Source organism: Brachypodium distachyon, chromosome 4, assembly GCF_000005505.3.
Source record: "Brachypodium distachyon strain Bd21 chromosome 4, Brachypodium_distachyon_v3.0, whole genome shotgun sequence".
In the NCBI taxonomy this organism is placed as follows: Eukaryota; Viridiplantae; Streptophyta; class Magnoliopsida; order Poales; family Poaceae; genus Brachypodium; species Brachypodium distachyon.
In genome coordinates, this window is record NC_016134.3 from 47213715 (window position 1) to 47346358 (window position 132644).

The 132644-nt window shown below is 43.7% G+C and overlaps 21 protein-coding genes and 2 non-coding genes across 34 annotated transcripts; 12 read left to right on the top strand and 11 right to left on the bottom strand.

Moving 5' to 3' along the window:
* The first annotated feature begins 268 nt into the window (after positions 1-268).
* Positions 269-1772, top strand: LOC100824018 (neo-calmodulin). The gene is made up of 3 exons (XM_003577046.4): positions 269-725; positions 861-1239; positions 1516-1772. Exons 1-3 carry the CDS (start codon positions 653-655, stop codon positions 1607-1609), a joined length of 546 nt encoding a protein of 181 aa, XP_003577094.1. The 5' UTR covers positions 269-652; the 3' UTR covers positions 1610-1772.
* Positions 1773-2651: 879 nt separating this feature from the next.
* LOC100841284 (glutamine--fructose-6-phosphate aminotransferase [isomerizing] 2) lies at positions 2652-8814 on the bottom strand. 2 transcript variants are annotated; one of them, XM_024462915.1, is made up of 11 exons: positions 8712-8814; positions 6725-6897; positions 5973-6084; positions 5496-5635; positions 4746-4907; positions 4262-4583; positions 3895-4145; positions 3689-3803; positions 3343-3598; positions 3098-3266; positions 2652-3014 (listed from the first exon to the last, which is right to left on the bottom strand). In XM_024462915.1, the coding sequence occupies exons 1-11, from the start codon at positions 8797-8799 to the stop codon at positions 2931-2933; spliced, it is 1872 nt and encodes a 623-aa protein (XP_024318683.1). In that variant the 5' UTR covers positions 8800-8814; the 3' UTR covers positions 2652-2930. The 2 variants fall into 2 exon arrangements, with proteins under 2 accessions (XP_024318683.1, XP_003578978.1); XM_003578930.4 differs by lacking the exon at positions 8712-8814 and adding an exon at positions 7366-7968.
* Positions 8815-9365: 551 nt separating this feature from the next.
* On the top strand, positions 9366-13689 carry LOC100841588 (probable protein S-acyltransferase 1). Its single transcript, XM_003578931.4, has 5 exons — positions 9366-10895; positions 11098-11283; positions 11512-11826; positions 12318-12551; positions 12887-13689. Exons 1-5 carry the CDS (start codon positions 10809-10811, stop codon positions 13463-13465), a joined length of 1401 nt encoding a protein of 466 aa, XP_003578979.1. The 5' UTR covers positions 9366-10808; the 3' UTR covers positions 13466-13689.
* Positions 13690-13896: 207 nt separating this feature from the next.
* Positions 13897-15055, bottom strand: LOC100824328. Its single transcript, XM_003577047.4, has 2 exons — positions 14704-15055; positions 13897-14264 (listed from the first exon to the last, which is right to left on the bottom strand). The coding sequence occupies exons 1-2, from the start codon at positions 14902-14904 to the stop codon at positions 14151-14153; spliced, it is 315 nt and encodes a 104-aa protein (XP_003577095.1). The 5' UTR covers positions 14905-15055; the 3' UTR covers positions 13897-14150.
* Positions 15056-15692: 637 nt separating this feature from the next.
* On the bottom strand, positions 15693-19102 carry LOC100841895. The gene is made up of 2 exons (XM_003578932.4): positions 18749-19102; positions 15693-18499 (listed from the first exon to the last, which is right to left on the bottom strand). The coding sequence occupies exons 1-2, from the start codon at positions 18882-18884 to the stop codon at positions 16434-16436; spliced, it is 2202 nt and encodes a 733-aa protein (XP_003578980.1). The 5' UTR covers positions 18885-19102; the 3' UTR covers positions 15693-16433.
* A 3863-nt stretch (positions 19103-22965) lies between these two features.
* Positions 22966-28892, bottom strand: LOC100824633 (scarecrow-like protein 9). 3 transcript variants are annotated; one of them, XM_024463003.1, is made up of 5 exons: positions 28494-28890; positions 25781-28048; positions 25420-25576; positions 24373-24435; positions 22966-23638 (listed from the first exon to the last, which is right to left on the bottom strand). In XM_024463003.1, the coding sequence occupies exons 1-2, from the start codon at positions 28660-28662 to the stop codon at positions 25863-25865; spliced, it is 2355 nt and encodes a 784-aa protein (XP_024318771.1). In that variant the 5' UTR covers positions 28663-28890; the 3' UTR covers positions 22966-23638; positions 24373-24435; positions 25420-25576; positions 25781-25862. The 3 variants fall into 3 exon arrangements, with proteins under 3 accessions (XP_024318771.1, XP_010238778.1, XP_003577096.1); XM_010240476.3 differs by lacking the exon at positions 22966-23638 and having other exon boundaries at positions 23828-24435; positions 25863-28048; positions 28494-28892; XM_003577048.4 differs by lacking the exon at positions 22966-23638 and having other exon boundaries at positions 23828-24435.
* Positions 28893-37392: 8500 nt separating this feature from the next.
* LOC100842498 (putative receptor protein kinase ZmPK1) lies at positions 37393-41634 on the bottom strand. Of its 4 annotated transcripts, none has more exons than XM_024463002.1 (4): positions 41380-41634; positions 40280-40558; positions 40079-40159; positions 37393-39994 (listed from the first exon to the last, which is right to left on the bottom strand). In XM_024463002.1, exons 3-4 carry the CDS (start codon positions 40079-40081, stop codon positions 37649-37651), a joined length of 2349 nt encoding a protein of 782 aa, XP_024318770.1. In that variant the 5' UTR covers positions 40082-40159; positions 40280-40558; positions 41380-41634; the 3' UTR covers positions 37393-37648. The 4 variants fall into 4 exon arrangements, with proteins under 4 accessions (XP_024318770.1, XP_024318769.1, XP_024318767.1 ...); XM_024463001.1 differs by having other exon boundaries at positions 37393-40159; positions 40280-40340; positions 40404-40558; positions 41380-41633; XM_024462999.1 differs by having other exon boundaries at positions 37393-40159; positions 41380-41633.
* A 3264-nt stretch (positions 41635-44898) lies between these two features.
* LOC100842806 (aladin) lies at positions 44899-50148 on the top strand. The gene is made up of 15 exons (XM_003578935.4): positions 44899-45173; positions 45248-45303; positions 45403-45561; positions 46206-46320; positions 46464-46563; positions 46693-46875; positions 47136-47194; positions 47279-47366; positions 47447-47522; positions 48701-48800; positions 48902-48953; positions 49246-49383; positions 49474-49561; positions 49646-49710; positions 49806-50148. Exons 1-14 carry the CDS (start codon positions 45116-45118, stop codon positions 49697-49699), a joined length of 1326 nt encoding a protein of 441 aa, XP_003578983.1. The 5' UTR covers positions 44899-45115; the 3' UTR covers positions 49700-49710; positions 49806-50148.
* A 262-nt stretch (positions 50149-50410) lies between these two features.
* On the bottom strand, positions 50411-57799 carry LOC100843109 (alpha-L-arabinofuranosidase 1). 2 transcript variants are annotated; one of them, XM_003578936.4, is made up of 18 exons: positions 57473-57799; positions 56861-57072; positions 56641-56695; positions 56077-56273; positions 55876-55997; positions 55643-55790; positions 55423-55492; positions 55184-55329; positions 55064-55109; positions 54935-54987; positions 54288-54432; positions 52488-52606; positions 52226-52297; positions 51693-51796; positions 51431-51487; positions 51150-51342; positions 50891-51034; positions 50411-50756 (listed from the first exon to the last, which is right to left on the bottom strand). In XM_003578936.4, exons 2-18 carry the CDS (start codon positions 57035-57037, stop codon positions 50634-50636), a joined length of 1971 nt encoding a protein of 656 aa, XP_003578984.1. In that variant the 5' UTR covers positions 57038-57072; positions 57473-57799; the 3' UTR covers positions 50411-50633. The 2 variants fall into 2 exon arrangements, with proteins under 2 accessions (XP_003578984.1, XP_024319309.1); XM_024463541.1 differs by lacking the exon at positions 57473-57799 and having other exon boundaries at positions 56861-57084.
* Positions 51380-63385, top strand: LOC100825241 (histone-lysine N-methyltransferase, H3 lysine-9 specific SUVH1). Of its 2 annotated transcripts, none has more exons than XM_024463540.1 (4): positions 51380-51512; positions 59426-59687; positions 60818-62893; positions 63114-63385. In XM_024463540.1, exon 3 carries the CDS (start codon positions 60819-60821, stop codon positions 62847-62849), a length of 2031 nt encoding a protein of 676 aa, XP_024319308.1. In that variant the 5' UTR covers positions 51380-51512; positions 59426-59687; position 60818; the 3' UTR covers positions 62850-62893; positions 63114-63385. The 2 variants fall into 2 exon arrangements, with proteins under 2 accessions (XP_024319308.1, XP_003577097.1); XM_003577049.4 differs by lacking the exon at positions 51380-51512 and adding an exon at positions 58787-58808.
* A 134-nt stretch (positions 63386-63519) lies between these two features.
* Positions 63520-63593, bottom strand: TRNAV-CAC. The gene has a single exon. It is a non-coding gene; the product is annotated as a tRNA-Val (tRNA).
* Positions 63594-64921: 1328 nt separating this feature from the next.
* On the top strand, positions 64922-69090 carry LOC100843411 (UDP-rhamnose/UDP-galactose transporter 4). Its single transcript, XM_003578937.4, has 6 exons — positions 64922-65142; positions 65797-66019; positions 66686-66870; positions 66952-67152; positions 67692-67853; positions 68324-69090. The coding sequence occupies exons 2-6, from the start codon at positions 65890-65892 to the stop codon at positions 68642-68644; spliced, it is 999 nt and encodes a 332-aa protein (XP_003578985.1). The 5' UTR covers positions 64922-65142; positions 65797-65889; the 3' UTR covers positions 68645-69090.
* A 649-nt stretch (positions 69091-69739) lies between these two features.
* On the top strand, positions 69740-72825 carry LOC100843722 (metal tolerance protein 1). Of its 2 annotated transcripts, none has more exons than XM_003578938.3 (2): positions 69740-69879; positions 71366-72825. In XM_003578938.3, the coding sequence occupies exon 2, from the start codon at positions 71366-71368 to the stop codon at positions 72605-72607; it is 1242 nt and encodes a 413-aa protein (XP_003578986.1). In that variant the 5' UTR covers positions 69740-69879; the 3' UTR covers positions 72608-72825. The 2 variants fall into 2 exon arrangements, with proteins under 2 accessions (XP_003578986.1, XP_014757482.1); XM_014901996.2 differs by having other exon boundaries at positions 69761-69879; positions 71374-72825.
* Positions 72826-73735: 910 nt separating this feature from the next.
* On the bottom strand, positions 73736-80154 carry LOC112272471. Its single transcript, XM_024463336.1, has 7 exons — positions 80025-80154; positions 79847-79933; positions 75874-76053; positions 75040-75198; positions 74708-74758; positions 74470-74616; positions 73736-74115 (listed from the first exon to the last, which is right to left on the bottom strand). The coding sequence occupies exons 1-7, from the start codon at positions 80133-80135 to the stop codon at positions 73744-73746; spliced, it is 1107 nt and encodes a 368-aa protein (XP_024319104.1). The 5' UTR covers positions 80136-80154; the 3' UTR covers positions 73736-73743.
* Positions 80155-83945: 3791 nt separating this feature from the next.
* Positions 83946-84073, bottom strand: LOC112269073. The gene has a single exon (XR_002960660.1). It is a non-coding gene; the product is annotated as a small nucleolar RNA snoR130 (small nucleolar RNA).
* Positions 84074-84161: 88 nt separating this feature from the next.
* Positions 84162-85911, bottom strand: LOC100844027. The gene is made up of 4 exons (XM_003578939.4): positions 85712-85911; positions 85227-85349; positions 84800-84902; positions 84162-84693 (listed from the first exon to the last, which is right to left on the bottom strand). Exons 1-4 carry the CDS (start codon positions 85804-85806, stop codon positions 84442-84444), a joined length of 573 nt encoding a protein of 190 aa, XP_003578987.1. The 5' UTR covers positions 85807-85911; the 3' UTR covers positions 84162-84441.
* A 124-nt stretch (positions 85912-86035) lies between these two features.
* On the top strand, positions 86036-89605 carry LOC100826173 (protein sym-1). Of its 2 annotated transcripts, none has more exons than XM_010240478.3 (8): positions 86036-86385; positions 86497-86584; positions 87211-87305; positions 87422-87494; positions 87631-87723; positions 87827-87913; positions 88059-88147; positions 89279-89605. In XM_010240478.3, exons 1-7 carry the CDS (start codon positions 86147-86149, stop codon positions 88137-88139), a joined length of 756 nt encoding a protein of 251 aa, XP_010238780.1. In that variant the 5' UTR covers positions 86036-86146; the 3' UTR covers positions 88140-88147; positions 89279-89605. The 2 variants fall into 2 exon arrangements, with proteins under 2 accessions (XP_010238780.1, XP_003577100.2); XM_003577052.4 differs by having other exon boundaries at positions 86038-86385; positions 88059-88143.
* Positions 89606-90934: 1329 nt separating this feature from the next.
* LOC106866741 (gametogenetin) lies at positions 90935-91976 on the bottom strand. The gene has a single exon (XM_014902433.2). It carries the CDS (start codon positions 91692-91694, stop codon positions 91125-91127), a length of 570 nt encoding a protein of 189 aa, XP_014757919.1. The 5' UTR covers positions 91695-91976; the 3' UTR covers positions 90935-91124.
* Positions 91977-92137: 161 nt separating this feature from the next.
* Positions 92138-96492, top strand: LOC100826799. 2 transcript variants are annotated; one of them, XR_001407424.2, is made up of 6 exons: positions 92138-92631; positions 93110-93316; positions 93894-94074; positions 94714-94874; positions 95115-95341; positions 96112-96492. XR_001407424.2 is itself a non-coding variant. In XM_010240479.2 (6 exons), exons 1-6 carry the CDS (start codon positions 92302-92304, stop codon positions 96226-96228), a joined length of 1227 nt encoding a protein of 408 aa, XP_010238781.1. In that variant the 5' UTR covers positions 92138-92301; the 3' UTR covers positions 96229-96490. The 2 variants fall into 2 exon arrangements, 1 of the variants encoding a protein (XP_010238781.1); XM_010240479.2 differs by having other exon boundaries at positions 95111-95341; positions 96112-96490.
* A 625-nt stretch (positions 96493-97117) lies between these two features.
* Positions 97118-100729, top strand: LOC100827104. Its single transcript, XM_003577055.4, has 3 exons — positions 97118-97490; positions 98050-99685; positions 99782-100729. Exons 2-3 carry the CDS (start codon positions 98089-98091, stop codon positions 100441-100443), a joined length of 2259 nt encoding a protein of 752 aa, XP_003577103.1. The 5' UTR covers positions 97118-97490; positions 98050-98088; the 3' UTR covers positions 100444-100729.
* A 688-nt stretch (positions 100730-101417) lies between these two features.
* Positions 101418-102758, top strand: LOC100845135 (NDR1/HIN1-like protein 13). The gene has a single exon (XM_003578943.4). The coding sequence runs from the start codon at positions 101527-101529 to the stop codon at positions 102391-102393; it is 867 nt and encodes a 288-aa protein (XP_003578991.1). The 5' UTR covers positions 101418-101526; the 3' UTR covers positions 102394-102758.
* Positions 102759-104580: 1822 nt separating this feature from the next.
* LOC100845442 (non-structural maintenance of chromosomes element 1 homolog) lies at positions 104581-107370 on the top strand. Its single transcript, XM_003578944.4, has 6 exons — positions 104581-104837; positions 105434-105630; positions 105733-105813; positions 106240-106473; positions 106629-106706; positions 106791-107370. Exons 1-6 carry the CDS (start codon positions 104720-104722, stop codon positions 107103-107105), a joined length of 1023 nt encoding a protein of 340 aa, XP_003578992.1. The 5' UTR covers positions 104581-104719; the 3' UTR covers positions 107106-107370.
* A 474-nt stretch (positions 107371-107844) lies between these two features.
* Positions 107845-111150, top strand: LOC112272288. Its single transcript, XM_024462676.1, has 7 exons — positions 107845-107970; positions 108059-108145; positions 108854-109033; positions 109672-109836; positions 110127-110177; positions 110268-110414; positions 110739-111150. The coding sequence occupies exons 1-7, from the start codon at positions 107851-107853 to the stop codon at positions 111117-111119; spliced, it is 1131 nt and encodes a 376-aa protein (XP_024318444.1). The 5' UTR covers positions 107845-107850; the 3' UTR covers positions 111120-111150.
* The last annotated feature ends 21494 nt before the right edge of the window (positions 111151-132644 follow it).

Here is a 132644-nt window from a genome sequence, read left to right on the forward strand (position 1 = left end):
AATGATATTAATGTTTTCATTATTTAATTTATATTTGGTTAGCTAAATTGACGATTTAGAAATGCGTGCGTGCCTCATATTATGTGACGGAGAGAGTATTCAATTCGCACTAGTACTGCAAATAAACAGAGAAATTATGCTGTCAGTTTTTTTATACTCACTCGGTTTCAAAATAAGTGACATGGATTTGTACAGAAATTGTGTGCATCAGTTTCTTCTAGTATTTAATCTATTTAATCTACTGATATGCTGCCAATAAACTAGCCTACCGTAAGTTTAGCTGTCAGTTTCGAAAATTACAAACACTAAACTACTCGTTTCTTCTCTGCTGGTCTGGACGTACTTCCGTTAGATGCACACACCCGCGAGCGCGTATACGTATAAACAAATGGCTCTCTTCGCCCTCCCGCCATCGCCTCCCTATTTTAGCCGGCCGACGCACGCGGCGAAGAACAAAGATCAACGATCGAGGGTATCAAATTAGAGGAATAATCACAATAATGGATTTGGCGGAAACGGAATCAGAATAATCACGGGCTGCCGAATCGATCCTTCCCTCGTTCATCGTCGCCGTTGTTGCTCGCCGCGCCGGCCATCTTCTCCAGCTCCGGCGGAAGAGAAGATCGAGAGGTGATCCCATAATAAATAAAAGATGGACGATCTTTCCAAGGAGCAGATCGCCGAGTTCCGGGAGGCCTTCAGCCTCTTCGACAAGGACGGCGATGGTACTACTTAAATCAATTTCGATTCCTCATTCCCCTGTTCTTCCTCCCCTGTTCTTCATCCCCTGTTCTGTTCTTGAGATGAATTCTTGAAATTGAATCGAATTGGGAGCAATTGACGATTGAAATTGGGTGCAGGGACGATCACGACGGCGGAGCTGGGGACGGTGATGAAGTCTTTGGGGCAGCACCCGACGGAGGCGGAGCTGCGGGACATGGTGGAGGAGGTGGACGCGGACGGGAGCGGCGCCATAGATTTTGAGGAGTTTTTGAGCCTGGTGGCGCGGCAGATGCGCGGGGAAGGGGACGCGGACGCCGAGGAGGAGCTCCGGGAGGCGTTCCGGGTGTTCGACAAGGACAGCAGCGGCGCCATCTCCCTGGACGAGCTCCGCTCCGTCATGAAGAACCTCGGCGAGAAGCTCTCCGAGGACGAGCTCAACGAGATGCTCCACGAGGCCGACGTCGACGGCGACGGCCAGATCAACTACAAGGAGTTCGCCAAGGTCATGATGGCCAAGTCAGTACTCCTTTTCACTTCTATATATACTCCAATCTCACATCTTATATAGCATCTCATTCGCTAACTCCATTATATATGTTCTTCTCAAGATCATGCTAGGATTTGCAGGATATATTGCAGATGTTGATATGCTGTTGTTAGCAGTTTTTACTACTACCTCATTGTGAAACTTCGACAATTTTTTTGACTTCGGACAAAGAGTGAATATCGAAATGTATGACATTTTGAAACAGAGAGAGTATGTAGCTGAAAATTTGTTCCTTGGTTGTGCAGACGGCGGCAGAATATGGAAGAAGAGAGGGGCGGCGATCATCACGGGTCGGATCACTCTCATGGGGGCGGTTGCCCCTCATGTACAATCCTCTAAGAAAGAAATTCTTGGGTTTCGCCTTTTTTTTACATAAATATAGTCTTGTTTTATGGCCAAAACAAGTGTGTACCAAGCAATAAGCAATGAAATTCAAGATACTTCTTCGGCTCTCGATCGGTTTCTCTATAAACTTGGTTAAACTTGAAGAAGGTTACAAAGAGTACTAGATATTTTTCTGAGTGTCAAAACAATTTGTGTGGTTCTCAGGTGGATAGACCAAAGAGTCGATTTTTGATATTCTTGATAAAATATAATCACTGAATAATCTGTTTTCAAGACGGGGTAATTGTCAAAAACCATTGCTAGGCTATTTTTCAAGGCGAAAAATGCCAGGACAAGGTGAAAAGCCCATTTTAAGTGTAAAAATATCATGATTTTTTCTTCCAATATGCATATTGCAGACTGAAGTATGAAGATAAGGGTCTAAAACAACAGTAAGTGTGTACAATATGGGTTTTCAGACAACACTAGTGAATATATTTTGGCCCAAATTTTGTACTAGTTCCCACTTCATCCCAACAATGTTGATTCAGGAAGCAAATTTAGATTATTTTTCTGCCAATGTTTTTACAGAAAGAAGATAACAACGTGTGGCGCCCATTTCTTTGATGCTTAGCTGCTAACCCAAGCCTTTTGTGCTATTGATGACCCATGGAAGATATGGTTTCGTGATCTTTTACATTTTTATTTCCGGCTGCATCTTTGACGCTAGTGCATTTCTTTCTTATCTTCAGCTATTTGATGATCACCGAATCTTGCAAGAAAGGACTGGATTTATCCGTCATGCACCTTGTCGAGTTTCGATTATGTGCAGCATTACATTGTTGATATTTTTTCTGTTTGTACATTATATCCCTGGATGCAGACAACTATTAAAAGCAGCATTCAAGGATTCCATTCTATTCTTCTCGAGACCATGCTCGCATTTGAGGATTGCAATGTTGATAGGTTGTTGGTTTCAGTAACTCCCTGATCAAGCTAGAAGAATCTTTCGTGAGACGTCAACAGCATATATTGATAGGCTGTTAAGCAAAGAACATGATTGAAATTAACGCGCCATGCTTTATTTTCACAGATAACATTCATACATTTTTCACAATGAGTAAACCAACAGACTGCAACGCTAATTAACCACCTCAAACATCTAAAGTAATTACACTACCGCGAAATTCACGGCTATTTAGATAGCTAGCATCCATGCCCTCTAGAAGCCTGATACAAACATCTGAACATTCCTCTTCCTATTTTTTTCAACAGAATATCTGAACACTTTTATGAGCTCTGGGAGACATGTTTTCCCTCTAAGTTTGCCCTCTAATTACTGTGTAGTCACACTCTTTGCCAGATTCCTCGGTTGGTCGACGTTGAATCCACGAAGAACAGTCAGATGGTATGCAAGCAACTGAGGCAGCAGAAACATTTATTTTAGTGATGAAAATTGCAGTAACTGCGAAGGCACACAATGACGTTGAATCCTGAACTAACCTGTAATGGTATAATGTTAATCACAGGCTGGAGACAGTCGGCAACCTCTGGGACTTCGATCAGTCTGCAAGATCCGCTGGGACTAACGACAGATGCATCTCCCTTTGAGCACATCACAATCAGACGCCCCTTGCGAGAAAGGAGCTGCTGGATCACCGACTTTTGCTTGCTGCAAGAGATGGAAAGGATTCTTAGGATTTCCCGTGCAAAATAAGAATTGATCATACTTTGTTCAAAGCACTTACCTGAAGCATGCATCGCGTGTTGCGATGACGATAATGGGAAGGTTTTCATCCACTAGTGCTAGCGGGCCGTGCTTCATCTCGCCAGCAAGCATGCCTTCACTGTGCATGAGCGCAACCTCCTTAACTTTCAGAGCACCCTCCAAGGCAGTGGCATAGTTATAACCTCTTCCAAAGACGAGGAGGGACTCTGAGTCGATCAATGAAGAGGCAAGTTCCTTCATTTCCGAATCAAGTTTCAGAACTTCACTGGCATACCCTGCATGGTTATGATACATACATTGTTAACCGTCAATGAAAATAATAACTTATTGGGTGCATGGTACACTGTTGACCCAATAAAACATACTTGGGAGACTGGAAAGACCACTGATGATAGCTTCCCTTCTAGCCTGAGAAGATATTTGGTCAGATCCAATAGCCAAGGCCATCATTGCCATGACTACTATTTGACTTGTGTATGCCTGCAAGATTTTAAGAAGATGCTTACTGTTAGGGAACAAGATGCTTTGAAGTTTGAAAACTACTGCAAGATGAGATTGTACAAAAGCTTACCTTAGTGCTAGCAACGCCAATCTCACAACCAGCGTTGATATGAATTCCACAATGTGTTTTTCTTGACAATGAGCTTCCAACAGTATTTGTTATGCCAACACAAAGTGCTCCATTTTCTAGTGCATAATCAAGAGCAAGGAGAGTATCTGCTGTCTCCCCCGATTGGCTAACAAAAACTGCAGTGTCGTCTCTGTAGATGGGACCTTGCCTGTCCAGCAAGTCACTTGCGACCTCCATAGTTACAGGAATACCTATTGCCAAAACAATGCAAGGGGGGAGAAAGGGAAGTTAAAGGACAACTAGCTAAGTACTTATTGCTCCTATGCTTTTCAAGAATAATGCAGTTAGACAAATTGATTTCACTCACCGCTCAGTTCTTCCAGAAAAGTTCTTGCAGCTAATGCAGCATTGTAACTAGTACCACACCCAATAAAGACTACTCTTCTACTGCGTCTAATTGTTTTGAGGTGTTCCTTCAGTCCACCCAAAAGAACTCCACCATCCTTCAGTCTACCCCTCATGGTTGTTGTCAGCGAATGTGGTTGTTCATGGATTTCTTTTTGCATGAAGTGGTCATAGCTTCCTTTCTTTATTTGCTCAACTTCCATCTCAAGAACAGATAATGCTCGTTGCACAGATGCTGGCTTCTCTTTGTCTTGGTCAAACTTAAGGATAGACACACTGCCATCCTACAATGCTTAAAGTGTTAGAACATGGGTAAGGTACGAACATGGATAAAAGCAATTTCCTAAACGACACGTATTTAAAAAAGGGCATGCAACAAAAAAAAAAATACCAGTATTTTTTGGAAAAAGGGATGTGTACTAACAACGAAAGCACTTAAACTGTACCTTAATATGAACGATTTCATTATCTTCAATCGCTAAATAATTCTTGGTGTGCTCCACAATAGCACATAAATCACTAGAGAAGAATAACTCCTTGGGCTTTCCATTTGTCGTCAGGGCTTTGACATCATGGAACGATTTCCCACTATTTTGATCACTCAATTCCTGAAAACACGGAGACAACATGCACAATTTGTAGAACAAGTTTAGCTTGACAGAAGCGGCACAATATGGTTACAGTATCCAAAATTGGAAGGCACAGCACCAAAATGATTGCAGAAAAGGTAAACCATAACCAAACTATCCTCACCACAAAGCAAATAAACCTTTCTAAAACATCAAAACTAACCTTGCATGAACATGTGGCAGTTAGCCATATAGTTTACTGTATTGAGTCTTGAGTGTGAACCTCGAGATGAGTTCCACTCCATAATAAAGACATATGCCCGCTTACAAAAATGCCAAAAAGGCACATATATGTATTGACATCTTGCTGCAAAGCTTTATGTATTTATGTTTGTTGTTTATCCGCGTTATATTTTTTGGAATCAAGTGCCCACAAGCATGCAGAGACGACAAGGCATTAACTTCATACGTTAGGTTCAGTAATGATTAGTACACGTGTCAAAATTGAACAACAAATAAAAACTCAGAGCATACCACTAGTAACTCTTGACAAACAAATTTACAGGATTACTATCTCAAAGTGCATTAATGAATTGATAAAATAATAGTACAAGGACTTTTGCTTACATTGACGCCAAGTATCAGTGTGCTGCCTCGTTTGCATGCAATCAGCTCATTGGGATAGTGTGGACTTTTAAAGATAAGGGCGTAGGCCCCTTCAAGCTGCCTCATGACTTCATTAACAACTTGGCTAAATGTCACATCACCTGAGAAAACAATTTTTTTCTAAAAGTCAACTTTTTTTGCTCGAAATTTGCGTCATTTAAAATGTCACCTTAACTGAACAAACACATGTTCAGTCAAGAACTATTTAGTTTACAATATGACAATCAGTATTGCCTAGGAAGTTTCTAGGTGGCCAATAAGAAGTGCAGAGAAATGTAATAAATGTGTAAATAATTATTGCCTCATCTGGTTCCTACGTGGCAAATTGTTTCAACAATCCTGTAATGCACCAAAAAATCTTACAGGAACTATAGAATGCAGTATATCATGTGAGCTTTTGCCATGACTACAATGTCACTTCTTTAAAAGCATATGCACCTTCTCCATCATGAGCCTGATCAAAAACAAACTTCGCTAGCTTAGGGATGACTTCTGTGTCAGTATCAGACTCAAAGGTGAACCCATGCCGAATTAGTGTCTCCTTCAGGACCTGAATAGATACATGAGAAAGACCATGTTAGAACATAAATGTCTCATTGCATCATCATGTTATGCACGATTAATCCGAGATTGGTATCAGGACGTTGCACATCATACAAGTTTCAGATAATTGAGACTTAAGAGTAAAAAAATATGTCATAAATAAATGATTAAATTCAGACTTCGATATGGCTTAAGCAATTGCACTAAATAGGAGTAACATCTGCTGATATTCCATTAGTCTGCTTGCTAAATACTACTAGCTCCCTTCCAAGATAGAAGATGTACCAAAAGGCGTGCAGTAAAATTTCTCTCAAATAAATATAGTATCTCTATATTTTTTGTCATTCTGAGAATATCCATATCTAATACGCCATGTATTTTGGAACGGAGTGAGTAATCACCAATTGAAATCCTTTTTTTTCGCAGGGGGGGATCCTTCTGTTATTTAGCACTAGTATATGAGATAAGGAGACAACCCATGTGGAGGGGGGCTGGGAACATGAAACTTACTATAGTCCACTAACACAAGCTCATCCTAGATGCAATAATGCAGCATGCATGTGCATTCTACAACTGTAAAGATAACTAGGAACAAAATAGTACATACACAAAAAAATCTAATTATCAAAAGAACAAAGTAACCGGACCTCATAGTTTGTGATGATGCCATTGTGCACGACCAAGAACTCATCACCGGGACCAGAAGATTGCGGGTGGCTGTTCCTGGGGTGCGGCACACCGTGCGTAGCCCACCTGGTGTGGGCAATTCCAGCATGCACATTGAATGCAGAATCCAAGCTCACATCCTTCTCATCAATCTCTGAAGAGAAAAATAAAAATAAAAACAATGAGCAAGTCTTAGATTCTGTGCTTACATTTAGTAGCAGCACACACCAAGAGAAGTTACAGAATCTGCAAGGGGAGTGAAATTGCGCGGAAATTCTGAAAGCGAGAAGCATTAGGCGCTAAATTGCATCAATAGTTGACAGGTGGCATGAATCTCAAAAATGTTATACTGGATCCTAAGTCCTGACGGGATGATTGTATCTACTCTGCCAAGATCCGGAATTTTGAGACTTGTGAGATCCCCATCTCAAAATTCAAAATGCGAGGTGACAGAAGCAGAATTCACCCGAATCCCAAAATCAGTAGAGCAGAATTCCACTTTAGCACCGTGAAACAGCCAACCCTGCCTAAAATTCTTCCCCACCTTTGAAGCCCTACCGGAACCACTAGAGAATAAGAAGAAGCAAAGGAGGAGACGGGCGGAAAGCACGGGCGCACTCACCGGAGTAGACGGATCGCACGAGGTTCTCGATCTTGCCCTCCTGCCGGTACACGAGCGGGGCGGCCCCGGCGTACGGCGCCGGCGCGGAAGCCGCGGGGAGGTCCCCGTCGACGGCAATCCCGGAGGAGTCGTACCCGCGGTACTCGAGGCGGCGGAGGCCGTTGAGGAGCACCCCGAGGATGTAGCGGCGCTCCCGCGGGGCGTTGTAGTTGAGGTAGGCGAAGATCCCGCACATCCTCGACCGACTCGGTTCGGCTCGGCGGGGCGGGAGTTCTGGAAGATGGTTCGAAGACGAGCAGGGGGGAGCGAGCTACGAGGTGGCGAAGACAAGGCGAGCGAGCTGGAGAAGGAGGAAGGGGGAAGGAAAAGGCCGCGTATTTTCGGTCGCGGACGAGGCTTCCCCTTCCTTTGTTTGACCACGTTTTATAACGTCGAAGGGAGACGGTGACGCGGCGGAGGCCAGGTCAATGGCTAGCTGAAATCTGGACACCGGAGAAGTGCGCCGGCGGGGAGGACGCCGGCCGGCCGGCCGGCCGTGGTGATCGCCGTCGGAGGGGACGAAGCAAGTTTGTGGGGATTGGTGACGGGGGTCCGGTTTTGGGGGAAAGGAGTGCGATCGTGTATTTACAAGTCATCTGGAAAAGAGATTAAGTTTCTATTACGATCTAAACCAATCAACAGAGTTTAAATTACCTCTTAAATCTGCTGTAAAAAATACCTCTGAAATCTAATACACCCCCATTTTCAAGATAAGACTTTACAAATAATAAGTTTATTAATAAAGAATGTTCAAATCACCTCCTGGCCTTGCAATTGGACAAATGGTTGGTTCCTTGGGGTGGGGTGGAACCGGCCCATCCAGGTTTAAGCTTTAGATTTGATATGGGTGCTCGTATTAACTGGATTTATTACAGAATTTAACCGGCGTTGTTTTTCAGTGGGAATAACGTACCAGTCAATAATCTTCGCTCAAGTCATTTTTTATTATTCCTTTATCGTTATGTGCTGCTTTTAACAGTAGACTGACAGGCAACATTTATGATTTTCACCGGGAGGATTCCCTCCTTTTGTGAAATTGTTATTATGATTTTTACAATAATACATGCATCTCTTATAATGATAAAAGTACATAAATTAAGAAAGGAGAAGAAACGCAGGTTAAGGAGTATAAAAGAAGAGCAGAGAAAAAAAACATGAGCCGTTCTTAATTATTTTCTCTGATTCATAAAAAATGTCGCACATTTCGTACTAAGTTAGTAAAAAAATTGTACTAAGTGGACGACACTTATTATGGATCGGAGGGAGTACCAAGAATAACAAAAATAAGAGAAGAAGCCTCTTCTTACCAGCAGGGGATGATGTTGGAGTAGTTCTTGACGAGACCGTGATGAATTTCTCACAAGCCTGCTCCTGATCCGTGGTGTCGTAGGACATTTCTTCTTTGGGTACCTTAACTGAAGATGACACTTCTTTCCCCTGGCTTTGCTCGCAGCTGCTAGTATTTATAGCGTTGATAGTACAAGAGATGAAGCTAGTATGGCATGCAAAGCAAAATTGTGAAGCTAGATGGGTTGAAATGTTGTTAATTTATGTGTATCACGAGTACATTAAGCTACACGTACGTTATGAACTTATGAAGAGTCTTGTAAGTTGTACTGTAGTTGTTGCCTGTCAGTGTATAAATAAGCCTCGTGAATGGCGCGTCAGAAGCTTGTTGTCTTAAGAAATGGACACGAGAGATGTATTGTACCTGGTTTTAGGAAGATTATGATTATATCCACATGCTCCCTCAACTTGATTGATTGATCGTCGATCTGTTGTTTAGGGGCAACATCACATGGACATGTCCTTTATTTTCGTTATCTAGTTATTATCCTATTGACCTAGTATTATTATTATACTACTCCATAGAGCCATAGTCTCATAGAGCAGTACACTACAATTGGAACATCTAAGCAAAGTGTCTGACTTTCTGATTAGCTGCAACCATATCTACAAACGGTGTTTTCAACGTGCGAGACTGAAAGGCCATGCATGCTTAATTACGATCACACCTGCTAAGCAAAAAAAAGGGTGCCATAACGGTGAATTATCCTGACTAGGCAAAAACGACATGAAAACATGTGCAGACTGTCAGGCTAAAAACACCAGCGGTCATGATACTAGAAAATCGGCCTAAAGACAAGAAAACATACGGTCAGAACGTGGTGATTTTTCCTGAATGGCAAAACAATGGCACAAAATATGCTTATCAGGAAATCAGCCGAAACAAAACAGGAGATAACAGACGGAAAGGGCGAGAACCTGGATTTTTTTTTCCGCAATAAAACACTGTCTGAGAACGGTGCACCGGGAGCATGATATCAAAAAATCAAGCGGCAAATATTAGCTGTTTAGACGCTCTACAAAAATCTTACTACAAATTTTTGTTTTTTGAGGGAGTAAAATACATGATGCACTGGGCTGCTTAAAATAAATTAAAGGTTTAAGCTAGCGGATGTTTGTTCAATCCTCCGAAACATGGAGGATGCGATCTCCAAGAAGCCATTAGGATTTGTTTTTTCTTCCTATGGAACATTCGGCAGTCAATTTCCAAGAAAAAATTCGAATCCAACAGTTTTTTTTTCCTTTTTTTTTTGTTTGTGTCTAGATAACTCAACTCTATGTTTCAGTTCTTCGGTCTAAAATTGGCCTAAAATTCCTGGTTCCAACCGTAAAAATAATCCCAAGGATCGCCTCTTCCTTGCCCACTTTTATGCCTAAATTGATCGTTTCGTATGGCTCTAGGCCTAAATTGATCAAGGAAAGGGAAGATTCCTGTAGAAATTCTTCAATCCTCAGACTTTTATGGCTCCAAGCATAAAGTTTGGAATAACTAAAGATCCTCACTTCTCACTAGGCATGCGGGGCCCACCAGCCGGTAATTAACGCTGGGAGTAAGTTTATCTGAAAATGTAAAGATTTTATTATTACTGAACTACTACAATCAAGGCCAAATAGCATCCATCTCTTGCAGTTGTTCATTGGGCTTCTGATGATATTTTCAAAAAGGTCAGAGGGAAGAGAAAAGTGATCAGACAAGTGTACAGCAAAGATCAGTTGTGATCGCCGTCCTGTCCTTTGTCCCTCTTGCCTAATGACCAACTAACCAGCCGGACAGACAGACAAACAAACAAAAAACTTCACAAACTTACCCCTCCCTTCCTCGCTTTCATCTATGCTCCAATTTTCTTTGTCCTCCTCTCTGCAACAAGGCCTTAAACAAACGACCAAATTACTCCAGAGCAACAGCAGCGGTGCAGCAGCGGTCATCCCAACGCCATCAGCATCATCCATGTCGCCCTCAGTCGACGAACAGAGCTAGGCAGACACTGGAGATTTGCAAATTTGCCCATGCTTGAAGCAGCAGCAGCAGCAGCAGCGAGGAGGGGAGCGACCACAAGATGATGGTGCCATCGTCGGAGGCTGAGCTGCCGACATCGACGCAGCAGCAGCCCAAGCGGCTCTACCAGGCGTGGAAGGGGAACAACGTACGTAACACCGCTTGCTCCCGCCTTCCCCATGTCGTAGGCTAGAAAAGGCTTGGTGCCATGGCAGCTGCACCAACTGTGTATAGATAGACTTTGGATGACATGAGGGGTTCTTGAGAGCTCCAGGTAGCTGGTTATATGTATGTGTGTGTGGGAGAGAGAGGAGAGTGTACTCACCGTGAACAACCCTTGGTGTCTGCAGATATTCCTGTGCGGTGGACGGCTCATACTCGGGCGGGACGCGCCCTCCCTGCTGCTCACGACGTTCCTCATCGTCGGCCCCGCCATCGTCTTCTGCTATCATATGCAATCCAAGTACCTCCGCTCCAGCGTGCAACAGGAGATGCACCGGGCTGCGCTGCTGATTGCCATCATCGTGACACTCGTGGTTAGTATCTCTTGCTGTAAGTTTGGGTTCTGCATACCTTCAGTGGCACCTTCCTCCACAGTTCTACTGTCAATACCAAACAAACATAATGGGTGAACTCGGCAACGGTTCCAGCCTCCATACCTGAAACTGAAATCAACATAGATTCAGGATTTAAGGATCCAATTTGCCAATATATATACCAGGTGCAATGCCGAACAACCCTCGTGACTCGAATAAAAACTGCAGGACATGTTCTTCCTGTTCATGACATCAGCCAGAGACCCGGGGATAGTGCCAAGGAACACGAGAGCGCCGCCGCCTGAGGCTGACGAACGGCACCTCCCCACCACACCGTCAATGGAATGGAGCGTCGGGGGCACCCCGCGGATGAGATTCCGTAGGACAAAGGACGTCAATGTCAATGGCTTCACGGTGAAGCTCAAGTTCTGCGAGACCTGCCTAAGGTACCGCCCACCACGATCCTCGCACTGCTCCATCTGCAACAACTGCGTCCAGAAGTTTGACCACCACTGCCCATGGGTTGGCCAGTGCATTGGACTCGTAAGTAAACAAGTGATCCTGACATTCTATTCCAGTGACGAATCATGTGCCAGTTATTGCTTATTCCCTACAATAACTCAATAAGGCATATTATCATGGGCATCTAGCAAAGCAAAAGAACCGTGCACTGAACTTTGCTTTCAATAAGAGACAGCAATGTAAAAAGTCATGTTCTTTCGTCACAAAGGTTCAGACCTGGTCTAACTACATTCAATCAAGATAGTCCACTTACCAAGAAATATAGAATTCTGCTTACGAGTTACTGTACTTTAAGCTTAAAACTGTTTACAAACCAATTAAGTACAAGGCCATATAGCGAGTGGGCGCAGTTCTAAAAGTTTTCCTCACAATGAAGAGAACTCAAGATCAATGAAAAAGGCATGCATTTGAAAGAACTAATTAACCCAGCATTAACCATCATCTAGATCCTATATTTCAACAAACCAACAGTAGAATAGTTGCAGTCATGATGTTTTATTCTTGCCTTGCAGAGAAACTACCGCTACTTCTTTCTGTTTATAGCCACATCAACATTCCTGTGCATATTCATCTTAATCTTTTCATGGCTGGATGTCTATGGCGAAATGGAAGATAAAGGTAGCTCTTTCTGGAAGGCCTTGCGCAAGGAAGTGTACTCTTTTGTGCTAATCATCTATACTTCCATTGTCGTATGGTTCGTTGGTGGCCTCACAGTATTGCATCTGTATCTTATCAGTACTAATCAGGTAAAATTTACTTCCTTTTGAGTTTTTTTTCACAATTTTAGGATCTTATTGCAGTATCTAGTTCTTTAACTGGATCTCAAGTAATGCATTTGATTACACTAGGCAATGCTCATAGGTCTGGTCTCTTGAACTAGCAGTTCCATATACCATGATGGCAGGAAAAGAAAATGAGTGAGATTCCTGCTCTGGTCAACCAAGTAGGAATTAGAAACAACAGGAATTTGCAGTAACTTGGATTTGTTGCTGTAAATTAAGACATTTGCATAGCCTATTGTTGCTGTAATTTACATTTATACCGTTCCATAGCCTTACTGATATCAAATAAAATTCTGCAGACAACATATGAAAACTTCAGATACCATTATGACAAGAAGGATAACCCTTACCGAAAGAGCATTATAAAAAACTTTGTTGAAGTGTTCTTTACCAAGATCCCTCCTCCGCTGAATGATTTCCGTTCACGGGTAGGTGATGGTGCATTGGAAGATGGGTTCTACACTCCGTACATTGGGTTGGATGTGACTGGTGGTACAAGGGAAAAGATTGACATAGAGATGAGAGAGAAGGATGTAAACGTCGGGGGTATGCAGATTCCAGCAGTACTTCAGAACATAGACTATGGTTCCTTTGAAGAGGGTTCGTATGACAAGCACAGGAATGAAGACAAAAATTCAGTGCCTTTTGCTTCAGATTGGGCGCAACAAGGAACTGAAGGTGCTGGGACATCTGTAGCAGCTACTGCAGCATGTAAGGAAGAAACTAGCGAGGACGAAGCTAAGGAAATTAGTAGTTTAAGTACAAATTCCGCACGAACATCTACAGAAGGTAACACAACTGACGACGAAATAGGTCACGCTAAAGAAAATAATACTCCAGATACAAATTATGTCAAGTCCTTGAAGGACATGAGCTGATATGTATTACTATTACTCATATATTTTGGGGAATTTGTCCATAGATATGGCCCTGTGAGTTGGTACCATTCTTTACAATTTATATTAACATGTAGAAAAAGAAAGTAAAGGACTATTTAATTACCTCAGTAAATGCTTTAAAAGAGAGAGTTGGACTGAAGTATTGTCTACATATCCCATTATATTGTTTCTACATTACTTTATCAGATATTCAGATGTTGCTACTTTCTGGGGCATGTTGACCTTCCATGAGAGAAGTGGACATCGCCAGAGAAGTGTTTTGGACATTTCCATTGATTTATTGCATGACTGACTTCGTAATGCAGCAAGTCAGATAATATAGCTAAAGGTCATCGCAACAATAAAAAATGGTATAATTGAAGGGTTAGCAGCAAAGCACAGCCTATGATACAACAATCGAGACACTCTGCTAATTGCAACAGGGAAATGACAGGTTCTCATAAATTAACTTCAAAGAAATACATACACCACATGGAACAAGATAGTGTAAAGCATCAACAAAACCAATGGCACAGCTCATTATTGGGAAGAGTACAGCTGCTTACAGCTAGCAGACTAAACTTTCCAGAACAACTGGAATTTTCTAAAGCAAGCAAAGTTACTCCAAGTTTTCATGGCTAAAATACAGTACCATGGGTCACACAGACATGTGGAAAAGTGGCTCTCACGGCTGGTAGACATCTGGAAGCTGAAGGCCTACACTGGCAGCAGATTTGTTCAATGTCTTCCTCATTTCTTCAGATCTGTCCACAGCTATGTTGTACGAGAATAGCAGCTCCTGGACAATCAAGCATAATTTGCATAGTTAGTGGAGTGCGCCAGCAAAAGACAATGGTGATGATATGCAACCATCACAAGTGTAAGAAAGATTTGTTTGATCTAAAATAGGTTATCCAACGAGGTTCATGGAAATCAGCAATTTTCAACCAGCATACCCTCGTATAGTATTATCACTTAGGACACAATTCGTATATGTTGCATATCATCATTCAAACTAAACTCACAACACAGTGATTGAAAAAACCAATCAGCGCATCCAAACTTACGGAAACACAGGGAAATCAGTGCTTCCACAGTGCACATACATGTATACTCCAGGCCCAAATTGATCACAATAAGACGCTCTCGCGAACTAGTCTATCCTCGGGCATTTCATCGAACACAAGTAATGCACAACAAAACATTCCGGATCGTAAGCATGTAAAGAAAGGTCCGACCTTCTGGTGTTGGACGCTCGTGAGGAGGTAGGCGTAGTCCCCGGCGAGCCGCAGCCTGGCTCTGGCGTCGGCCTCCGTGCCGGTGGGGCAGCGGAACTCGGCGGCCACGAACTCGCGGAAGTGCTTCTTGTCGGCGCCCACGCCGACGTGCTTCTGCACCGCCTTCATCACCCGCCGGTACACGGGTGCGGCGGCCGCCATGGATTTTTTTCTCGCTGAAGCGGGCCGGATGCGAAGGCGGCGGGCGATGAACGAGAGAGCTGCGGCGGCGGCGGCCTGCTTCCTCTTCTCTTCCGGATCGGTTGTTCGGTGAAGCAGCCGTCTGATCAAGCTTGTGCGGCTCAGATCGAGTGAGGAAATGGCATGTGGCGTTTCACTGAAGTAACCCTTGTGTTTACTCTGTATTGTAAGTTGGACCAAGGTTATCTTTGCTATACATTGAAGTATCCCGCAATTTAAGAGCCCAATTTTTTTTATGACATTCTCTTTAGTCAATGTTTATACTCATTTTGTCCGAAAGTCTACATTGCAGTTCCGAAACCAGTTTTCCTCCATTTTATGCAGAGAATTGAACTGTTTTCTGTGAAATCAGTGTGTTCCAAATAAGCTCTTAATTCGACAGGATAATATCATTGAGAGTTATTCAACCAGATAATATCATCAGAATTTTTTAACAAAAGCCCATCAGATATGGATAAATGTCATCAATTGCCATGTACATTGGACAGGAACTGGGTTCTGTTAGATCCTCAACCAGGCAAACGTTTAAGAGATCATTTTTCTGATGATGATAATAACAAAACAAAACGAGGGAAAAGCTTATTCTCATCAGCATTTAAAGCACTACAACATTCATTTCTGCATAACTATTTGCAGCACCTCAGAGTGAAATAAGTTGCGACAAATTCACTAAACAATCTGGATATATAAGCTGCACTTCAGTCTCAGCATGTGCTGGAATGCAAGCAACAAGAACAGTAGCACTGTCATGGTGCAAAGAAATGATTCATACCACTATCACAAGAATATTTCTCCATGCATGGGATGGGCCAAGTGAGGATTATCACACAAATCAACACCCAGCAATTGCAGGACAGGAGTTTGGAACAACTGAACATGACCAACATTTACATGAACTGGATGCATCTGACAGTTGCACCTCCCCTCACCAAAAAATTAATTTAGTCAGAACAGACTGCTACTAACTATGCCGCACCAGTACACCGCCTCTAATCACAATTCACAAATCCATTCTGGAGCAATATCTAAAAGAAAAGCGAGCAAAAAAATTGATCCACTATACCACACACTTGTGATCTACCACTTTAAAGTTTAACATTTTAGACACTGATCAGGATCGAATCGTTGATATAATCAGCCAGAACGAGTAGAATGAACACAGAATCTCTGAGATAAGCCAAAGCATGGCTTGCCAACTTTGAACATTTCCAAAATAATCCTGTTGCCGATATCCTCAAGGATCTCCACTGCATTCTTGTGAGAGGGTAATACAGTCAAAAATCCAAGTTGAGAGCAGCAGCAGGTTGCCAGATTGTAGGTACCCATCAGATGAATTGGAGTAAGACCAAGGGTACTGTGAGCTATGGACCTTTCACAAGACCTACAATTCTACCAATAAATTACCAATTATCTACAACAACAATACACGGTATGGATTTAACTGCTCTTGATCTTCCAGGTTGCAATTGTGAAGAGCATTTTCTGCATCATTAACTTGATGTATCAACCTCTTTCCCATGATCTTCATTGATTGTTCTACGAAACCTTCGCAACCATATCTCATAGTCCATTGGGTATGGGGTCCCACAAAGGCTGTCAACATAATCTGCAAATGCTTTCAACACTGCTGCAACGTCACCCAATTTCTGCTGTATAACTCTCCTTGACCATGATGCTTCCCTCCATTGAAGTGCACCTTCAACTGAGTCAAGCTCTGGGCAGACTCCACCGCACGAGAAATATAAAAGATAAATTAAACTTTCTGCATCTGATGCTGCACATAGCTTGCCTTCCTGGAGAGCAAATGTAGATGAGAAGAATAGATTCATTAAGGGTCGATCCCTATCTTCTAGTATAGCATGACCCCATCCAATAAGTACAAAATATGGAGGCCTTGAACCATTGCTGACACGGATCACATTCTCTGGCCGTATGTCACCGTGACGGATTCCTGCAGATGATGCAGCAGCAAGAGCAGACAAACAGTCATGACAACATCTGAGAGCGTCCTCCACACCAAACAATCCGTTCCGTATCAGATTTGAAATTGTCTCACCGACTGGTGAGGTGACAAGGATTGGAGTACTGCACAATGGATGACCACAACTCCCGCTGGAGTTTGGCTTGTTACATGGGCCTGGATGGACTACACGTCCAGAAGCTTCCATCTGCGGTATGTATCTGCTAGAAATGCCTCTTTGCTTCATCAAGGTCAGTACTTTCGTCTGTCTTTGAACTTGGTACCAGGAATTCATATCCTCCCATGCTGGCTCCAGATGAGAAGGGCTGGAACCTACATACAACAAATAGGATCTGGTAGGCTCTTCCACAGGAATAGCACCATAAATAGGAGGCTCACTTTCTGTTCGAATATCATTGATCTGAAAACTCTTCTGGCAGCTAGAGTCCTCCATCAAGACAATGGACCCTATCTCAAGCTTCAAGATCTCCTCAGGTTTTATATCAACAGTACCTTCCTCCTGTACTTCCACAATTTCAGGGGAATGACTTCGTTGCTGGAATCGAAACAGACCATTTCCATTGTTAGACTGCCTATCAACCAAGTGTCTTTCTGATCTTCGACACTGTAGCCTGGAACTGTGCTCTGTGGCTAGTTCATCAAGAGAATACTTTGGTGCTCCACAGAATTGGATCATCGAGTGGAAAACTGCAAGGAGAACTTGAAGGGTCCCGACGTCTCCCCAGTTGGCATTACCAAGTTTGTTCCACACTCGATCTACGGAAGAAACTGTAATTTTGGCTTCCTTTTTTATCCATTCAGCAGCACACTCATAAACATTGTTCGAATCGAAATTCAACTTGTTCAGATCACCTTGGACATTTACCACTCCCCCAAACTGCGAATCAACAAGGAGCACATAAACAGAATCTGAATTGCGAAGGACAGTGGAGGACCTGCTTAGGCTCCGAGAGAGTAGCACACGAAGCGCAAAGAACAATGCCTCCCCCAGGACAGCAGGAGATGGTCGCTGGTCGTTCTGTGCAGAAACCATCCCAATATCAGGTCTCAACAAAGCCAGCACGACAATATGATCCCACCTTCCTTGCGAATGCTTCGAGTTCTTCAGCAGCACAGCCGTCGCGCAAACACCATCGAGTTTCCCACTGCTAATAGCCTTCTCAGCAGGATAAAACCTGGAGCTCGTGCTGTGTATACAAGCGACCGAGAAAGGCATCGCTTCCTCAGGACCCCAGAAGGCCTCCCACAGCCCCTTGATCCCCGCATGCAGAAAATCCTCCAGAGCAAGATGCGCGGTGGCTTCAAAGACATCCGATGTCGAGGCATGGAGAGCGTTGGGCATCCGCACGAGCTGCTGAAAGGTAACACCTTCAAGAGCATAGTCGAAACTCTGCAGCTCGGTGAGGTCGAAAGGGACCTCGAAAGACGGCTTCCTGAAACCGCAGTCCTGGCTGTTGCCGGAAAACCAGTCCTCCAGGCTAGCAGTCAGAAGCTCGTTGTCCACGAACTTCCGGAGGAAATCTTTGCAGGTGGACGACGAGGAGGAGGAGGAGCCGCGCCGGTCGGGCGATTGGCCTGCCAGACACCGAAAAATTCATTCTTCAGTTAGCGAAGAACTACAGAACACATCATAAATTTTGCACAGCAAAGATGGCCTGCTATTGAATTCGAGGGGATTGAAGAAAGTACAGGACACTGGTGACTAGTACTCCAACTGTACTAGTAGAAAAAATAGCAAGGACGGGGACACATAGGAGCCGGCCGGCCCTGAGGCGAAGCGGGGGTCATCTCATCACGGGGGGTAGGCGGTACGCCGGTACTGACCTGAGGGCGTGGCGGCGTGGGCTCCATGGCGAGGCCGCGGGCGGCGGGATCTCTCGGCGCCGAGGGCGAGTCCCGCGAGATCTCGCGTGGGCGGGGCCGCCGGGTCGAGATCTCGCGCCGGCGGGGTCGATGTCATCGCCGGCCCCAAGAACCACGCCGCCTCTTCCTTGCCGTCGTCGCAGTCGTCGTCTCCCCGGGTGGGTCGGCAGCCACCGCCTGCTTCGCCCGGCTACTCCGCCGGTCGCCTCGCGCAGGGGAGAGAGGCGGCGTGGGGGGGAAGGGAGGGAGGAGAGGGGGATTGTGGATCGAGTGGCTGCTCTGCTCGGGTCGATGAGAAATGAGTGAGAAGAGTCTGCTGTTGTTTGCTGCAGAACACCTGGGCCACAATGGTAAGTGAGTGAGGTACAGCTGTGCAGTTGGGCAGCAGTACAACTTTCTTCTTCTTGCTGGAAATTTAGATGTCCCCGTATCATTTTTTTCATCTGTTTGTTCAACCTCTTGGAGCTACCACCGCCAATTGACAAACAAAGTAACAAACACTATGTCCTATGAACGAAAATACTACACAATAGTGTATGCTTTTGGAAATATGAACTTGTAATATATGTAGGCGTTACCGGATGAGTTTTGAAAATTGGAGTAGGGATTGCGAACCCTAAAGAAAAATCAGAGAAAATATAGCGGATAGGATAGCGGTGATGTATATAAGACCGGTGAATATGTTTTGTCTCTCTCGGCTCGTGCCGAACACCCGAACCGTACGTTGTTGTCCGATTCCGGACCAGACTCGCAAAAAACAAACATGTTATGGCGTATTTCTTGTCTTGAACCGACGGTTTCGGTAACTGTTTTGATTTTATGTGGCGTGTTTGCGAAGTTGTCTCGTTGACATGACATGACAGCCTGTGTCGACATCTGTATCAATGTCTTCGCCGTCCTTCTTTCATATTGACACGTAAGCAAACAGTCGTATGTGCAGGGCAATATGTTGGAACCGACAGTTGCGAGGTGAATAAATGTCAGAATTTGAGAGCGACGAAGGTGTATGTATCTTTATTAATTCTGTCAAAGCAGAGCGAGTAAATGGATCTGTTGTATCCTACCACCACGTAAGTTTTGATTTCTAAGTATCAGCCAGCCAGATCTTGTCAAATTGGCAACAGACTAACTATTTGCCAATTGTTCCGTGTGCAACTGTGGTGTCTCTGGTTTAACGGAAGTGTTTTTTCCTTCAATTTTTTTTTTTTGCCAATTGTTCCATCAAAGTTCGTCAGATTTTGTACATTGTGCTGGAACCAAACAACAAGCCAGTGTATTAGGGTTTTCTTCCGAGAAGAAGAGACACACATTTACTAGCTCTATCTGTGGATATTAAACGGCACGCTGACCGTGGCCGATCGGTACGTACTCCTTCAGGTGCCTTAGCTTCTTTAAAATCAAGGAACACATTTACTCGCCCAACGGAAAAAATAAAAAAGAGAGAGAGGGAACATACAAGCATCCTCAAAGAGAAGTCAGTCAAATCACCAATAGTAATCATCAGCAATGTGCTTAATTAGCGGTAACAACATACACTAAAACATACTCCCTCTGTCCCATATTAAGTGACTCAAATGTGACTTAAATTTTCCCAAATATGAATGTATTTATGCCTAAAAAGCGTCTAGATATATGTAATAGAAAGTCACCTAATATGGTAGGGAGGGAGTATTATGCATCGACTATTAAAAGGGAAAAAAGAATACACAATCTTTAGTTTTTACTATACTTGTACACACACATATATACATTGATCCTAGTTAATGTATACTCGCAAGAGTAGTAGAAGAGTACTTAAACAGCCGTCTCATTGATCTTAATCATCGATCTTAACCCGTTGCTGGTGTCTGGTGTGCATGATGGAATCGTGCATGCAAGTCGATCGATCGGCCGGTCGCTCAACCAAAAGGTATCAAAAGACAGCTTGGACAATGGAGAGGCATGTGGTGGGCAGGCAGGACAGAATGATGGGGCATGGCAAAAGAGAAGCACACACGCCTCGCTCGCATGCAAATATTTGTTTGTTGGCAACTCAACTCAAAGCATCCATCATGCACGCACGCACGCACGCACGAACGCCATGCCTTTTCAGATTTCGAAGAGTGAGCACAATATATACATACAGGTGTATTGTATTGATCCAATTGAGTCTTTTACAGGGACAGAGACGATAGAGAGTGGTGAGAAACGAGACTTAATTGGGTTTTGAGGCGAACACTGTGTAAGATATTAAGATATCTTCCCAAAGTAAGATGGACGGCATATAACTAAGATCATTGTAAAAAGATACTTGCATTAAAATAGCGACAAGTATTTAGAAATGGAGGGAGTATATCTAAAAGTAAAAAAAAACTCAAAGTTCTGTGTTTTGAGAAAAATATACAGAAAAGCAATATCCCAATTGTCTACTGTATGTGCATGTAAATGTCCGTGCCATACAATAAAAGGAGAAAATCTTTCCTTTTGTGAAGAAAAAAGGACAATTTTTTTTTATTTCGCGAAGAAGAAAAGGAGAAATTCAGCGGTTAACTAAAATTAGGAGTATTCTTTTCAAGCACTAAACCTATGATTATTATCCAGAAGGCGCAGAAACGATGTGTACAGTCCTTCGATCATTCCATGAAAGATTAGAGAATTAATTAACCTGCTCCGGATCTCTCGGTTCTTAAATAAGTTACGTGAATTTGTATAGATTCTGAAATGAGTCGCTTATTTCGGAAGGGAATGATTATCATGGCCGGTTGCCGGCGGGACTCCCTTGGTTGGGGAATTTGGAGTTGGGAGCATATATATGCATGCGAGTGCATCGTGGACATGAGTTCAGTTGGGACCATTTATGCATGGAGACAACGAGGCATGCGTCTAATTATGCTGCTGTTCAAGCCGCCGGTTTAACGAAAGGAAAAAGAATTAATGGCTCTATCGACAAGGCATGGCGATCGCTTTGGCTTGAAGCATACGCTTGCTAGCTAAGTACTGTACACTGTTTTGTTCTCTTCATGCTTTGATTAGCTTTAGCAGATGATGGCATGCACATACTATATCACCGTCGACACGTCCAAATAATGCCTTGATTAATTCGAGGCGATTGCTATGTGTACTCTTTATGTCACAATCTTTATGTCAACCGGTGGCTATATATGTATGCATGGCCTGTCCACGATTATTATTTTTAGTTTTGGAACCATCTTAAATTACTCACTCTGTTTCGGTTTATAAGACTTATATTAAAGTTCGTGCCATATATATTTTGTGCTGTAATACTCTCATATTACCAATGTAACTTTTGGTCAAAATTTGACATAAAATTTCGCGTGGGTCTTGTAAGAGTAAGTTCCAGCAATACTTTGGAAAACATGACACGAAACACGACAACAACTCCTGTGATTGGCACTTTCAAATCGAGAAAAAAGAAGGATGGCCGATCGCGGCCGCTTGCTCCGGGAGGGAAGATGAAGAGGGAAATAGGCTCGAACACATGCTTGGGCCAATCGGGGTGACAAAGGCCGAAAAGGATTTCACGAAATCACGCAGAGGCCTAGTCTCATGCTTGGGCCATATCCCAGAGGACGAACGAAAAGACCAAGTGTTGGGCTTTTGAGCACTTGGGCCCATATCTGTGACGCCCAGTTACGCAAGGCCACACCTAGAGATGATTTGTCCTGTTGTTCGTTCAGATTTAGCATTCGCGTGTCACGCGCCAGCTCCAGCAAAACCAGTTTCATGATCTTCTTGTTCGCTTGCTAAAACCATCCATGATGATACCTTTGCATCCTGATTTGTTCTTCTGATCTCTTTCATTCTCAGTTTAGCTTTCCATTTCATGCTTTTTTCTGCTGCACATGCTTTGCTCTTTGATCATCTCTAAGTCCATCGTTCATCACACACATCCATCCACCCTCCCCGTGCTCCTCATGAACCGGCTCACGGGCTCTCCATCCCTCGTGGTGCTTTTTAGTTTTAACCTTCCTGGCGGCCCAAAGCTACATGAACTGAAGACGGAAAGGTCCTCTGGCCTCTTTGATTCGCAGAAAGTTCACATGACTTTCACGCCAAAACAGTCTAGTTCCCAGCAGAAATCCGGAGAATTCAGGGCCTAATTGATTCTCAGGATCAGAACAATACAGGAATGGAAGATAGATAAATAAATAAAAGGTTACAATGGAATGCCAATTTCATTCTTACAACCAAAGTATATTTGATTGAACCACAGGAAAAACTAGGTATTCTTTCCAAGATGTTGTAGTGGATGGATGAGAAATTTCTGTAGTGCGAATGAATCCTTAGATCAGATCATATCTGGCTAGGATTTCAGTCCTCCAAATTTTCTACTACCAAAATCCTTTGAATTAAAGAGGCCCTAGCGTGAACCAGACAGGCCCCTTGTCATGCTTTCATCATAAAAAATATAGGAACCAATTAGGCAGACTAATCTGATGCAGAGGCCCAAACATTTTTCTCCCATTATCTGGAAAGGTTAAGCGAGTTAATTAACACCCACAGGAGCATTACGGGAGCGGAAGAAAATTCATGGACCTCTCATTGCCTGCTTTCCCTTTACACCAAGGAATCACAGATTTGGGGACAGCAACACAAGACAACACCAATCCTGAAATCATCAATCAAACGGCCAGATTGTGTCCCCATGTTCATTATGGTGGCGAGAGCTTTCTTTTTCCCTTTGAGCGCACACAAGAAAGAGCAACCTCGGCGGTTGGTTCCATGTCGCCATCAGCTTTATTTATCCTTCTTTTTCCCCGGTTCACATGCATCGCCCATGCGGCCATGCCATGCCCGTGCTCATCACCATTTTGAAGAATGATACCAGTCAAGAAAGAAATATTTGTTTTCCTGAAGTTTGATCAATGGTGACAGCAAACGGAGTAGAAAAAATGACTTCAGGATCTAGTTTTCCTAAGCACACATTACTGTAAATTAGACAGTAATAATATAGTAGTAGTAGTCAGGGACAACGATTTGATTCTAGTAATTTGAGTTTGCAGAAAGGTTAGAACAACAATCCAGTTTTTGCAACTTCAAAAACAATGAAAAACAATATTAATACATATCAACCGTTCAATATACAGCAGAGCAACTGGCCAAGAAAGTCATACTGGAAGTTGCAACAAAGAGGAGGTCGGCCAAGGGAAATGCATTATTAAACCCAAGAGATGGCGACAGTGGTTGCATGCACGTATCAACCAGCATCCACCGATATCTTATCCATTTTATTAGCACCGTCAACTAGTTCTTAAAACAGAAAGGCAAGTACTCTATAAAGTTGTACTAGGCTGCCTTTCTTTTGCTCAATTGCTCAAACCAGTGCCCCACTGAAGCCTAAGGACCCCCCATCTATCGACAGCATGCAGCGCATACTCTGAAAGTAATCAAATGAAATATGGATGTTTGCTCATGGGAGAAATATTTGATTTGATGATGCTGATGCTGGACCCAACTCATGCTTACTGACACACAGATGGACCCAAGAAAGTCAAGAGTACAAACCTTAAGAAGGTAGTTGGCTAAGTTAATATTAACTAATAGAGAAGCTGGCTACACAGACACAAGTGATGGTGAAGTCTTACACAGGCTTCCACATTCATCCTGCGCAGTGCAACAACAATCTTGTTCGCTCTTGAAGCCAATTCCTGGAGAGAGAGAGAAACAACAGTTCATGACATTTTATTTTAAATTAACTGCTTGAAGGCTCTCAGGCATGCTGTTCAAAAATCACTGCTACAGAAACAGGCCACTGAACCCACATTGCGGAAAGAATTATCCATCACACCATCAATTGTAACTGCCAAACAACAAGTGATAACTAATAACCTGTTTCTTGGTTTTCTAGCAACAAGAATTTCCAAACTTTCTTACTGGATGAACTAACAGAACTATACAGAGGAATTAAGTATCAATGCTCTTGGCTCTTGAGTTGTGACAGCAGAGGATCTTGAACTTGATATCAGCACGAAGCCATGACCCGTGAATCATAAAGTGTGTTAACTAGTACTCCCTCCGATCCTAAATTGTTGTCAAAATATTACATGTAGACGTTTTTTAAGAATAGATACATCCATATTTGGGCAAATTTGAGTCAATAATTTAGGATCAGAGGGAGTACTATTGATCACGAGGGTTCACAACTCACCTCATATCTTGCTCAATTATTTGGGTGCTTCACTAAGTTGTCTGATTGGATTAAAACAATGAACATCAAAGTACAAGAACCAGACACAGCTCTATACTATCCTTTTGTTAGGCTCATGATGACAAGTTGACAACTACTCCCTCCGATCCTAAATTGTTGTCGAAATATTACATGTATCTAGACGCTTTTTAAGAATAGATACATCCATATTTGGGCAAATTTGAGTCAAGAATTTAGGATCAGAGGGAGTAAAAGAAACATATATCTGCATGAAAAACTATATCAACACTGAATCGATGATGCTGAACCCAACTCATACGTGCTAGCATATATACATTCAAGGAAGTCAAAAGTACAAACCTTAAGATAGGGGGCAGTTGGTTAACTGATTAACTAATATAAAAGGTGTGGTTTTGTTACTGCTAATCAGGATGATCGTGGAAGTAACCGGAATGAAGAAAAATAGAAATTAAAGTAACAGTACCATGGCCAAGGGAGAGCTCAATCACTGCTCCTTCCTCTAGCTTATCTTAGTATGGCTAGGGACTACATAGATGTAACTGACACAGAATTCTTACGAAGGCTTCCACATTGATCTGCTGCAGTGCAATAACATTCCTTTTCATTCTTCAAGCCATTTCCTGGACAAACAAACATTTCATGACATTGTCAAATTTCTGCTACAAGAATCTATTGCGTGTTTTCAACAAGAAAAAATTGCACCAATAATAGGTCCATGGACCTGCATTACCGCAAATACATATTGTTATGCCATCAATTGTTACATACTGATGCAGCTACACAAATGCATAATATTGCAGGTAAGGTTAGCCCACTGCATATACCTTGAAACACCAGTGCACTAGTCAAGCTCCAAACACCAGTGCACTAGTCAACAATGGCATAGGAGATAGGCAGGTAAAGAACCTAATTGTTATTGGGCTTCCATGTAGTTATGGCATAGATTATTCTTCCTTTCCACCCTTGCAGGAGCCATCCACTGTCTTCATCTATGACAAAGTCTTTGTGATATATATCTTTCACTTTGACTTTAGCTTTTGCAACAATTTCCTGGTTTAACGGAGACTGTACAAACCCTGCCCTCAGGTTCCTTACTTGCCATTGTTTGTATGTCTCTGGTCTCTCAACTCTGTCTGAGCCCTCACATGCAATGACATTGAGTGCCTCTCGGCCAAACAGATCTCTTTCAATGAGTCTACGTTGGTCATCATCTCGAGGCACAGTTGCCTCAAGCATGTCAAACAATGCAGAGAAATGGAACAATGCCTCACGGAAACGTGTGATGAAGAAGGGAACGCTGTACGACCCATTCACAATTCCATGGATGAAAATTGCTGGGTTCACTTGCCTTATGGTATTCAGCACCCTATTCCTAGGGCTGTCTACAGCAACTGTCTCGTCAATAAGATTTCTGAACCGATATAGGCAATTAACAATCACCACTTCATCCTTGCCAACCTTGAGGTCCTCAGCACGGATGGTTTCCCACTTTGATGCTATACCATGGTACTCAAAAGGGACACCAAGCCTGTCAGCATACTCTGCAAGCCTTTGTCCTGTCTCTTCGATGCGCTCAGTAGGGCGGAAACCTGGCTCAGGTACATCAATTCCCGTGATGCGCAGCTTTGGTGGACCACCTTCCCTCTTGGAGAGACGCCTGATGAGGCATGGCCATTGTAAGCCAAAATAAATGCCGAAGTCAATGATATGCACTGTCGATGCATTTTTCGTCATGCTCAGGATTGTTTGATTGGAGAGGAAATGCGAGAGCCTCTTGAATGGGCATGCTGCAAGGTAAAGATGGTAGGCCTTGAGCATGTCAGAGGCAGTCGTCCGCTTCGCTACAAGCCTGTGGTACTGCTGGCTGCCTGTGCCAGCCAAACGAGCCTCGAGACCCTGTGCAAAGCAAAACGCCAACCTCTGGCTGCCATCCCCATTTACCTTAGAATGTTGTTTAATTTGCTTTAGCAACTCATTAGCTGTTCGGCGGTCATCAGCAGCTACTGCCTGAGCACAGTGGATAAGGATGGTCCTAAGGTCCACCACATCATTTTTTGTTGGCTTCCTGCCCCGTGTCCGCACCCCAGTTGTTGCTTTTGTCTGAGTGACCTGAGAATTCTTGGAAGCTTCGGTACGCATCTTTTCTCGCAGAACTGTAGCCTTCTGTTCAGTCTGACGAAGCAAACCATCGAACATCTCTATCCAATCAGGTTCATCAGAACAGAATGCAGATTGCTTGATGCTTCGTCCTTCTATCAAGTCAAGATCTTCACTCTGTCTGTTTTTCTTAGCATTCAAGACCTCTGGCTTGCTGCCGTTCAAAGAAATATCTTTCCCTACTTGAGACGTTGAGACATCAGCAGCTTCTAAATCAATTACTAGCTTATCACTAGCAGGGAGAAACTTCTGCGCTTCCTCAACACCTCTCCTGAAATCCCAATTTGGGAGGCTCTCAAACAAGTTGTCAGGGATCCTGCCATTGGTGATCAAAGGATCTGCTAATGCCTCTGCTGCATCTGAAACACCACTTGATGGGCTAACCACTGGCTGAAAAGACTGACCATGCAAGCCTCGATAAGCTTCCAGCTGCTCGCAGTGTCCAATGTTACGGCTCTGGTTGCTATCCTCCACAGCACCGCTGCTGCAGCTAGTAATGACACTTGACAAAGACTGGGCATGACTGCTGCTGCTACTCTCACCAGGGCTGTCAAGGGACCAAGGGAGGTTGCGATCAGGAGACGGAGGGAACTTGTGGCCAAGTATGTCATAGAACGGCTTGGCGGTAGCACGGAGCATGGCGGACTCCTCCTGGTACATGCTGACCTTCTCGTCGATGTCCTCCTCCATGAGCATCCGGCTGATGTAGTTGAGCGACTCATCTGAGATGAACTCCCAGTCCTCAGGGTTGTCGGTCTCGTTGTTGGTGGCCCTCGAGAGGGCGGTGGCCACCGGAAGACTGGGATTGGGTTGCGCGGCCATCTGCGGCGGGATCACCGGCTGCGGATCGTTGAACATAAAGTACTTGGGCGCTCCACAGAACTGGATCATCGAGTGGATCAGCGACCCTGAAATGCTCTGGTGCTCAACCGGACCTGCGGAAAACATCACCAAATTTCTTCAGTCACGGAGTTTGCACATTCATACAGAAATTGCTCAGTGATTGAACTTGAGGGTTACACTATTATCGGGTCGAAATTAAAAATAACAGGAAGGGATCACACTAGCGCAGAGCAGCTCATAAGTCAGACCTTGGAAGCATCACACGATTCACAGATCACACACAGATGGCAAGCAAGCAAATGAATGAATGAACAACTGAAACAGCAGGTTCAGAGTTCATATCAAGTGGTAGAAAATAATCCAAAATGAAAAAAGAGCACCAGCAGTTAACAGATGAGCAGCACGAACACACACACTAGATAGAGCACTCGATGTTACAGAGCCATGGCTGCTAGCACGAGCACACACGCTTACAGCTCCAAAGCATGCGTGCCTACGACGTATCATATGATGCTCAGCTGGTGCGTGTGTGCTCACCCGACTGCATCTGCCCGCCGTGGCGAGGCGGCCTGTGGCGGAGCGATCTGGCTGCAGCGAGGCCGAGCGCCGCGAGATCCTGCGCCGCGGCGGCGGGCGGCGGCGCGACGGCGGCGGCCTCCAGGCGCGCCGCGAGATCCCCCCGCGGCGGCTGCGGGGTCGAGGCCATCCCGACCGATATATCGCCCAACAACCTCCTCCTCCTCCTCCCCGGATCAGAGGGAAGGGGATTGACTGATCGAGGATGGGGCTCGGGCGAAGGGGCTGAGGAGTTCCCCAGCGGCGAGGTCTCTCTGTGTGTGTTTCTCGGGAGTTGGACCTGGATCAGCACAGAAAGAAGGAGTAGTAAAAAGGGAAGAAAGAAATCTGAATGAAACCCGTGATGGTGGCTTGGCTGGTCCTGCTATTGGCTCTCGCGCTAAGTTAAAAAAGGATAAGCTAATCGAGGTATCAGAGGTTTCTAGACGGCCATGTGAAGATTTTCTGCTTTTTAGGAGGGCTGATGATACCACTAACCACACCCCCAACCTCCTCCCCATGTTAGAGGCATCACAACTCTTTCGTCCACGTGCAATCTTGGAAATATGGATGACCGGTTTTTTACTGAATCAACGATAACTAACATGGATCGGTGAGAGTATTAAAGTTTTCGCGTGGGTCGTCGAGTTCCTTTTAAACACGTTGAAGGGTGACATGCATCTACGGCTAGATCAATTTGGAAAAATCATGGTTTCCTCATTTTTGTTTCTTTGTTTCCATAGATCTTACGCATATGATCCTTATCCTGTGCGCATGGGACCGGGATTATCCTCCTTTTCGAAAAATTCAAAAATTCTGCTCCTCCAATTTCTACTAAATCAGTGACACTTATTACAGATTGGAGGATCTCGACGTTCTAAACCTCCCGGTTAAGAAGCCTAAAGAGCCTAAAGAAACTACTCCCTCCGTTTCATAATTCTTGTCTCAAATTTGTTCCAGATAAATGTAATATTTCGATAAGAATTATGAAAAGGATCCAGTAGATTATCTTGTGCCGACCTAAATGCGTTATTGCCCTCGTGGCCATGCGTAGACGACCCCTCTATGCAACAGCTAATTATATTCTTTTTAGCACGGGCCCTCGAATGTGCAAACAACGAATGGATTGATTAAAGAAAAGCATAATCCGGATCAAGGAGCTAATCGCCGCTCGTCACGTCAGAGCTTACAGCGTAGCACGCGACCAAGGACTGCCAATTATTAAGGAGCACCTGGCCGCCGTCCGTGCGTATAGAGAATTCATTCATTCATCCTTCGTGTCCACCAGCAACATGCATTTTTTTTATTCTTTTGAGGGGGTCAGAAACTAAAAGGTCAGCCAATGTGTTGCTGGGCCGGCCGACATAGCCCACCGGCCCAGACGGAGGGAACCTGAAACTCCCGATACGTCCTGTCGTACGTGATCCGGTCCGGCGAGATATATCCGGCCCGGCCCGGACCGGCCCGCGATTCTAGTTTGCAGCCCACAGACAAATGCAAGTAGTAGCAGTGAACCTCTGAAAATGCTGGAACACACACGTATAGTGTTCGGGACCAAACTCAGGTTATATCATCTCCAGGAGCTGGCAAAGTTCAGTGAAAACCACCTTACAGCAACAGTAGAACAGAGCAGCGGGGTAAGAAGCTGTAGACAACAAGGTGAAAACGAGACGACGACTGAGAGCCGTCCGATCTGCCGGTTCTCGCCATCGTCCTCCTCAGCCGTTGATCTGTCTTTAGTAAGTGAATTCGGTACCCCTTTGCTGGCCCCCGCCGACTAGCTAACTGAACAAGTCGCTGCACAGGTCCTAACTGAAGAAACTGAATCTTGACACAGACTTCGATCCGTGAATTGATCCCGGCTGGACGAATAAAAATGTATACTCTGTCACCACTCAATTACTAGGAGGTAAAATGTGGAATTTACTCTTGGCTGGACGAGAACGTCTTTCCATTTCAATTCAACAACACCCATAAATTGAACAAGGAGCAGGTGAAATTAATACAAGACGTATCTTATGCAAGTGCCATTGGAATAAAAGAGTGTAGATGTATTCCCCATAAATGATACCACATCCAGCCACACACATTAGCCAGACAATTAATTAAGTTGTGTGTATCCAATGTGGATTCCATACATCTCATTGATTGTCATCACACCAAATAGACATATCTAAATCTCTAGCTTCTTTCCTATATATACCCCATAGGATCAAAAGATGCAGAAGCCAACCACAGAAAGCCTGCTTTGATCAATCTGAGTTCAGATCTTCTTCACCAGTGTGCACTAGCTAGCTATAGTATCTAAACAAGACGTCTTCAGGCAAAGTGGCAGAATGGCTCCTCCTGGCATCTCTGATGATGCTCTCCTCCTACAAACTAGTGGCCGGTGAGGACGACTGTTATGAAGAGAAGGATGCCGTCCTCCACTGGTGCAGCAAGTACATCAAGAAGGTGCACCCGCCTCACACGCACCCTCGCCCGCACCCGAGGATGCAGTGTTGCGCCACCGTGAAGAAGTCGGACATGGAGTGTGTCTGCCGCGTCCTCACCGAGCAGGAGAAGCAAGGGATCGACGTGGCCCGGGTCGAGGTTCTCAAGACCGAGTGCCAAACTCCGCCGCCTTCTGTTGGTTCTTGAAGCTGCAGGATAAGACCGCGATATAATGTACTTTGAAATAAGATCATCACAATGTTTTGCAATGAAGAATAAAAGTTCACAGTGTTTTGTGTTCTGTGAGGTGTATCTTTTGTTGGTGGAATGTGTTTGATGAAAGCTTTATGTTGCAAAATCAGACCAACGAATACTATCGTTCTGGTACCGTGTTTCTTAGCATGGTGTATTCGGTTTACAACCTTGGGCATCTGATAAAAGGATTCAAAAATTATCATTTCAGTGATTGATATCACAAATTAATAAGTAGTAATTGTTAGGAAATATGCAACTTGTATTTCCAGGAGGCCAAAGGCCAGTATATATACAGGTACAGGTGTGGCAAATATGCAGAAAACCCCTTATACAATGGGATATAACATGACTATACAACTACAACTCGAACACCCCCCCTCAAACTCATGGTGGATCAGCAACACTGAGTTTGGAGAGATAAAAACCATGATGTGCTCTAGTCTGGGCTTTCGTGAAGAAATCTGCTAACTGGAGCTCAGAAGGCACAAACTGAAGATCAACAACCTGATCCTGTACACAAGAGCGCATGAAAGAAGCATCCACACCAATATACTTGGTAAGCTCATGCTTCATGGGATCACGCGCAATGCTGATAGCACCTGTACTGTCTGACAAAAGAGGAGTAGTTGTAGTAACAGAAACACCAAAATCCTCAAGTAAGCACCGAAGCCAAGTCACCTCAGCTATCAAAAGCGCCATAGCACGCAACTTTGCCTCCGCACTCGAACGAGAGACTGCAACCTGTTTCTTCGTCTTCCAAGCAATAAGAGAACCACCTAGAAAAACACAATAAGCAAACAAGGACCGGCGATCTGAAGGATCACTAGCCCAGGTAGCATCCGAGTATGCCCGAAGCTGGAGCGAGCTGGAGCGTGGGAAGAAAAGACGACGAGAGACAGTCCCACGAAGATAACGCAGAACTCGAAGGAGGTGGCTATAGTGAACATGAGTGGGAGCAGAAACAAACTGACTGAGAACATGAACCGGATAAGAAATATCTGGACGAGTGACAGCTAGATAGACCAAACTCCCAACAAGATGACGATAGCGAGTCGGATCAGAAAGAGGCTCACCATCAGAAGCACGAAGATGAACATTGAGCTCCATCGGAGTCTCAACAGTGCGCTCATCAGTAAGACCAGCACGAGCAAGAAGATCCTGAATGTACTTCTCCTGAGAAATAAAGAAGCCATCAGAGGTGGAAGAGACCTCAATCCCAAGAAAATATCGAAGGGGACCAAGATCAGACATAAGGAACTGCTCACTAAGATGTGCCTTAACAAAGGCAATATACTCAGGGTCATCCCCTGTGATGATCATATCATCAACATAGAGGAGAAGGAGAGTCCGACCTCGAGGAGAAAGGTGGACGAAGAGCGCAGGATCATGTGCACTGGCGGAAAAACCAGCAACAGTGATCACGGAGGCAAAGCACTCAAACCAGGCCCGAGGGGCCTGCTTAAGGCCATAGAGAGAGTGACGAAGACAACAAACCATGCCGTCAGGAACAGATACCCAGGAGGTGGCTGCATGTAGACCTCCTCACGCAACTCACCATTAAGAAAGGCATTCTTGACATCAAGCTGGGAAATAGACCAGTGGTGAACAGAGGCCACAGCAAGAAGAGTGCGAACAATGGTCATATGAGCCACAGGAGCAAAGGTCTCATCATAATCACGACCATGCTCCTGCTGAAAACCACGAGCCACAAGACGCGCCATATAGCGCTCAAGAGTACCATCAGAGCAAGTCTTAACCTTGTAGACCCACTTGCAAGTGATAGGACGAACACGGGGAGGAGGAGAAACAATATCCCACGTGCCAGTGCGCTCAAGGGCAGCAATCTCCTCGGCCATCGCATGCTGCCATTCAGGATGAACAACAGCATCACAATAAGAGGATGGCTCAAGAGGAGCAGCGCCAGCAAAACCATAACGGTCAACTGTAGGAAGCGGACGAGCGCGAAGGCCATATGAAGGAACGGGAGGCTGCACAGTGGTAGACGAGACCTCACCTGAAGGACCAGGCACATCTGAAGTCTGAACAGGGGAAGATAACTGAACAGGGGAGTCCGAAATATCAGGGGAAGATAACCGAACAGGAGAAACTGGAGTAGCCGAAAGTCGAGAACGACGGGTGTAGTAAAAAGGATAGGAAGGCACAGGTGGAACCAAGGTAGATGGAGCATCAGGAGAATGTTGTGGCTGATCGGGAGAATCTGGTGTGTGGGGAGGAGACGACGGGGGTGAAGTCTCAAAGGGAGGATGTGAAGACACAATGGAACGGTCAGATAATCGACTAGCTGGTATAGATGTATCAGAAAGAATCAGGAAGAAGAGAGACTCTACAGGAGTAACCTCGGGAGAAGATGGGCGAGGATAGAAAGGACGAGACTCATCAAAAGTCACATCCCGAGAAATCCGTATCCGACGAGCATTCGGATCCCAGCACCGATAGCCCTTGTGCTCATCATCATAGCCGAAGAAGACGCACTCAACAGACTGAGCTGTCAGCTTGGTACGCTCGCGGTCAGCTAGAAGAACGTAGCAAACGCAGTCAAATGACCGAAGCTCAGAGTAATTAGGAGAGCAATCCCAAAGACACTCAAGAGGAATGCCCCCTTTTAGAGCAGAGGATGGTTGGATGTTGATAAGATAGGCAGCGGTAGATATTGCTTCAGCCCAAAAGTGAGGAGGAAGAGAGGCAGCGATCATCAAGGCGCCAGTCGTCTCAAGTAGATGACGATGCTTGCGCTCAGCAACACCATTCTGAGCATGAGTACCAGGACAAGAGAACTAAGCAAGCGTGCCCTGCTCAGCAAGGAATCCGCGTAGAGAACGAGAGGTATACTCACCAACAGAATCTGCACAGAAAACACGAATAGGAGTGTGGAACCGGGTGTGAACCATGGCAGCAAACTTCTGATAGATAGATAAAACCTCAGTACGAGAAGACATAAAGTATATCCAAGTGAAACGTGAAAAATCATCGATAAAAAGAACACAGTAGCGATGACCCCCTTTCAAAATGAAGGGAGCCTGACCCCAAACATCTGAGTGAACAAGATCAAAAGGACGCTTAGACACGGACTCACTATGAGGATATGGTAACTGAATCTGTTTACCGAGTTTACAACCCTGACAATCTAATGACACATCTCCTGAGACAGACCCCAGAAGACCTCGACGAACTAAAGACGACAGACGAGAACCACATAGATGACCAAGACGATGGTGCCACTGCTGAAAAGAGCTAGTAGACATAACCACTGGAGTTGAAAGGCTGGCGACAGGGGCAGCGGAAGGAGAACGAAGCCAGTCAAGCTCCCAGAGGCCCTGAGAGTCACGGCACCGGGGGCCAGCTCCAACCAGAGCGCTCGTGCGACGATCCTGAACAGAACAAGAGTCAGGGTCGAGAATGAAGCGACAACCAGAGTCAGTAAGCCGACCAGCAGAAAGAAGCTGCATGGTGAGTTGAGGAACATGAGGAACAGGAGAAACATGGAAAGTGGAATTGCTAAGAATGCCTTGACTAGCAACCGGAAGGGAGGTACCATCAGCAGTAAGAACATGAACCGGAGAATCTAAAGGTCTAAGGGAGGACAAGATAGAAGAATCAGAGGTCATGTGAAAAGATGCTCCAAAATCGAGAATCCACGGGAATGTACCTGACTGCGGAGGCGGTCTCTCAGAGCTAGAAGACTCAGTAGCAGAACCTGCAGAACCTGCTGAGGGAGAACCAGTAGCAGCAAGCATACGACGAAGACGTGCAATCTCCTGCTCGATGGATGACAAGGCCGAGGATGTCGATGTAGAAGTCGAAGTAGACGATCCGGTGCCCGAAGACGAAGAACCACGAGAAAGATCCCGCTTCCGCCTGAAGCAGGAAGAATAACTGTGACCGTCCTTCTCGCAGTAGGTGCAATGAGGGCGACCACCACCAGAGGGAGGGCGTGATCCACCCGCTGGAGTAGGCAGCAGGGGAGCCGAGGCACTGGAACGAGGTGTAGCCAGTGTAGCAGGTGGTCGAGCAGCGAGGACGGTGGGAATCTCCAATAAACCAGCACCACGCAGACGAGTCTCCTCGGCACGAAGCTCGGTGAGTGCCTCCAGTAGAGTGACATGAGGGACCCGTGCAAAGAGCTGGGCATGCCGCGGCTCGAACTCCTTACGGGGCCGCGACAAAAACTCGTAGAGACGGTGGAACTCCTTATCAGCACGAGCAGTCTGACAACATGAACAAGTGCCACAACCAGTGGAGCGAAGAGAATCAAGCTGTCTCCAAATAGCTGAGCTCCGAGAATAGAATTCATCGATGGTAGCATCACCCTGTCGAAGTTCGTGCTCCTGACGAACCACGAAGAGGTACAGAGTGTCACCAGAGGGCTGATAACGCTGGCTTAGGTGAGTCCACATTTGAAACGCCGGGGAGAGGCCGACAATCTCGGAGGAGAACTGGGGCAGAACACTGGAAACAAGAACAGCCGAGGCACGAGCATCTGCATCCATCCAGTGTGTGTAGGCAACAAGCGCAACACGAAAATCATCAAGTGCAAGCTTGTAGTCGGAGAGCCGTTGCTCATAGGCAACAACAGCAGCATCGCCGGCCTTCTTGGCAGCAGCAACAATATCCTGGGAAGCCGTAGGATCAACAGTCGGAGGGACCAGCGGAGAAGGCTCGACCGGTTGAACGGGAGACGGTGGACACGGCACCTTGCCGCAAAGAGCGCCCCAAAGTCCAAGACCGCGCGTGTGGATGCGCATGTGGGCAACGAAGTCCGTGTAGTTGATCCCATCAAAAATCACCGGACAGCGAGGTATAGCAACGTAGCCGGAGGACGTCATTGTACCTGTTCTTCTTAACTGGATCGGAAACTGCTACGCTGCTGTTCGAAGAAACAGAGCAGCGAAACAGACCCGATCAAAGGGCCAGCGGCCGGGGAGAAGCCGTGAGGCGGCGGCGGCCGGCAGAGATCCCGCGAGGTAGCAGCGGCTGATGAAGACCCGTGTAGCAGAGGCGCCCGGCGGAGACGGGCAGCAACCAACAGCGGCCGGCGGAGATGCACAGGAGATTGCTGCAGCAGAATCGCGCGCGGGTAGGGAAGCGCGCGCGAGCAGGGGAATCGCGCGCGGGCAGGGGAGAATTCCGCGGGCAGGGAAGCGCGTGCGGGCAGAGAATCGCGCGCGGGCAGGGGAGATCGACGGAGAATCGATCTGAATCGACTGGGGAGATCGATCTGAGATCAGAAATCGATTCAATTTGCACGAGTTGCGCGTGCGGTGGAAAAACAAATCCTAGGCTCTGATACCATGTTAGGAAATATGCAACTTGTATTTCCAGGAGGCCAAAGGCCAGTATATATACATGTACAGGTGTGGCAAATATGTAGAAAACCCCTTATACAATGGGAATATAACATGACTATACACCTACAACTCTAACAGTAACAAGCAGACCTCTGAAACACTAGTTTAACCAGATGGGCAAGTGGCCCAGTGATGAGCGAGATTGTTCCTTTTCGCCGACCCAGGTTTGATCCATATGGTTGACACGATGTATTTGTAGGAGACACATTACACATACTTAAGTGGTGGTCTGAGAGTAAAGTAGTGTGTGGGCGTCTACGTTGTACTCTTAAAAAAACACAACTTTAATTTAAAAATGTAGACATTCAAGATTGAACATTCATGGAATTAGGAATTAATTAATTCTATTTCAAAATTCAAACATCTTGTAATGTAGTATAAAGTACATGTTGTACACTTTTCAGGAACAAAAATGACTTAGTTTGGTGTTAAAGGGGTGAAAAATAATTTTGCAGGAATTATAGAATTATACAAATTCTGAAGATTTCGTGACGTGAGGCACCACATGGTCTGACAAGCCGGGCCCCCTAGCACGAATAGGGAACAGATCATAAATCTGGTGAACTGTAGAATAGTATACAAATGCTAGGTAAAAATTGGGGAAAATATATATGTTAGGTATAATTCATGGACACAATACAACTAAGAGGTAAAATGTGGGATTTTACTCCAGGTGAAAACACCTTTTCATTTCAGGGAGTCGCTGAAGTTTAATACTCCCTATGTTCCATAATTCTTGTCGAAATATTACATGTATCTAGACACTTTTTAGGAATAGATACATTAATTTTTTGGCAAATTTGAGAGAAGAATTATGAACCAGAGGGAGTAAGAAATATCTCACACAAACGCCACTACAATAAATTAAGGAGCACAAATCTGTTCTCCACTTTACATGAATCCAAAACTAGGGTCAGGCTTCAGTATTTACATGATATCAGTAAACTTGAAATTAGCACGATGAACATGGAAATTGTCCCACTGTGACTACATAACCGCTATTCAGACGAAGAAACAAACATATGCCAATTATATTCAATATTACCTTATTCAAAAATTCCATAGAAAATGCTAGTCCAAGCACTAATGACTAGCTTCATCAAACGACATGAGAGTCTGTACTACAGATTCCATGGTCGGTCTCTTGTTTATATCTTCCCACAAGCAAGAAACAGCCACCTCGATCAATGTTCTTGCTTCCAGATAGCTGAACTGTCCACTCAATTCGTGATCAACAAATTCATCAATCCACGATTCTTCATTTCCTTCCAGTTTATCAGCAAGCGCCCTGACAAGCTTGTGGAGCATGATATGCACCTCTGCATCTGAACCTACAGCCAACTCTGAAACTCTTGACCCAGATAAAAGCTCAAGCAGCACTACTCCATAACTATACACATCAACTTTCGCTGTGATTGGGAGGCCAGAAACCCACTCGGGAGCGATGTAACCTGCCGTTCCTCGCACCTGCGACATGTTCTGACTGGACCCGCCTCTGTTTAGCAACTTTGCCAACCCAAAGTCCGCGATCTTAGGCTCACTGTCCGAGTCCAACAGTATATTCTCAGGTTTCACATCACAATGGATGACCCATTCTAAGCACTCGTGGTGAAGATAGGCCAACCCTTTGGCGACACCTAATGCGATATTAAACCTTTGCTTCCAGTCCAGCACAATATTTTTTTGGTCGTTGGACAAAATGTTTGCCAGGGATCCGTTCTCCACATACTCATAAACCAACATTCTATGAGACCCTTCTGAGCAAAAACCCCAGATTCTCGCCAGGTTCATGTGGTAAATCCTCCCGATGACACTCAGCTCAGCTTGAAACTCTTCCTTGCCTTGACTTATATTTTCCAGCATCTTCACAGCCACTGTTCTTTCATCTTCCAGGACACCTTTATACACAACACCTAACCTTCCCCTTCCTAGCTCAACTTTGAACTGCCGTGTCGCCTTCGCAAGCTCTCTGTAGCTGTATCTTCGAAAATGACTAGTCATCACCTTATAACCTTCCTCAGCTGCCCACATTTCTGATGGCCTCAGCTCCGTTCTCAAAACAAAGAACCATGCACATATCATAAAGGAAATCTCAACCACAAAAATTGCAATTATGAAACCGTAGAAGTAGATCCACTTTGATTCTCCATCACCAGTCTTTTGCACATCTGGAAATGGATCTCTGATTCCTCTGCTCATCTGATTACAATCGAGACGAGGCGGAGCAGACTCTAACACACCGGACTGAGGGATAGGTGAATCTGAAACATTCAACCTGGCAGGAAGCTTGACATACATTGTCCGCACGCTGGGTGTCGCACAGGACTTCCCACTGAAAAGATGAGCTTTTGGGTAGCAAGACCCCGAGCCGTGCTGGTACTGAAAGCCTTTGCAGCTGCAGTCACTGATGCAGATTTTCCTACAAGCCTCAAAGGAAACTCCCAGAAGACGTTGCTGATCAGATCCCCAGAAATCTGTGTGCGGAAGTTTCACAAACTCCATAGGTTCCTGACCAGGGCAGGTTATGTTGAAACTAGCCGTGCAACCTTCGGTCCAATTACCCGGGTTGCGCATCACATAACCCGGTGGGCAAGAACACGTAGGTTCAGGCGAGTAATGACAGATTCCATTAGGACCGCATAAACCATGGATAGTGCAAGGTTGGGAGATTGCTACCATTGAAACTGACCAGAACCCATCCGAGTCATTCAGGCTGTACAGTCGGAGATTACCGTCAGGGTCAAGAGTTAGCCTTCTCTTAGTCCCCGGTGCTGAATCAGAAGCCTTAAGTAGTGCTCCATCAGCGAAATCACTCGACGCAAGGGTCCCATTGCTGTCAAGAATCCCCAACCTAGTACTGTTATACCGGTTTCTACTATTGTCGTACACACTATTATCAGGGTTTGGCCAGTATATATCCGAAACATCAGGAACATCATATATAAGTGACAGCACTGACAGATCGTTGAAACGGAAGATGTAGTTACCAGGAACACGAGATTGGGTTGTCGGGACCAGCTTCGTCGCCGCGGTGATACGCTGGCCCGGTAGGAGCGTGTCTGTCGGCGAATCGAAACTTTGCCATATTATATTGCCACTGGTATCCTTGATGACGAGATTCCCAGTATCCAGCAGCTGAGCATGCTGGACATTCCTGAGGTTGCCATCACCGGCTTGCCACACGACCGTGTCGTCATAATCTTTGAGGACCATGCTGCCGTCCTTGCGCAAGGTCAGGGATGACCTCCTTTCATGGACGGGGCGGTCATGGTTCGCGCTCCAGACGACAGTCTTGTTGGCTGCATCAGAGTACCATATGGAGAAGGTGAAGGCGTGGTCGTAGACGCTGTAGAAGCCGCAGGAGAAGGTGCCGTCCGGTGATTGCAGGATTTCACTTCTGTAGGCTTCGATGGCGATGGAGGATCCTAGCTGCAGAGTATCTCGACTCACAGCGCTTGAGACTAGGATGAAAAAGGAGAGGACAATGGAAAGGTGAGTTGGAAGAGCAGGAACCATGGTTGCAGAGATGGTTTCAGCTGGTGGCTGCACAAGTACCGCTTATATCTGTTGTTTCCCTGTCCCAATCTCTCGATCCTGAAAGAGGAAGAAAACGATTCCAAGTCAACTCAGAATGCTTCAGGGTTTCAACCTCTTCTCTTAATAATATTCTTTCTGCAATCTGAAAATTCCAGGGCTGCTGCAGCATGCCAGTACCTTGCCTCACAAGCAGTCCAAGTCAGCGGGTTTCACAACAACTAGAGCTCCATGAAAAGTCCTGGTTGACAGTGACACATTTTGACCAGATCATGAAAACTAATAAGGGTGGGGTTGCTCTTACCCATTACAGCTAGCTGATTGATGCTTCGAAGATGACTTCTCTGCACATGAACATTCAATGGAATTGACCACAGTTTGCATTGTAGCCACAAGGTATGAGGATCAGGTCATCAATGTCGGCATCTGAAGGCACAGAATACCGACAGCATCCTACAGCTGGAAGTATATGAAACAGTTGATAAATACCCAAGAGAGGGGAATATGGCTTTTCTTCAATATTAGGGAAACAAATCTACAGTTCAACTAGTAAAGTGAGTTTCTAAAGCACCTAACAAGCTAGTCAGGGCTCAGGTAAGTGTGCTATGCAAATGATACCTTACGTCCTTACCTACACAATCTAGAGAGAATATTAAACCAGTTCATATCCAACAGTTGCATGCAACTCTAATTTACAAAATCAATGTGAAAAGTAAATAAAAATTGGTAAGAAAAGATAAGCTAAAGAGCAAAAGTTAGATATTTTTACACAAACCACCTTAATGGACTGGGAGTATTTATTTCACACATATAAATCTCTCTAGCTCACAATAAAAACTAGATACGAAACCATTCACACATAAATGAATGTGAAACTTTTCATGCCAGTTTAACGTGCACTCAGTTCAGTTCAACACATGTAAATTGTACTGAAATGAAAAGGTTCACATTCGTTTACTTAGTGACCACCGTACAAATCCTTTCACCATTTATGAGAACATATCTAATATCTAGTTTCATCCATATTAATTTCACAATGTTGTATCTCGTGAGGTGTATCTTTCTATTAAAGTAGAAGCATTTCATAAAAGTTCCCTATCACAACTTGACCACGAGGAGGAACAATCGGTTACCTTGCTCCTGAATGGATTTCTAGGCTCAAACGGTAGTCCCAGTAATTTCAGGGATTCACGGACGAGTTCTCGCCGGAATCAAAACAAACAAAGAGGATTTTTCTAAGGGATTAGCTTGAGGCCGACGGAGAGGAAGCTGGTGCGAACCTGGACTGATTCGCCGTTCTATCAGATGGTGAGCTGGGGGGGATGACGGCTCCAGCCTGCAGTGGCGCTGGCGCAGGGCGCATGCGTGCCGGGTGATGGCGAGTGGTTGCGGTGAGGACAGGACGGATTTTTGGCGAGGCAGAAGCTGCGTCAAGCAGCCGGAGGTAGGAGGAGGCGGTGGAGTTCCGGCCATTGGAGGGGGACTCGAAGGAGAGAGATGGCGGAGCGGGACGGCGCGAGGAGGAAGGAGACGAAGAACAGCATGAGCCTGACAGTGAAGGTGGACCCCATGAATACAGATTATTCTCTTGGACCCAAAATATCAATTACTCACTCCGTCCAACAAAAGATGCCTCAGGTTTGTCAAAATTATGCCTCAGGTTTGTCAAAATTTGAATGTATCTAGACATGACTTAGTATATAGATACATTCAAATTTAGTCAAAGCTGAGACATCCTTTATTGGACGGAGGGAGTACTAAATTGGAGTTGGTGGTGATTGCCGCAGGCGCTGTACGTCAACTTCATTAAATTTACATGAGTATGCCACCGCGCCCCCTCCTGTACGTCCCGATGCGAACCCCCCTCACTTCGTGTAAAAAAAAACCTGTCTCTTGTCTTACTGACCCGCGCTCGCTGCCTCCTCCGACCGCTGCTTCTCCTCCCTCCGCTGCAAGCCTCGCGTCTCGTTTTGCACGCCGCAGCCCCCTCCTCCTCTGCGAGCGCCGTCTCCACCAGCAAATATCTATGGACGGCCCGTCGCCGCCGCACTCCTCCCCTGCGCACGCCGTCATGGAGACTGGATCCGCCGCCGCCGCCATGGATAATAAACGGTCTGAGAGAGAGAGTCGATGAGCCAGTCCATTGGGGAAGATGAGGTGGATGAACCGTGGAGATGAGAGAGAGGCGACGAGGCAACGTGTCTTTGAAGTCGCTCACGCACGTGAAAGTCAACCATGGCCGCCGAGGCAGCAACAACAAAAGAGGCGCCGCATGAAGCGGCGGTGGCCCTCGCGAGCTCGCTGCAGCCGCACATGGCCTTGGCCTTCTTTGCGTTGGCTGCGTGCACCGTGGCGAGATCGGCAGAATCGGAGTGTCGCCCCTCTTCCATGACCATGCCCTATTCCCTCTTCCCCGACCACGGCATGCCCCAGTTGCCCTGTCTCTAGAGGCGAAGCACGCAGCTAACAAGGCGCGGTTCGGCGAGATCCAGGTAGAGATAAGGAGATGTGGGGTCAGTGAGGACAGAACGATCCACTGCCTTGTGCTTCACCTCTCGTGAGCTTCTCATTCAGATTCATTCCTTGATTTCAACAAATCAATGAATTCAGCCTCTATTAAGACATAGGGCGATGGAGATTTTTTTTCCTTTTTTATGAGATTCTGTTTTGGTTGTTTGTTCTTTTCAGATATTTGTTCTTGCATTTTTTCTATGACAGATCTTGTTGCTTTCCGTTCATGGTTCAGATCTTTCTTCCAAATGTTCATGTTTCTGATCTTGTTTCATTTAGTTCCTACAATTAGTTCATGGTCAGGGAAGACAAAGAGGAAAGGGAAATTACGATTAGAGTATAATAAAACCATAAGAGGAGGAATAGCAGAAAGAGATTTGGCCAATCTGAGTCAGCCCAACCTGATTCGATTTTCCAATCAATAAGTATCTTTTGCATCTGTTGTATGAGGTCACACTTTGTGTATTTATATACATGTACTCACATCCTTTAGATTTTTAATGTGTTAGATTTATATGCTTTGGGCCGGGAATATTAGAATTCTTAGATAGTGTATACAAGTGACGACCATCTTGTGTTTGGGCCGTGGCAGCGCACGAGCATTTCCATTAGTAAAGCATAAATCGTACCAATCCAAGTCAGCTATTTCCGGACCGAGGAAGTATTCTGTTTCGTTGCAACAGGGTGGTACGAAAAGTTGCACGATAGTTCAAGTTTTTCGAGGTATTATCACGATAAAATCGTGGTTTTGAGAATGATGCAATCTACTACTTCTAGTACTCTTCTGAGCTTTGGCGACAACGGCGATTCTTATTGAGAAGACATGTGTGTGAGGAAGAAGACCAAGAAGGGTTTCTTTGTGTCATCCATTATGGAGATGGACGAAGCTCAAAATGAGATAAAATAACATTCATGTTGCTGTTTGTCAAGGAAAACCACGCTACCAAAGATTCAAGTGTTGTTGTCAATGGTGCTAGAGAGCCACCGGATAATGAGTTATTGGGATTACGAGGCTTACGCTCAAGAGACATACAGAGGTGAGTCGTTTGGTCCGGTGGCTAGATAAATTCATGTCGAACACTTTTTTCTACAACAAAGATTCATCTAAAACCTTGTGTTATGCTTGCCGAAAGGAAAACTTGAAACAAAAAGAGTTATGGCCTACAAGTTTTCTAAAATCGAGACAATACTATGACAACTGTCTAGATCGCTATTATTCTTGTTATGATACGAGCAGCGGCCACTGGTTCTCGTCCTTGGTCACAATGATTTGTCACCAAGTTCATGAAAACATTTTTGCACATTTAGAGCAAGAGCAATGTGGGCACGGCTAAGAAAAATGTTGGAACCAGGTCTAAGAAAACAAAAACTGCTGCAGTGTGTATGTTTCTTAGCTACTAGTTATGGGACCCACAAGTTACAATTTTTTATGACTTTCTCCACTTTCCCCAACTCTCCTAACCGCTGGACTCCGCTCTCCTTTTCTTCCTCCTCGTCTTCTCCTCCAATCTACCTCCTCCAACTCCAATCCACCGCAGGCCTCCTTCTCCTCCCAATATCTCCTGCTTCTTCTTCTCCTTCTTCCTTCTCCCTTCTTCCTCCTCGTCCTCGCACTCCGTCGCGAATCTCTGATCTACTGTTGATGCTTCTCCTCGAATCTCTGATCTCCTACTGCTATTTATCCTCTAATCCCTGAGCATGGCGGGGGCGGCGGACTGTGCTCTCGTTGGGACGCGAAGGAGGCAGGAAGTACAAAGAAGGAGGGAGGGAGAGGACCACACTGCGGCCGCTGCCCTCTACTCGTCATCTTCAACCGCGTGATTTGAAGAATTCTCCAGTGGTGGCGCGCGGCTTCTCTCCAGCGACGCGTGATTTGGAGAACCCTCCGACGGCGGCGAGGATCAGGCCTTCTTCAACAGAAGCAGCAGTGGCTTCTCCCCTTCCTTGGGCTCCATAGTTGTCAACGCTTTTCTAGAGTCGACGCAAAAAAATAAGTCGAGTCTAAGAATTTTTTTCTTAGCTAGCAGAGCTGCAATGGTAAGGATCGGTTCTTCAAGTTCTTAGACCCTTCTTAGCACCGGGTTTTGACCAACGTTGGGCTTGCTCTTATAGTCTAAACCTTAGATACATTCAAAATCCTAGTTTTTTTTAGAGAAATTCAAAATCCTACTGGTTGATCTCCTCGCGTTTCAAACTCTTTGAAAGCAGGAGGGAAACTCGAACGTGGCCTCCCACTCTCCCAGCCGTTCGATCGAAGTGGAACCTCATATACACCGTCCATTCGCCATAAGGAGATGGCCCAAGGGTTTAGCAAGTCCTCCTCGCCGTCAACCTCGACCGACCGCCGCCGGCCGCCTCTCGTTCCCCGCTTCTCGCCCCGCCGCGCCGCCGCGGACTTCTCTGTGTATCAACTGGCGGTTGAGCTTGAGCCCCCTTTTGGATTTGGGAAGCCGAGCCCCCCAAGTCCCCAACCCTAGGCAAGGGGACTACTCGTCGGCGGCGACGATGCCGAGCTTCCCCCCGCCGGGCGGCGTCACGGTATGCGAGATCAACCGCGACCTCGGTACGTACCCGCAACCCGCTTCCCGCGTGCTCCTTCTGCCGCATACTCTCGACTCATTCCCCCTCTAATCGCAGTCGTGGCGGACTCCCTGTCGGAGGATCGCGCCAAGGAGGCCTACGGCGATCTCCTCGTCAGTTCGTCCTCACCGATCTCATTCACCTTTCGACGCATTGTTTCGGAGTTTTAGCACTCTATAATTATTTTACCTGCGGCGTGGTGATTATTTCAGGGGATGATCTTCAGCCCGATTCCTTTCCAGCCGGATGATCTCCTGACGAGGCATGAGGCTCCTGCTCCCGAGGACGCGGTGGAGCCCGACGCTGCCAGAACAAGTTTGGTGTCCACCATGGCCGAGTCCTTCAAGCAGATGCTCTTCCCTTCTTGCGACGTGGGTTTCTCTGAATTTTTTGCATTTCAGCTATGTGAAAATACACTTTGTCTGCCCTGTGTCGTGTCCAGAGAAAACCCCTGCATTTTATTTTTCTTCTGGCATGGTCCTAAGACTCTACCTGTGCATCATATCGACATAAGGTGTTGTCTCAAGAAGTAACCAATTAACCATTGTTTCTGTGTAAAAAAGAAGGTGGCGTGGGATTTTTATTCTTGTCAAGTGCCAATGCATCTATATCTAATTAACTCTGTCTCAAACAAGTTACTCATGCCTCATTAGTCAGCTTGAATAATTTGGTCTAGAAGTTTGAAAAGCGTTAGTGTGGTAAGAGTATTGAGTCCACAAGGATATGTTTACATTGCAATGTGCAGTTCACTCCAATTTGAAAATTTATCATGACCTTGTTTTCTTCTTACCGTCACTGTCTCAGGCGTAATTCGGAAGCGTAATTTTCTTGCTTTTCTAACCCATATTTACTCCATTTTCAGCTTTATTCAGTTGTCTAAAAATTGAACCCTCGAGCTTATATTCTTGTTTAAAGCATTATGAGTTTGCTTTCTAATGTTTGATGTATAGTTTCTTTGTTACGGTTGCTTACATTAATGACAACCATACTCACAAAGAGCATTCTGGTTTACCAGCCAAAGCTGCTAGAAGAATTTGATACCCAGAAAGTAAGTTGGAACCCACACAAGCACTGCTTAGCGTTTGTATCTGGGAAGGACCAGGTCACGGTGCATGACTTTGAGGATTCAGGTGAGATCTGCTGACTTTCTTATATCAATAGATGGATGCTTCTGAGACGCCTAACTTCATTGATGCTTCTTTCAGTATTAAATGAACTAGTATGTTTATCGACTTAGTTGAAGCCCATAGATAATTGCTGGTTTTCTGAACAGATGGTAAAGAATCGTGCATTCTAACAAGTGAACATCAAAAGGAAGTTAAAGCTATTGAATGGAGGCCAAATAGTGGGAAGATGATTGCAGTTGGCTGCAAGTATGTAGTACTATGCATCACTATCGCCTGATCATGAAACACTATTAAAATGCCGCCACATTCTTGGTCATATCTTAATAATTGGTGGCATAAAATACTTACTGAGTGAGTTGACAAATTTCTCTTCAGGGGAGTTATATGCCTCTGGTCAGCATCATATCCTGGCAATGTTGCATCCGTGAAATCTGGTGTCACCTCTTCTTCTTTTGGTGCCTTCCCTAGAGGTTCTCGTGGTCAATGGGTACTAGTGGATGTTCTTCGTGGCACTTCTACTGAGCTAGTTAGTGCACTTTGTTGGAAGCCTGATGGAAGATATCCTTTATTAATTTTTAGAGTAGCGCACCTAGTAAGGTTACTGTTAGTTTTATCTCGCTTATTTGAAAACTACAACAGCTTCAAAAGAACTGTTGGCTATCTTGGCAATTCTGTTTTTCAAAATTCATCAGTAAAGACAAATATGTAAATTTAAATTAATCTGCTATACACTTTGTACACACAAAAGTTTACGATAGATGTGACTTAAGTTTACAACTATTGATGGCTTTAGACAAATTTCCTTGACATATCTCTACATACTTGGCCTCAGCCTCTTGTAATGGTCAATCATTCACGATTTGGGATGTTTCTCAAGGTATATCTGCTTCTTAATTCAGACATCCAATCCTGTCTTCTACAGAACTTGGACTAATATATGTGCATATTTCTTTTGCTGCAGGGTTGGGATCTCCTATAAGGCGCGGATTGAGTAGTATATCATTGGTGCGGTGGTCACCTAGTGGCGATTACTTTTTAACTGCTAAATTGTACGGATATTTATTCCTTTCTTTCATTAACCATTACTAATTCTTTTCTAAAAATTATGTAATTTAATTTTGTTTGTTAGCGATGGAACTTTTCACTTATGGGAAACCAACACATGGACATCAGAACCCTGGTCTTCGTCTAATGGATATGTAACTGTAAGTATTATCTTCATCCCTAAATAACTACTGTTTGAACACTCGACAGTCAGCATTATTGTATTTGTGTAATACTCCCTCCGTCCATATTAGGTGACTTTCTATTACATGTATCTATTACATACAATTTAGCAGTTAAAAAGTAATCGCCACTAGGTGACCACCGCACCAATGATATACTACTCAATCCGCGCCTTATAGGAGATCCCAACCCTGCAGCAAAAGAAATATGCACATATATTAGTCCAAGTTCTGTACAAGACAGGATTGGATGTCTGAATTAAGAAGCAGATATACCTTGAGAAACATCCCAAATCGTGAATGATTGACCATGACAAGAGGCTGAGGCCAAGTATGTAGAGATATGTCAGGAAATTTGTCTAAAGCCATCAATAGTTGTAAACTTAAGTCACATCTATCGTAAACTTTTGTGTGTACAAAGTGTATGGCAGATATTAATTTAAATTTACATATTTGTCTTTACTGATGAATTTTGAAAAACAGAATTGCCAAGATAGCCAACAGTTCTTTTGAAGCTGTTGTAGTTTTCAAATAAGCGAGATAAAACCAACAGTAACCTTACTAGGTGCGCTACTCTAAAAATTAATAAAGGATAGACGGAGGGAGTATTATATTGCTACCACAGTATTTTATATTGAAGCATAATTTCTCTAAGTTGTGAAATCAATTAGCAACTTACTGCATGATATAAATTGTATGTTTAAAACTTAAAAGGTTGTCTTGTATCTGTTGGAAAAGGGTATTTTACATGTATAGATTTACCCCTGAGTCCGTAATGGTGTAGATGATTTATCTTGAAAGCTAATATCTTTAGCATGATTCTGAAATGAACTGTTTGTTTTCTGGGCTTTCTTACTATTGTAAGTATGGCAACCTCACCATGGACCATTTGTTTTTTGAATTTGTTATTTTTGGTTGTTAATGTGTTGTTGCCTTGTTGGTGTGTTTCTTTTAACTGTAACCAGTGGCCTTGCTAAACGCATTAATTTGATCTGAGCCTGTCCAGACTACACCATAATAGTCACTTACAGCCAGTGTATCCGGTATCACATATGATGGGTCCATTGGGTCCTTCAAAACAGTATACTGGATTGCATGTGGTTCTAATGTTCTTGTTTTTGTGGAGTCACGATGCTTACTGACTTCTGTTTTCTTAGGGAGCAAATTGGGACCCAGAAGGTCGTGTTGCATTGTTATCCTTTTCTAACTCGACCACATTAGGCTCAATTCACTTTTCATCAAAGCCACCATCTTTAGGTATGTACACGTCACTACATTTTTTCTGTTTAATATATGTTATTCTGTTCATTGCCTGAACCCTGATCATTATTCATTAATGCTATGTTCCTTAACTTCAGATGCCCATCTCCTACCAGTGGAACTTCCAGAAATTTCCTCTCTGATTGTTAGGTAATAACTGCCACACTACCATTCTATACCATGCGCACCTCATGCAACAACATAGTTGATGATGTTTGAAGTAACCACATTCTTGGTTGTCTTGGCAATTTTATTTCTCAAGTAATATATTTTGGAGTTCAATTTGCTCTCATCTTAATTAGCTTGGAAGGCATCCATGAAACATAACATATGATCATTACAAAACACATGCTCTCCCCAACTAATATAAACATCACAATTTCTTTTCAAAAAAATAATCTTCATTTCCCATGCACTAATTTGCTTTCACTGTTTCGTCTAGCCGAGGCATAGAGAAGTTAGCATGGGATGCTTCAGGAGAGCGTCTGGCATTGTCATTCAAAGATGGTAATGAAACATATCATGGTCTTGTGGCTGTCTATGATGTGAGGAGGTCTCCACTTATCTCAGTCTCGCTAGTGTAAGTTGCCAACGTGTTCCTTTCATGTGCACTTGATCATGAAGATTGTCCTCAATCCTTGTCTGACGAAATTCCTATGCGCATATCTAGTGGATTCATCAGAGGACCTGGAGAAGGCGTCAAGCCGCTTGCATTCGCCTTCCACAACAAATTCAAGCAAGGACCTTTGCTCTCTGTGGTAAGATGGAAGCGACTGAAGTTTTGTGTGGGTGACGAAAATTAGTTAATTGCTCATACCGATTCCAACTACACAACAATGCAGTGCTGGAGCAGTGGCTGGTGTTGCACATACCCGTTGATTCTCCGATCTCACTAATTCCCTTGGAGGTAAGAACAGTTCTCTGTTCAGGTTGAAGAATTTTTCGACCGCTTCCGTTGGCAATGGTAATTGCTAATCTGAAATTCTTTCCTTTGGTTCCCAGCATGCATGGGGATTCAAGATGGTTCGGAACTTTGATTTATTTATTTTTGCGTGGAGAGTCCCTTGCAACTTTTTCAAAAGGAGGTTGACATTGTTTGTATCTGTGAGGTGAATTCCATTGGCTATTTGGCTAACTGGTGTAGTTAGTGTGGTTTTCTGACTTCTAATTGTTGCACCGGATCGAGGTTACTGAACTCTGTATTTTCTTTGCCTTTTATGCTTGTTCAAATCGAGATGTATCTGGTGGGGTTGTCTATCTGCCCTCATGAGTTCTTTAGCGATCAACATACGTTTGGCCCACAATCTCACAAGACAGATGAGTTTGTGGATGGTGTTTAGTTTTAGTCAAAAGAGTTCTCTTTTCTTTTTCCAATGACACAAAACCGGCATGAATCTCCTCACGAGATCTGACAGCTACAAATTGGAATACAAGTTAGCAAAAGAGAAGAAAAAATCGACTGCAATCTGACAAAAACTGGAATGTTATTCCTACTTGCGCTACAATTTTTGTTCATGAGTTTTGAATGCTTAAATGAGCCTAATTTTGAGAGTAATGATCATCCAATGTTGGTACAAGAGGTGACTGAGATTAATGAAATATTAAAATTGACACTTCAGAATCCCGAACAGTGATTTTTATTAAATTAGCAGGCAGATAGCAAATGAACCGTGAAGATGAAATGGAAAGATAAACAAACAGCCTGATGTGATCTTTATTTAGTATAGTAGTTCCTTCGTATTACACCATCTAGACAGTATACTACACCGTGCAGACAACTCTTCACCACTTGCTGGTGCTTGCCTATCTTCACCAACACCGTGTACCGCTTCACATCTCCGCCACAAGCTCGGATTGTGACAGAGCGAGATCGAAAGCACTGAAAGAGTGAGGCGCCAGCATGACCTCCATCTCCTCCGCGGCATCGCGCAGCGCGATCCTAACTGGAACAACCTGCATTATTCATCATGATCATAGGCAAGCATTGGGTTCAGATGAGCTGACCAGAACAATAGCACATTGCGGTTGTGACGTGCCTGCACATTATTGTGCACCTGACCTGAATACAAGCAGAAATGATGCAATACCTTGTTTGGGTTGCTGAACGAATTCTCATCCATCACATTGCCGGATGTGAGAATAGTGGCGGTAGACCCGAGGGCATTGACGCTGCCCTGGAGCCCAGTTGCTGAGATGCTGAGGCTCACCGCATCCGTTCCGAAGTTCACAATCTGCGAATGCATGTGTTCCAATATCAGTACAAAAAAATTGTAATCCTCAATCAAGATACCCTTTTTTTGTGAGTAAGTCAACATACATGTTCCGTCGCAAAAAAATTGTACTTACCTTCACTCTTAGGAAGTTGTTCTCATTATCATGCCAGGTGATTGCAGATGCCGCTAGAGAATCTGAGTAGCTAGAACTGACTGTAATTGGATGGATTATGGCGCCACTTGATTCACGGAAAAGCGTTTGCATCCAGTAACTGGGAGTTCCATATTGCTGCCAGGAGTTGAAGACAATAGCATCTGGGTTCCACCTGATTGTTTTAGCGGAACATGATTATTGTTAATTTGTTAAAAACAGGAGAACTAAAGAAAGTGTCAAGCCAGTGACTGATAACTAACGTGCGATCGTTATCGTTTATGAAGAGCGGTGCATAGCTTGCCATCTGAACAACATCACTGCAAGGAAACAGTAAAATGTCAGGTAACTGAAAAGTAAGCATCACTTGATCGTTGTTGCTAGTAGAGTAGAATAAAACTCCATGAGGTTATGGAGATCTGGTGAGCAAATACAGTATCAAACTTTCATCCAGGAAAACTCACGTGTGAATCACCAAACAAAAATGTGCCAAAGAAAACAAAATACTTTTGAAGGAGAGATTACCTATTCCTCTCCAGTCCAGTAAGGAATGCAGCCTCTGCCAATGAAGCGAGAAGACTTCCTCTGCCTGCATCATTTCCCGTAACAGCATACTCGCTGACAAAAGCCTGTAATAAAAATCACATTAGAAAGATGTGGGTGTTTAACCACGATGGGGTGATGCCAATACGCAAGGCATCCTTGCTGATATAAAGAAGCAAGATAAAGCATGCAATTCCTGAGATTCTGCACAAAATGTAAAGAACATCACCCATTATACCATCCTCCTTAGGATAAACATATTTCGCCATTGTCCTTACACACATAATAAGTAGAGAACCGTTTTAAGTCTAGCCTATGACAAGGCGTCACGCAAGTATATTGTAAAGAAACAGAGGACCCTTTAAAGATGAAGATTATCCTAGGAAGAAGCCATGATAAATATCAGCAGGTCCTAAATTTATGTAAAATATATGTCATGAAAACAAGAGCCTCTGCAAGGCTGTTCCACAGCCATCTTCTCATAGGTCCATGAAGCAATGGTAATTGACGCGTACCTTGGGCCCACCACGAGAGGTTCTGTCAAATGTGTTCTTCATGGAAAACAGTGCCTTGGAACCGGTATAAACCTAACAAGAACAAAAAAAAATCAAGATCTCAAAAAAGCATAATCTCGAGTACTCGACCTTGTTGACAAAAAGTGAGACAGAAAGATAGACTCTACATGGCAAGAAATAAGGCAAAGTTTTCTACAAAAAAAATAAAATAAGACTATCCTAGGAAGAAGCCATGATAAATGTCAGGTAGCAAGTAGCGTACATGAAAATCATATAAATCAGCAGGATGGTCAAGTGGTACGGATGAACCATCACAATTCGAAATCATCTGAATGTCTGGATAGGCCTCTCTTATAGCATAATAGAACTTGAGGTAGTTACCTGCTCAACAGAATTAGATAATATCATGTATCTAAAAAGAGGTTATGTCAGTAAATAGTTGTAACCAGTGGTTCTCTATAGTTGGTGTATAATCTATGCACTACCATAGGGAGTTATGATCAGATAGAACCACTTTACATACAAAATCAACAAAAACAAATAGCATGGAGATCATCGCTTTGTAGTTTCTTAGATGCTGGGGGCATATTTGAAATACCCCTGAAATAGGAGAACACAAATTCACAATATCATTATCTAATTAGCGTCAGAATGAATCACCTTCACTATATCTAAACCTTGGGACATTAGGAACTAGATCGTCATTAGCTGTCAGAAGAAACTAGCAACCAGTAGCCTCCCCTCAATGATGTCCTCGACCAAGCTAGAGGCAACCGGCGTGGCTCCCTCGAAGATGCAAGCATTCCGGAGTTTCCAAAGACGCCAGAGAGAGAGGTTGATGAGGGAGCGAATGGCCTTCACCCTGCCCGGCGCCCGACGTGCTCCTGCCGAGAGCCAGCCCACAAGGTCCTCGGAGGGACGGGGGAGGCAAGGAAGGGCCCCAGCCCTGGCCAGGACCGCATGCAGCACCGTCTTCGAGAAAGCACAGCCCACAAGGAGATGAGCCATGGTCTCAGGCTCCTGGTCGCAAAGAGGGCAGCGCGCATTGCAGGGGAGACTACGGCGTTCCAGACGGTCCGCCGTCCAGCAACGGTTGGCGCACGCAAGCCAAACCCAAATCCAACACTTCAACGGTGTCCAACAACGCCAGATCTGAGTCCAACAAGGGGAAGTCGGGCGTTCCTCGAAGAAGTGAAGGAACGCCGATTTGGCGGAATAGACACCAGAGGACGACCAACGCCAGCGGAACACATCGTCCCTGTCCGGAGCAACCTCCACAGAGGCAAGGGTGTCCGCTAGCCGAAGAACTCCACCATGCCCTGAGCATTGAGAGGCCCTGAAATATCATGAATCCAAGCCTCCTCAAAAAGGGCGTCCGCAACACACCGTGTGCGGGTGATCCTCCGACCAACGGCGGCAATTTTTTTTTTCTTTGCATGATCAGACCACTCAAATCATGAGTGCATACTCTCACTTTAAGGGAGTATTAGGCCTGACAAAATACTAGAATGACCAAAGGTGGAAAGAGATAATTATAAGATGCAAATAACTTCTAGGGAAAAAACAGAGCATCATCAAAAAATTTGACTTGGTATCTCTATCTTTCACAGTACATATGTATTTTATTGCGTCACTTCGTTTTAAAATATAGGCTGTTGATTTTCACTTCGAGTGCCATGTGTCCAACCATAATTTCATAAAACCAGGGCTAAATTTTCAATGTGGATAGAAACTCGTGATAGAAAGTTGAGTGATTAATAATCATACGTAAAATTTTAGCTCGTATGGGCGATCACGATTCGAATAGCATACATGTTGCACGTCTATCAGCTCTGTGTGATTTTTGTAGATGCACAGTTGTGACTTTCCCGAAATCATGCGCACCCACCCATAAAAGCACATGTATTTTTTTTTCTTGATTTTCCCCGTTACTTATTTTTTTTATGGATATATCATGGTCCTGCTATGCTTCCTTTTGCTTGATTGTATATATTAATATCGTGCACAAGGATTTTTGACTCAAGTGTGGAGTTGATACAATATAAAATTGATGAAAATTTACCGCGATAATATGTTTTCCCACAATCTTCATTCCCAATTGCAACATATTTGACTGGGAATGGTTCAGGATGCCCCATAGCAGCTCTAACAGAACCCCATGGTGAATCTGCACTCCCCTTTGCAAATTCTAGACTGTCCAATATATCCTGTACAAAAATGGTAACGACAGTTCCAAAAATAATTAGCCTGGACTATGAGTTACGAGTTAAGACCACTATCCAAGCTTGAAAAGGAAAGAATATTGGGAATCTCTTGCTGAGTTTATTGCTAATCAAGAAATGGAGATTTACTTTGTGCTACACTGTGAGAATGAATTCAAGAAAAGTATTGTGAACGATGCTAATAAAGAAAGCAAAAAACTAAGAACAACATCATCTCTGTTTCAAACTTTCAATGTTATCAGCAAGACTGAATATTTTTACTAGGTTCACTCGAGCAGACCCACATCCATCATATGTATCTTTCCATTAGGTACTGAGCAATAAGGTTTGTAATCTCTGGATATGCCCAGGAAAAGAAACAAAAAATTCTTAGAAATGGCATTGATGTACTCATGTCCTACGGCACCATTGCATTGCCCTTGAAAATTGGGCAGGGTTTCCCTCACTACAAAAAAGATAACCTGGGAGCTCAAACTTCAGAACAAACCTTTACAAAAGGAGCAATAGCAGCGGTCTCAACTTCATCATGGTGGCTGATTCCTGATGTTCAAGCGAGAAGTTTCCAAATTAAGGCAACAGTAGTCATCAAAGATATAAAGCACGTAGAAATAATTACCGTTGTTGAACACCCAAACTGGGGCAGCACCCAGGTCTTCAGAAAGCTAGGTTTCAACACAAACATATGATTAAGGCTGATAACATAAAAAGTAAAGGGAGAAACATTGTCAAGTAATACCTGAAGAAACTCATAATATCCAAGGCCATCATCCGTCCAGTAATTCCAAACATCCCCGTAGTGTCCAGGCCTCTCTTCCCATGGACCAATAGAATCCCTCCATCTGAATGCATTTCTTAACCGATCTCCTTCAACAAAGCAACCTCCTACAATAGTTGCAGAAAATCTAATCAATCATCCCAGATATGTTTGAAATTTTGAATAATATATGCACAAACGTTGAGAAACACGGAACAAACCAGGAAATCTCAAGAACCGGGGTTTTAACTCCAAAAGCATGGATATAAGTTCTGTGCGAAAACCGTGTCCCTGGGAGTGCAGATAAACCCATGCATCACAGGCATGATCATATACCAGAAAGATTCAAAATAACTTTTATGTTCCTAACTCCTAAGGTTTAACAAGATTAATATTTGGTATAGTTTTTTCCTTGAGATTGACAACCAAAGTGTAACTTACCTTGTATGTATCCGAAGGCATGAGTGATACTTGGTCAAACCATACAACTCCCTTCTTGTTAGCTGTTATCTGAAGTCTTGAGGTTCTGTCTGTTCCTTTAGCAACCAACTTATGGTCCAGTTTTTTCCAATTCGATGAGCCAGCAACTCTGCAGCAGAGCAATTCTTTCATCTATTGGTAATAGCCAAATAAACTCATCATCGTGTTCAAATTTGAGATAAAGTGATACTGACTGTATGGTAGCTGAAGCCAGAATTTGCAATCCATCAGAGCTTGTTAGCGAAACTGTCAATTCTGTCGTTTCTGGTGACTTAACATGCATAACTAGATTGTAGGTCTCCCCATCTTCTATGTTCTGGAAAATTGACATGATAAGTCTGATAGTACAGCAGTATGCTATGCGCAATCAACTCGTGATCGACATAAACTCGTACCATGCCCCAGAACCCAGGGTTGTAAATACCAACACCACCAGCTGGACAGTTGTCACAGAGAACTTCCATCCTTAAAGCAACAATGTTTCGACTGAAACATGACGTACGATCCGTCGCCACAAATATGGAAGAGTCATCTCCAACGATGGACCATGGGTCAACGTTTGATGGAGTATGGGGTCCTCCCGCTTCAAAACCTGAATCATGTGAAAAACAAGTTATTCGAAACCTTGGATATCAAATTGTCAATCTCTAGAGTGAATAGCTATTATTTTTATTCTGGTTATATGTGTAAGATGAACCTTTTGTTTTTATAGTTTTACATCTATGCTCAGAAATCATAACTGGCTTGAAGATGTTGTGGGAAAGTAAAGTTGGCTTAAAAAGGAATAACAGGGAATTGTCACCTACAGAGGATATAGAAATTTAATTCTATATAATTTCTTCGTCAGCATATACAACCCCTCGTTAAATGTTCCAATGAAATGGGCTGGATAGGCATGTTGTCACATGTCACGAAATTTACTCAAGGGGTGTGCATTGAATTATGAGGAATTAAAGTACCTCTATTATTAACAAGTTCTGCCCATATTCCACCAGCTCCTGCATGGTTGATCTCCTAGAATATATTTGGCAATCCAGTTGAAGTGAGAACATGATGGAACATAATTAGTACATATGGGTTATTCTGAGAATGCAGTGAAACTTGAGATGCCTTAAATACGCCACGAGAAAAAGATGGAACTACAAGCTGCAAAAAGAACGGCTTCTTATGTCTTCTCACCTCAAAAAATATTCCGAACAGCGTGTCGGGGATCTTTTGAGCAAGGAGCGGCGAGGCGTCAACGCTGAGGCTTGCCTCCTGGGTGACCTCAGATCCTGACGCCAAACATTTGCAGCCCACGGAGAGCAGCAGCAACAAGCAGAAGATGGTACAACGGCCCCCTTCTTCGAGACCCATTCGCTTCGACTTTAAACACTTAACAGTCAGTGTCTCTGTTGGACAGATCAAAGAGCAGGGTATATCATATCAGCTGTGTCGATTTGTAAGTGAAAACTACTCGAACATGACACCTTCAGCTTATAAAATTGCAGCACCTTGTTCAAAAACAAAAACAAAATTGCAGTGTCATTAGTGACAGAAACAGAGTGCCACTGCCTGCATGCAAAGAGAACTGCTAGCTAGTTGTCCAAAGCAACATGAGTACTATACTTATACGAATCCAAGTCACTTATTTTGTGACGGAGGGAGTACAACCTAACAACCAACTAAACAGTATATCCATATTCAGCCGTACAATAAAATTTAAAAGCTTCTGCACTACAGATCATACAGACATCCATGTCAAGTCTATATTCAGCAGAAAGAAGATGGAGCTTCTAGCAGATTACTCACCGAGCAGCGCCTGCGTCTCCGCGAGAGTGGGAGGAGACGCAGGGAGGCCGCGCTCTTAAGTAGCCGCCCGCCGCCCGCGCGCGGATGGATGGGCTTCGGAGGGAAGCGTGTGCGGGGGGAAGAGAACGGAACGGCCTCTTCGGCGGTCGGATGACGCTGACGGAGGCCGACCGGCCGCTTCGCTTGCTTGTTTGCTTGCCGGAGTGGGCTTCGGCGGCGGGGGCGGCAAGCGCCACTGACACGTGTGGGCCTCGGCGCCAGCGCAGGGCGGTGGTGGTTATCCGCCCCGTTGGGGGTCCTATTATTGTTGTGCGCGCGCGGCGCTTTCTTCGTGAAGCTTGGGTTCTGCTGTGCCCGTATCTCTCCAAAGATTGATCTTGAGATTGACGGATTCGTCATCAAAAGAGCGGTGAGACGTGGTACAAAGACTATAGTCCATCAGGATCTCTCCAAGTCGTCATCTCTAGCTCCATTTCATGTATCTCGACGGTCTTCCACACACTCACACTAAAGATCTGCATGCATGCATCGTCAACCCCGACGGAGAACCGTAGATCATTAAACACATGATTACGACGTACAAAACCATTGTTTCTTAACATCGAAGCGGGAGAACTCATTAACCACCAAACTCAATGTGGTATTTCAAAAGACCACAATTATGTCACCCAATAGTTTTAGCTGCTACTTGTGCTCTAGCAACAAAACATCAAGCCTTGGCACCATTTAAAAATATCAAATTAATCATTTTCAGTACGAAGTATTTAAATACACACTGTTTCTTCTAAAAAAAAATATCCCATGTCAAAAACTTTCGGCCGGGAAAATGAAGCCCGAGCCCACCCAGGATGTCAGGCTTCGGGCCGGGCCAGGCCATGTAGTATATCCAGGTCTATTTATGAGCATCTACACTGGACTGCCTCCTCTCACGGCAGATGACTTTTCCCTTCGATCTTGTAGATGACGGAAAAATAAAAAGCGAAGCCCAATTATAGAACCTGGGCCGACGTGCTTGGGCTCCTCAAGAAGCCCGTACACAAATTGGGTCGCGTCCAAAGAACTCGACCATGGCGCCGTCCTCTCCTTCCTCTCCACTGCGCGCACACATCTTCTTCCCTTCCCTCCCCAAGTACTTGCCTTGCCGCAGAGGCAGAAGAAGCCAGTTACCATATCGTCAGGCGCCAGCGCTAGCAGACCAGGTGAGGGGAAGTGGGGCCGGAGGGACCAGAAGAGGAGGAGGAGGAGGAGAAGGAAATGGCAGCTGCGCGAGTGCGGACGCTTCGCCTCTCAGCCACCAGCGCCGCCCCGCTCGTTGGCGCTTTCGGAGGCGGATCAGGTGGGTAGTGTCCATCCATGTCCCCCCGAAACCCTAGCTGGGAAACCTTAGAGGGACCAGGGCCGAGCCTTCTCTCTGTCCCCATCCTAGTCATTCGCTTCGACGTGGGAGATCAATTTCTTCACTGTTTACCAACATTTTTCTATTTCTCGTCAGTCGCCTGCCTAGTGCAAATGGCCGCGGAGAGGGGCCATGAGCAAGAGCAAGAGCGCCCATGGGTCTAGGGTTCATGGTTGTTGCGGCCTTACATTTTAAAGCGATTTACTCCCAGCATTGCTGATGGTTGGTAGAAATAGAATAGGAAATTCGATTTCGGTGCCATTATTATCAATTTTTTTCCCGTGTCCTTTGGTTGGTGAAATTTGTGCCCGGAGATTGCTAGCTCTGAATTATGTGAAGCATACCATGCTTTTGGATGACATTGGCAAGAAGAATGGTCAAATCTGAATCCTCATTTTTTTTCGCTTAAATGTGAGTGGCAATTAATCATCCAACAATGATGGGGTATTTATGTCTCATGCCCCCCCCCCCCCCCACCCCCCCGCTATGAATATGAAAGCCTCTTGGAGTAGCACCTTTTTGCAGTGTTGACTGTTGACTTGTTAAATCGTTTCCAGCTGATTCCATCTGACTCGGATCTCGAGGCTGATCCAAGGGTGGTTACTGCCATACTGGTTAGTGCAAGCACAGACTGTAATAATACGTGAGCCAGAGCTTAATCGGTGACACGGCTGCCAAGCAGTAATACGTGTATGCTTCTCACCGACTCCAACAGTACAAGTGAAGTGCCCCCTGTTTTATCTCCCCCACCTGTGACGACCCTTCAGAGAGACAGAAGGAGGTAGTACAGTAGAGAAGTGCTTCGACGACATCCTCGAGGTCAGTTCTTGCGATTTTCTTTTCTGGTGTTTTATTTTTCTTGAAATAGCTTCTGATTTAGATTGGATTTAGATTGTCTCCTTGGGGGAAATGGCCACTCGTTTCTGGTTGCCTGGACGAGTTCCTCAACGTCGTAATGCGTTTTCTTCTTCTTTTTTTGCTTCCTGTCGATGCCTGCATTTTTGGTCAATCTGTGAGGAAGAGCATGCCGTGTAGGTTGCTGAAATATCTATGCTTTTTAAACGGAAAAGCAGGAGAGCTTGATTATATTCATTAATTTTGTGTTCTAGGAGTAGTTGTACAACGTTGCTCAGAGCTGGTTAAGGATTTAAGATGCTCCGATGAAACTGGTTCAATGCCTGCGCATTTAGATGTTTTGGTTCGTAATGAAATCGGTAGCATGCCCCTGTTATCCAAAAAATAGGACATATTTTTAGTTACCATGTTTCTGGTTGCTGCATCTCACAGGGTAATATTTAGTGGTCTTGTTTTTCAGTTCAGAAGTTGGTATCATTCTTGGAATATGCAGATTGATATGCTGTTGTATTTCTAGGGTAAATATAGGTATTTTTACTGATTATCGAGGATTATTAAAGTTATTACAATCATTCAGATAAAAAAATATCAGGGCACTTGCTTACTCCATAACACCATAAGTGCCTCCCCCTCATGGCTAGCTGAGGTAGTTCATGGACTAGCATGTTTGACAACCGGGACATCTGGCGCAGGACACACAGGAGCCTTCGTTTCTTTGATTAGACGGCTCCATGGGGCTCTGTCTCTTCAAATTCAGTGAGAAATTAATTGATATCACATATCAGTATCACACTTGTTTTAAGTGTATGAACTTTCAGAGAAATCCTACTGTTTAATCAGCATGTCATTCAAACTGCCACCATCGTGTAACTGCTTATTCCAGTCTGTTCAACCAAAGTTTTGAGTTACCAATACCCAGCAAACAAGCTACTGATCAAAATATGCGACTTTTCTGTTTCTGTTTCAGCATTTCACAAGAGGATATATAGTGGTCATGTCTTTTCAATTCAGAAGTTGATACCGTTTTCTGAATTTATTGATATCTCTATGACTCTATTCTTTGTTAGTTATATTTGTTTTTCCATGTTGGACAGCATGGAGAGCTTCAAAGATGGAGCAGAAACTACGGAGCAACCCTTGGACATGAAGCCATTGCTCTCACTGGCGCCGATGTTCCCTGCTCCTGCAGGATATGATATAGCAACTCAATCAGGCGATCCGCCATTAGTTTATGTCACACCAATATTCAGGTCCTGCCCTTCGTCAGAACGGCCTATGCCTTCGTCAGAACAGCCTAGGCCAGCAGAACCAGCTTCATTTGCTCGGCCGTCACCAGTGTCCTCAGTTCCTCTGAAGGCTATACCAATCTCAGCGGCATTTCGCAAACCGCGACGCAAAGACGAATCATCTGATGAAGATTACGATCCTTTTTGCAAGAAGAGAAAGACATCTACACTGAAGAGGACAACCAAGAAGGTTCAGCTGGCTGGAGATTCCAATGCAGTCAACGTCAAGCAGAGGCCAATAAGGAGGAGCCTCAGCAAGGAACTCGCCGGCTGGCCCTCATCGGCAGACAGCCCAAGGGAGTCGGTGGAAGCGACTATGATCATGTTCGATTCGCTCCGGCGCCGTATGCTGCAGTTGGATGAGAAGGAAGATGCTGGCAAGCGCGCCGACCTGAAGGCTGGTGCTCTTATGATGCAGAATAACCTGAGGATCAATAGTCTGAAGAAGATGGGTCCTGTGCCCGGTGTTGAAATCGGAGATATTTTCTTCTTCAGGTTTGAAATGTGCACCGTGGGTTTGCATGCGCAGTCCATGGCCGGCATCGACTACATGTCGTCGAAGCATGCCGGGAAAGATGTTTCTCTGGCTGTGAGCATCATCTCATCTGGTGGTTATGAGAACGCTGAAGACGACACAGACACCTTGGTGTACACTGGTCAGGGAGGCAATAGCCGGTACAAGGAGAAGCATGACCAGAAGCCTGAGAGAGGCAACCTTGCTCTCATGAACAGCACCAAGAGGAAGAATCAGATCAGAGTCGTGCGCGGTGTGCAGGACCCTTTCTGCAACTCGGGCAAGATTTATATTTATGATGGGCTTTATCGCATCGAAGATTCTTGGATGGACATGGCGAAGAATGGCTTCAATGTTTTCAAGTACAAGCTGAGGAGGGAGCCGGGGCAACCTGATGGAATTTCAGTTTGGAAGATGACTGAGAAGTGGAAAGCAAATCCTGTCACAAGAGGAAGGTTCATAACGCTGGATTTGTCATCAGAGATTGAGAACCAACCTGTGTGCGTTGTCAACGATGTCGACAATGAAAAGGGGCCGAGCCACTTTGAATATGTTACTGGAGTGAAGTACTTGAGACCTCTTAGTAGGAAGAAGCCACTGCAAAACTGCAAGTGTCCTAGTGTGTGCTTGCCAGGTGACCCTAATTGCTCATGTATGAAACAGAATGGTGGCGATCTTCCATACAGCTCGTCTGGAGTGCTCGTGAAGCATGTTCCGATTCTTTATGAGTGCTCTTCTGATTGTCATTGTTCGCAAGACTGTCGAAACAGGGTCGCGCAGAAGGGTGTTAAGCTGAACTTTGAGGTTTTCTGGACTGGAGACCGTGGGTGGGGTCTCCGGTCCTGGGACCCGATCCGTGCTGGCACATTCGTTTGTGAGTATGCCGGTGAGGTCATCGATGAAACCAACATGAACACAGATGTCGAGGAACATGAGTATACCTTTCGCACATCATGTCCCGGTGATAAGGTTCTAAGATGGAATCTGGGTGCAGAATTACTTGAAGAAAAAAGTACAGATGCCACAGCTGAGAGCTTTAGGCAATTACCTATCATCATGAGTGCAAAAGATGCAGGCAATGTAGCTCGTTTTCTGAACCATAGCTGCTCCCCGAATCTCCTCTGGCAAGCTGTGCAGTATGACCATGGCGATGACAGTTACCCGCATATCATGTTCTTCGCGATGAAACATATCCCTCCCATGACTGAACTGACCTATGATTATGGTGCACGAGGGGCACCTCCTGGCATCAAGGGCAAATTTCCCCAAGCTTGCAAGCTCAACGCATGCCTCTGTGGATCTACAAATTGCCGAGGTTCCTTCTGATGCAAGATATGATAGGAAATTTGTGAAGTAATGTACTAAACAAGGTACGGAGTAAAAGGCTGTCGATTTTCTCTGTGCAATGCACTTCTTTACTTTGTTCCTTCTAGGCTTTGTGTTAACAAGTGTGAAAGTGTCATTCTGCCTAAACCAAACATGTTCTATCCTTGCACTGGGAATGACGATGAACTGAAAATTTACCTCAAGATTTTCGAATTCCAGTTTCTCCTTTGGGTGCCTAATGCTGATATAGCCCTCCATTTTCAGGTTATTGCGCTACATGTAAGGTGCACCGTAGCGGAGTGCAGAAGGAGTCTTTTGCAAGGGAGTAACCATCTCTGTATTTTGGATGATGCTGGTGGCAAAGAGGCTGGTTAGCACTCAGCTGTGCCTATGTTTAGTTAACCTTGCACTATGCAAGTATGCCATGTATAAATCCTGCACTGCCCCTTTCTACTACCTCAGTTTGCTACTACTGTCAATGGAAGCCAAGAATGACCTTGTTGTACTTGTCCTGTTTGCTGCTTGATGGTGCCATGGAATTGGAAGCCAACCATCTTTCATTACTCTGCTCAAGAATTCGGAGTTATGAGTAAAATTGTAGAATCTACCTGGTAGACGAACCTAGCAAAAAAATACACATGTTTTTCCTGCAAAAAATAAAAAATGTGGTTGTCTGAGCCCAGGTTCGAACTGGGGACCTTTAGTGTGTGAGACTAACGTGATAACCAACTACACCACCCAGACACCTTGGAAACTGTGTTAAACTTAGTTTACTTAACTGATTTGAAGTTCTCTCCGACACGCGTTTGCCTCCTTTAAACTTTTTAATCCACACACACAAGAGCATGCATAACGTTGCATATAATCTGGAGTATTTCTTAAACAGAAGTGATCTTTCGTTTTCCGACAAATATTGTATGAACGTACGGGCCGGATCTCGATTGCTTTAACTTGCAAGTTCATCCGATTGAGATGCATGGCTTGTGACATCTTTTACCTCCTCTTTTCTTTCGTGTGACAAGGGACAGATAGCTTGTGATCTGGAATTATTTTATGGTTGGAATGAGATGGCCCATGGATTAGCTGGCATGTTTACAGTCCTAATCGCACGGTGCATCTGCATACCAAAATGGTTTAATATGGCCCCCCCTTGGTTACATACATATGTGCAGAGAAGGAAAGGTGACCCCTTTTTTGGCATTTTTTGTGTGAGAGTGATAATGAATTGCAATGCAGGGATTAGCCGTATTGGGATGTGCTTTAATGTTGCTGTTATGGTTAGGTGTGTTTTTGACAACATGGTCAATGTTATATTTAAATTGCAACATGGTACTGCTAGAATAAAGTTTAAAGTTGTCATATGTTAGCACCTTGTTTGTGATTGTGTACAATGGTGGAGATGCATGATTTTTCTTGTAATCGTCCCTGCCATCAAGATATAGCTAGCACATACTAATATGCCAATATCGATGGTCCAAAAACCCAGCGTCTCTTCTGTTCACAGAGAGAAACATTTTTTCCCCTTCTTTTCGTTTCGAGTGAGCAAATATTCTACTCCCTCCATTTCAAAATAATTATAGATTAAATCGTCCCAAAATAAGTGACGTGGATTTGTATAAAAGACCATCATCATCACACGACTAGCATCTTTGTATTTTGATCCGTTACAAAAAGAATGCGGGAAAAATACGCATGCATATAGACAGACACAAAAGAAACATACAGTCTCCACAAATTTTGAAGTACCATGTTTAAGGTTCTAAATAAATACTGTGTAGTCAACAAAGGAGTACCACGAGCGTCCAAGGCATGCATTTTGAACGTTTACACTAAGAGAGAAAACGATGGTAATCTTTTTTTACATTTACCACAGGAGTGTATTGTCATTTACTCCTATCATATAATCTTCTTTTTTGTTCAATGGATCTTTTTGCCACCTTGGTTAAAAGCCAAAAGGACGGCGATTACACCGAGGAGGAAAGATCTCGTAATTAAACCCCCCGCGAGAAAACCCAAATCGCACGCCTAAAACGAGCTTATAAATAGCGCCGGGGAACGGAGAGATCTGATCTGGGTCTCGGAAGAAGGTGGTTCAGGGGAGAAAAATAAATAAAGGGAAAAAGGGAGGGGGAGAAACGTAAAACCGGCCCAACACTCACACAGAACACCACGCCTTCCTTCCCCCCACCCTCTCTTCTCCCCTCCCCAAATCTCAGATCAGAGCGGCCGGGAGAGCGGGAGATCTGCCATTTTTCCGGCGGAGGGACCGAAGCTCCTTCCGCGCCGGGGGAGAGTAAGGATCTGCGCTGTTTCTCTGGTTGCTTTTTTTTATCGGGGGTTTTGTTGTAGAATTATTTTGGGTAGAGGTTTTCGGGGCTGGGCGCGCGATTTCGGGGCGGTGGTTTTGGTGCGAGCAGCTGTGATTTCGGAGTTCGTGGATTAGGATGAGTTCGTGGGTTGTGGAGCTGTGTTGCGGGAGCAGTTCTGGATGGGGTTACGGGGAAGAGCATCCGGACCATGAGCGGGCTTGTTTCTAGCGGTGGGTTCGGGAGCAGAGCAGTAGGGTTTCTGTCAGCGTCGAAAGAGGGAACGCAGGGGGAGGCGCGGCATTTCTGGATTCTCCTGTTATGATATTGTAGCAAGGATGAACAGATAGATGAACTGAAGCTTTGCTGGTAAATGTTTTCAGTTGTAGCGAGTTAGTCAGATCTAGCATGAGTCAGTTAGGTTTATATCTTCTTGAACTTGCTGGAAATCCCAGGCTAAGACATATAATGCCAACTACTTGTAAATAGTAGTGTGTGATGTATAGGCAGAGTTTATGCTTAATAGGGGAATTGTTCTGGTTGCATTTTACTTACTTAGATGCAACCAGCAGCATACCTGGTTGTTATCTTATCATTTGATGCAATTGGGTGTGTTTAATAAACTGATTCACCTTCTGCAGCTAAACCTTGGATCCCTGGATCTTACGTGAATGGCATCAGTCTCTCGGAGAGTGTAGCTCAGCGATTGTTGATCTGAGCTTGTGGAAATAGAGATGGGCACTCCAAGAAAATCCGACAAGAAGGCCGCCTTAGACTTGGCAGCATGGAGTTTCAATATCACCTCATCTGTCGGGATCATCATGGTCAACAAAGCCTTAATGGCTACACATGGATTCAGTTTCGGTATGTTTGTGTGTTACTGAAGAATTTTTGCAATCACACGCATCCCTAATTCATGATATTGATATCTTGTTCATCAATTTGTGGGCATTGAGTATTATCTTGTGCCATGTTTTGTATGTATCCTTCCGTTCTTGCTGGCTTCGAATTGACTAATGTAGGCTCATTTCTGGTTCTGAAATACACATCAGTATTGCCCTGTTGATTTTAGTAGTGATATTGATCTTATTTTCTGAAATTAAGATACATGTTCTTTAGGGCTTGCAATTGGAGAACCTCCACATATTTTGAAATTTTAGTAGTTCCAAAATGATACTGCAAGTTCCATCCATGTGAATTCTAGATGTATTCGACCAAATCATAGCACTATTGTTCACTACATTTGCGTTTTATACCTGTAGCATGTAAAATATGGAAGCATAAGGATTCCGCTGAACCTGGAAACCCAATGCCTTCTAGCTGCTATGCTAACTTGTTTGGCATAAATTTGAGATGCATCTGTTTAACATAGGAAGCATGCTAATATAATATGATTTCTTATTATATACTAGGTAGTTATAAATCAAACCATATTTCTGCATTGAGCCATTGACCTTCAACAAACTGCACATTTGTTGGAACTTGGATATTTCTCCTGCCATGCCACTGAGTATGACTTCCTTTTTGCAGCCACAACTTTAACAGGCCTTCATTTTGTGACAACCACCTTGATGACCATTGTATTTCGGTGGCTAGGCCTGAGCCAGCCCTCTCACTTGCCACTACCAGATCTGATTAAATTTGTGATCTTTTCAAACCTGTCTATTGTTGGCATGAATGTGAGCTTGATGTGGAACTCTGTGGGGTTTTATCAGGTCAGTGAAGTTTCTGTCAGCTAAACTATGTGACTTTCAATTGCTAACCACTAGTCCTAATCAATATTTTTTATTTTTCAGATAGCAAAGCTTTGCATGATACCTGCATCATGTCTTCTGGAGGTTGTCTTTGATCGTGTACACTACTCACGTGACACAAAGCTGAGCATAATGGTTGTACTTGTAGGCGTTGCAGTTTGCACAGTTACTGATGTCAGTGTGAATGCAAAAGGCATGCTTGCAGCTGTTATAGCTGTTTGGAGCACAGCTTTCCAACAATACGTAAGTTGAACTACCTATTCCTTATGGTGATTTTTATATAATTGCCAGCCGATTGTGCTGTCATTCTTATCTTTTTTGAAAGGAACTACTTGGGCATGCCCAAACTTTTTATAAAGGAGAATTATTGTTATTACATGGTGTCACAAAATAGTTACTGTCATTCTATGTATATGTGAATTTATAAATAATTGGCAATATGTAAGGGATTTCCCTCCTTCGTCGAGCATGGAAAGAATTAAAGAAATCATCATTCCAGTGTTACATGCTTATCTCTTAGAGGACTTGGCACAACGATTGAATAAAATGAGAACAATCTTTATGCCCTCATGAAGTTATGATATTCTATAATGCTTACAGACATTATCACTCCATTATTTCCAAGTATGCAATGCATTGTGTTGTTTAATTTGATGGCCACATGGATACTAACTTTATATGATTGCCTCTGCTACCTTTCTCTTTCTGCAGTACCTGTGGACTGTGGTCCTATCATGTACGACGCACAATATTAATTCTGTTATATTTCCCTTCTTTTTCAGTATGTTCATTATCTCCAACGGAAGTACTCCCTGAACTCATTCAACCTCCTGGGTCATACTGCTCCAGCTCAAGCAGGTTCCCTCCTGCTGGTGGGGCCCTTTGTGGATTTCCTGTTGACAGGCAAAAGGGTGGATCACTTCAATTTCTCATCGCTTTCTCTGGTAAGAAGCCAGTCCTGATCCTACGGTGATCTTTGCAGCTTATCTATAAACAATTGCTTAGGTGGTTCCTGTTTGCTTAGAGATTAAGTGGTGATTGGCCAGCATGTTTAGCAGATTGACATTTTGCATTATTTATTTATTTTACATTTTGCAATATTACATGTGCATGATGCTTATCATTTTAGGGAACATTTATGTTGTGGAAAACTGTTTTTGCTTCGTCATTGTATTGCATTGCATTTTGTTTGTGAGACAGTTGCATTTCTTATTTCCTCTTGTGACTAGCCTGCTAGCAGTAAGTTCAGTCCACTGCAATTTTCCTTTGTGCGTGATACCTTGCTTGTTAGTGCTCTATAGTTTTGTTGTGCTTGATTAGAATTTCGGGTTTCAGTGTTGGCCAGAATAGTTCGTCGAATCAACCTCATTTGCTTTGTCATCCATCTCACCATCACATTCTTATAACTCTGCAGTTTTTCCTCGTACTGTCATGCTTCATTGCAATTGGTGTCAATCTGAGCCAGTTCATCTGCATTGGCCGGTTCTCTGCTGTATCCTTCCAAGTCCTGGGCCACATGAAGACCGTCTTGGTCCTGTTCCTAGGGTTTCTCTTCTTCGGCAAGGAGGGCCTGAACCTTCATGTAGTCCTTGGAATGATCCTCGCAGTTCTCGGAATGATGTGGTATGGGAACGCATCAGCGAAACCAGGAGGTAAAGAGCGTCGGAGTGTTCTCCCAGTGAGGTCCGAGAGGCACAATGGAGCTTCAGAAGAGAAGGATGGTGGCGAGAAATGATTTTTGCGAACAGCAACCGAAGTGTGCGCATATTTTTTTCCCCTTGGTTTCTGGTGACGTGAATACAAGGAAAGAAGAAACTCTGGCGTTATTCTTGATAGAGGTTACTACAGAAGCTGAACATTACCCCATGTAGAAACTGCGGCATCGTTCTTGTTATAGGTTATAAACATTATCGTCTCGTCTCTGATACATTTGTAGTCACCAGATGTTTTACAAGGTTTGGGTATAGTATAATTCTTCAGAAGTAAGTCCCATGTGAAGTTGTGGAATTACGGCAAGGGATGTTGAAATGAAGACTGTTTTTAGCCATATGGAAGTATAGCTGTTAGAATCATATCAGAATGACCCTTTCACTCCATGTGGATGGAATTCATGAACTTGTTTCTATAGATCATGCCTTCACTCTTATCATTTTATAATATTGCTCTATTTTGCTTTTTTTTTCCCTTCTGTGCGCCCATCGGTGTATCATCTTAAGCAGTATCCAACAGTGTGTTTCGACTGTTTTACTTTTATAAGGCCTTTTGCTTCAGCAATGCAGTACTTATTGACAAATCAAATTGCAGAGTCTTCTTTTTTTTTGCGCTGGTGCAGTCTCTATTTATTGCCAAACAAGATTTGGTTGGCCATTGAAGGGCATATTTAGAGCACAGGAATTTCGTCAAGAACTACAAAATTCAATATACTCCTTCCGATTCTAAATTCTTTCTTAAGTTTGCCTAAATATGGATGTATTTATTCTTAAAAAATGTCTAAATACATGTAATATTTAGACAACAATTTAGGATCGAAGGGAGTACGAGATCTTTCTCTCCTACAAACTCTTACTCTGTACAGTATATCGCAAGACAACCAATGTGTATTCCGTGAATTTTTCGAAACCAACCAATGCGGGAAAAGAAGAAGGGAAAAGAAGAAGGATAGTCGACACATGACCCAATGACGGGGCTTGCTGACTAGGACGCCACGTAGACACGGTTCTGATCAGAGTTCTTCTTTAAAAGCCAAGAAAGACATATTTCCTCCGTCCAACGAATGATGTCTCGAGTTTGTCAAAATTTGAATATCTAGACATCACTTAGTGTAAGAATGCATTTAAATTTTGTTGGACGGAGTGAGTAAATAAATTCAAATGTCGTCCTCTTCCTCCTCTCCTCTCCTCTGCGGCGGCGACCCCGGCTGCGGCTTCCCCTCCTCCTCCTCCTCCTCGGCGGGAGCTCTTCTCCTCGCAGGTCCGTCTCTCCATCTCCACCCCCTCCTCTTCCTCCCCACGCTCCTTCCTCCGACGATCGCTAGGGTTCGCGGCTTTTCTCTCCCGGTCCTTCCTTCTCCAATCCTAACCTCTCTTCTGGGCTCGCGATTAACCCGATCCGAATCCTCGCCGCTGGGCGCTGCCTTTGTCGAACCCTGTCCTGTTCGTGCAAATCGGTAATGCACTTTTCCCCATCCATGGCACCCTGAGCGGACGAGTCAGTGGTGCCGTGGGCCGATGTGCGGCGCCGCGGGAGTACAGGCCGGCTGAGGGTGCTGACAGGCGATCTAGGTTGGGTTTTCACGTATCTGTTTGCCACTGCAATGCGACAATGTCATATGTTCACGTTCCGATTTGGTGCCGGATGCGCGCGCGTGGTTACCAGGAACTCGTGCGCTCTTCTTCCCTGATGGTTCTGTAATTAGTAATTTAACCTGTGCACAGAGATAATCTTGCTTGCTTCATAAAGGAACTGGTATCTTATGATAAGTTTCCTCTTGATTGGTCGCATTTGGTTGAGTGATTTTCTTCCAAGCGTGATGTTCTTGACAAGATAACTTGCCAGCACCATGTTCCCCTGGTGGGAATGCAGGTGTGGTCAAACTGAATGTGTTAGTTGACGCGATTTTTCTGTTCAACTTGAGAAATCGTAGCGAGTGCAGATCGGAATTTTAGTCTGGTCTCTGGTGAACATCATATAGGTGCTGAAATAGTTATATGAGTTTTATTGCTTGATCTTGTTGTCACAGGGCATCCCTGTATCTGATCCAATGCTTCAGTAGCATGTAACCTTTTTATATTATATGTGCAAGGAAGTAATGCTGATGCGTCTTGGTTTTCACCTATCAGTTTTGCTTACACTGCCCTGTGATAATGTCAAATGTTTATGTTCCGATTTGGTACCCGATACGGTTACTACTAGCTTGCGCACTCTTCCATTGATGGTTATGCAAGTAGTTAAACTTACGCACTGATCAAATAACCTTTGCTTGCTTCATAAAAGTACTGACATTATAGTTCCTTCTCAATAGCCCGCCTTTGGTTGAGTGATCTTCCCTAGCATAAAGTCCTTGACATGATTACTGCAAGCATGCTCCCCTGGGATGCAGATGCCATCGAACTGAATCTGTTAGTTGCCATGATTTTTCTGTTCAACTTTTTTTCTTTTCCAAATGACCTTTTGATCGGTTTCCACTATCATCAGATAACGGAAAGTTTTCTGATTTTTTTGTTCAACTTGAGAAATAATTAAAATAGTTATATGAGTTTTAGTGCTTGATCTTGTCGTCATGGAGCATCGTTGTCTCTGATCCAATGCTTCAGCAGCATATAACCTCTTGGATTATATGTGCAAGGAAGGAAGTAATGCTTCTGGCTTATAGTTTTTTTTTCTTCTTATACCATTTATATGTAGTAGTAGATAGCATCATCATTGTACTTGTGTATGGACTAAGATTTGTTTTTAGATGGACAGCCATAATTCACCACCGCCCCATATTCCTGAAGTAACAATGGACATCTCATCTGCTTCTGGAGCAGCAGGGAACAGAATGTGCAGAGGTGGAGCCTGCGACTTTTCTGACTCTAGTAACACCTCGAAAGATGCAAAGGACAGATCTACCTCCATCAGGAAGCTCCTAATTGCTGTGATCCTTTGCGTTATATTCATGGCTGTTGAAGTGGTTGGAGGCATCAAAGCAAACAGTCTTTCAATCTTGACTGATGCAGCCCATCTCCTCTCTGATGTTGCAGCCTTTGCCATATCTTTGTTCTCTCTATGGGCAGCTGGTTGGGAAGCGACGCCCCAGCAGTCATATGGGTTTTTCCGTATAGAAATTCTTGGCGCAATGGTTTCCATTCAGCTTATATGGCTCCTTGCCGGCATACTTGTCTATGAAGCTATTATGAGGCTCCTTAATGAAAGTGGCGAGGTACAGGGCTCCCTCATGTTTGCTGTATCAGCTTTTGGCTTGTTTGTTAACATCATAATGGCAGTCTTGCTTGGTCACGACCATGGGCATGGCGGACACGGGCACAGCCATGGTCATAGCCATGGACATGATAACTCTGAGGTTGACCACCTTTCCCATCATGGAGATCATGAGGAGGGCCATGTACACCACCATGAGCACAGCCATGGTACTTCTATAACCGTTACAACCCGGCAGCACTCTCATTCCAGCACTGGACAACATCAGGATGCCGAGGAACCATTGCTTAAGCATGACGGTGATTGTGAGAGCGCACATCCTGGTGCCAAGAAGCCTCGTCGCAATATCAATGTACACAGTGCCTATCTGCATGTAATTGGGGACTCCATCCAGAGCGTCGGCGTAATGATTGGAGGGGCTCTCATCTGGTACAAGCCCGAATGGAAGATCATTGATCTCATATGCACACTCATCTTCTCCGTGATCGTACTGTTTACCACAATCAGGATGATCCGGAACATACTTGAAGTCCTGATGGAGAGCACTCCTCGCGAGATCGACGCCACGAGGCTCGAGAATGGTCTACGAGGAATGGAAGGCGTGATCGCCGTCCATGAGCTGCACATCTGGGCTATCACAGTGGGGAAGGTGCTCTTGGCGTGCCATGTGACGATCACGCAGGAAGCGAATGCCGATCAAATGCTTGACAAGGTCATTGGGTACATCAAGGCAGAGTACAACATCAGTCATGTGACCATTCAGATCGAGCGCGAGTGAAGCATGTCAGGCAGTTGGGCATAAAAGCACGCTTGTAAACAGTTTATCTTATGTACTTATGTGGATTTATTGTTTTTGAGCCTCCTTGTGAGTTCATCAAGCTGCATGTGTAGTTCAGCAGCACCCTTTTCTTATCACTTATGTAAGATCTGCTATGGCATGGATGCTGTCAAGTTCCTGTTTAGCAAATACTCTCTTTTTTTTTTGCGGGTGAAAAACTGTATGCATGATTTCCACAGACACTTGGGTATCAAGGACATCAATTAATTTCAGAAACAATGTGACTCTCCTACAAATCAAAATCTAATCGAATAATTACATGTTTAATTACTAATTAATCCCCCCAGAAAGAAAACACGCACATCACCCTCCTCCGTCTTCCCGAGGCATAGCACGCACTCCTTCTCCTGCGACGCCTCGGTGCAATATAGGATAACAACTAAATGCAAAGATATGATTTAGTGAACCGTGAGAAAAATTTAAACCGCTGGGAAACATTCACGGCAAAGAATGGGTATCTTGATCTTTTATCTGGAACCGCTCTCACGTCATAGACTGTTTACATTTTGCCAGGTGCCAGCAATATATATAGTCGCCTGTGACTGGCTGTTTGTTTTTTCATATAGTTTTACCTGTTCTGTCGATGACTGGCTGTTTGTTTTTTTCATATCGTTTACCTGTACCGTTTTTGTTTCTCCCACATCCTTTCATCAAAACGGGTACCTCGAACAATTCACTGCATCTTAGTATCCCATACAATCCTTTGCCCTAGGCAGGACCGGTCCTGAGGTTTCAAAGGCCCCAGGGCGAACTTCATGAATGGGCCCGGCGACTATATAGTGCGGTAAAAAAAGTCAATTTCATATATCAGTTGCAGAAACAATGCAGTATAACATCGATACATCGATGAATTTTCATAGGCAAAAACGAAAGGTGACAGAATAACCTTCAACAATCATTTGAAATACCCGCAAAAAAAAATCATTTGAAAGGACTCCTTTGTGCATTTTTTGACACGAACAACTGAAATTACAAGTCTGCAAGTTTAAATGTTGCACAAAAGAGAAAACAATTGAATCCTCGGTTGATTCAGTATTAGACTTGGACATTATGTTCCAAGAGCATGTACCTAGCTATTAAAATTTATCACATCCTCCAGGTCCACCATAATAGATATGCATGCCACCTTCATCTTGACCATAATTGCCAACTGGGTAACAATTTGGTCTCGTACTCTTAGCAAATGTTTGATCAGTATCTGGTGTATAATACTTATTGTTATTGCGTACAATTTTAATATTGCTCACATAAGCTGCTTTCCCAAACCCTTCCCAAGCAAAATGCCCGCTGCCCATTTGGGGAAAGTTTGACTGAATTGTTGGGCCATACACTTGTCCACCCCAACCTACTTCTGTAACTGAATCCTTCAAGTGAGAAAAGATTGAATTTGGCCAATATCCAATTGGCGTTCCACCCAATAGTACCCACCAATTTGTTGTGTTTGGGTCCTACAAAAATATTATGTGATAAAGATGAAACAGATAACAGATTCTCTATTGAGTGACAACATAACACAATGAAACACGACACGCAAAAAATAAATCACATTTATCTATGTTGATTGTTTACAGTATGTGTGTTACAAGCTTTTAAAATATAAGTGATATTGGATACCAGGACATCACAAATTTGTAGGAGCTACTATTCCTATATAATTTTATATCCATTTGATATGTTGATATGGACTAAGAAAAACTTTCTAATATTAAAATTATACAATCAATGCAGGTTACAATAAATGTTATTGCATAACTATTTGTCAAATGATTGCGCATACAAATTGTAAGCCTACAAACAATTACCTTAAATAAAAGAACATCTATAAAATGTTGTGGACCATTATAAACAGAAACTGGTTGTATTCTTGACCCGAGCCCAATTTTTGAATTAACTTGCACAAAACCAGGACAACCATGGTCATAGCATAGAGCATCGTGGCTGTTGTCCCTCTGCCAGAAGAAAATATGTAAATGTATGAGGTAACTTCATATCGAAGTGAGATAATTTTGTTTAAATTTTGGAATATGAAATAGCTATTACCCAAGTAATGTGAAATCTGGCAAAATTATCACCACTAAAGCTTGGCCACACCTGCATAGGTTGGTTTTAAAATGATCAATGTGGAAATTCAGAAAACAACTCAAGCTAGATTGTATTAATAATACAAGCATTATATGTCTATGACCAGCTAAACATACCAATGCCAGGATGGTCATTAAAACTTTAATTAGTATGCATAGAAAACAGCCCCGAGAGCTCCAATATAAGTTATTTTATCGCACAATTCTGGATGTATGTAATATCTTTTAATGCAGATGACTTTATTGCCTAATTGCTTCAATAATGTACAAATGCAAGTTGTATGTACTTACCATAGAACCAGCACCAATACTTTCAATAGCATTCTCCTTGTTTAGCATTATGACCCATGATGCACTGAAATCTTTAGTCTGTTCTTTCACTTTTGGCTCATAAACATTTATCGAAACACGAGAGCCAAATATCTCATCTACTGTTTTGATCATCGCCAGCTACAAAAAAACACACTAGTTTTATGAAATAATTAAGAACACAAAAAATTGGAACACGGTAATGTGAAGTATTCTGAAATCATAGCATGGTATTATTTGAATCGTTTTATGAGGAAGCTATAGGGGGAACCGATAGGATAAGCAATATGAACCTAACTAAACTCTACGTGGACTTTAACCCACTTAACCAGTAATGTTTTTTTTGGCAGATTTGCATCACCGAGGGCATCCGTATTTAACTTTATTAAGAAGCATGCATAGTAATGTTTTAAAAATTAAAATCAAATAAATCAGATAACACTCACTTTTTAAAAAACAAATCCAAATAAGCTACACAAATTTCAATAATGGGGTGTCAAGTTAGTCACTTTGTAAAAAAATAATTCTTTTTAATTAGTATCTTGATTTCTCTTGCAGGCTAGTTTTAAGCTAATCATAGAGTGACTAAAATTTTCAATTAATAAAAAGTTAAGTAGCTGTTCTTTAAAGAAAAGTTTAACATATTATTAAATAACACCATTGGAATGGTATGCATTAGCACTTCACGGTAGAGTTGAACATCCAACAATATTAGTCATCACATGCATCTAATGAAATCAAATATCTACTGTACTGGTAGATTTCTGGAAATTATGTAGAAGTAAAAAAAAAAAGATGTATGAAGCAGAAACATACCTCTCCACGAGGACCATCCAATGTGTGGAAACCTTCAGAATTTTTTATATCACCTTTTGTATCTTGTAATATAGGTACGGTTCCTCTTGGGCATGAAATGGTAGGAAGTTGTGCCAATGATTTGGTAGATAGAGATAAAGACCGGTTATGAAGCTCATATGGATAAGAGTTAGGTTTCATCTGTTTCAACAAGTACACCACATTAATGTCATGTTGAATATATACATACTCAAATATAGCCTTAAATACGGTTGTGGGTCTAGTTTGGTTCCTTGTGATAAAATATAATTGGCCTATCCTTGATGCCCTTCATGTTTAAGAGCGCCATATTGTTGCATACACATATATCCATATGACAACCATTGCGTGGATACATCAAAGGTCAAAGATGGAAAAAAAAATAATCTCATGGATGGTGCCATGTTCATTTCTGTTGATCCCCGCTCATAACTGGTGGAAAATTGTGATTTGTTCTTAGCTACAGATACAATCTAGTGAAATGTACTCTTATTACATACTATGCTTGATATAAAATTTGTGAATTGAGTACTATAATTTTGCATATACTCCCTTTTCAAATTTCAGTACAGCTGTTCTCTACACATCACGCACATACAGAAAAGGCCAACTCTTACAAAGAGTTAATTGGGATGGCCATGCATAAATGGCAACATTTAGTGACATAAAATTCTTAACAATCTCATATTATTAAAGTAGAAGTAGCAGCCCAGAAGCCTGCTGCTATGTTTAAGAGCTCTTCTATAGTACCCCAGAATTAATTTAGACCGTTTATTTTTTAGATTTAAGGATTCAGATTAGTTGATACTTCCTAATACTCCAAATGAAATATGTGGAGTAATGGGATGGAGCATGAATTAATTTAGACCGTTTATTTTTTAGATTTAAGGATTCAGATTAGTTGATACTTCCTAATACTCCAAATGAAATATGTGGAGTAATGGGATGGAGCATCAGTAGCAAGGGCAAAAATGTACAGTATTAACTATCGAATTATTTTCTCCGAAAAAGCTCTACTCCGACCGTTCCTAATTCTCCTCCGTTCCCCGTCCATGTCCAGGAATGTTTTCCGCCGCCGTCACAGACCACCTCATTGAAGCTCCCTCCGCTACCGCCTCTGGTGCCGTCCCCTTTCTTGTGCGGGCGCTCGACCGCCTGTGCCGGCTTGGGGTGGTTCAAGCGGCGGAGTTCCAAGGGCAGGAGGCAGTAATTGTTGGGCCCGGCCACAAGGGCGGCGAGGTTGGCGGCGCAGTCTGGGTGGAGGTCGGCGGCAGTGCGTTGTAGGAGTGCGAGGACAGCACTAGCACAGAGGGCAGCCGCGCACGGGCTGGGTCGAGGGCGGCGCGCTGGAACGGCAGCAGTGGCGAGGACGGAAGCGCCCGCGGGCTGGGAAGGCGGCGGCGGCGGCGCGCGCTGCGGGCGCAAGGGGTGGCGGCGGAGGCGGGCTGAGATGGCGGCAGCGGCGGTGCGGGCGGCGGCGGCGGCACGTGATGGGAGGGAAGCGACGGCCGCGGGCTGAGAAGATGGCGGCGTGCGCGGCAGGCGCAAGGGACAACGGCGGCAGCTGCAGCGAGCCGGCGAGGACGGTGGCGCGAGCGGCTTGGACGTCAGGCTGGCTGCAATTGAGAAATTAAACAGGAGAGAGACGATATTTTTAATTATTATTTTATCAGTGCGAAAATGGGAAAAACAAGTATGCCCTTTTCTAATACTCCACGTAGTCTTGCTGTCTTTGGGAGTAATAGGTACGGTAGAATTACAGAACTCGTGAAATATATATTACTAGTGGAAATGCCCATGCGCTGCCACGGCCCAACGCACACATCACGATCACTTTAAAAGATGATCTCGTGCACTAATAAATCATCATTCAAATTCTGTACCAAATTTTCACATTCTAACAAGAAAAGATCCAATACAAAAGTTCAAAACATAGAGCAAATTTGTATACATCCAAAAGTCTGGAACCCATTGAAAGAAGATGCTAATTTCCAAACATGCAGCCGAACTATCAGTAGATGCTAATTTCCAATCACAGCATGCACATGGTAATCATTTGGTGCATGGTAGAACACTAATCTATCTATTATCCATAGCAGTTACCATCAATCAGGTTGGGAGTACATCCCAATTAGCTATCGAATTATCCGTCAATTAGTGCAAAGCACCACAACAAACGAAAACAACAAGGACTCGCCGGATGGTTGAGCTATGGCCGTCCACCTACTGGATCTCATGCGTGGATGGCGGATGACGGCCACTTTCTGGATCACGCGTTGGGACTGCGGACAGCGGTCGTCGGGTGGATCTCGCGTGGGGTTGGTATGCTTGGAGTGGCCAGGCCGCGAACTGCAGCAAGAAAAACAGTGATGTCCAGGCAATGGAAGGAGCAGGGGGTCAGGGGAGAGAAGGGAGGCGGGTGGGGTGGGGGTGGGGGGATAGCCAGAGAGGAAGGGGACTGCGGCGGCGGGGGCGATGGAGCAGGTTGGGTGGGGCGTCGGGTGGGAATCGAGCAGGTTGGGCGCTGGGGGTGTCCGGGTCGAGAGAAATAACGAGCGGTGGTATATTGGCCGTAATTTTGATGACACTCAACCGTCGTACCATCACCACCAACTCCATCTAATATATTGGTATATATTAAATACCCAAATGATATCTCATAAACTCAGATTTTTTTCCGAGTTCATGAACTCAGAATTGCCTCCGAAGTATGATTTATTGGCTAGATTAAATGTATGAAAAATAGATAGCTTGCTAAATAATGAGATGTCGTGGCTTATATATATATTCTTAAACGTCCTTTAGGTTGAGATCTTACTACACACGTGCACAATTACTAGTTACTCCAAAGTAGAAGTAGAGAGTGACTGCAGATTTGATTTCACTACCATTTGCTACCGTGCTATAAACTCCACCTCACTAGAGCATCAGTCGATAGCCCACAATTGGAGGAGGGTAGTTCATCTCCCTATTAAACCCCAATGAAATGCTTAACTAACTTTGGTGCATCATTAACTAATTACAAAAAATTGATACCATGTTATATATCAAATTGCCACTTAATTTATACTTGTTCATAAATTCAGACTACTATATAGTTGAATTCGACTACTGTGATGAATTTTTCATTGTTCAACTCTGGTGTATGACTAACACACACCTTCTATGTAAACGAAATGATATAGTGCATATATATTTTCAAGTGAAATGCATAAGAACTAGAGTATTAAAAGGCTAATATAAATAAATTGTTACCAGCCGTGTGCTTTGATACACACTAACAAATCAAATTATATTGTGCAATACATGTACTTTTTCTTACTAGCCGTGCCAAAAGAGTACAAAATGGATATTCTATTGTATAGATATATATGGCAGAAGGGTGTACTGAACACTCTTTTATCAACTAGTGGGCCCCTATTAAGTGAAAAAAAACTTAAACCAGGTGAAGACGTTCCTCCTGACTTTTTCTTAATTGGGAAGGTGGGTCCTTGAATCTGGGTAGGCAGATTCACAACAATTTGTGCCCACCATTGCAGGTCAAGAGACTAAGAGAGCTCTCCTCCTCTTTAGTTTAGCTCACAAGGCTTATAACTTTGGGGTTGCAAGTTTGATTCCACTACCATTTGCATAGGTCTAACATGGTCCAGGTCGGGTGACCGATAATCCCAAAACTACCGAGTATTACAAACATGGCCCAGGTCGGTCAAGCCCATTCCCAAACTCTAACGCGAAACCCAAGCGGCCAGTCCTCCGTATTAACCAAACGCCTAGGCTGAGGCTCTATAGACTATAGTAGAAAATTCATCCTGTGTTAGTAAGGCAACTCACCCCTTCATGCCATAACATTATATTGTCAATCTTTCCAAATTTTTACTCCTTCGTGCCCAAGGAATTGAAAACCATCGGAATTTTTCGATGACATGATGTACTTTATACTGAACAAGAGACTGACCTGTACTTTGTGGTTCTTCAGCAATGGATGGCTCAGAGTTGGTTGTTGGTGTATATTGATACACTTGAAGAGATCGCTATCTTTAGTCTGTATGAAATAAAGGCCATGATACATCTTAACAACCTAGAACAATGTTATATCAAAGAAATGGTAGAAAAGTAACGCTTTTTATGGATACCAGAACGCTCTTGACTGCATCATGATCATTAGATTGTCCATCTCCCAACGCCAAAGCAATGTATGGTAGAAAAATAAGGGTAACCAGTGTGGTTGCTGTGTGTTGTATCATCGTAGGAAACCGTGAATTTTCAAGCTATTTCTCTTTGTTGATCAAGTGCACACTTCCTCCAGCGACCCTTATCTATAATGGGTTAGGTAGGGTTAATATGGTAAGCCTTTGTTTGCGCAAAAGAAAATGGTAAGCCTTTGTTTGCTCAAAAGAAAATGGCAAGCCTTTAATAGCACGTAGCAGTAGTAGACAATAGACAGCTCAACTAAAAAGATTCTCCTACTATTAATTCTTTGCAATAAAGGAAACGGAAATCGTCAACTGGAGCTAGCCTCAAGGACGCTGGCGAATGGTTCATGACTAATGGAATGATACAAATCTGGAATCCCAATTTCTGCTGGGCTTTTTTTTTGCTGCAGCCCATTCTTGTCAATTGCTCGCACTTACTACTCCGATCGCTTGGGGGCAGGAATTGGCCTAACTTACTCAAGTGTGGGCATTGTTAGAGCTTTATTTCCTGCTGCAATGATGCCCTATATAGCAACCCTCTAGGAGACCGAGTCTTCCGGCTACGTAGTCTAGAGTTGCGCCTTGATCTCTACTTGTTGTACACAATCGGCTAGGCCACGATGTGGCTCATGATGTATTATATAAGAGATGAATGCAAACCGCAACATTAGTCTGCTGCTTCCAATACTTATGCTATTCTACATGGTATCAGAGCTTTATTTCTTGCTGCAATGACGCCCTGTATAGCAACCGTACAGGAGCATCGTGGGTGCCCTTCAGTATCTCACACTGACGCGGCCAGATATTACCTACGCTGTGCAGTAGGCTTGCCTGCACATGCATGCGCCGATAGACTGTCATCTAGCCGTGGTCAAGAGGATTCTTTCTGTACATCTGCGGCACAGCTGGCTATGGTCTTCGTCTTCACCGGTCCAGCAAGCTGGATCTTGTCGCCTACTCGGACGCCAACTGGGCAGGCTATCCCGACACCCGACGATCGACTTCCGGCTACACCGTCTTCCTCGAAGATGCCCTGGTGTCTTGGTCTTCGAAGCGGCAGCCAACTGTTTCGCGATCCAGTGCCGAGGCCGAGTACCGTGGCGTTGCCAATGTGGTCGCTGAGTGTTGTTGGCTGCAACAGCTCCTTGGGGAGCTCCATGTCTCAGTCCTGTGGTCTACTGCGATAATATTTCTGCAGTGTATATGGCAGCCAACCCAGTACATCACCGGCGCACCAAGCACATTGAACTGGATATTCATTTTGTCCGAGAAAAAGTGGCGCGGGGACAGTTCCGGGTGCTTCACGTTCCCACCACACAGCAGTATGCCGATGTTATGACCAAGGGCTTGCCTTCGGCTTCTTTTCAAGAGTTCAGGTCCAGCTTGTGCGTCCAGCCTCCGGACGTCCAAACTGCGGCAGGGTGTTAGAGCTTTATTTCCTGCTGCAATGACGCCCTGTATAGCAACCGTCTAGGATTGAGTCTTCCGGCTACAACGCACACGTAGTCTAGCGTTGCGCCTTGATCTCTACTTGTTGTACACGATCGTCTAGGCCACGATGTGGCTCATGATGTACTATATAAGAGATGAATGCAAACCGCAGCATTATTCTGCTGCTTCCAATACTTCTGCTATTCTACGGGCATTACAAACGGAGGACCAAAAAACTGAACCGGAACACCGAGCTCGAACTTGAAGTCACCAAAAATGGATAATTTCGGTTAGAAAGTCGGTCATCATTTAAGGAAAGCCGAAATAAGTATTGTTAATTCCGTTTTCAAACTCAGGTAATCGAATAGACCCGAATAAACCGAACATGGCCCTTCAAACGGAGAAGTTTTCCTTTATATTTTGAAGGAACTGGGGAGGAGAAGTGTTTTCTTTTAAGATAAGGACAGTCGGCCCAGCAGAAAAGCAAAGCAGATCCAATGGACAGAAAATGTTTGATCGAGTAAACGGATGGCTCGCGGTGCTGATAGGCTGAGAATGCTTACGCACGTATTTCATGCATGGATGAAGAATGGCCGAGATTAGTTCAAACAGTGAAATTTGGAATTACAGTGCATTGACATAGTTGACGGGGGGCATATTTGTTCAAAATAAAGAACCGACACATCCATGGAATTGTCAACGTTAACGAGATGCAAAAGATGGAAAGAACTCTGGTCATCTTGTCCTCCTGTAAAATTAAATTGAAACAAGGAATTATAGAAGAGAATCATCAATTGAAACAACAAGATTCATTTGACTAATTGATCTGTACGCTAAGCTATACTAGCTAACTAGAAAGCTCTAACATAAAAACAAAAGAGGATAGTTGCCGATTGGGGGCACGGGGCAAATCCTTGTGGACACAGCTTCACATTAATCAGAACTTGCATATACAGTAAGTCCAGCTCCTTCCATTGCGACGCCCAGCTCCTCCGGCCATTCCTCTTCTCCGTCTCCGGTGAACATAGCTTTCCGTCTGTAATTTCCCCCCATCCCCCCATCGATCTCTGTTTCTCCCCCCCCGCCCCCCCCATTGATCTCTGTTCCTGAAGCGACAATCGTCGTCATTGTGTACAGGTTTTACCATGACGAAACGCGGTGACGCCGACACCCAGGTCGGCGAGCTTGGCCTCCACTTCGCTAGGGCAGCACTCGTCGTCGTCGTCGTCATCATCGCCATCTGCTTTGCCGGCTTCGTCGCGCTCTTCTGTTTCTGCATCCGGGAGCGGAGGCGGGAGCATGTGGCCGCCGCTCGGGTCCACCCCGCCGGTGAAGATGGAGGCGCGTGAACGTGGTTGAGGATGACGCCGATGTTTTTCTTTTCTATTAGCTCTATTACTATATCGCTGTTGACGGGTACTACATTCTAAACTGACAGATTTGAGTTATTGGAGAAAACCTGCTTCGAGGGTCTTGGTTATGTGAGAAAATTAGTTGATTTCCTTTGTGCGTAATCAATCAAAGGTGCAACTTTTTCTAGCGCTCACCCTCTTTCTCTCCTCACCGAACACGGACCGTGGTTTACGTTATGTCAGAAGTAATGGGAAAGGGAGTGCCCGGTTGAAAAAATAAAATCTAGCGTTCTCCGAGGGTGTGTCTAGAGCAATCTTGAATGAAATGAAAGTTTATAATTACACATGCACATCAGTATATTTATTACCTAATCAAATTGGTGAAGTTCGTTGCCAGATTTGAGTTGGTTGGCATTGAATATCCTCAGAAGGCAGGAAATCAGTCAAAAACTACGTAGGAGTATTTCCAGCGTTAAGCAGATAATGTGGCCTTATTTCCCTGGTTTATAGTACCTTGTACAGGAATTGCCAAATTTCTCAGGTTGCCATCTTGTACAGTTCGTGCAGCAGCAGCAGCACTATTTGTTTATAATACGTTCTAACTATCTATGAATGAACAAAGATCTAGCAGCACATATAATGGTAGCACTCGAAATACAAATTTAAACAAAATCCCACATCAAGTTGTGAACTGCAACATGGAGCGGAAAATAATCAAAGTCTGGGCAGAAAAACAATTTGACAGGCAGAAGATAGACATGTCTGAGGGAGAAGGATCAAGCATGTCTCCATTTTTTTCTTTTCAAAATTAGATTTCTCTATTTTCAGGCCCGCTTGGCCGCTTCCCAGAAAATCTTTGGCAACACTTTACGGTCTGGGCAAAAGGTTCAGTATACTGTTCAAATAAACATTGTACAAACGGTAACTTGCGGACAGAACAGATCAAGTTTCAAGATACGGAAGATTTCACAATAACAGCATCCAAAGAATGATTTACAACTTCATTGAAAGAAAACAGACAGTAATTTTAAGCAAAAACAGAAAAGCAAAGGTGCTAAAAGATGTTAGTTCTCATCATATCCCTCAGAATGCCATATCTCAACAGTGCACAGGGAATCATTGGTTCCTTCAACCCCACAGCACAATGCTGAAGAGGGAGCACCAATTGAATGTGTGCTTAGATTACTAAAATGTTCATCACAGGGACAGATGGACAATGGAAATTGCATGAACAACAGAGAAGAGAAAATCAGAGAACAAAGTAGTGCCCTCCAGTCAATGTGTCGCGGTACGATTTTTAGTTTGATTGGGCTTAGCATAATTATGGTAAAACCACCATAAAGTTAAGGCTACAGGAATATGGGAAGTAAAAAACTCGGTAACAATGAAGAAAATACTGAAAAAGGCTGTGATATAGAAATGACCTATTTCAATCGAAAAAATACTAACTTTTTTACTTGCTACCTTTCAAACATACAAGTACAGCAAATTTATTTTATAACACCAACTAAGCATACCCAAGTTTAAATATCGATCGTTCGGATGATGACTAGTCAGGCAGTCCATACAACCGGTTACGGTGCTTCACCTGATGCCGCCGCTCTATCTTGAAGAAACGTCAGTCTGTCCTCTTTCATCTTATTCACGATCTCCAGTATCTTGGGGTTAAAAAACCGGTCCTTCACATACTTCTTTTCCTCTGCCTGTATTTCTTTGATAGCGCTTGGATATGGATTTGGAGGTGGTCTTTTTCCTTCACTGCGTGCAATTTGTTTCAGTTCCTTATATGCTTTCTTCTTCGCTTTCTTCTCTGCACTATACTCCATCTGCAAAAAGGATGTTGGTCATGGACAGAATAAGACCATGAGTAGGATTACTGCTCAAGTTTATACCCCATAAACGAAACAAATAATATATTTAGAGGATAATTACATCTGCTACAGCCATTGCATCATCCTCATCAACTCCCTGCTCTTTCAACTCTAAGACCCGCCAAGCAAAAACTCTTGCTGGTGGTGGAGCAAACCCACTTATCCTGAAAGAATAGGCCAGCTGTTAACTTTTGTGTTCGATATGAGACGTGATTCAAATAAAGCTAAGCCCAACATACAGGGAAACATAACAACTATGAGTGAAACAGGGAAGAACAACATCATTAGTGGGAAAAACAAGTTGCCACTTACAACTATACAATATACATCCTTCAAAGAAATGCAAAAGGAAAATCCTGCTAATCTCTAAAAAGGGAACTGTGCACAAAACAGCTAAACATACTCACACCCTCAAATGTCTAGCTTTACAGAACTTGCATAATAAGCTAACCACATTTGTAAAGACTAACAGAATGATGGGAAATTACTTGACTGCATCATGGTAAAGCGAGTCTGGATGCTTTCTGAAGAACTTCTTGACATAGACGTCCTCCGGCAGCTCTATCTTCTGAATCTTCCCATCGGTGCGAGGGAATTTGACTGGAGGTGCCCTGACCAGAAAGCAGCACGCGTCTCAACAAGTCAGCAATCAACATTAAAAACAAAAGAGAAATTTACAAAGCTTATAGCTAACACTTTGAAACTGATCATCTATGTGAGATCGTAGGGGCATGGATCGAAATGCATAAGCACAAGCAGAGGGACCTTTCCACGCTGTGGCCCAATGGTACTCTCTAATCTCTATCCCACAGAACTCTATCAGCCCTAGAGACGTTTACCACGCCTCCATGAAACCAAAGGCGCACGGATCAAGATCAAACAACCGTACGGATCCTACCGTGGGCACGAACGCGCACCGCAATCGAGAAATGGAGGAAGCGGAAGCTAGGGATCACGGGAGAAGAGTACTGACTGCTCCATGGCCTTGAGCCAGGTGGGCGCGGGTTTGGCCAGCCCCTTCACCAGTTTCCGCGTCCTCGTCAGCAGGTCCCCTCGCATGTACGACATCTCCGGGGTCCCCAGCCGCCGCCGCCGCCGCCGCAAGCGAGTGCGAGAGCGAAAGCCGGCGAGATTGGTTCCTTTTGAGTGAGTTCTCTCTTCTCACGCTCAGGAGAGGCTGCTAGGTCAAGGAAAGCACCTAAATGGGCCACCCGTAAATGGGCCTAAAGTTCCCTAATAGAGCAGTAATAAATTTGGTCCATATGAAGTCCTTCTAATACGAGAGCCCATGAATGCTTTCTTCTTCTTCTTCCCATTCTCAACAAAAAAAAAACTCGGGCTCTGGATTTTCTAGAACCCTAGCGGCGCAAAACCCGAAGGAGAACTCGTCCTCGCCCTCTTTCATTCCATGGCGATGGCGTCCGCGCTCCCACTCCTCCTCGTGTCCCCGAGGCCCGCGTCGGTGGCTCGCTTCCGTCCCCGAGCCGCTCCTCTCTCCACGGCCGCCGTCGCACTGCGGAAGAGCGGCAGCCGCGTCGCGATGCTCAAGCCGCTCCGCGCGGCCTCCTGCTGCAACCCCGCGGCGGCGGACGCCGCGGCTGGAGGAGTTGCGGCGGTCAGGGCGAAGGGCCTGCAGCTCGTGGCCTGGTGATTCCTCTGGACCTCTTGGGATGGGATGCATACCCCATTTCAAATTCTTATATGCTTCAGTAAGATAACTGATGCTGGTTGCCTGGTGTCTGGAAATTACTGGTGCAGGTATCTGCTGTCTCTTGATAAGAATCCGGTGGCGACGAAGGCGGTCACTTCTGCTGTGCTGACTCTGGCCGGGGACCTCATCTGCCAGGTTTGAATTGTTGTGGGCGCCGCTATTTGTGCATGTTCGAGTTTGATCTTATGCAATGCCGCATGGGTTTCTTAGTGATTATTTGGTGAACTGACAATATATCGATTCAAGACGTGTCCTCTTGTTGAGTCATGTTCTGGAGCTTCTTATTTTGCACCGTTGCACTAGCAGAGTGATTAGCCAAACCACCAGGAACTGAATCAATCAGGAGAAAGAGCACATTTAGTTATGCAATTTAGTGTTGTAACTGCAGACTAGAGCTATTATTAGTTTGAGAATGGACTCCCCAGGCCAGTATCGCCATTTTGCTGCGATCTTTGCCTGTGCGGACATATATCGACATTGTAAATTTTATCTACATGAACACCTTAATCTGAACAAGCTATTATGTAGTATCTGTGTCACTGAATTACTTTCGGAGTTTCTGTGGTGAATCATCCACATTGCGGTGAGCTGACAAGGTTTAACAGTAGAGAAAACCCAAGTTTTGTGCTTGTGCACAAGCACTGTCCCTTCTTAGTTTTGATGTGAAATGCAGAATGGGCAGATATGTAATCGTTTAATTGACAATCCAACATTTACTCGTGTTTTCAGACAATCCAACATCTACTCTTGTTTTCTTGCAGCTTGTAATTGATAAAGTGCCAGAGCTAGACTTGAAGAGAACATTTGTGTTCACACTATTGGGACTTGTCCTGGTGGGGCCAACTCTGCATGTCTGGTAATCCTGTCTTGTCTATTCTTCACAAATGGTGATAATTACTTGATCAGTGGTTAGTAGTTAGTGTAGCCGGTGTTCTCCACCTGTGTTGTGTAATAATTAGTCTCCAAATGCAGGTACTTGTATTTGAGTAAATTAGTGACAATGAGCGGGGCATCAGGTGCCATTTCTCGCCTTCTACTTGACCAGGTTTTCATCCTTTCCTTCTCCCTCCCACTCCCAAGTAAAGAGATAATAGTAAATAGCAATTTCCTTCATGTCCTAGTTTTAGCTTCTTTATATGTTCATTGCAATTGTTTTGACATGGGTTTTTTATCCTGTCCAGTTCATCTTCTCCCCAGTTTTCATTGGGGTCTTCATGAGCTTACTGGTAACCTTGGAGGGAAAGCCATCTCTTGTAGTGCCAAAGCTTAAACAGGTGAAAATGACCTCTAATCTCATATTAGATCTCTCAATGCGTTCCGTGATACTGTGAATGTGTGCCCCCCTTTACTGATACAAATCATTTATGTCATGGACAGGAGTGGTTTTCTTCCTTGATAGCAAATTGGCAATTGTGGATACCCTTTCAGTTTTTGAATTTCTACTTTGTCCCGCAGAAGCTCCAGGTTTCAAAATTTGCATGTTTGCATGGCTTTTACTATAATGTTTAGTGCATGGGGAATGAATTAGCGTAGCTAATTTCTGTCTTCAATATCGTTATGGCGCACTCTGCATATTGTTCTGACCTAACTCACTGCCTATTTTTTTCAGGTTCTTGCCGCTAATTTTGTAGCCCTTGCATGGAACGTGATTTTGTCATATAAGGCTCACAAGGAGGTTATTGCACAGTAGTCAAGTAGGTAATCTTTAATCTTCTTCTGTACATACATGTAATAAACCCTACCTTTAGCCCTGTTCACAACAGAGAAGAAATGAATAAACGGTATTTGCATCGGTTTTCCTTTTTAAAATCACACGGGGATGATTGTGGATTCATCACATAGTAATGTAAGTACCGTTTGTCAACCTGATAGTTCTAGTTAGCGAGTTTTTTTTTATCAAATCCTGTGGTGGACCAAGCAAATTTTAGGTCATTAACTACTATGACAACTGAAACAAGCCATGACAGATATGAAATGTCAATCATAATATCATCTAGAATTTTCATGTGAGACCTCAAAGAACGTTATTTCTGTGATGGTGAATACATATTACTATGTACTAATTACCGTATAGGGTAACACTGCAATTCAAACCATTATCAATTTAAGGTGGCCATCTGTTCCAGCCTTTAGAACTTTAACTGCTTTATCGAGAGCTAAGGATTTACTGTATGGGAATTTCACGGACCCTGGTATGAAACTTTTTCTATAGGTCACGTTACTCTGTGGCAGCAAGTCAGATGATGCCTCATCTGGATATGCATTGTTAAAAAGCAGTTGCATTAGTGGTCTTGCATTACTATCTGATTTTCCCTTTTCCGTTCTTTCCTTTTGACTGGTAATGTAATACTATTGTGCATCAATCAGTATCATGGACTTGATTTCTGCCACCCCTGAAAGCAACCTTGTGGACTTGTTGTGGGACGATTGTAACTTGACCTCCACAAAGTCAGACCCTTTCACCTTCATACAACTTTTGCTATTTAACACGATACTGAGTGCTGCAAAAGGTGCCTTTTGTTCTTTTGCCTTTTGTGGCTGAGCTGAGAGGCCAAAACGCAAGTTTATAGAGGCAAAAGAGGACCCGTTCAAAATATTGTTCTTTTGACTTGTGATTTGAGTGACACATGACCACTACTACTGGCATCTTAAGTAGGTTTGTAACCCCCTAGTGTACGGAACTGTCATCTGATCTGGTCAGATTGGTCACCTGCTCCTACGCCGTCAATCTGCTTAGTCACCTTTCATTTTTACAACGTTAAATCAGTTTCTATTGTTGTTACTTTTGATCTTTCATCACTAATCCATTGCTCTCTGCAACCATTTCAGGGTTGAGCACATGCAGGTATCAATAACCCGAGGAGAGTCTCGACTCCCGTAGCCGTTCCGTTCCGTTTTCGATGCGTAGCGCCTGCCCACCTGTCATCTGTATATCGCGACGGAAGATCGAAAAATGGTTGCTACTGTAAATGCAGTGTCCGTTCAGTTCAGTACAGCTTGTGATGCGGGGTTTTAACACTGCATATGTAGAGACCCGTTCGTGTTTGCGGTAGACTGTTCATGGTTTCTTCCGAAATCGATCTGTCTTTCTGTGAAATTCTATCTTGCTGTTGGTGGCAAGCAAATAGAAAAGGACAGGACTGGTCGACTGGAGTACCCCATTACTGTGCCCCGTGATGGTGCATGCAGGCGATGCTTGCCGGCCTTGGGTGTTCCGACCGGTGAGACACTGACCGGCTGCTGTCCTATTCGTTTTGTCTGAAGACACAGTCAGCGTCGCTCTCTGTCCGTAGGAACTCCGACCAACTCTTTTGTGGCTGCCTCTCGTCGAATTTCTCGAGCAGCTATCTTTGACTCTGGATCCTCAAAATTCTGACCAGAGAAAACTACTTAACTTCACCTCGGCAGAAAAACTTTTTTTGCAACCAGTGGATGAAAAAAATGGGACTTGCGACTTTTACTCTCCCCTTGTTATTTTTTTGGTTTAGCTGCTGAAGTCACCATTACGCGATGCTGGCGTCACGGGCAGTCTGGGAGAGTCGGCCACAGCCACGGGGCAGGACAGACAGAAATGTCGTCTTCTCCGACTGTAGATCAACTGTAGAGAGTAGCTAATCAACGTACTAGAATTCTAATGGAAGTCCAGGTTAGCAGTCCACTCAACTAGGCTGGATGCTGGTGATGGCCGGGGCCGGCCACAACAGTGTTCAAAGAGCAACTCCGACCAATGTTGCTGTCCGTCGCTCTGTCTGCACGCAACAGTGCTGCTTCTGACTTGTCCCGATTTTCTTTCTTCCTCTCGCTGCACAATCCAGTGTGTTTTGTCCTGATGACTTTGGTTAAGACTTAAATTATGGTATATCGTACTCTTTTCTCTTACAGATGACTTTGGTTATAAGATATTTAATCACGAGTTCCCATCTAATCATGTCTTTTAGACAAAGAAAACACACCACAATCCTTCCATCCCATCGACTTATTCTTCCTCCCGCTGATTGCACTTGAGACAGACCGATTCTTTTTCTGCCTCACGCTCTGGCATTGTTTCGGTGGAAATCGAAGGAAAGGTCGTTTAACATTTTTCAGTAAAGGACGTGCTGATCATGTCCCTGTCGGAATTTGGCTTCATCTCGACTTGCCGTAGGGTCGAAGCACTCGATGGTGCCTTGCCAATAATTAACGGATGCTTTGGTGCGCTAATCGTTCCATTAATTAATTAAATGCGGTAAGCACGTCACTGACGACAGTCAGTCCTGACTTGACCGGAGTACTGACATGTTTGTTGGAGTCGTGAAAGGAAAGGAGGCGGATTCGGAAGCAAAACGATCCATCTCTCCTGAATATCTTTCCTTGGTTAAAAAAAATGGCGAATCAGTTAATCATCCTTGGCAAAAAAGAGGAGAATGGCAAAATCATATTGCCCGACGAGTTGACGAACACCGCATTTCCGACAATCCGAGTGTCAAAATCAAGCTGGAATTACCGTTGGAAAGCGCGAGAGTTTGTTTGAAATGATTAAGCTCGGATTAACAACCAGATGGACGAGCGGAGGTCGTGATTTGCGATGATAAATTACGCTCCAATAAATTACCACCAGAGTCTCTTGCACAGCCGGCCGGAAGCAGGCGGCAGAAAGAGAGGAGGAGGAGGAACAGGGGGTTGTGAATTTGGGATTTCAGAGAAGATCCCACGAATCCAAGGTCGGGAACCCAGCGCCGCCGTCGTCTAGATCGAGCGAGCCTTCGGAAGCCGGCGGCGGCGGGGGCGCCTCCGTCGGCGCCGCGGCCGGCGTCCTGGCTCTGCACCCGCCGCCGGCGAGCAGGAACGAGGCCGACGTGTCCAGCGTCGGGAGCATCAGCGCCCCCGCCGCGGGAACGGGAGCGGGGCGGCACGGGAGGCGGCGCAGCGGCTGCGCCGCCGCCTGCTGCTGCTGCGGCGGAGGCGGAGGCGGGGGGTTGAGGAGGAGGTCGATGTCGTCGGCGCCGGTGACCTGGTGCACCATGCGACGGAACTCGGCGGGGCCGGCGCGGATGTAGGTCGTGGGCGTCCGCCGCGACGGGCGCGGCCGCCGCTTCGTCGCCGCCCGCCGCGGCCGATGCTGCTGCTGGTGCGCCGCCGGCGCCTCGTAGGACGGCGGCGACGGAAGGCCTTGCCACGCCGACGCCGACGGCAGAGGCGGCGGCGTGTAAGCGTAGGCGGAGGCGGAGGCCGTGCGCTGCTGCTGCTGCATCATGGCGGAGAGCATCCTGTGTGTTCGCCCGGACGAGTCTGCGAGCGGCCGTTCGCTGGACAGGCTTGTGTTGCCTTGAGCTGAGCTGAGGGGGAAGAAGAAGAGATGCAGGGGGGTTGATATATGTTGGGAGAGAACAGAGAAGGCTCAGAAGGGCTGTGGGCTGGATGGGGGTGACGTGGCATGGCGTGGCGTGGTGGTCGGCCGAGGCGGCCTGAGACGAAGGCGACAGATAGTAAAGAGACAAAGCCCTTGACTGACTGGTAGGGCCACGCGGCAGATGTGAAAGGAAAAAAAACTGTCATCCTAAAAAACATTATGGGCCGTACCAGGCATTGTTTAATGTTCCTTCTGGGCTCACCAACTGTAACAACCCCATGTCTCCTTCTATGGGCCTGATTTGCTCTTACTGGGCCGTCGCCACGTCATTTAGTGCCTGCCCTCCGCGGCTCCGCCGTCCATTCCTCCCACTCGGGCTCGAAACTCGATCGACGAAGAAGGAAAAAAAAAACGAGCAGGATCTCCCCTTCCCCGGAGAAGAAGAAGCACGTAGTACTTCTTCCAAATCCCCAAACCCTAGAGCGAACCCCGGCCAGCGTCTCTCCATCTATGATCCGGGGCCATGGACCCGGGCCCCTCGTCCGCGAGCGCTGACCCGTCCCCTTCCCCGTCCCAGCCGCCGCCGGAGGAGGAGGAGCAAGTGGAGCAGGAGGAGGAAGAGAGGGAGGAGGAGCGGGAGGGGGATGGGGAGGAGGAGGGGTGCGGCGGAGGCGGCGGCAGCACGTGGGTGGTGGTGCCGGCGGGCGAGGTGCTGGGCGCCGGCTCGCCCAAGGTCGTCGGCTGGGAGGAGCTGCAGCAGGAGCTCGCCCGCCTCTGGAGCCTCTCCGCCGCGCTCGCCGCCGCCAGGGACCGCAAGGCCGCCCTCGCCGCCCGCCTCGAGTCCGCGCTCCAGGTAAGGGCGTTCCGTTAACTCGATCTGCTTAGCGTTGTTCCTCTTTTGCTCGATCGTTTAAATAATTGGGTCTCGTCGGATCCTGTCGCGCTCCGCGATCGGGGACCGGATCTCCGGCGTTGCTTTGCCCGTGGGCTTGGAGGATAGGTGAATTAGGTGCGTTTCCATTGGATATGCCGGGGTCTTTCCACATTCTTTGATTTGGTGGCGACATTTCTTCCTCTGTTAGCTCCTTGGTTAATGTTTACTTCGTGTGTTCTCAGTCTAGTAGCCATCAGCGCAGACACTAGATGCCTTATCAACATTTTAACTGAAACGAGCCCTTAGTTGTTCTTGACTGATTGAATTGTGTTTGTCAAGGCACCTTATGTGTTTTATGAATGATTGAATTGTTCTGAAGAGAGGTTCTGTTTACTGGAAGTGCATCTGAGGTATCGTGTGGGTGTTTGATTTGTACTGCCTATATGTTTATGGACAGGCAAGAAAGGCGTTTCTTCAGCAGGATAATGAGTTGGCCGAGATGAGGCAGAGACTGCAAGCACATACCGATTTCATGGGGGAGTTGAGAATGCAAACAAAGGAGCTGTCTGCGAATGTTGAGGATCGAAGGGAGCAACTTTGCGTCAAGATCAGAACGCTGACAGTAGCAGAGAAAACTGTCGGCGCAGCACAAAGTAAACTGCAGGTATTCAATTGTGTGTGCACTTTTTTCTTAATCTATGGACCAGGACCATGTCAGCTCCCTGATATTATACATACAGCTGTATTGCCAAATTTGTATCCTATGTTCTCCAATTTATCTTTTAGCCTCTACAAGAAGCCATAAAGTTATGCACATCAAACTTTCTACAGAAAAGCATCTCCTGCCATGCATTTTTTTTTTGTACTGAAATTGCAAATGAAATGAACAACAACTCTTTCCATGAGAACTGAATATTCACCATTTACTGATTTGTTTTCTTTAAACTTTCTAATAATAAATCTATCAGTACTGAAACCGAAGGCTACATAAATATGCAGTGAATTGTGGCATGTTTCTAGATTAAATTTTGACTTTGAGTACAAGCGAAAGGAAATATTCTAAGTGATAATTTATTTGTCTACCAGAACGTACTCTTGCCTTAAATCTGGTACCCAATTTACAAGCGTTCTCATGATATGGATTCTAAAGAGAAAGGTTTTATATGCTTCCAAACTGGATATGATGTGACACCTCTATTCCATGGATCTCACTCGAACATTTCTATATGTGTGGGCTGTAGGAACCTGGTAAATTGCTGTCAGGGGAACGTGGCCATGGTCGTCTTAAAGGTCTGGAACGAATGTTACGGATGAGACAACAATACATGATAGGTCAAGTTGTTCAGATATATCCTGTGCGGCCCTTCAGTGAGCAACCTCCAGTAGTCAAGCATGGTTTAAACTCCAGTATATTCCGAACAGGCATGTCAATCTCCCTGTTGCAACCTTCATAAGTTGTCAATCGTATATACAGCTCTATAAAATTCCATGCATGAATTTTTTTCTTCACGAATCACAATCATATTACTTGTTCCAGAATCATATAGTGTGCAAATTTATCTTGCCGAAGTTCTTGCTACTGATGCTTGGATTGCATGAACCTGCCTATGGGTATACTGGTACATTTATGCTGTAATTTTTCACCTCTGATGCTTGGTAATTAAAAAAAGGATAGGGTTTGTACAGTGATCTTGCAAGCCATGTAAGTTCTTATTCTGTTCTCAACTTATTCTGCAATGCTTGATTTGGAATTCTCTCACACGGTATAGCTTTGAAGTATTTGAAAGATGAATCATTGAGTGTTTCTATTCATGCAATAGTACTGTACCATGACTGAAGGTCACCATCATGTGAAATTTTCATTTAAGCAACTATTTGATGAACTTGGCATTTCATGGAAGCTTATTTATATTTATTGAAGAATGAGATTTTCTTGTTTCATTTCTCCTCTTAATAAAATACAATGAACCCGTTTGAAGTCGCATGGTGGGCTAAAGAAAATTCTGGAACAATATCCATAGAGTTTGTTCAATGTCACTGAAATTTAATTCTTCCTTTCAGGAGATGCTGACGTAATGTCGCCGAATGGCTCCCAAAGTGGACAGACACCTTTGTCCATTTTGGGTCTGCAGTTATCAAAGCTTTCTATAAAAAAGACAAGCTACTTCAGTGACAAGTCAGAGATTCAAAAATCCGCTACTCTCCTTGGATATGTTGCACATGTATGTATAATTTAAGTCTTCATGTATAAATGCCAACTTAAACATTCCTGCCAGTTTGCTTTGCCTCTACTCTCCTTTTCACAAGAGTTTAAAAAATTCTATGAGTTTATGTTTTGTGGTAGAACGAATAGACATTTAGGTTAGATCGACTTATAAAGTCTTGTCCGTGAATTTATATGGTTTCACAGGATTTTTCTACATACTGCTGACCTTTATTTATTTGTTTTGAATGATAGGCAGTCTCCCTTATTGCATCTTATCTTGCTGTTCCTCTTCGATATCCACTACGGTTGGGAGGTTCGCATTCATATATTGTTGATCACGCGCCTTCAGTTGACCCATCTATAGCCTCAGGAGTAAGTTCTTCAATCCCTTCGAGCACCAGCATGAGGACAACAGAATTCCCTCTGTTTTTTGAAGGCCAAGAGACAACAAGATCAGCATATGCAATATTCTTGCTAAACAAGGTTGGTCAAGCTTTTACATTCATGAGATGCAAAGTAGCACTATGCATATGGTTGTTGATCATAGAAATTTTGAAGTCATTTATAACGAATGGAATACGGTTTAAAAAGGCCTACTTATGTCTAACTAGCATGATACCCGTACGTTGCAACGGATTAAAATATGACTCTGTACATTTCAAATACAATTATACTATTGTTTGTGTCAAAGTAAGTCACCTTTAAATCGCTCTCATCTCAATCATTTATGTCAAACTTAATGTGTGGTGGCAACAAAGTGACGGACCGCCGCCACCAATTGCCATCTTTATAAGTCTAATTGTACTCTAGAATGTAATCCAAGCAGACCATAATTGCAGTTCTGTACTTTAGTGGGAGAGAGTAGATATTAGTACTACTCGATATGGGTCAGGACTCAGGATAGGACAAATGATCAACCTTAAATGAGTTTGACAGAGCTTAGGGAAATTAGCGAAAGCTGCATCTCATGAAATGTTGGCATGTTTTTCTCCTACTTGTAAGTTGGAAGCTGTGTAGAAATCATAAATATGGAGTTTGGTAATGTATGGGAACTTAAATGTCAATCAAAGAGTAACAGTGAATCCCCTTTTAGGCTTTTAGAATAAACTACACTGCAATTTTATAATTGGTACCCAGTTTCATCCAGATTTTTATTTGAGTAATTCTAGGTCAGTTATGTATAGTTGTTATTATTAAAAAAAACATCTTATTCTAGTTAGACATTAACCTTCCTTGTGTTTGTTTCCTGGCAGGATATTGAACAACTTCTGAACCACATTGGTGTTGAAAGTCTTGGCCCAAGACATGTATTAGCTAACCTCAGGCAGCTAACAACAATTGTCCAGTCACAACAGTACATTTCTGATTAATTTAACCCAAAGAAACAATTTTGAATTTCTGATGGAGATTGCTTATGGCTGAGTCGTAATGTAACCGGGTGCTGTTTTTAGCAAGCACTTTCCTTTTCCCAGGATACAAATGAGTTCAGGTCTCTCTTTGCTGATATGTTAATGTAAATGAGTAAATCCCATTCTCAGTGTAAATTGTTCTCACTTGGAGGCGATGTGTATAGGAAATACATGGATTATAAATGAGATAGTAGTGCACAAATTTAGCTGCTTCTTGTTTTCAGATTTGTGGATGCTTGTTTTCCAACCCTTGTGAACTTGCATCCATTTCGTACCAGTACTCAGAAATGCAAGGAGAAAAGACCTGTTATCTGCTGCACCAGTGCACCTTCGGTTGGTTGCTCTCTGGGCCTTGAAGAATTTTGCTGAGACTTGTTTTTAGTTTGCGTCATAAAGTTGAAGCAATTGATGTTTTGTAGCTTGCTGCCGTCCGTGCTGAATGTTGTTCGTCCCATGTACTTAGTTAAGTTCTTTGATTGATGCAAAAATGCAAATGTACCGTCACTGGGATGAAAAAGTATTCACGTGAGACTCTTTTAACAAGAGCAGGAATTGCACATCAGATCAGTAAAATGAGTATCTGAGTTGTTTACTTATTTCTCCTCTTCACTTTACCTTTGTTTACCATTTGTGCCATTGTGTCTAGCTGTTGATCTAGCAAGCAATGATGCATCCATCCAGCACGCCACACCCCCACAGGGGAAAGGTGAGCCCATGTTGCCATTTCAGAAGCTCACAGCTCCATCATTGTACTGCACCGGTGGGAACAGAACGAGAAGAGGGGGATAAAAATAAACAGCTCGGCGAATTGAGATCTTATGGCATTGCTACATGATGGGCAAAGGCAGGAAATCAACCTTGGTATTAGCTTTTGGACATGTAATGTTATGATGCTATCAGACTAACTTTCTTCACACACTACGATCTCCAGGTGAGGGTAGTAGATGCTCAAGAGACAAGGCTGTCTTTTGGTGTCGACCAAAGCATTTTTTGCCAAGGTGCTGCTGCAAAGCAAGGAATCCAGGAAAAGGAAAAGGAGGTAGTGTACTGCTCTGCAGCTTCGTGCCTCTCTTAGCTTTGGGTCTTGCTTCCTTCCTTGCTTGATCCAGTTCCATGAGATTGCGGCGTTCTCCATCCACTCCATCATCTACTGCATCTGTGCGAGACATTTGAAGAAGTTTTGGTTCTTCCTTCTATAGTTCTATTCTTCGTCGCCGGGGCAGGTGCGTCTGCTCTCACCCAGTGGTTCTTTTGCTGTGCTGTGATGCTGACATTATTTGTTCGTTGTTGATTTAGTATCCTGCAGTGAACATTTATGCTGTCATGGCTCTTTGTTTCCTTCTGTGTAATTCCTGACGATTCATTCTGCAAGCTGACATTTCTTTTGGTTCTTCATTTTTAGAACGGTAGTGGTAGGTTGTCATTGTTTTCTGCTGTCTTAGATCTGCATTTTGGACATTTGCAATTCAAGAGTGATTAGAAATCAGCTGTTTAATGAAGGGCTGGGTGTCTGCTAAAATTTGTCGCTCTTGGTGTCAATGATATGTTCAGTTCATCTTGTAGAACAGTGTTCTTATGAATGTTCAATGTTAGACCAGTAGATGATGTGTTTTCCAATGGTAAGCATCACATAACAACCATTTCCTCTGTTTCCCCAAATCTGCAACTGAAATGATGCTGACTTGATCCCCCTATATCATGAGTTCAGTTCAGCTGCACATGCTCACTAGTATAGAAAAAATTCCCATGCTAATGATCTGCTTCTTACTTCACTATTACCAGGCCAGAATTGTGTACCGAAACAAATTTTAGCAGATCACTATGGATGTTGGTGCAAACAATCTTGTTCTGCACCTCAAGAGAATACTGCATTCCTCTATTGGAATTGGCTGTCGATCTGCTTGTGATTATCCTATGGTGCTAGGCGCTGGAATTTTGTTGCTGCTTCTACACAGGATTTGTCCTCCTCTACTTGCTTTCCTAGTGTCTTACTCTCCGCTGTTCTTGTTGACCGGACTTCTGCTGGGAGCCCTTTTGAGTTATGGTGAACCATGTGCTCCCAAAGCGATTGGAGAGGAAGCATCTGAGAATCAACAGACTTTGTCCCTGAAATCCAAAACTTCTGTTGTTGACTGCCCAACCAAGGAGGTTGAGGATGTAATTGTCGAGAAGAGAACTGACAGCTTAGGAGTGTATGTCGAGGAGAGAGCTCTCGCCGATAATGCACATGATATTGTTCTTAGCTCAGAGCCTTCTAAATATGCCCAGAGCAACGTCGTTCTAGGAAGTGAAGAGCATACTGAGGAAATCAGTGAGAAGGCTGAGCTGCAAGAATTAGAGAGCAGCAATACTGAAAGAGGTAACAGTGAAGTACACAATCAGTATCAGTTGGGTGAATCCACGAGCCCATGCTGGCAATCTGCTGATTGGCAGGATCGTTGTTATGATTCTGAATCTGATTGTACTGATGAGAGTTCTTCACCTGATGCATCGATGACCGACATTATTCCGATGCTAGAAGAGTTGCATCCACTGATAGACTTGGGGACTGGTCACCCCACCTTGGCATCCAGGTACAACTTGAATTCTTCATCAGATGACGACGAAGATGACCTTGAGGACGATGATGACGAAGATGAACTTGAGGAGGAGGAGGAGAATGGTATCTCAAATGATGAAGATGAAGAGAATAAAGATGATGGAACTCATCAGGACATTATGGGAAAGAACAGTACGGTAGATAGTCTGATGGAGCTGCAAAGAGCAAAGAATATCCTGAAGTTTGAACTTGACCAGAGGCTAATGAACTTGCAAACCACTGATGTTACACATAAACTGAAGGAGGCGTCATGTTTCCATGTCCAGGTTCCCTCCATTTCCACACCTAGGGGGAAGCCATTTGATCCTTCAAATGGCTCGGAAGTGATAGAGTTACCCCAGATACCTGATTCAGCACCATCTGTTCTCCTTCCACGGCAAAACTTATTTGGTCTTCCTTCCGACCAAATATTGGACCATGCCAGTAAATTGCAAGAAACTTGGACTCCTCGTTCGTATTCTCCGGCAACACAGCCTAGAAAGCATGGAAACTTACATGGAAGATGCTCTACTGATCCAGACGGCAATGGCCTCAAATTGGGGAAAGGTGAAATCAGTGGAGAAGCTGCTCATGGTAGTCATTCAGGCTGCGATGCTGAGCAAGAAGGGAACAATGGCGAGTTATCTGGTTCACTGGAAACACATATAGGTGAAGAGATCAATGTATTAAGTGAAGCAATTTCAGACGCCAACATGTTAAAAGTGGGTTGTGAAATGCTTGAAGGTAATGTCAGTGCCGATTTCAGCAATGGTATAAATTCATTTCCTATAATGGAAAACATATCCAGAACTTCAGAAGCGAAGGATTCAGTTCATGCAGGTAGAATTGTACCACCTTTTATCAGACTAACAATAACAGATATAATGCAATTTGTGTATTGGAAATTTTTGCTGAACTAAGGTTAATGTCTTCCAGGTAGTGAGCAACCGATGTCATGTATCTCAGAAGTAAATAATTCTGAGCAACATGTAGTCCGAGCGGATTCCATGGACGAAGTTAATTCATTATTTAGGTGCCGTATGGAGGAAGTACTAGTGCAAGCCATTTCTGAGCCCATTATCGGGCAACCCCTGGCAGTTCAACTCGAAGATGACTCGAGTAACCTGGCGCTATCTTCAGACCCTGGGTTGCACACCATTGAAGCAAGTTCAATTGAAGAACTGAAATCACAATTTTCACAACTCAATGAAGAAGCACCCACATGTGATGCTTCTGACTCCATTTGCGTCGACAAGCCGATTCAAGAAAAATTAAGTGAAGCATCACCTGAAGCAGATGAGCATACTTCAGAACTCCCAACTGAAGATGGGTCCAGAAAGCTGTTTGCTGGGGGAGATGAGCAGACTGCAGATAGTTCTGAGCTTCATGTTATTGAGGCAAGCTCAGCTGAAGAGATGAAAACACTATTCAAGCAACTAGAAGAAGATGCACAAGCAAAGATGCCTCTGAGTTCAGAGAACAAGCTTGCTCAAGATACAGGAGGGAGTGTTTCTGACATTCTAGTTCTTGAAACAGAGCCCGTCAAAGAAGAAGATGTCGGCTCCGTTTTCGATCAGCAGTTAAAGCGATCGGCATAACAAAATAAACATGATGTCTCGAGATGGAGGTGAAGGTGAAGCGAATTGAGCTCTGAATCTATTGTTGTTGAAAGGGAAGCACGCCGAGAATATGTTTGAAGTTACAACATCCACAGGATCCACAAGTCATTGAGCTAGTTCCGAACTTTCGATGCATGTATGAATTTAATTTTTTTTAGTAGAACACAAATAACCACAGCACGGATTACTACATAATCGGTTTTGCTATATTTTTTGCTTATATTATATAAATATTTTATAGTAAGAACTTTGTTGGATGCCAAACTATTTTTTTGACCCAGGCCAGCAGGAAACTGTAGCCCAACTGCCCAAGCTGTAACGTAGTAGTACTCCATAGTGGGCTAAAAAAAGAGAAGGAACTCTCAAAATCGTCCAAATGCAAACTAGTATATTCCGGTTCGAAAAAAATATATGCAAACTTAGTATACATGTGAAACGCGTAAAGCTGTACACTACTCTCTGCTCTGTAGTCTGTAGCCAGCAAGCAAAGAAGCCACAACCTACAAGACAAAAGGATAACGCCGAGTCCAGTAAATAATGGAACTTGCTTCGAAACAATCGAGAACAAATTTCTTCAATATATGAATATTGATAACAAGTTGCTTGATGCTAATATTTTTCCGAAGGCACGAATTACATGACAAGATATTGAAACTTCTCCATCAAAACCCTTTTTTGTAGTCGTACAAGGCAAAGTTTATGCCAGTTTTTTTTTTCGGCAACAGTTTTCGCGGCATATATTATGAAATAAGTTCAGCGTAGCACAATTCAAATCGAGACCAAATAACACACGGTTTTCACAAAAAGAAGAAGGATAATATCATTAAAATAAATAAGGTGTCTGAGAAAATAAAATAAAATTTAATAAATAAATAAATGAAGGCCAAGGTTTGAAAGCGTGAGATCCTCTCTCATATGACCGCTTCCCATTAAATCCCCTTCACGCGCTCTCCTCTCTACAAATTCAACACAAGCGTCGTCTCCCTCGCAAGCCACACTTCTCACGCTACACACTTCCCCGTTAAAATTCTTCCTCAGAGCTCCCATCGCCACGCGGCCGCCATGGCCGACCGCGTCCACCCCATGCCTCCTTCCCCGCCGCGCCACCCCGCATCGCCCCCTCCGGCGCCGGCCAAGGACCCGGACGCGGACGCCGCCGCCGCCGCGGCCACGGAGACCACGCCGCTCCACCCGGCGGCGGCCGCCTTCCACGGCCCCCCACCTCCGCCGGCGCCGGCGCCGAAGCCGGCATACATCGTCCAGATCCCCAAGGACCAGGTGCTCCGGGTGCCGCCCCCCGACCGCGCGCGCCGCTACAAGAGCCTCTCGACCCGCCCGGCGCGCCGCCGCCGCCTCCGCCGCGCCTGCTGCTCCGCCTGCGCGCTGCTGCTGCTGCTCCTCGTCGCCGCCGCCGCCTTCCTCGGGATTGTGTACCTCGTATTCCGCCCCAAACCCCCTTCCTTCTCCGTTTCCTCCATCAACCTCCGCGGCCTCAACGCCACCGACCCCTCCGTCGTCTCCGGCTCCGTCGCCGTGCGGGCGGACAACGGCGGCAATAGGAAGGTGGGCGTGGAGTACCTCTCCGGCGGCGAGGTGGAGCTCTCCTACGACGGATCCTCCCCACTCGCGGCCGGGAAGTGGCCGGCGTTCGTGCAGGCGCAGAGGAACGTGACGGATTTCACCGTGGCGATGGCGACGACAGGCGCGAGCTTTGGCGGCGACGAGCGGAGGAGGAGGGAGGCGATGGCGGTGGAGGCCCGCGTGCCGGTCAGGCTGCGGTTCGGGAAGACGCCGCTGCGGACGTGGACGGTGGACGTCAAGGCCACCTGCCAGGTCACGGTGGACGGCCTCGCCGGCGGCGGCGGGGTTGCGGCGGGGAGCAGAGGGTGCAGGGTCAAGGTCCGGCCGTTCCTCTGGTGGTGGTGGTGAAGGCCGCTGGTCGCTCGCATCCGTCGTCTTCTTCGTCTCCGGCTCGCCGGCCGCTGGCCGCCGGCACAGGGGACATCAATTTCCTTTAACGGCTAGAAGTATTAATTCGGATTTTCGGAGGGTGTGTAGAGTCAAAAAGTCAATGCAAAGAAGTTATTTGGTGGTGGAGTGGATTTGAATTTCCGGTTTTAGAGGGGTGGTTTCGGGGTGTACTTTCGGTTGTTTGGGAATTCTTCGTATATACAGACATACAGTGCATCCTCATTCCGTCGCAAGACAAAGAAAAGAAAATGTTGAGTGATATACTAATTTGTATCAAGTCAAGTGTATTTTTCGCCCTCAATTTATCGCAGGTTCCCTTACTACTTTTTGGTGCGAACAAATATATATACTAACCGCCCCGATTATGAAAATTGAAGGACGAAATTCACGCCACGGCTGAAGTATGTAATTTTTTAAAATGATCATGTGCCTCAAATTGTTTTCTTCTGCTTCATCAGCAACGAAGACATTAATCGGCTCTGTGAAATTCCACTATAGCTAGCCACGCAATGACACAAACCTAGATGAAGTCATCCCATGACCATCAAGATAACAATAGCGATGCAGCAGCATGCACAATACATATACTCCTTCCGTCCCAAAATAATCTTTCTAATCTTCTTTTTTCTGACCTCCGGAACTACTGCATGTACGACGTTCTGTACGGTGGTCAATCTGACGGATGCGCTGTGATTTGTCCCATGCATGGACGGTTAGATACAAGTATTGTAACGTTATCTTAAAAAATAAATCGCCGTACACATAGCAGGACTCAATTAACCTCCTGGGTTAAGTTAAGACGAAGCGATTGATCTTGCGTACGTACTCCCAATTTAACTACAGTACTATCATAACAATGCTATTTTTAAGAAACCAGAGCAATATAAAACAAAGTGACAGAGCATAGTGGTCGGGCGGCTATACATATCCAAGGTTTCGTGCTTCGAGCTGGCTCTTGTCCCGTTGTTTCTTTCTCTTGCTTTACTCCTTGTTAGTTAGTACTCCCCTTTACATAATTCTTGTCTCCAATTCATCAAAAAAAAATATGTTTATTTTTAAAAAAGTCTAGATACATGTAATATTTCGACAAGAATTATGGAACGGAGAGAGTACTTAATTGTTTTACTTAGTAGCAGTATTTCAATATCCACAACCGCTTACTCAAACGGCACGAGAGAACAGTTCAACGAAAGCAGCCTTTGTTTCCTTGTATCACACCACTTGTCGTCGCTTGCCTGCTGATCTAGTCTAAACTGGGGCATGCATGCAGCTGTATGCCAATAATCCAGAGTTTTCCCTCTTTTGATTATTTCTCTTCTCGTGACTCAGCCGTCCGATCACGATCTCGAGTCGTGCGTCTGACCGAATCGGACGGTTGATCGGAGATTGTGATTTTACAATGACACATGATGCAATGCAATGCAACACCTGATGACTTGTGTTATTTTTCTAGAATACATGACTCGTGTTATGAGATGCTGGTCGTCTGGATTAGTTAATCTGCCTTTGTAATCCCAACTGGCACAAGCTAAGCTATAGGCTTGGCTGCGTCAGCAGACAAGCAAGCAAGCAGAATAGGTCAAGCAAGTAACTCCAGGAAGGAAATGAAAGGAAAGGAAAGAAAATATCGCCAGCAAGCTATAGCTCGGAAAAGGAAACACGCTAGTGATATCAGCTAGCTATGGTATGTACATGAGCAAAAGAAGCCTTCGATCCGTTGTCGACCTTTACTAGCAAGAGCAGACCGATACAAGGAAAATGTGTAGTGTATCCTTTTGAACCTTATCTAGTATCACTAGCTAAAATAGAAGAATCTTTGTATTGAAATTCTAAACTCAAATTTCGTTTGAAGAAATCTAAACCTCCAATGGCACGCGAAAGGGAAAAAAAACTGTAGGCGCTAGTATCACAATAAGTTTGTGATTCCCAAAAGCATACAATAAATGCATAAATTTACAACTTTTAAAGGAATTCGGTATTTTGCCTTCTCGCTTTGTTCCTGAGAAAACGTATTTCCTGTGGGCTCCCGAGAAACGCGGTAAACAAAACCGCAGTGGCCCAACCCGGCCCATCAGCATCTCGGGGTTTCGGCGCGAAACGAGCATTTCCCGCCGTCTTCCCGCGAACATTTCCCAACCCCAACCCCACATCGATTCCCCACCCGCTAGGGTTTTGTCTGTGCTCCTCCCTCCCAATCCCCTCCCCCTCCGGGCAACCCCGCAAGCCACGAAGCGCGGCCGAGGAAGGGAGCAAGGCGGCGAGACTTGAGCGAGGAGGGTCGTCCATGGCGCCGCTGACGTGGCGGCACCACACGCTGCTGCAGGCGCTGCTCTCGCGGGGCCCGCTCCCGGAGCCGGACTTCCACGCCCTCTTCACCGACATGACCGGCGGCAAGAACCCCGGTACGGGAAACCCACGCCCGCTCCGCCCTCCTCTCTTACCTTCTGCTCCTTCCGAAACCGGTTAGATCATTGGATCGACATCCCTCTGCTCTTTGCCACGTAGCCGCCGCCCAGGTGTTCGATGTATTGCGCGTGTAGGGGGTTTCAGTCAAGCGCCTGTTCGCTTTTGAGGGGTGTAATGGTAGTGCTTCGGTGTGGAGTTACCCTGTCCCTGGTGATTGTTTGTTGCTACAATTGGAAGTTGGCCCTCTTGTACAGTTGGTGTGGATTTACTGATTTAGGGCCTCTAGGGTTCAAAGCATTTCCTTTCAGTAAAGGGATTTTCTTTGGTCTTGGTTGGTTTTCGTCTGTGCGTGTGTGAATTCTGTATCTTTTTCAGTTCAATTAGGACATGGCTGGCTGGTTGAATTGTGTGGCTATGAACAAATTATAGAACATGTGTATTTTACTAGACATACCGCCTACTGGATGTAACATTTCAGTTTATCTGACTACAGTTGTTTATGTAACATTTCAGTTTATCTGACTACAGTACTGGATGTAACATTTGAGTTCAACTGACTACAGTTGTTTATTCCTTATATCATGACTTGCAGCCACTCACAAGCAACTGTTCGTTGACACGCTTGGGAAGATCAACAATGAGCTCAAGTATTTGAACTTTGATCTGCGAGCAGGCATAAACCAGTATGATGGAACTGTGTATTATGGAGTGATCAACACCATTGCTGATGAAGAATCCAAGCTTGGATCCAAGTATTCCGTGCCACAGATTGCATTCTACAAGGGACTGGTATGTAGTCACTTGCTTTAACTGGCTTAATTCAGCATGATGTGTGCTGAGTCACTTGATTACATGTTCGAGTAACTTTATTGAGGATGGTACTCGTGGCAGTTGGAAGCAATAGTTCAGGAAGCTGGAAACGATGGCACCATAACCACTATTGACGCTTTTAATGTCCGGATTGACAACCAGGTTTGTTGTACCAAATCTGTCACGGACATGTGACTCCTCTCTTCTGTTTAAACAACATTTTACATTTGTATTTGCATACTGTTATGGTACTTCAGCAAATGCAAGAAGCACACAGACTCTAGCTATTTAGGACAAATTCTGAAGATCGCATGAAGGTGTTGCTATGATTGAAACATCATCTATCTCATCCATATGTACAGTATTCACAACATATCAATTGTTATATGTCCAGCTATACTAAATGGGCATGTGCATGCTGTAGCTTCATTCAATTATGATTCACAGACAGTCAAGATGGACATGTAATCATTTGTACATGCATGTTTTAGTATTTTCTGTGGCATGTCGTGCATCGTACCTACTGATTTCCATAGCTGAATCTTCATGGCAATGTGGACATCATGAATTGTTGAGTGTTCTACTCAGGTCATAATTGCAGACAGTACACAAGACAGTCAATCTCGCCTTCCCTCTTCAATTACAAACTTCTCGTTCAACCAAAAGGAAAAGACTCTTGATGACCTGATACAAGATCGTTGGCTGTCATATACCTCCCCGGGCAACATTGGTCTTGGCATTAGATCATTCCTTGATCTTCGAAGCTGGTTTCGCAGTAATGATATCCCATCATGCGAGGTTTGCAATGAAGCTGGTATAAAGGTACTTCACTCTGAGATGGCATTTGCTTGTTCTTGTTATTTACTCCGAACCATATACTCTACAGACGTCCTTTTAGAATCTTTGCAAACTTGTCTTCTAGAATCTCTGCAAATGTTGTTGTGCTCTAATATCTGTATTATTTGCATTCACAACAGGCATCAACTTGTCCTAACGAGGGTTGCAATGTAAGAATCCATAGCTATTGTCTTAAGAAGAAATTTTCACAACGCAAGGTAGTTTCCTAAATCAAGCTCCACTGCTACTCGTGTTGACGTCAGACTCAGAGTCACGGTTTGCTAATTTATTTGCACATACAGGCTTCAAGAGCTTGTCCTGGTTGTTCTACAGAATGGCCTCGGCAGGAAGGCGAAGATGAACACGATGACGATGAGGATACAAATGAACCTGAGGAAGGCCAGCAGGCCCCATCAGCCCCGTCAGCTGTTCGTTCTTCAAGGAAGAGACGCAAAGGAGTCAAAGCTGAGCTGGTTGAAGAAGCTGAACGCGCAGGCCCGTCATCCGCGATGCCTAGGAGAAGTTCGAGGCGTGCCAAGGCTGAGGTTGCCCAGGAGGCATCATCATCCGCAGTAGCTTCTCAGCCAACCAGGTCTTCCAGGAGAAGGAAGAATTGATGAGATTGGTCTTCTCTTGCTTGCGAGGTCAACGATGCAAGGCTGCTTTTGTGATGTACATACCATAGCCAGTATCTACTAGGGAAATGCCTAATTTGCACTTTCGTTCTGCACCACATGTCTGGGCCTTGAGATTGGTGATGGCCTGTATTCAAAATGTATTAGTCATATAAAATTATGTATATGCACTGAGGGCAGTGAGGCCCAGGCGCCCAGCACGTGGGGGGTCTCGGTCTCTCTCCCCATATGCATCGCCTTCTCTACCGATCTCTCTTCCCATGGCATCTAGTTCGAGTAGCCGACGGGATTCCATCGAATAGGTCTTTTGGACGGTGATTTTAGTCAATTTTGCACGATAGTACGTGGCCTCCCGCACCATGTATTCCACTGCGAGCGGCATAGTCAGGCCAAATCCTGTCCCAAGCGATCGGAGGCCGTAGCAAAAAAACGCCCAGCCGAAACTGGGGTTCCAGATTTGTATCATTCCTTAGTCATGAAGCATTCGTCAGAGCGTCAATGAGACTGTCTCCAGTTCACGATATCCTTCATTGCAAAGATTTAACAGAATCTTCTTAATTAAGCTGTCTATTACCTATGGTACGTCCTGTAATTGAGCTGTTAATCAATTACATTCTACTGCAGGTACGCGCTATTAAAGGCTTGCCATATTAACCCTTCCCACTTCCCAGCCCATTATAAAGAAGGGTCGCTGGAGGATGAACAAAGAAAAATAGCTTGACAATTCATGATTTTCTACGATATGTTAGAACACACAGCAACCGCACTGATTATTGTTCTATCATATATTGTTTTGGCTTTGGGAGATGGAACATCTACTCATCAGGATGCAGTCAAGACCGTTCTGGTACCCATAAAAAGCATTACTTTCTCTACCATTTCTTTGATATAACATTGTTCTAGGGTTCTAAGATGTATCGTGATCTTTACAATAGATTGAAGATGGTGATATCTTCGAGTGTATCGATATACACAAACAACCGGCTCTGAGTCATCCATCGCTGAAGAGCCACAAAGTGCAGGTCGGTTTCTTGTCAGCGTATTTTTGTTTATGTATAAAGTACATCATGTCACCGAAAAATTCCAATGGTTAATTTCATGGATGGTAGTACCCTCATCGAGGCTAATTAAGCTGGTGGCGCGCGCGAGCTAGGAGAGATAGAGGGGGCTTGGGGAGTGATAGAGGGGGCTCAGGGAGTGATAGAGGGGGAGTTGGAGACGGCGCTGAGATAGGGAGAGGAAGGAAGAGTGTAGGTATCTATACCGCCCACACAAACTCTAGAAAATGTTGGGCCGGCCCAATTAAGGAGATGGTTATCAGTGGCGGGCCTGAATGAAAGGACCGCCACTAATGAGTGTTTGACCAGTTACTGATGAGGGGTCATCGGTGACGGGTGTGAAATACCTGTCACTGATGACTCGTCACATATACACCGTAGTAGTGTACATGGGCCTGGCCGTGCATGACCTGTCCCGAAAGCCCGCACGGTTCAAAAAGTGGGCTGCATCCATCCCCTCACTTTTGTCTTTTAATTAAAAAAACATCCCGAACAGGCAAAAGCAGTGGGATGCTCGCCCCCAAACTATTCCCTCCGATCCATAATAAGCATCACTGATTTAGTACAGCTCAGTAATAAATCAGCGACACTTATTATGTATCGGAGGGAGTATGTATAATTCTATGATAGTTTCTCAAAAATATAGTCAACGTGGTTTGGCTGTTGAAACAGATGAAACCTAGCTTTTATCCGTATGAGCTTCAAAACCGGTCTTCATCTGTAGCTACCAAGTCACTGGCACAAGTTCCTACCGTTTCATGCCCAAGAGGAACAGTACCCATATTACAAGACAGAAAAGGTGACATCACAAATTTTGAAGGTTTCCACACGATGGATGGTCCCAGTGGAGAGGTATGTTTCTGCTTTGTAGGTCTTTTTTTTACTTATATAATTTCCACAAATCTAGTACAATAGAGATTTGAGATTGAATCCATTACACACTCGTGAACTAATAGTGTTGGATGTTCAATTCAATTAATGCATACTATTATAATGGTGTTGTCATTTATAATAATATGTTAAACTTTCTTAAAAGAATAGATACTTAACTTGCTAATTAATTGGAAAATTCAGCTTAAAACTAGCTTGGAAGAAAAATTACAATTAATTAAACAAAGAGTTACACGACTAACTTGATATCCCGTTATTCCAGAAATCTATGCAAGTTATCTGAATTTGTTTGAAAAAAGGGAGTGTTATTTGCTTCAATTGATTTTAATATTTAAAATGTTACATCGAATGCTTCTTAACTAATAAAGTTAAATACAGATGCACTTGCTGATGAAAATCTGCAAAAAAAAACATATATTACTTATTAATAGGGTTAAAGTCCTCGTAGACTTTAATTAGGTTAATATTGCTTATACTATCGGTCCCCCATATAGCTCCTAGCATGATATATATGGTTTCTGCATATACTTCACATAGTTCTCTATTTTTATATATTTTTGTTCTTAATCATTTCATAACAAATAGTATATTTTTTGTAGCTGGCGGTCATCAAAACAGTAGATGATATATATGGCTCTCGTGTTTCGATAAATGTTTATGAGCCAAAAGTGAAAGAAAAGACCGAAGATTTAAGTGCATCTTGGGTCTTGATGTTGAACAAAGAGAATGCCAGTCGTATGGAATCTGTTGGCGTTGGTTCTGTTGTAAGTGTAGATACATCTTGTAGCTACATTTGTACATCACTGATGCAATTAGGCAATAAATAGTCATCTGCATTAAAACATGTTACATGCATCCAGAATTGTGCGATCCAATAACTTATATTTGACCTCTCATAGCTGCTTTCCAGGGATACTAATTAAAGTATTGAGGGCCACTCTTAGCATTGGCATGTTTAGCTAACCATAGACATCACACTTATATTGTTAATACAATTTAGCTTGAGCTGTTTTCTGAATTTGCACATCGGTCATTTTAAAAACAACCTTTGCAGGTATGGCCGGCCTTTAGTGGTGATAATTTTGCCAGACTTCACATTAATTGGGTAACAACTATTTCATATTCATTTATTTTTTTACAAAATATCTCTTTGATATGAAGTTACATCATCTGTTAACATATTTTCTTCTCGCAGAGGGACAACACCCGCGATGCTCTATGCTATGACCATCGGTGTCCTGGTTTTGTGCATGTTAATTCAAGAATTGGTCTTGGGTCAAAAATACAACCAGTTTCTGTTTATAATGGTCCTCAACATTTCATAGACGTTCTTTTATTTAAGGTATTGTTCCTAGGCTTACAATTTGTTTGCCTAATAATTTGACAAATAGTTATGCCATAACCTTTTTCCAAACCTGCATTGATTGTATAATTTTAATGTTACAAAGTTTTGCTTAGTCCATATCAACATATCAATGGATATAAAATTATGTAAGAATAGTAGCTCCTACAAATTTGTGATGTCATAATATTCAATATCACATATATTTTAAAAGCTTGTGACTCATACCGTAAACAATCAACATAGAAATATGTGATAGATGTTTGTGCACTTGATAGTATCTGTATTAATATGTTTAATCTTTATCACACAATCTTTTTGTAGGACCCAAATACTAAAAATTGGTGGTTCTTGTTGGGTGGAGCCCCAGTTGGATATTGGCCAAGTTCAATTTTTACTCACTTGAAGGATAAAGTTACCGAAGCAGCTTGGGGTGGACAAGTCTATGGTCCAACGGTTCAATCAAACTTCCCTGAAATGGGTAGCGGGCATTTTGCTTGGGAGGGGTTCGGGAAAGCAGCTTATGTGAGCAATATTAAAATTGTACGTGAGAATAATAAGTATTATACACCAGATACCGACAGCACATTTGTTAGGAGTACAAGACCATGTTGTTACGCAATTGACAATTATGGTCAAGATGAAGGCGGCATGCATCTCTATTACGGTGGACCCGGTGATTGTAGTAATAATTGTAATAGGTAGGTACATCCTTTTGGAACATAATTCTTAAGTCTAATAATGGATCATATGGTACTTGTGACGGTGTTGCATGCACATGATAATAATGTTACATGCGAGAGTTTTGCCATGATCGAAGGTCCTATATTTACATGTCATTGGAAATAACATTGCTAGCTAAGGAATAAAAGTTCGAGTGTATAAAAACGAAGAGCTCTTTCCCACCATAGGTTTGTGTCAACATACCATCATGTCCATCCGTTTCCTGGAGATTGGTGCCGGGTAGTTTCGGTAACTGGATTCCAGGGAGAGCATCTTGTATTAAGTTGTGGATCCCATGTTTTCAAGAAAAAAATTCCTAGGCCAAACAGTTCAAAAAAATAAAAATTTCTTAGGCCAAACAGTTCACAAAAAAAACTCTTAGGCCAGCCAACTAGGCAGCCTCCAAGGCTCTTTCCAACCAGTGACCACCGTCCTTCCTCTGCCTCCGCATCTTCCTCCACGACACCGATGCTTCAGATCCAAAAAAATTCTCCCCCCACGCGCCCCCGTGTTTATGTGTTGATCTGTCCCAGCCCCGGCCACACGCGCCCGTGCCTCTCTCTGTGCTGACCACCTGTTTGCGGAAATGCCGCACAGAAAGTGGCGCTCAACATCGTTCGCCAGTTGCGACGAAAGCCCAGCTTGGGCATTGGGTCTAACCGAACAGATTTGGTTCGTTTTGTTTTTTGAAATTTTTGGTTTTGTAGAGAATTACTGACCGATCAGTTCTCCCCAAATTCACTAGCCAAAGTTTTTGGTCCACTGAAAATTTCGATTCGGTTCCAGTTTTGACCGAATAAACCGAGCAGAACTGAATCAAGCAAACCAAAAAAAAGATTAACACCATAAATTTCGGTTCGGTTCCAGATTTTACAAGAGAGTAAGGGAGATATATGTAAGAGGGAAACAGAGGGAAGACGGTGTTCTGTTCTGGGCAGGATATGGAAGCTCCTGGAGGAGGGAGTAAGGGATGAGTATTTCCATCGTTTTCGTGTGCTGGTTTGAGGACCCGATATATTTGTCTTGCTGTAACCTCCATATAGGACAAATTAACAATTGCACTGTCAAAAAGAGGGGAAACATATAGACAGCGTGAGATGATGGTTAGCTTTTTTCAATCTGTCAGTCTTATCCAAATTTTGGAACCTGCGGGAATAAGTTTCCACTTGACGCAATTTGCAACCAGGAATTACCATTTGACAATCCCTGTGCTCTTAACTTGCAGGATGTTTTCTGTCCTATCCAAATTAGTTGTCTTGCAGAGGAAAATGGCCATGGAGTTGTCAAACGCAAATGAAAATGCAGCATAGCCTACAGACCAGCTAGAAAAATTTGATATCCTCTTTCTTGTTTTTTCTGCATGTACGTAGGTGCAGCTTGCTCTCCTGTTATGTTTTATTAATCTGGAGTCCTGCTAGCATAATAGTTTTGTACTCCTTCACATTCTTACATCACATTAGAGATATAAAGGACCCGGAGAATCCATACTCACTGGAAGAACTTAATGTGGTAACTGAAGAGTCAGTTGAAATCAATGATGAACTTAGTCAGGTCAGGTAAGTTCACATCTATCTGTTGGAACTTTGGATGCTACAATTTGTTAGAATTTGTGTTGTGGGCCTGATCAGCCCAAGCCCAATTTTAATAAATTCTGAAAAATCTCAAAAGCCCATTCATGAAGTGGGATGAGGGGAGTGGGAAAAGAATAGTCCCACTTTGCTAGTTTAGAGTGAGTGGATGTTGTTTCTCACCTATTGAGCAAGTGAGCAAGGGAAATTCCCACGCGCGCTCCTCCTCCTCCTCCTCCGCTCGCCTCGCCTCGTCACGACGCGCGCGCGCCGCGTTTCGTGGATCGATTTCGAGTTCGAGTTCGAGCCATGCCGGGTCGGTGCGGGGCCGGGCCTCTTATCTTTTTGCCACGCGCGCGAGGTATTTTTGGAATCTGTTACGGACGCGTGCAGATTTTGTGAAATCGGTTCAGGTTTCCTAAACCGAACCGACCTATACCTGCGTGACTATATATATAGCTGCCCGTTCCTTCGATCGGTACGCAACACAACTGCGCTAGGGTTTCACCTGTCTCTCGCTTTTGCGCCGTCGTCGTACTCTACTCCATCCCGAGCGCCGGCGTGCACCAGCGATCAGGAGAGCAGGTCTCCGGAACCTTTCACCTTTGCGATCCTGTACGGGAGAGGGCGAATAAGGTTTTTGGGAAGCGCTCCGCGCAACTGCTCGCTTCCCTGCAACCACGGGTCGTCTGCCTTCTCGATCCGGCTGGTGCGCGACGCGCCGCCATCTTCTTCGTCAACAACTTCGTCAAGCGAACGTAACAGCAACGGCTTCCTCTCCACCGCAACAGTACGTACATTGTGATTCGATATGTTGTTTAGTTATGATCTGCAAGTTCATATTGCTGTTCGTTGGGCTGTTTAATACTTCTAGTATTTTCGAGATGCATCTGCTAGTTGCTACTGTCGTCATGATCTATATTCTGGAATTATTCATTGAATTGTTATTCTCGAAATTGCTTAATTTTCCAACACATTTCAGGATTTTTAATGAAATTAAATCCTGAGGATTCAAAATTGCTTTGGTTTCTGAGTTACTTTCACCCCAACTGTGGAGCTTTGCAGTATGGCAACTGTTATTGGCCTTTTCCTACGTGTAAAGTTCATGCGGAGTCTACCTCCTCGTTACAAGGTATGCCGTTTGTGTGTACATACAAATCCTGTTGTTTGACGCTCACGTACCATCATGAACTTTTTAAAAGAAAAGAAAAAATCATGGGCTGCCTTAATATATTGCCAAAGCCATGAGATTTTAATTATATGTATATGTTGGTGTTATATACGGTGTACAATGTAAGAAGTCCTAGAAAACTGAGTTAGACGTGCCATTTTTGTCGACCACTTGGCTTGCTCGCTGTCATCATCGAACAAGTTATTCCTTTTGTTTCCACAAGATATTGCACACACACTTTGGAGGCGGTACATATGGCTGATTTCACATATGCATGGTGTAAATGTAACATCGCTAATGGTTAGAAACATTGGTAGCTCACAAACATATATGCTGGGTATTCCATAAGCAAATTGAAGACTAATTAAATAGGGTGGAATTTATTTATGTTCTCTTTCAACGACATGGTGGTGAGTGATTTATTTTTTGTGTTGCTTATGTCTAATAGTTTCTTCAAAAAGATTATAAAGTGCAATAATTTATGTCTTGTGTAAGTGGACATAAGGGTGGCGCCTGGATCACATGCCTTAAAGTTACCAAATCTCTTGTCTGGAACAGTATCTTTCTGGAGAAGTTTAAGTTCTTTTTGTGCACTGAAGATTGGATTACCCACAGAGAAGTTTCGCAATGAAATGTATTTTATGTATTAATGTATTAATGTATTTATTTACTGCAACTCAGTTATTCTTCAGTGTTTAAAAGTTCCATATGGATTTAGCATTACTATATGGATACATGAGATTGTTCTGGAATTTTATTATTCATATGGTGGGCATTGCAGGATTGCCAAGAAGGAGAAAAAGGTTGTAGAAAGTATGAACATTAGTAAGGTGCATTCTTGGTATTCTAAGCTTGAGATTAGAGGTGGTTTCTTTGGTCTCTTGGTGAGGACCATGCTTCACGATGGAGGAAGAAGAAACAAGTTGCAAGTGCATATTATTCAGTACTATTACTTGTTAATTTATAAGATGCATGTTCTCTGATACAATATTCAAGGTTGCGTGCATTTGTAAATTCAATATCTATGTCAAACAGTTTATAAAATTTCTTGCGTCGTACTTCTCTTTTTTTATGTCTCTATATACAATATCCAGCCCCATCTCAAAACAATTACCTCTTGTGTTGCTTCCGCTTTATGCAGCTGTATGTATTGAGTTTTACATTTTCGCAAGAAAATGTATTGAGTTTTACAAGGCACTCCCTGTGTGTTTTACAAGGTATTTCTTTACTTTTAATCAACTTGAAATTATTCAGTAAATGAAGCGGCAGCTGAAGGCGTTGCACGATGCAGAGCCAGAGGAGGCATGTTGCTATTTGGAAGCAACTAAAATCATGACATTGATCATAAAAAATGGGGAAGACGAATGGAGCAAGATCCTTGTGAATATCGAGCTGTGACTCTTTTGACATATTATTATAGCATTCCTTTTCTATTTAAGGACTGCTTAAAGCTATATTTGTATGGTGCTAATTTTGTTTTGTTCCCCAGGATATCACGAGAGGCCTGAATTATGTTAGCAGAATCATGAGGAAACCTTATTATAGGAGTTTTTGGTCTTGCGTTAGAACTGGTCGACTGCGAAGAGTTCTTCTTTACAGCTGTTGAGGTCAGTGCTGGGAAGAGGTCTTGAGCTGTCTTTGGGTCTTGATTCCTTCGCCCTTCATCTCACCATTTCTGTTCTTTACCAATCCATTATTTTCTGATGTGCAGAGCTTGTTAGTTGTTACATGTGGTGGTTGAATATGATGATACATCAACGAGAATAATTCAGGTATTGACTAAAGAAAAAGGTGGATCGCCTTCAAATCGGCAGAAGTTAAACACTGATGCAAGTTTCTTGGAGTATACAGGTGAAGCTTGGTGGGGTGCTGTGCTACGAGCAGTTGATGGAAGCATCACTGCTTCTTCTTGGGTCAGCTGCCCGCCTGTGCAAACGCCACTGAAGCTGAAGCCTTTGCTGTGTTGTTTGGGATCAGAGCATTGAGCAATGTAGCGGGTGCAAATCTGCAGATTGAGTTGGACTGTCAAACACTCTGCTCTGCCCTTTCTTCGACCCACACTGAATGGTCCGACATTTGCTTCCTCATTGTCGAGATTAGGGATTCTCTCAGGCCTTTCAGTAACCACTGCGTCAGTTGGACTAGTAGCGCAGGAAACTCCCTAGCTCATAACATTGCTCAGTTCGCTAGGGTTAGCCGCTCGTCTGGAAGTCTTGACTTCTGTTCCCGGAGAAGTACTGAACGTATAACCTGGCTTGTAATCCGGCAACTGTCCCGTTTTAATGGAGTGTTTTTTCCCTCAAAAAAAAAGAAAAAAGAAAAAGGTGGATCGATGACTTTCATACCTCTGAATAGAGTGCACGCTCATAACATCAATGTTTCACAGAGTTCTGATTTTGTTCCATTTTTTAATGAAGTTAAAGTATCATGCCGATCATCACCGTGCTTTTGAGCAGGTATCATTCAAGCTTTTCTACTATTTTCTCCTTCAAATTGATGTCTAAATCTTTTATTGGTCTATTATTGTTAATTTAGTACAGGCTCAGTTATGATCCTTCATCTGCATTACCATGGTTGCCGTTGCCTTTTCGTCGTTATCTCTTGTGTTGTATGTACCCATCCCACCTTTGTTTGCTTGGTGTCTTAATGCCCAGAAAATCAGTAGTTACAAGTGTCGCGGAAAATTATCTAAGAGTATACGGGTATCTTTGTTCGGTTCCTTGTATATGTCCTTGATGATAACACTATCAAGCTATGAGTTTGTGTACATGCATCAGAAGGATTTATTCTAACTCATCTGCGGCTGCTAGTTGCATGCCATGTTCGAGACTTGTTAAAAATATAAAAAATGCGTAAAAATCCCACAGTAATTCCAGAAAAAAGATTATTTAAAAAAACTTGGAGAAGTAATTTCATACATTCCATGCACAATATAATGAGATTCTATAAATGAGGTAACCGAATAATGATAGTTCCACAAGTATTCAAGCTGCAGGACACACAAATACCCGAATAATGATAGTTCCACAAGTACTAATGAAAGCTGCAAGACACACAAATACTACAGTTCACGCGGCATCGTCGCCGCCGCCGTCAGGATGGACCCTGGCGGTGGCGACTCTCTCCTGCCTCCGCCCCCACAGGACGATACACAGCAACACAAAGAAAAACACCACGCAGGCGCCCAAAATGATGACGACGACGATTTTGGCTTCCCGACGCGACAGGCCAAGCTGTTGGCCCAGCTCGCCTACCTGGCCATCAACGTCCCTGCCGGTGCTCATATTAACCTGCACTAAATTTAAAGTGGTGGTTTTTAGTTACCACAACGTGAACCGGTACCTATGTGAAACCCTAGCCACTAATGTGGTGGTTTTATGTAATTTACTCGGATAAAAATAAGTAGATGGTGTGATTACATTCAGGGCCTTATCGTTGTTGTTGACAGCAACGATAGACAACGTACTATTGAGGCCAGAGATGAGAGCTACACATAATGCTACATGAGGTAAGTGCCATATTGCCTTTGAAATGTTGTTTGATTGTGTTGTCTTCTGTAGATGCACACTTCAGTTTTAATGAATTTATGTACTACAGAATGGTTATTTTAGGTCGACAAGGGTCACAGTCTCTCTTCTCCATTTCATTGTATTATTCTAGGATTATTCAACACACTTCAGAGTTCAGAGTAATCTGTAAACATTTACAGCACGATGAATCTTATCGCACGTGGTAAATCTTGTGGATACCACAACGATGTGCCCAGACAACTAGAATAACTTGGGCATGGATTTTCACAAGTTGATTTTCATGAGGCTGGCTGACAGAAAGAAAGAAGCAAACCTAGCAAACTGGAGCTGGACGAATGGTTGGAGTATGCATATATGCATGTTAAAATGTTCTCAAGCCTTTGGCATGTGTTTCGTTTGGAAGCTCAATCTTGGGTTGGGAGCTGTTATCTTATCACACACTTGCTCATGGACTAATGATGTTGTAGAATTCAATGTGCACCAAAGGAAAACAAACTTTTATGCTGTATAGTGTGGTCACCTGCTGGGTGCCGGTGGTCGAAGCTGCCGATCGCGGAAGACGACGGAGGAGACGCAGGAAGGAAGCTGTGGAGGCTGCCGATCGAGGAAGACGGTAGATTAATCTGCTAACTCAGTACAATTTCTTAAGGAAATGCCTGGCGGGGCACGGCTTCTCTCGCCTCTCAGTTCTGGAAGGCAAGCTGCTAAAGGATAGTTTGCACGGGGAAGCAAGTTCATAGTGGCAAGAGCGTCATGTTTCAGACGGCCGCTACCCAAAAACAGCAAAAGGGTGGGCATGTCTATTTTCTATATAGCTGAAATTGATTTCGGTTTCAGTCGGATTTTTTGGCCTACCAGCAGCAGACACGTGCATACACTGTAACATCAGCGGCAAAACACAGCGACGAGAAAAAAAAAACACAAGCCTCGTGGCCCCCATCCCCAACTAAGCCCACTAGCCCCCGTCCACTAGAAGAAGCCCATTGCCCAAAACCCCCCGGACCCAACTTGTGGGACAAGAAAAAAGTGCTTACCAGAATCTACCCTGTTCTTCCTAAGACAACAATGAAGGATGGCGTCCATAGATGCCAATGTCTTGATTTACAGAAAGAAGCCGGCGCCGATCCAACAGTGGTACGACTAATGCTATACTCCCTCGGTCCCCCCACTATGTTATCAATTTAATTAGCAAAATTTAAATTACTACCGTACATGGTTGGAATATGATTAAAAAGTTTATTGACCGTGGGGCGGGAGTCCATGGAGGATGACCTCAATATCATGAAGCTACTGTGCACTGTGTCCGTCGACCGTCGGCACCAGCGTGCTACCTTACGAAGTCAAGTCATATCTCGTAAACACAAAAGAAAAGGCTGTTGTGACTCGCGAGAGGGGCGAATGGAGGATGGCAGGGTTTGTGAAGTTCACATCTTTGATAGGGTTAAAGAAGTACACATTTTTTGTTGGACGGTTTTGGGCAATGGGTTTGCTGGGCTTCTTCTAGTGGACGGCTCGTTTCTGGGCTAGTCAAATGTTATCTTTCGAAAGAAAAAAACGTTTTCCAGACAAAACCAGTAATGATTTTCACAAATAATAGGCCGCGATTCCCACAGCACGCAATCCCCCACAGCCATACTACTGTGGGCCCAATCCTCGGACCGACACAGTCTACGGGCCCAGCGGACAGCATTCGGCCGCCTTCTACAACGCATGAACACAAACAGTCATTCTTTCTTTCCGTTAAAAAAACAAACAGTCATTGTTCTTTCAATTTTGCACAGAAAACATGCTTGCTGTCCACTCAAATCAGAACCGAGCAAAATTATAATATACCAGCCAACAAAAGATAAGCACCTAGTAGTACAACCGAATGAATCGAGACAATAAAAATTCGTTCACAAAAATTAACCAGTTACAACTAATTGAATTTAGACAATCAAAGATTTACTACCGCTACGTAATCCGCCTGTAATAGGTCATAAGAATCCTCGGATTCCCGTAGCTGCTCTTCCTGGGTGAAATAATACTAGTAAACAATTATTTCACTTTTTCCTATTAAATAACTCTGGAAAATGGTAAACAATTATTTTTACATAAAAAAATGGTGACTTCAATTCACATTACTCACAATTAATGCTAAATAAAATCCTAGTAAAAATTTCAGCTCAAAATTAACACATTGGCGCGACTAGGTAAACATGGTCAAGCAGTCTCCTCGGAGCAGTAAGTGTGAGCAATTGACAAGAATGGGCTGCAGCAAAAAAAAACCAGCCGAAATTGGGATTCCAGATTCGTATCATTCCATTAGTCATGAAGCAATTGACGCTGGCTCCAGTTCACGATTTCAAATTTCCTTTATCAATGGGTAATGTTGCTCCAATACCTAACCAAAGAGCTACTGCAGTACCGATTAAAAAAACGGTCGTAGCTACCGGACGACGAAATGGATTTTGGAATTTGTTGACATTCTCTAAAAAAGGTACCGTCAATAAGCCTGTTGGCACAGAAGCCATTAAAAGAACGCCCAATAACTTATTGGGTACCGGGAGTATTTGAAACACAGGAAACAAGTACCACTCAGGTAATATTTCCAAAGTAGTTGCAAACGGATCCGCGGGTTCACCAATCATTGACGGCTCTTTTTAACTGAGCTGTCTATTACCTATGGTACGTGCTGTAATTGAGCTGATTATTAATTACCTTCTATACTACCGCTACATGCTAAGAAGGGTCGCTGGAGGGAGCACGTACTTGATCAACAAAGGAAAATAGCTTGACAATTCACCATTTTCAAGATGTCAGTACAACGCATGGCAATCACACTGATTATTTTTCTATCATGCCTCGCTTTGGCTTTGGGAGATGGAACATCTACTCATCAGGATGCACTCAAGACCATTCGGGTACCCATAAGCTTTTCTATCATTTTATTTGATACAACATTGTTCTAGGTTGCTAATATCACAATCTTTAATATACATAGATTGAAGATGGTGATCTCTTCAAGTGTATCGATATAAACCAACAACCAACTCTCAGTCATCCATTGCTCAAGAGCCACAAAGTACAGGTCGGTTTCTTGTTATATTTTCTGTTCAAGTGTGTTTTGTATAAAGTACATCATGTCATCGAAAAATTTCAGTGATTTCATGGATGGTAGTTGTACGTACACTCATGGAGGTTAAAGGATTTCATGTCCTTGTAGGAGTAAATATTTGGAAAGATCGACAATATATAATGTTATGGCATGAAAGGGTGAGCTGCATTACTATCACAGGATGGATTCTCAACTATAGAGCCCCCTGCACATGGAGAATTTTTTTTGTGGGTTTGTAAAGTACGATTGAAGTATAGATCTTTAATATGAAATTACTTTATACTATTTGAGAACATAAATAAACATAGTTTACAAGGTACATGGATATACATTATAGGAATTTTCTTGGATTCTAATATATGGTTATATATTTAAAGTACATATATAGATAAGATTGTGTCCAATAGGATTTGCACCTGTACCAAAGGTTTAGAAGAGTCATATCCATTAGCCAACGTAGGCTATTCATTTGTATTTTATTATTTCTTTACTTTTCTATTGTTCCGACCAAAATTGTTAGACCTAAGCTCTTCTTGGAAATAAAAATAATCCATATACAAATGGTAGTGGAATCAAGTTACTTGCAACCCCAAGGTTATGATCCTTGTGAGCTATACCAAAGTGTTGTATAAACTAAACAAGAGAGCTATCTTAGTCTGCAATGGTGGGCACAACGTGTTGTGAATCTACCCACCCAGATTCAAAGACTCGCCTCGTAAGCCAGGAGGACATCTTTTCCTGTATCAATTTTTTTACTTAGTGAGCTGGGGTACTAGTTGATAAAAAATGTTGGATACACCCTTCTACCATATCTATACAAAAAAATAGTCCATTTATACTCTTTATTGCACGACTGGTAAGAAGAAGCACATCTATTGCACAATATAATTTGATATGTTAGTATCAAAGCACATGGCTGGTGCCAATTTATTTAGTATCTGTAACGAAGAACAAACCATAATTTCCCACCACTTATGAGAGGGAATCAATAAAAATGAACATGGCACCATCCATGAGATTATTTTTCCATCTTTGACCACAGATGTGTGCGTGTCCCACGTATAAAAATTATCCGATGGTTGTCCTCTGGATATGTGTGTATTCAACAATGTTGTGGTGTTAAACATCAAGGATGGGCCAATTATTCCGGCATGGAATCAAACTACACCTACAATGTACATTTTAAGGCTATATTAAGTATGCATGATTCTCTGGTATTGCCTCAAAAATATATTCAACATGACATTAATGTGGTTGTAGACTTGTTGAAACAGATGAAACCTAGCTCTTATCCGTATGAGCTTCATAACCGGTCTTTACCTCTAGCTACCAACTCATTGGCGCAACTTCCTACCATTTCATGCCCAAGAGGAACAGTCCCCATATTACAAAATAGTAAAGGTGGTATCAAAGATGGAAGATCCTCATGGAGAGGTATGTTTCTGCTTCGTGTGTCTTTCTTTACTTCTATAATTTCCAGAAATCTAGTAAAATAGCAAGATTAGAGAATGAATCCCATAATTTCCATGGGAATCTTTTTTTTAACAAAGTGACTAACTTGATATTTTTATCCCATCATTCCCATGAGAATTGATTTTTTAAGAAAGTGACTAACTTGATATCATATCCCATCATTTCCATAAATTTGTGTAACTATTTGGATTTGTTTGAAAGAAAGTGAGTGTTATCTGTTTCAGCTGGTTTAAATATTTAAAATGTTATATTTATTTCTTCTTAATACAATTTAAAAATGGGTGCACCTGCTGATACAAATATGCAAAACACATATGTTACCCATTAATTGGGTTAAAGTCCTTGTAGACTTTGATTAGGTTCATATTTGCTTATACTATCGGTTCCTCATGTAGCTTCCTCATAAACAGATTCAAATAATACCATGCTATGCTGTGTGCATACTTTACATTACCATGTTCCTTTTTTTAATTCTTATTCTTGATTGTTTCATAAAAAGCAATGTTTCTTTGTAGATGGCGCTCATGAAAACAGTAGATGATATATAGGGCTCTCATGTTTCGATAAATGTTTATGAGCCAAAAGTGAAAGAAAATACTGAAGACTTAAGTGCATCATGGGTCTTGATGTTAAACAAACAAGATGCTAGTCATTTGGAAAGCATTGGAGCTGGTTCTATTGTAAGTGTAGATACAACTTGTAGCTATGTTTGTACATTATTGAAGCAGTTAGGCAATAAAGTCATCTGCACTAAAATGTGTTACATGCATCCAGTGAATTGTGCGATAAAATAACTTATCTTGGACCACTCAAATTAGTTTCTATGGATACTAGATAAATTATTCATGTCCATCATAGTGTTGGTATGTTCAGCTAGCCATAGACATATTGCTTGTATTATTAATACTACAACTTAGCTTGAATTGTTTTCTGAATTTGCTCATTGGTCATTTTAAAACCAACCTTTGCAGGTGTGGCCAAGCTATAGTGGTGATAATTTTGCCAGATTTCACATTACTTGGGTAATAGCTATTTCATATTCAAAAAATTATACAGAATATCATTTTGATATGAAGTCATCTCATGTTGTTAACATATTTTCTCTTCTGGCAGAGGGATAATACCCTCGATTCAATGTGCTTTGACCATGATTGTCCTGGTTTTGTGCAAGTTAATCCAAGAATTGCTCTTGGGTCAAGAATACAACAGGTTTCTGTCTATAATGGTCCTCAACATTTTATAGACGTTCTTTTATTTAAGGTATTGTGTGCCTGATCCTTGAAGAATAGTTATGTGATAACTTTTTTCCTAACCTTCTATTGCATAGTTCGAATGTTGGAAAGTTTTGCTATGTCCATATATATCAACATATAATAATAGTAGATCCTACAAAAGTTGTGATTTCTCGTCATTGAATATCACTTATATTTTAAAAGCTTGTGACACATACCATAAAAATCAACATAGACATATGTCTGTTTGTGTAGAGTTTCATTGCATTATGTTATGCACTCAAGTATCTCTAATATATTAACTCTTTATCACACTATCTGTTGTAGGACCCAAAGACTAAAGATTGGTGGGTAGCATTGGCTGGAACCCCAATTGGATATTGGCCAAGTTCAATTTTTTCTCACTTGAAGGATAAAGTTACCGAAGCAGCTTTGGGCGGACATGTTAATGGCCCAACGGCTCAATCATACTTTCCTGAAATGGGCAGCGGGCATTTTTCTTCGGAATGGTTCGGGAAAGCAGCATATGTGAGCAATATTAAAATTGTACACGAGAATAATAATTATTTTACACCAGATACCGAAAAACATTTGCTACGAGTACCAAACCAAGGTGTTACACAGTTGACAATTTTGGTCAAGATGAAGGTGGCATGCATGTCTATTACGGTGGACCCGTGGGATGTAAAAATTAGAATAGCTAGGTACTGCTCTTGGAATCTAAATGTAAGTTTAATAATGAACCATATGCTATTGTAACGGAAAATATGTTAAACGCAAGAGTTTGATGTTGCAATGATCAAAGGTCCAAGATTTACAACGTTAAGTAGACCGGATGGTTGGGAAGGTGGCCGATTGAGGATTTCTATCGCCTGACTGAAGCCTAGCACGGTGACCTAGTGTTTGGCACAAGTCTCCCAAATCCCGTTCTCAAATAATTACTAGTAACCGTGAACGTGCAATGCATGTGTCTATTAATATTTTAAATGATTTTAAACTAAGCCATATCATCTCTCATTAATATTTTGACCTGGTACCATCCATAATCGGGACTGGCTGGCTGGCTTAACTACCAAATATGTTCTATGACGCCGTTCTTGGCGGTCAGGTTTTGTTTCGAGGTGTTGTGCAACAGGGTGTTTCAGGTTTGGGTTTGGATCTGAATCTTGAACCTATCATTCATCATTAAGTTAGTTTTACCCGCCTACATCAGTGAGAAGGATCTTTTTGCGAGTTTTACATCAGCGTGCGCGTGCTCGCTTCCGCTCGCAGACAAGCGCAGCGCCAGGTTCCCGCGACGCCAGCTTCCGTTCGCAGCCCGCTAGCTCCCGCAGCCCAGCCCAACAGCGCCTGCTCGTGCATGTGCATTAGAACGTGACTCGTTTCTTCGGTGCAACTCGTTGGCATTTTTCTCTTCTCTAAATTACACATATTTTTTCAGGGTATGTAAAATTTTGGTTGATCTGGTGCTTATAAATTCATCAACACACACATTGCTCTGAAAAAGAAACATCACTTTCACATATATTGCGTCTATTTGCCGATTTAGTTGCGTCTACTTGTTGGTGTAAGCACTAGCTGTCCGTTTATCCACGCTAATTTACCAGGTTATCCACACTTGCTCATTACATTACCTATTCTACTTTCCAGATTAGTTGAGCCAGGTTAAGTGTGAATATTTGCCGGATTAACCGTGGCTATTGTCAAGTTAATTATACCTACTTGTTAGATGTCAACTTGCCGGTTTAACCATGCCTACTTGCCAGGTTAAGTGTGAATACTTGCCGGATTAACCGTTCCTACTTGCCGGATGCCTACTTGTCGGTTTAATATTCCCTACTTGTCAAATTAACTGTGCCTACTTGCCAGGTTAATTGTACCTACTTGCCGGATTAACCGTCCAAATTGCCAAGTTAATTATATCTATTTGCCGATTTAACCATCCCTTGTCGGTTTAACCTTCCCTGCTTGCCAGATTAACTGTGCCTACTTGTCAGGTTAATTGTTGTACCTACTTGCCAGGTTAATTGTACCTATTGGTCGTGTATGCTTACTTGTCGGCTTAACCTTTCCTAATTGCCAGATTAACTGTGGCTACTTGCCATGTTAATTGTCCCTACTTGCCGGATCAACTGTACCTAATTGCCAAGTTATTATATCTACTTGCTGGTTTAACTCTGGATACTTGCTATTTTAGTATTTGCCGACTTGCCAAGTTAATTGTAACTATTTGTCAGATGTCAACATACCGCAACCATGCCCACTTGCCAGGTTAATTGTGAATACTTGCTGGATTAACCGTTCTTACTTGTCAGGTTAATTGTACCTACTTGCCGGTTTAACCTTACCTACTTGCCAGTTTAACTATGCATATTTGCCAGATTAATTATACCTACTTGCCAGGTTAGTTGTACCTACTTGCCAGGTAATTGTACCGGATGCCCTCTTGCCGGTTTAACCTTCCCCACTTGCCAGATTAACTGTTCTTACTTGGCATGTTAATTGTACATACTTGCCGAATTAACCATGCCTAATTGCCAAGTTAATTATATTTACTCGCCAATTTAACCATGCATACTTACCAGATTAGCTGTACTTACCTGCCAAACTAAATATGCCTACTTGCCAGGTTAATTGTATCTGCTTGTTGGATGCTCGTTTGCCGGTTTAATCATATCTACCTGTCAAATTAACTGTACTTAATTGCCATTAACCGTGGCTATTTGCCAAATTAATGTACGACACGGCAACAACGAATAATCTACCACAATAATTATGAAATTCAGAAATTCATTGATAGTGGTTAACGAATCTAACAAAGTACACTAATTATCTTCATTTATACTTCATCTAATTCTATTCGTTTATACTTAATCTAGTCTTGACATGAATAAGAAATGGCTCCGGTTCCAAGTATGTACATTTTACAAGACGAAGGCATCACATCCACACCCAAGCGCATGGAACACTTCACTAGAATACCTATGTCAAATGGATCTAAAATAACCATTGTATTGCTTGGAGCTCCAGCGTCGTCGACGGCGGCATTCTGGAAGACTGGAACTACTCCCCGGCCAGCATCCAGGAGACTAACTAGCATGTATGGAGAACACTGACATGATGAGAGTTTGATCAGGATACACACAAGTTAAGATGCAAACCAAAACTAGCATGTATGGAGGAGATCCATGCAGAAATCCAATATATATGCTCGCACACATGAGATGCAGAAATCCAATAGCATGTATGGAGTACTAATGAAGTATTCAAGTCGCTTCTAAGTAATACAGTATGGGAGCGCACAGTATGTGTCTGCAACTATGCATGGCTTGAGCCAGTCAAAGCACATGCATGAATGCATCGAATGAGCCGCTCCAGTCACCATCAATCGACCGGGCTAACTTCTCGATCCGGCAAGGCGCGTACACAATCTCAATACCGGATATGGCTGGCAGCTGTTCCGTCGAATTGAAGATCCAGCAACCAAACGCCTGGATCCGCAGCCTTCCTTAATGATTCGCCCTGCCTTCGCCGCCTGCTCTCCTCCCGTGCCACGCCCTGGACACTCACCCGCCTCCATGTCCTACTCATCGTCTCTTCCTCCGGCCACCATCTCCTCTCCACCGTCCTCGCCACTGCATACGCCCGCGACGACGACCTCGTCACCCCTCCCGCTTCCTCCGCCACGACCTAGGGCGGGGGAAGGTTGCAGGGGCAGTGGAGGTGCTGGAGGAGGGGCCGCCGGGGGGCGAAGGTGGTGCCGTGAGGGCTGATTGGGATCCGTTGGAGGTGGGCGGCGGGGTTCATGAGAGAAACAAGGCGGGGAGAAGAGAAAGAGAGAGAGAGGGGTGGGGAATCCGCAGAGACACGAAAAGATATTGCATCAGGCCGCAAACCGTGCGATCGATTAGTCTAAATAAACACCCACCAGTACTTACAAAAACGGTTAATTTTTCTAATTCATCTTGCGTTGTGCCAGCAGCGAACTCAACGCAATCTCTCACAAAATTTGTGACACAAATCATAGACGAACACCACCAAGCTATACAACAGGGGCAATGGCATGGCGAGCGGGGAAGCGGTGATCCGAGAGCAGGGCGGCGAGCTGAAGGAGCCACGTACGCCATCAAAGACACACCGATTCCGGCGCTTCCAGATGACCCACAGGACGAGGGTGTTGGCGACCGGCGACGGGAAGCGGCAGAGCGTGCGCCTCCCGACGGCTGCCGCCCCTCGCCATCGCTGGCCTCCCGACGGCTGCCCCCCCTCGCCATCGCGGGCCTCCCGACGGCCGCCGCGCCGCCCTTATCGGCCGCTGGCCTCGCCGTTGCCGCGCGCCGCTCAGGAATACTACTCCTCCATAATTTCCTGGCTGCTGAACCAGCAAATTTTCGCTGCCCCTCGCGTCTCTCCCCATCCGCCGCCGCCGCCGCCGGTCAGCAGGGCAACCAAACTCTCTGCCCCTGCACTGCGTAGCCTGCTTTCTTCTTCTCCCCTTCTGCCTCACCCCGCCATCGAGATTCGAGAACGCTCGACCACGGGCTGCAGCAGCTTGGCGTTCCACGGGCAGTTTGGGTGCCTCCCAATTTTGTTTAGCATCTGGAACAGAGTATGTATTTCCCCCTTTCCCCACCACCAATATTTTAGGAACGATTTTGGGTGGTTTAAATCGAAATTTTAAGTTTTTTCTCTCCCGTGCAGGTTCATGAAATCGAGGATGCCAATCATAAGTGCAAATCCGAGGGAAGATGTGGATCCAATTTGACGAGACCAGGGGCATGAAGGCGAGCTGCCACCTGACCCGCGCCATAGTTTTACTGAATGCATCTTTTGCCATGCATAATTTAATTGTAGACTGGAGACCTTGGGACTGATGACTTGCAGCTGTATGTATATATTTAGGTTCAGATAAGACACAGGCTTGCGAGACTGCATATTCCTGCTATTCTGATTTTGTTGTTGAACCGAGAATGCCAATGACATTGAGGAAGTTTGTGTGTCGTTTCAGTGTAGGCTGGACCTTGGAACTCACATGCTGCAGTTGATTTATGTATTCAGGTCAAGATTAGACAAAGACTTCTGAGACTGCTGGGGTGCTGCAACTATTCTGACTTCGCTATTGATCCAAAAAATGTCAATGACATGATTGATGTCGACCAAGGTTTGTGTGATCCTTTTGTCAAATCTGCTTGAAAATTTCTAATTTTTGCTAGCTCCACCTGGTGGATGCACTTCCATGCCAACAAGCCAGTCAGCTTTCCAACAAGATAGCAGTGGCTTTTCCTCTCATGTGCACGGTTCAGGTAAAAATTCATAGTAGATTGCCTTTTGACTTCTCTTAATGCATGTCCTAAATATCATATTCGAAATAGTACAACAAGCAATCATTTGCAGACCTTATCCATGAGAGACAAGGATTTTTAGCAAAGCAAGGAAATGTAGGAACGATTCATAGTTGGGAAAAAAATACTTATGATTGAGTCTAATGCTAATTTTAATGTGAAAATATAAAACATTTTCTTGAAAACCAAAGTTTTCTCCAAGGTTTAAATGTGTTTCAAACTTTCAGTATGATATAGCAATACATTAAGCATAACTCATAACGCAGAACTATATGCATTTTGTTCAGCAGAAACACCTATCACATGTTATAATAAGACCTTAGTACGATGCTCACCAAGTTCTGCATTAACTCCACAGTACAGCGTTTTCAAGGAAATACATTCATCATCAAAATCAATACAAACATGGCAACATTACCAAACATAATTCGGAACCTAAATGTCTTCACATATTATTGCTACAAAAACACTACAAACATTTACTTTATTATTCACTCATTTGTAGAAATATTATGGCGCTGCTCTGCATGGAATAGGTAATAGCAACTATTTTATGATCATGTTTATTAAACAGCTAGATAAGTGGTTACATGGAGGCTGCTGCCATGTTTGCAATGGTGTTGCCTTTGCATTGCCCTTTTATGCGAGACATCGGTTCAGCTAACATATTTGTGCTTTTGCATAGGATTGAATTCTGCTTCCAGGAGATAGTTCTTTACTTACTCTGGTTTCTTTAACTAACATACCTTTACTGATCCGTTCTTATTAAGGAATAGAGTTGAGTTCATGTTGTTCCATAAAAAGGTTTTCTGTTGGTAGCTAATTGAATCTGCCATGACAGGAGTGGCGTTGTTCTGTATCCAACCCCAATATCATGAAATGTTGACGACTCAACTTGAGCATGTCATAGATATATAACTTAGATAAATTTAAGGTGTTATAACCTTTATGATTCAGGTGAGATGCCCATTTATGATTCATGAGAAACATCAATGATGCTATAACTTTCCATTTTGTTCCTCTTTGGCAACTCCTATAAAATCTGCTTATTATGGCCCTTCGTCGCTGCTGAGATCACACTCACTAGTGCACTTCATCGTTGACAGTTTCTGCTCCCACACAGGAGTTAGCCTCTAAGAGCAACTAGAGGGTCCAGTTTCCCTCACATGAGTTAGCCTCTGAGTCTGTGACAAGTGACAACACTTAAAGAGTCTTTTAATGCCACTCGAGACTTTCTTCAACTGCAGCCATAACCAGTTCTGACATAAATTACAAAAAGAAGGCACTGTATTTGTAGTATTAGAACTAGATCCAAGTTAGTAACTTCAGAAGAAATCATATCAATGCCTTCAAAAATGAACCACAATTACTTCACTAAAAACACCTGGTGGAAATGGAACAAAAAGCATTAAAATAAAATCTTTCTTAAGTTAATTGGTCAGTGTTATGTTGTTGTTTGCCCCATAACTGATAAGTCAAGATGTATTTATGTCTCGCCATCGAGAGAGATAAATAAAAAAAATAGACCACCAGGTAGGTCCGTAGGTGCAACGTTATTCCCAATATTGAAAAATTCAGTATCTATTTAGAAGTTTCTGACTATATGTCCAGTGAAAACCCATCTCACTCAATATTACTTTGTCTGCTAGGTGAGAGTTGTCCTGTTACATACTATTATATCACTAACAAATTTGTCCAGGCAGTGTTGTTCGAGTTGATTTTATTTTTTGCCACACAAAGGCTATAGATTAGTTTCTAAGCCCGAACTTGATTAGGGCTGCTATGGAGTAATCTATATATGTTGAGAGAGAGAGCTAGGCCTGGAAGATTGTTTCAGGCTCTGTCCGCACAGCACAATCAGGTGCCTTAGCTATTACCCCATCTACCGGCTCTTCCGGCACAGTTTCAGAGTTTCTTACCTTGGGGCTCTGAAGCAAATGCGTATGCTTATTTTTGCCGGTCCCATTGTGTCCTGTCTATTTTTTTTTCAACCAATAGAAATTGGCGAGAAGTACTTGGTTTGGCTCTCAGGGGATGACTTATTTATGTTCTAGCTGGATGGATATGCTTATGGTCTTATGGACATTACTTTTGCAATTGATGTTTGTTAATTGAACTATTTGCTGCATAATCGGAAAGTAAGTTTACCTCTTTAATTGTTCTGATGCTTATGGCATGCAATCATCCTCTGTTATTTGATTGCAGGTTATTTTTGCTGCAGGTTCTGCTTCCAGTTAATCTATTTGGTTGCCTTGAGGGGAGGCCTTCGAGCCCCTCCTGTGTTGTTGGCTTACAAGGACTGTAGTTACATTGATGTGGTTGTTTTCTTTATTGCTTAATATAACAAGCACAAGGCATATAAAGTTAATCGAAACGAGCTAGATAACATTTTGGAGTTCAGTGCCAAGTCACTGAATTCTAGCTTGGCCAGCATGGTTAGCCAATCTCTCTATCTATCTGTTTGCCACAAATTCAAGTTCATGGTGTATGAAGGATGGATATTGTTGATTTCCACCGTCATGTCCTCTCACACACATGCTAGTCCCCCCCTTCTTCCTCTTCTAATTTTCTACTTAATTTATTGATTCAGTAAGTGTTTGTAGCTTGGTGTTCTCCTTCTCTGCTGCAACTTCTAGGTGTTCTTTAGTTTCTCACATATACATCTTAAGTTTTTAGTGTATATAACTTCTGCCATACACTTTGCCCACTGGGTCTATTACAGTAGTATATGGATATATAAAACAGAGCGTGTTATATGATAGTAACATGTAGCTTCAAATCGTGGGCCTCTCCTTTCTGGTCTTATAAATTCACCTCAGTTCACTCGCCGACAACGTCCTGCTCTTCCCCGCCGTCATGCACCCTAGCTCCAGCGGCCTTCTTCCGCCAGGAGTCCCTCGCGCACATGAAGCACATGACAACGATGAGTGCTGTGCAGAGGACGGTGATCACGACTGCAATGCAAAAGGCGGCCTGAGGCGATAGTCCTAGCGCCTTGCCGAGCTCTCCTTCCTCACTGTCAGTGGCCACACCACTGCTGTGCCTCATGGTAGAAACTACATAAATTGAAAGAAGAAATTAGAATGGAAAAATGAAGACGGGCAACTGCTAATTAAGTGGATAAATTTACATGAAGTATAGATTGGCACCATCCCAACACCCGGTATCCTTAATTCTTTATGATAGCTGTGAACTGATATGGATGCATACAGGCTCAGCTGCAGCTTCCTATCCTACTGCCAGTGCCAGTTTTGATGTCCTTTTATCCTTGCAGGTCAGGTTTGGGCTGTTAATATTGAAAAGTAGAAGCACAAGCAGGGCATTATTGCTATGAATTTGTGAATTCTGAAGTGACACGTGTCCTGTGATCCTTCCACCTCTCTTTTTACTGAAATATCGACACATTTGAATGTTGCTGATGTTTCGTACTCCTCTCATTCCATAATTCTTGTCAAAATATTGCATGTATCTAGACACTTTTTATGAATAAATACATCCATTTTTAGCAAATTTGAGAGAAGAATTATGAAACGGAGGGAATACTTGTCAAGATTGCAAGGTTGTTTCCAGCCTTTAAACCTAATCTCTTATCTAATAGGTTCTTGCATTTCCTGCTCACCGGTAGATAGAGAGATTAACGTATTTTCGATGTTTATTCGCTTTCATATTCAAAGATCTGCTTCTGTGTCCTTCTGTCCACTTTTTAAACTAGAAATGTTTTTGCTTGATTGTGTTTGTCCGTTGGTTCGTGCTTCTTTTATTGTTGATTTCTTACCTCTTTGAAATGATACTATAATTCTGCGTCTGAGCTATATTGATCGAAACTCTACTGATGTATTGACATATTTCGTGGGAAACCAGACTCAAAAGAATGCTGATTCTGGCCGCACAAATGAATGAAATGGATGAAACGTTTCATTCAGTGGCGTGCTTGCCTCGAGTACTCCCTTCGTTCCACAATTCTTGTCCCAAATTTAACCAAAAATGGATGTATTTATTTCTAAAAAGTGTGTAGATACATGTAATATTTCAACGAGAATTATGAAACGAAGGAAGTACTAACTGTATCCCCAGGTGTATCTCCGCCCTTGATG

Coding starts and splice junctions, on each gene's coding strand:
- LOC100825241 (XM_024463540.1), top strand. CDS start 60,819: ATGGAGAGCTTCAAAGATGGAGCAGAAACTACGGAGCAACCCTTGGAC.
- LOC100826173 (XM_010240478.3), top strand. CDS start 86,147: ATGGCGATGGCGTCCGCGCTCCCACTCCTCCTCGTGTCCCCGAGGCCC. Junction 86,585..87,210: donor CCGGGGACCTCATCTGCCAG/GTTTGAATTGTT, acceptor GTTTTCTTGCAG/CTTGTAATTGATAAAGTGCC. Junction 87,724..87,826: donor TAGTGCCAAAGCTTAAACAG/GTGAAAATGACC, acceptor TGTCATGGACAG/GAGTGGTTTTCTTCCTTGAT.
- LOC100842498 (XM_024463001.1), bottom strand. CDS start 40,081: ATGGTTCCTGCTCTTCCAACTCACCTTTCCATTGTCCTCTCCTTTTTC.
- LOC100842806 (XM_003578935.4), top strand. CDS start 45,116: ATGCCGAGCTTCCCCCCGCCGGGCGGCGTCACGGTATGCGAGATCAAC. Junction 46,564..46,692: donor ATGATTGCAGTTGGCTGCAA/GTATGTAGTACT, acceptor ATTTCTCTTCAG/GGGAGTTATATGCCTCTGGT. Junction 48,954..49,245: donor ATTTCCTCTCTGATTGTTAG/GTAATAACTGCC, acceptor TGTTTCGTCTAG/CCGAGGCATAGAGAAGTTAG.
- LOC100826799 (XM_010240479.2), top strand. CDS start 92,302: ATGGACCCGGGCCCCTCGTCCGCGAGCGCTGACCCGTCCCCTTCCCCG. Junction 93,317..93,893: donor CAGCACAAAGTAAACTGCAG/GTATTCAATTGT, acceptor TGTGGGCTGTAG/GAACCTGGTAAATTGCTGTC. Junction 95,342..96,111: donor CAATATTCTTGCTAAACAAG/GTTGGTCAAGCT, acceptor GTTTCCTGGCAG/GATATTGAACAACTTCTGAA.
- LOC100843411 (XM_003578937.4), top strand. CDS start 65,890: ATGGGCACTCCAAGAAAATCCGACAAGAAGGCCGCCTTAGACTTGGCA. Junction 66,020..66,685: donor TACACATGGATTCAGTTTCG/GTATGTTTGTGT, acceptor TCCTTTTTGCAG/CCACAACTTTAACAGGCCTT. Junction 67,153..67,691: donor GCACAGCTTTCCAACAATAC/GTAAGTTGAACT, acceptor CTTCTTTTTCAG/TATGTTCATTATCTCCAACG.
- LOC100841284 (XM_003578930.4), bottom strand. CDS start 7,600: ATGTGCGGGATCTTCGCCTACCTCAACTACAACGCCCCGCGGGAGCGC. Junction 4,146..4,261: donor TTTTCTGGAAGAACTGAGCG/GTGAGTGAAATC, acceptor TTTTGGCAATAG/GTATTCCTGTAACTATGGAG. Junction 3,804..3,894: donor TTGGCGTTGCTAGCACTAAG/GTAAGCTTTTGT, acceptor AAAATCTTGCAG/GCATACACAAGTCAAATAGT.
- LOC100824633 (XM_024463003.1), bottom strand. CDS start 28,662: ATGGCCTCGACCCCGCAGCCGCCGCGGGGGGATCTCGCGGCGCGCCTG. Junction 28,049..28,493: donor CGGCGGGCAGATGCAGTCGG/GTGAGCACACAC, acceptor TGTTTTCCGCAG/GTCCGGTTGAGCACCAGAGC.
- LOC100843109 (XM_003578936.4), bottom strand. CDS start 57,037: ATGGGTCTCGAAGAAGGGGGCCGTTGTACCATCTTCTGCTTGTTGCTG. Junction 52,607..54,287: donor TGGGAAAACATATTATCGCG/GTAAATTTTCAT, acceptor TCTGTTGAGCAG/GTAACTACCTCAAGTTCTAT. Junction 51,488..51,692: donor ACTGGACTGGAGAGGAATAG/GTAATCTCTCCT, acceptor GTTTCCTTGCAG/TGATGTTGTTCAGATGGCAA.
- LOC106866741 (XM_014902433.2), bottom strand. CDS start 91,694: ATGCTCTCCGCCATGATGCAGCAGCAGCAGCGCACGGCCTCCGCCTCC.
- LOC100824018 (XM_003577046.4), top strand. CDS start 653: ATGGACGATCTTTCCAAGGAGCAGATCGCCGAGTTCCGGGAGGCCTTC. Junction 726..860: donor CTTCGACAAGGACGGCGATG/GTACTACTTAAA, acceptor AATTGGGTGCAG/GGACGATCACGACGGCGGAG. Junction 1,240..1,515: donor GCCAAGGTCATGATGGCCAA/GTCAGTACTCCT, acceptor TTGGTTGTGCAG/ACGGCGGCAGAATATGGAAG.
- LOC112272471 (XM_024463336.1), bottom strand. CDS start 80,135: ATGATACAACACACAGCAACCACACTGGTTACCCTTATTTTTCTACCA. Junction 74,617..74,707: donor CCAGATTTCACATTACTTGG/GTAATAGCTATT, acceptor TTCTTCTGGCAG/AGGGACAACAGCCACGATGC. Junction 74,116..74,469: donor TAGATGTTCTTTTATTTAAG/GTAATTGTTTGT, acceptor ATATTTTTGTAG/GACCCAAACACAACAAATTG.
- LOC100841588 (XM_003578931.4), top strand. CDS start 10,809: ATGATGGTGCCATCGTCGGAGGCTGAGCTGCCGACATCGACGCAGCAG. Junction 11,284..11,511: donor CCATCATCGTGACACTCGTG/GTTAGTATCTCT, acceptor TAAAAACTGCAG/GACATGTTCTTCCTGTTCAT. Junction 11,827..12,317: donor TTGGCCAGTGCATTGGACTC/GTAAGTAAACAA, acceptor CTTGCCTTGCAG/AGAAACTACCGCTACTTCTT.
- LOC100845442 (XM_003578944.4), top strand. CDS start 104,720: ATGGCGCCGCTGACGTGGCGGCACCACACGCTGCTGCAGGCGCTGCTC. Junction 105,631..105,732: donor TTGCATTCTACAAGGGACTG/GTATGTAGTCAC, acceptor TACTCGTGGCAG/TTGGAAGCAATAGTTCAGGA. Junction 106,474..106,628: donor GCAATGAAGCTGGTATAAAG/GTACTTCACTCT, acceptor CATTCACAACAG/GCATCAACTTGTCCTAACGA.
- LOC100824328 (XM_003577047.4), bottom strand. CDS start 14,904: ATGGCGGCCGCCGCACCCGTGTACCGGCGGGTGATGAAGGCGGTGCAG. Junction 14,265..14,703: donor CGAGCGTCCAACACCAGAAG/GTCGGACCTTTC, acceptor TTGATTGTCCAG/GAGCTGCTATTCTCGTACAA.
- LOC100843722 (XM_003578938.3), top strand. CDS start 71,366: ATGGACAGCCATAATTCACCACCGCCCCATATTCCTGAAGTAACAATG.
- LOC100845135 (XM_003578943.4), top strand. CDS start 101,527: ATGGCCGACCGCGTCCACCCCATGCCTCCTTCCCCGCCGCGCCACCCC.
- LOC112272288 (XM_024462676.1), top strand. CDS start 107,851: ATGATTTTCTACGATATGTTAGAACACACAGCAACCGCACTGATTATT. Junction 109,034..109,671: donor TGGATGGTCCCAGTGGAGAG/GTATGTTTCTGC, acceptor TATTTTTTGTAG/CTGGCGGTCATCAAAACAGT. Junction 110,415..110,738: donor TAGACGTTCTTTTATTTAAG/GTATTGTTCCTA, acceptor ATCTTTTTGTAG/GACCCAAATACTAAAAATTG.
- LOC100841895 (XM_003578932.4), bottom strand. CDS start 18,884: ATGACATCGACCCCGCCGGCGCGAGATCTCGACCCGGCGGCCCCGCCC. Junction 18,500..18,748: donor CCACGCCGCCACGCCCTCAG/GTCAGTACCGGC, acceptor GGTGTCTGGCAG/GCCAATCGCCCGACCGGCGC.
- LOC100827104 (XM_003577055.4), top strand. CDS start 98,089: ATGGATGTTGGTGCAAACAATCTTGTTCTGCACCTCAAGAGAATACTG. Junction 99,686..99,781: donor GAAGGATTCAGTTCATGCAG/GTAGAATTGTAC, acceptor AATGTCTTCCAG/GTAGTGAGCAACCGATGTCA.
- LOC100844027 (XM_003578939.4), bottom strand. CDS start 85,806: ATGTCGTACATGCGAGGGGACCTGCTGACGAGGACGCGGAAACTGGTG. Junction 84,903..85,226: donor CTTTACCATGATGCAGTCAA/GTAATTTCCCAT, acceptor CTATTCTTTCAG/GATAAGTGGGTTTGCTCCAC. Junction 84,694..84,799: donor ATGCAATGGCTGTAGCAGAT/GTAATTATCCTC, acceptor TCCTTTTTGCAG/ATGGAGTATAGTGCAGAGAA.